The sequence below is a fragment of the Rhinolophus hipposideros genome (assembly GCF_964194185.1).
Source record: "Rhinolophus hipposideros genome assembly, chromosome: 14".
In the NCBI taxonomy this organism is placed as follows: domain Eukaryota; kingdom Metazoa; phylum Chordata; class Mammalia; order Chiroptera; family Rhinolophidae; genus Rhinolophus; species Rhinolophus hipposideros.
Window position 1 is genome coordinate 50,751,250 of NC_138060.1, and position 108,140 is coordinate 50,859,389.

General features: G+C 38.9%; 2 protein-coding genes across 7 annotated transcripts; one reads left to right on the plus strand and one right to left on the minus strand.

Moving 5' to 3' along the window:
- Positions 1-626: 626 nt before the first annotated feature.
- On the plus strand, positions 627-46,601 carry FBXL2 (F-box and leucine rich repeat protein 2). The gene is given in 18 exon segments (XM_081073112.1): positions 627-708; positions 5,751-5,812; positions 5,956-6,049; positions 10,180-10,191; positions 10,193-10,260; positions 25,933-25,987; positions 26,260-26,334; positions 31,629-31,723; positions 35,126-35,194; positions 35,295-35,390; positions 35,619-35,745; positions 35,864-35,938; positions 37,341-37,471; positions 39,236-39,296; positions 39,913-39,957; positions 40,532-40,588; positions 43,924-44,136; positions 44,918-46,601. Coding segments are annotated over 18 exon segments (1,446 nt in total). The 5' UTR covers positions 627-705; the 3' UTR covers positions 45,026-46,601.
- Positions 43,316-97,624, minus strand: UBP1 (upstream binding protein 1). 6 transcript variants are annotated; one of them, XR_013994918.1, is made up of 17 exons: positions 96,941-97,098; positions 89,033-89,184; positions 73,949-74,025; positions 68,874-68,979; positions 67,992-68,098; positions 66,105-66,257; positions 65,897-66,007; positions 65,348-65,455; positions 60,759-60,862; positions 59,460-59,514; positions 59,099-59,192; positions 56,362-56,452; positions 55,483-55,601; positions 53,002-53,144; positions 52,186-52,237; positions 48,478-49,023; positions 43,316-45,349 (listed from the first exon to the last, which is right to left on the minus strand). XR_013994918.1 is itself a non-coding variant. In XM_081073109.1 (17 exons), exons 2-17 carry the CDS (start codon positions 97,051-97,053, stop codon positions 48,986-48,988), a joined length of 1,623 nt encoding a protein of 540 aa, XP_080929235.1. In that variant the 5' UTR covers positions 97,054-97,132; positions 97,419-97,624; the 3' UTR covers positions 46,045-48,985. The 6 variants fall into 6 exon arrangements, 5 of the variants coding, with proteins under 5 accessions (XP_080929235.1, XP_080929234.1, XP_080929237.1 ...); XM_081073109.1 differs by lacking the exon at positions 43,316-45,349 and adding an exon at positions 97,419-97,624 and having other exon boundaries at positions 46,045-49,023; positions 96,941-97,132; XM_081073108.1 differs by lacking the exon at positions 43,316-45,349 and adding an exon at positions 97,531-97,603 and having other exon boundaries at positions 46,045-49,023; positions 96,941-97,132.
- Positions 97,625-108,140: the final 10,516 nt, after the last annotated feature.

The following is a 108,140-nucleotide window of genomic DNA, read 5'->3' on the forward strand; positions in this document are numbered from 1 at the left end:
TCTTCACAGACTTAATGGGCTGGGTTTGAGAATACCTAAAGTTCCCTTCCACCGTATTAAAAACATCCAACAAATTGCTGTTTGATTTAATAAACTAGAGTGTGTGCACACAATGCTGTTCCATGAATTGACGTGCGAAGATAAATTTTTAATTGAAAAAAAGTAGATTATGAAAGTGCATATGGTTTGCTTCCATTTTCAAGCATGCAGTATGTTATCATATATATTTCGTTGGACGCTTGTCAGCAGATAGAGTATAAGCAGTGGTTACCTCAGATGCTGGAAGTTAGTGTGGTTTTATTTTTTAAAATTCTTGTTACAGTTAGCTTAAAATGTCTTCAACAATCATGTGTTACCTGTGTAATCTGTTTCTTAGAGAAAGAATCCATACAGGGCTCTTCCATCTGGGCGGTCTGTTGCTGGGTTACCAGTCAGGTGAGGGAAGGCAAGGTGACCAGGATGATGACGGACCAGACGCGGAGCAAGAAAGGCCAAGAGGCCCCTCTCAAAAGCCGAGACGTGGGGGACACATGGGGCGGTCCAAAGGGCACCGCCCCTGCCGTCACGTGCCCGCCGCCAGCCAATGGCCGTCTCCCGAGCCCACCTTAGGGACGGGGCGGGGCGCCCAGCTGGCGTCACCAGGACAACGGGCGTTGCCGGCGCCTTGTGACTCCCGGCTGTGGGCGCGTTCGCGGCTCTTCGGCCATGGTGAGTCTGGGGCCCACGCGAGTCCAGCCGCCGCGCCCGAGCTGTGTCGCTGCGCGGCTGCCTGCTAGGTTCGGGCGGGTGGCGCCGGGGTCGCGCGGAGAGTCCGGGCCGAGGCCTGCGGGGCGGACGGGCTGGGCGGGCCCCGGGGAGGGGGAGCCCTGGAGGACGCGGAACGCCCTCCTGCCCCGGGGCGACCGCGACGCCGTGTGCTCCAGCGTGGGACGTCTGGGCCACTGCTGGGATCTCTCGCCCTGCCCCCACACCCAGGGGACCACCGGACAGCCTGACGCTGTTTGGCTCCGGCGAGCCTGCGAAGCCACCCGGAGAGGGTGTGGTTTGAAAAAAAAGAATATGTATGAATATCACGTATTTTCATGTTAACGCTGTGTTTAGTGCGAGCTCGGTGCAGTATTTACGGAACGTTGTGAATTTCACACATAATTCTATGCAATTATATGTATATAATATCATACGTGTGTATTTCTTTCAGATTCATCATTCTGACAGGTCTTTTAGCCTGTGGAAATTTAAATTGGTAATTTTCGAGATTTCCCCCGCCCTTTTAAAAAAAATGGGGACATTAAAGCTGGAGGTTTTTTTTCCTTAGGGCAGCACCCTCCCTCGGGGACTTAATGCATGGTTAGAACATTGTAAACGTCTTAAATCATTGCCTTTATTCAGTAAACTTGAGAGTGGGCATGTTACCTGGCCCCCACGACGACCTGACTTGGAAGATTCAAATGAGGTGTTGACTTGAATAGACAGAATTCAGCGAATTGCCAGCCAAAGGTGTGATTTGTACAGAGGCTGCCTTCCAAAGGGTGTAAAAGAAGAGAGGAGATGGGAACACACCTTTGGTATAGAATATTTGAGAGGGTGCGGGTAATAAGGGAACACCTATGTTTAAGAAACTGTTTGTTTATTGCTTTATTTAACCATCAGTAATTTAGTGTAGATTGGTGAAGTGCTAGTAAACTGAGAATGCAGGTTGCTCCCCAAGTGCCTTCTGGAGAGAAAAGGGTACCACTTGGAACCCTGGCTGGCTCTGTCTTCAATAATGAACGAGGGAGAGGCATGGTAGTAAGACAAGGTGGATGGTCTGTATCTTTCACTGACTCAGGAAAAAAAACACACAAAAAACTGCCAGGTGTGTGGCTTATCAGTAACCGGGAAAGAACATCACCCATAAATAACAGCAATTGTCTATTTTGTGTTTCTTTTTTATTCTGAATTGCTTTTAAGTAACAAATTAATGGAGCCAGCAAGAGGTTCTGAAAATGAATTTTGCAAAAATCCAAATGTTTAAAATATTGCAGTGACATACTTTTATGTGTTCTATGTATGAAAAGCCCTTACAATTATAGCAAGGAGAAAGGAAGAATATTCAAGAATTAATTTTCACAGCTCTCTGAAGTCTCATATTCCTTTTGTTACCCATTTTCCTTTTCTTCTTCGTCCACCCACTCCCTTCCGACCCACAGTCTGCCTTGATTCACTGTTGTGAACTTAGGAGTATTATTTACTCTAAAATTAAAGCATTTTACCGTAATTATGTACTAGTGGTTGCTTTGCTAAACTTAGAAATGGTTTGCTTTGTGTGTATCGTTAAGCATGAAGAATTTATTTCATGGAAGGGATTTAATTGAGTGGATAAGATGATGCCTGGGCTCTACGAGGGTGGGAGGGTTGGGGGGAGGGGGAAGGAATGGTTTGTATAGGAGGGGGCATAAGGAGGTTGCCTTTTAGCCATCCTTGCAGCGGTGAAGTATCTCCTGTTATTGATTTACACTTCCCTAATGACTAGTGATATTGAACTTTCTAAAATGTATTTATTGGTGATTTGCGTATCTGCTTTACAGAAATGTCTATTCCAATTCCATGTTCATTTTTAAACTGGTTTATTTATCTTTTTATTGTTGAATTTTTATAGTTCTTTACATGTTCTGGATATATGCCGTGTCAGATATGTGATTTGCAAGTATTTTCTCCTATTTTGTGGATTTTCTTTTCACTTTCTTGATGATGCCCTTTGAAGCACAAAGGTTTTTAGGTTTTTTTTAGGTTTTTTTTTTTTTTTAAAGATTTTATTGGGGGAAGGGGAACAGGACTTTATTGGGGAACAGTGTGTACTTCCAGGCCTTTTTTCCAAGTCAAGTTGTTGTCCTTTCAGTCTTAGTTATGGAGGGCGCAGCTCAGCTCCAGGTCCAGTTGCAGTTTCTAGTTGCAGGGGCCTCAGCCCACCATCCCTTGCGGGAGTCGAACTGGCAACCTTGTAGTTGAGAGGACACGCTCCAACCAACTGAGCCATCCGGAAGCTCAGCGGCAGCTCAGCTCAAGGTGCCGAGTTCAATCTTAGTTGCAGGGGGCGGAGCCCACCATCCCTTGTGGGACTGGAGCTGAAACAGCAACCTTGTGGTTGAGAGTCCACTGGCCCATGTGGGAATCGAACCAGCAGCCTTTGGAGTTAGGAGCATGGAGCTCCAACCATCGGAGCCACTGGGCCGGCCCGAGGTTTTTAGTTTTGATGAAGTCCATTTTATCTATTTTTTCTTTGGTTGCTTGTACTTTGGGTGTCATAGCTAAGAAACCGTTACAAAATCCAAAGTCACCAAGATTTATGCTTATTTTTTGGGTAGGGGGTTATAGTTTTAACTTTTATATTACTTAGGTCTTTTATCCATTTTGAGTTTTTTTTTTTTTTAATATGATGTGAGGTAGAGATCCAACTTTATTGTTTTACATGTAGTTATCCAATTGTCCTGGCACCATTTGTTGAAAAGACTATTCTTTCCAGCATTGAATTATCTTAGCACTCTTGTCAAAAATCAGTTGCCCATAAATATGAGGGTATATTTCTGGACCCTTAATTCTGTTTCATTGATCTCTATCCTTATGCCAGTACCACAGTGTTTCAATTACTGTATCTTTGTAGTAGGTTTGCAAATCAGGAAGTGTGAGCCCTCCAACTTTGTTTTCCTTTTCAAAGTTATAGTTATCTGTTGCTTAATGACGGAGACACATTCTAAGAACTGTGTCATTAGTGGCTTTTGTCTGTGTGAGCATCAGAGAGAGTGCATTTACACAAACCTGGATGGTCTACCTACCATACACCTAGGCTGTATGGTATAGCCTGTTGCTCCCAGGCTACAAACCTGTACAACATGTTACTGTACTGAATACTGTAGGTAACTGTAACACAGTTACAAATATTAAGTATTTACTTATAGTGATAAGTATTTATCTAACCATAGAAAAGGTACAGTAAAATACAGTATAAAAGATAAAAAATGGCACACGTGTATAGGACACTTACCATGAATGGAGCTTGCAGGATTGAAAGTTGCTCTGGGTGAGTCAGTGAGTGGAGTGGTGAGTGAAGGTCTAGGACATGACTGTACAGCACTACACACTTTATAACACTGTACACCAGCATCACCACAAACACATGAGTAACGCATTGTTCTGAAACATTACAGTGGCTGTGATGTCACTAGGGCAATAGGATATTTTCAACTCCATTGTAATCTTATGGGACCACCATCATTATGCAGCACATGACGGTGTTTTGGCTATTCTGGGTCCCTTGTATTTTTTTTAATGAACTTTACGATCAACTTTTCAATTTTTCAAAAAGCAAAAAAAGGCAGTTGGCATTATTGCTGGAGATTTCATTAAATCTATGAATCAGTTTGGAAAATGTTGCTAACTTAACACTATTAAATCTTCCAATTTATGAACATGGGATGTGAGTATTTTTGTCTTTATAAATTTCTTTCAACAATGTTTTTTTTTTAAAGATTTTATTGGGGAAGGGGAACAGGACTTTATTGGGGAACAGTGTGTACTTCCAGGACTTTTTTGTTCCAAGTCAAGTTGTTGTCCTTTCAATCTTAATTGTGGAGGGTGCCATTCAGCTTCAAGTTGTTCTCCTTTCAGTCTTAGTTGTGGAGGGCGCAGCTCAGCTCCAGGTCCAGTTGCCGTTGCTAGTTGCAGGGGGCTCAGCCCACCATCCCTTGCGGGAGTCGAACCGGCAACCTTGTGGTTGAGAGGATGCACTCCAACCAACTGAGCCATCCGGGAGCTCAGCGGCAGCTCAGCTCAAGGTGCCGTGTTCAGTTTTAGTTGCAGGGGGCAGAGCCCACCATCCTTGTGGGACTTGAGGAATTGAACTGGCAACCTTGTGGCTGAGAGCCCACTGGCCCATGTGGGAATCGAACCGGCAGCCTTTGGAGTTAGGAACATGGAGCTCAAACCGCCTGAGCCACTTGGCCGGCTCTCTCAACAATGTTTTGTATAAGTTTTCAATATATAAGTCTTGCACTTCATTAATTAAGTTTATTCCTGAGTATTTTTTTCTTTTTAATGCTGTTGTAAATGAGATTGTTTTTTTTAATGTCAGTTTCAGATTGTTCATTGCTCATGTGTAGAAATACAATTTATTTTTATATAAATATATCGTATATTTGTATATTGTATCCTGCAACCTTGCTGAACTCCTTGATTAGCTCTAATGGATTGTTTTAGAATTTTCTATATACAAGGTTATGTCATCTGTAAATAGAGGTTTTACTTCTTCCTTTCCAATCAAGATGCCTTTTATTTATTTTCTTGCCTAATAGTCTTGGCTAGAACCTCCAATACAATGTAGTATAGAAATAGCTTTTAGCTTTATGTTGCTACTTTTATGAAATGGTGATAGGGTATAAACTATTTTTGTATCTATCAATATTGAAGTGTGGTGATTACCAGACTTAGATGAAGGTCAAGGGGATCAAACATATGGTGATGGAAGGAGAACTGACTCTTGAGTGGTGAACACACAATGTGATATACAGATGATGTATTATAGAATTGTACACCTGAAACCAATGTAACTTTACTAACAATTGTCACCCCAATACATTTTAATAAAATAAAATATTGAAGTGTGGCTTCATAAAATTAGTGTCATAGATGTAGGACAGTGATTGGGGCCGTTCTGATCTAAAAAACATGTTACTTTTTAAAATTGAGGAATGCTTTCCCTTTTTATTTCCTTTTAGGTTTTCTCAAATAGTGATGAAGGCCTTATTAACAAAAAGTTACCCAAAGAACTTCTTTTAAGGTAAGTGTAGATAAACTTTAGGTAAAGAATTCAGATTTGATTCAGTCATCAAATTCCAAGACAGTCTTCTTTCGCACTGTGAGTCCGTAGCACAGAAAAACAGACAGAATTAGCCTAACTGACTTTTTGTTTTTGTTTTATAGAATGCTGTTCAGCTTGTTGTTAAATTTTACTTGGTCTAATCCAGAATGTACTAAGTATGTACATAACATTGGTCTGGATTCTTTTTGTAATGTGGTAAGTATTGTAATAATCTTCAGTAGGTGCCATTGTTTTGGTATCGTAGATAATCTCAATGTCAGTAACGTGAGGAGAGATTATTGTTACGGTTATGAGCTCCTGAAGTCATAGACATTTAGTTGTTTTCTGATAAACTGATTTTAAAGGAAGTGCAGTTGTATGTTCTTACTGAGCATTTAAAATGCTGTCAGCCCAAATATTGGTTTGTTTTTATCCATTTTATGAGCATTATGTGCTAAGTGATAGTGAGTACTATAAAGCAGGCTTTTTGTCCTTTATTTCTGGTACCACTGAATATACAGTAAATGGTGTTTTCTTTCTCATTTTACCAAGTAAAGCTATCAACCAACATTTATTGACCCTGAGGCACTGCAATTTTAGTACTCTGCAATCATCAGAAAAATCTTATTTTAGATTTGGATGTTAAATTTTAATTGTTTACAAATAATTAATACATGTTCACCTGGTAATCTTTGAGTAGCATTTCCCAAACTCTTCTCATATCACTGATGTTCCATCAAACAGAACCAACGTTTTGTGATCCAATTAGTATGGGAAACACAGGGTTAACAAAACCAGTTTCTTTGCTGCCTGACTTCTCAGAGTCTTAGTAGGCTAATGTGCATGGTAGTGCTCCCAGATGGACAGTTGTGGCATTTTAAACTTACTGACCATGGAACCCTTCTAATACTCCATGGAAAACATTTGGGGAAATGCTGGCATACATACAATAAGATTGCCCAGATAATTCCATTCCTTAGCTGTGCTAAATCTCATTTTAACATTTGGGGAATGAGTATGAGTTTTGTTTACATGTTGGACTTCACTGGAGTCCTCTGTAAATGCCACAGATTACTGACCTTTGCTGTCTTCAGTATGTTAGACTTTCTCTCTGGAATCAGAAACGGGGTGAGGACTTAGCTTTTTTGTAGTGGTGATCACATTTCAGGGGCTTCAGAGGGTGTTTCATTAGTCATCAGGTGTTGTTTGACACTGTTGTCATGAGCTCATTTTCTTGTTAATAAACAAGAAAATTAATTTAGAATAGGATCATGTGAAAAATACAGCAATTATATTTTATTTCAATACAGCCAAGCTTTGTTTGGATAAGGCAGAATATTTTTGGCATTTTTAGGCCATTTTAAAGTTAAGAACGTGGTAACAAGGAAGGAATGATACGTTTATCATATAAACCCACAAGAGGTCTTCATCAAGTACAATAAGCTGTTGTATGGCTGGGTTAGGTTGGGCGGGCTGTTGTTAGACAACTGCAGAGGATGCCGTCCATAGCAGACTACAAAATGGTGTCCTTTGGGATTGTGCAGTGTTTCATTCTTGGTCAGAATATTTCTAGCACAGACATCAAGCTGTAATATAAATATGCCATTCTTACTCTGGGGAATCGTAACCAGCCTCGGGCAGACCTATGTTAGTCATTCACCACTGGGGTGTGATTAAACTCCACCATGCTTGTGAATATTGCAGCAATCTGTGACTCAGGGCCGCTAACTTAATGTTGTTTTCCCTTCTGGTAGGTTTAGCTTTTACACGGTACTCAGCCATGGAACAGTTTCTGTCTACTCACACACACACACACACACACACACACACACACACACACACACACACACACAGGAATTACTTTACTTTCTGTGATAGTGTGATTTCTGAACTGCTGTTTTTAGGACTTTTAGTTCTTTTAAAGATCTATGATGGAGCCAGCTGTTAAGAATCCTGGTGTTACAGTTTTTGAATCGTGCCACAGGGCTCATACATAGATCATTTTTCACAAAGAATTTGCCATTTGACAGCAAATATGCATAATATGTCTATTTGTAGGTTTGCATTCCCACTTCTGTTCTTATTTTGGAGGCTGAAGGGGAATTTAAGTTTTAAAGTACTGCCACTACAGGTTTTCTCTGACTTGTGAATCTCCAAATTAACTCTGGCCAATCATGGTATTTTGATCTTTGTTGGCCTTTGAATCATTTCTGCCGTTTTACTCTCTTTCTAGTCTCTGTTATACTGGTAGTAGCTCTCCCCTTTTCTAGCTACCCTTCCTAAGCAAACTTTTGAAGAAGGGTTTGAACCACGGTACCAAAGCAGCCATCTTCATCATCAGTTAATTCCACAGCAAAGTGAGTGAGTGCAACAGTCTCCGCCTCATGGAGCTTAAGTGTTGATTGCTCCGTTAAATGATGTCTTCATACTTTCAGTCCGTCCTAGCCTTACATTTTTACTTCATATTGTAGACGTCTTTGTGGCAGTGCAGACTGTTGTTCCTATTCTTGTTGAATTCCTATTCACCTACAGTCTTCATCAATAGATGTGATTCTTTGACTTGATGATAGTTTACTTGCTCCCATGGGAGGTTGGTTGTTTTCTCTTGTGCCATTTTTGACTGGCATCTGTTACCATCCTCTTAAATTCTCTACTAGCTTCCACTGCTGATTGCATCAAGTGAAGCCTCAGCTTCCCCTTTGGCCATTAACAAGCATAACGTGGGACTATGTGCTGGTTTTCATCTCTTTATCACTTTGAATCACTCAGAAAAATCTGTGAGTTTTTTTCATCTGCTCATCTTATTGTTAATATTAAGACTGCCCAACATTATTAATTCACAAATTCTGTCTAGCATCCATTTTTAGTTTGTTACAATTTTTTTTTTTACAATTTTACTTTTTCTATCCAGCTTTCATTCATAAAGTAAAGGTACTCAGGTTCTCCTTCTCTACGCATTCACTCTCATACAGCTCAACAAATAGCTTGTAATTTTACTCTTCCTGGGGTGTCAGTTATATAATGCTTATAACAATGGGAATGTTTAATTTGTTGTAATCTACATATCTATTAGTGAGTTGGGTTGACCTTATACATATTTGTCCTCATCGTAATTGTGTATATTACTTTTGGAGCCAGTCTTGGTTGAGATTTCAGCTCTCCCCATTTACTGGTTGTGTGACTGCAAAGTGACTTAACTATCTGGGATATAAATTCTCATATCTGTAAAATGGGAATAGTAATATTTCTTGCCATATTGCTAGCTCTTAGAGTACCTGGCATTTAGTAAATGTTAAATAAATTTTAGTTTATTATTATTAATTATTATGAATTTTGGGTGCCTGAATACTCAATGCTGTTTGATAATGCAGTCAGTTTTAATGCAAACAACTGTTAAGAGCTAGGTGTCTTGATATGGATCTTAATATATGCTACTGCTAACAATATCTCAGTAAAGAATCTGATTATTAAGTAAATTAATGTAGCTCAGTGCTTCATTTCATCAACCTGGACTAATTCAACTTCAGTGGAAAATGCATATTGCCACCTTATATTAAACTGACGACTACTGGGGCTTGAACAGATTAGTGGTAGTGTGATGACAACTGATAATTATTTTGCTTTATGAAAAAGGCAGTCTCTTGGAAGGAGCCATTTCTCTTTTGAGAAAAGGAGTTTTATGTGAGTCGAATATTGGCCTAAAACTCAGATTATAAATTTTAATACTAATTTGTTTGACCTTAAATTTTTACTTTTATTATGGTTGCTTTCAGATATTAATGATGAAATGAAAACACATGCAAACTGTTTCACAGGAGATAGGGAGTGCTACATGTTGTAAATATTTTAAAACATCCTGAGGTAACAAAGGTCTTGTTAGTAATAAATAACAATGAAAGAAACCTCTTATTAGACACATTTTTTAAAAATCACCATTTATGTGATTTTCTTTCATTTTAACATTTATGTGGATACATAACATGATTAAGTACTAATAGTGTTGGTTGGCTTGATGAAGGAGGGTTTGATTGCCTCAAACAGGATTGCTGAGTCTAATAATTCTGGGCAAATGAAAATCAACTACACAAAACATATAATTTGACAGTTTTACGAGTTTTCTAGGGAAAATTATAAAATGACTAGTGCATACATTTTCAAATTTTCCTTTTCTAAAGTTTAGAAGCCAATTCCATGGGTGAAAATAACTGTGGGGTTTGTTTGATAATCATTAAGTTACAGCCTAGTGCTTATGTGTAATCATGGGCCCCTGGGGAACAGTGCAGCAAGTGGCTCATTCCTGTTTCGGGCATCATTGAGTGGGTGTCCTGCCTGCTGGTTGGTTTCAGCACTCCATGGACCTTTTTCAAGGACGGGTGCCTTCACCTCCTGCTGATGCCTTACATATATATTCCAGGGCAGCCTAACAGGTAAGATGCTCTTTTGGGAGTACGTACTGCAAATTCAAGTTTAAGCATCGATGCAGATTTTTCTTTTTTTTTGAAGAGTTTTTTTGGTTTGTTCATTTCCATAGTTGTTTTTGTTTGTTTGTTTGTTTTTACCTTGCATAAAGCAATGCAGGACTGAATCTGTGTGTCAAAGTCAATCGCAGAAGCTTAAAGGCTCTTCCTTTTCATTACTTCTGTATACGATTATATACTATTTTAGGGTTGGCATCTAAGTCCAAATCATGGCAGAAGAAGTTTTCCTCGGTCTGGGTTAGTGGTATGCTTGTACATTAAAACTCTGATGAAGATTTTGTATTTTTCTTTTTCTTTTTTATCTACACCAAGATGGCATGAAACACCAATAAAGCTCCACAGATAGGAAGGCTAGAACTAGGACTTTATCCCTGGAAAGTTGTGTTAAGAGAACCGTTAATTAAAAAACTGTGAGTTCAGTAGTTACAACAGAAAAGATTGGTTAATTTGACTCTATGAATAGTAAAATGTGGCAAAATATACCATACCAAAGATAAATAGCATAGGGGCAGGTGAAATAATTAGAAGACACAGAAAAGCAAGGGCTCTGTTCTTCAATGAACAAAGAAAAAAGCTCTTACAAGTTATTAAGAGTAAGGTAGATTAAGTCTTAGAAAAAGGATTTGAAGAGGGTGCGAATAAAGGAAGAAATAGAAATGGCCAATAAATGTATAAAACGCTCAGTCAAGCCCATATTTAAATACAAATCAAAATAATGAGATATTGCCTATTTGACTGGCAAAATCAAAAGTTTGATAATACCAGTTTTTGGCAATGAGGTAGGAGATAAACACTCTAAAGTACTTTAGAGGTGGGAATATAAACTGTTCTCACCATTTAGTGGGATCACTGGGGAAAAAATTCAAAATGTGAAACGTACATATTCACAATTTCCATTTCTAGGAATTTGCTAACAGATATATTTGCAAAGATGTGTATACCAGAGGTGCCAAAAAAGTGTACACACGTTTTAAGAGATATTATCTATGTATTACTTTTTGAAGTTGAATTATAGTAGCAATGTGCAGTGTCACATTTGCTCAGAAGATGGTGTTAATCAAATAAATGCTAGCATCACCGTGCCACAGGCAGGACAGTCAAAAGAAAATGGCGGAAGTACAGTTGTCATTTGAGGAGCGCAAGACCATTTTGAAGTGGTATTTGAAATTCAGGAACATTGTGGAGTACAATGACAATGGAGGTTTGAGCATGCAACAGAACCTCCAACACACCTAACAATTGCACGCATTCGTGATAAGTTTGAGACACATGGTACTGTGTGAAGAAATTGAAATGGCATGCGCAGCAATACAAGTGGACACTTTGGTCAACCTTGCTCAAGTAGTTTGCCGTCATCAGAAGTGTCTGGACACTGATGGTAATTACTTTGAGCACCTCTCTAATTGTAGAAGTCAAACGTGACTTGTATTCATCTGTTATTATTGGTATATATTGAGTATTACAATTTTAATACAGTTTTTTCCTTTCTTAAAATGTGTATACATTTTTTTGGCACTCTCTGTACAGAAGTGTATATACTGAGGTATGTCTACAAGGATGATTACTGCCGCTATTTTTTTAAACTGTAGTTAAATTGGATTACAGAATTGGATTACTCATAATTCTTGGTTAATGATACACTTCATCACTATTCTGTGCATTGCTCTCCCCGCCCCCACCATCATGTTAATATTATCAAGAACTTTGTATTTATGATTCCTTCCTTTAAAGAAATTTATCTTGAACATATATGACTAAACAATATACTTTTGCTTAACTTTGTAAAAAAAAAGTAGATCTTCTAAGACACAGTTTTCACTCAAAATTATGTTACTAAGAATGATACTGCTGCATAATATTCTATTGTGTGAATATACCAAAATTCACTTACTGGATTTTTTGATGAGTGCTTGTGTTTCCAGTGTTTCGTTAGTAAAAGCAGTGCCGCTGTCAGCATCCTTGTTGATGTCTCCTGGTACAAATATCTCTCTAGGTGTGGCATTGCTGGGCTCTACAAATATTTAAATTTATATTAATTTTATATTATTTTATATTGTTTATTATTTATATTATTTATACATTTTATATTATTTAATATTAATATATTAAAAGTAATATTAAATTGTATTTCCAAAGTGGTCTTATCAATTTACATTCATACAAACAATGGATGAGACTCAGCTGAGTCATCCTTCCCAACATTTAGTGTTGTTACACGTCTTAAGTGTAGAATAGCATCTGATTGTGCTCTTGATTTGAATTTTCCTGAGTTCTAGGAATGTGGAGCATCTTTTTATATGGTTGTTGGTCACATGTATTTTTCTCTTCTGTAAATGCATATTTATATTTTTTGCCTGTTGGGTTGTTTATTATTGATTTATAAAAGTTTCTCCCCCTTTTTTGTTTTTAATACTATTGTATCTTCTATATGTTTTTCTTCATCCAATTTTCCAAATAATATCTTAGTTTAATCTTTAAAGTGTGCAATTTGGGGGTTTAATAATTAAAACTAATATTTTATTCACTATGATTATTATTACAATTTTTGTAATTGTTGTGACTTAAATTATTCTCCCAGAACTGTTCATTTTTTATCTGTTATTCTATCTTATCTCTTACTCTTTTCCAAGTTCCTTGTAAATTCTGGGAACTCTGATTACTTCCAGTCCCTGAAAGCGTTCGATTCTAATTTGTTCTCTCCCGTGTTCATTCTACTTCTTGAAAGTATCTGTCTTTTGCTTATGCATTCTTTCACCTAGTTGAACCTAAGGCTTTTCCTCTTGGGTGTGCCTATATGTCCATTAAGCATTTTGTAATTTCTGATGCTTATTTTGGATGAAATATTCCATAACAAAGTATATCTAACTTAAAAAAAATTGAGACATACATAAAATTGACATAACATTATGTTAGTTTTAGATGTACCATATAATGATTCAATATTTGTATGTATTGTAAAATGATCACCACAATGAGTCTAGTTAACGTCTGTCACTGTACAGTTACAAATTTTTGTGTGTGATGAAAATGTTTAAGATCTCTCAGAACTTTCAAAAATGCAATACCGTATTATTAACTGTAGTCACCACATTATAAATTACATCCCTATGACTTACTTATTTTTTAACTGGAAGTTTGTATGTTTTGACCCCCTTCACCAATTTTGCCCAATTTCCTGACCTCCTGCCTTTGGCAACCAAAATGTGTTCTCTGTATCTATGAGCTCAGTGTCGTGTTTTGTTTTTTGGTTTCCACATGTACTAAGTGAGATGATAGAGTATTTGTCTGTGTGACTTATTTTACTTAACGTAATGCTCTCAAGGTTCACCTATGTTGTTTCATATGGCAAGATTTCCTTCTTTTTTATAGCTTAATAACATTCCAGAATGTATAGTGTGTGTGTGTCACATTTTCTTTATTTATCCATCGGTGAACACTTAGATTGTGTCCATATCTTGGTTATTGCGAATAATGCTGCAGTCAACCTGGGGATGTTGATATCTTTTCTAGTTATGTATTTGTTTTCTTCAGATAAATACCCAGAAGTAATTGCTGGATTGTATGGTGTTAGTGGACCAGTTTCATTGTTTTGCATGTGGCTGCCCAATTTTTCCAATGCCATCTATTGAAGAGATTGTCTTTTCTCCCTTGTATATTTTTGGTTCCTTTGTTGACAATTAATTGATTGTATATGTGTGGGTTTATTTCTGGGCTCTCTATTCTCCATTGATCTACATTTCTGTTTTTATGTCAACACCATACTGTTTTCATTACTATAGCTTTGTATTATGGTTTGAAATCAGGGAGCATGATCCCTCCATTTTTTTCTTTTCTCTCAAGATTGCTTTGGCTAATCAGGGTGTTTTGTGGTTCCGTATAAATTTTGAGATTGTTTCTTTTATTTCTGTGAAAAAGAAATTAATTGGAATTTTGATAGAATTGCATTGAATCTGTAGATTGCTTGGGCAGTATGGTCATTTTAACAAGATGTTTTCAATTCATGAGGATGGAATATCTTTCCATTTATTTGTGTCTTCAATTTCAGTAGTGTGTTATAGTTTTCAGAGGACAGATCTTTCACCTCTGGTTAAATTTGTTTCTCATTTTTTTTCTTTTAAGTTTCTAGGTATATTTTTATGCAATTGTAAATGGGATTATTTTCTTAATTTCTCTTTCTGATAGTTTGTTAATAGTGTATAGGAATACAACAGATTTCTGTGTATTGCTTATTAGATCCTACAGCTTTACTGAATTTATAGTTCTAACAGTTTTGGTGGAGTCTTTAGAGTTTTCTATATATGATACTATGTCATCTGTAAATAGTTCAATTTTATTTCTTTTGGTCCAATTTGGATGCCTTTTATTTCTTTTTCTTGCCTAATTGCCCTGGCAACGACTTTAAAACTGTGATGAATAAAAGTGGTGAGAGTGGGCATCCTTGTTTTCTACCTGATCTTAGAGGAAAAGGTTCCATCTTTTCTCTGTTGAGTAAGATGTTAGCCGTGGGCTTGTCAAATATGGTTTTTATTATGTTGAGGTATATTTTCTCTATGTCCACTTTGAGAATTTTTATCATAAGTGGATGTTGAATTTTGTCAAATGCATGGTGTATGATCCTTTTAATCTATTCTTTTTTTTTATTAATTAATTTATTTATTTATTAGTTTCAGGTGTACAAAACAAGGTAATACTTAGACGTTCATCATTTATATCCCTCATACTGTGAACCCCCCTCCCCCCATCCACTATCCCTCCGACCTCACACTGAACCATCACATTATATATATAAAATTATAGTTGGCATTCATTAATGTTTAGCTTCTGGTGTACAATGCCATGATCAGGTATCCACAGTATCCCTGAGGTGGTCTCCCAAATAGGACGCATGTCCATCGGATACCCAACAAAATCTTTACAACATTATAGAATACCTTCCCCAAATTAATTTTCAAAAAAACCCTGAGGCCATCTTGTGGTTACCAGCTGCTTCTAAATCCCTTCACCTTTCCCCTTATCCCCAACCCCCTCCCACACACCCATCTAACCACTCTCGGTTTTTTCTCTGCGTCCCCAAAACTGTCTCTGATTAGTTCTTTTTAATCTATTCTTGAATTGGGTTTGCTAATACACTGATTGATTTGTGGATGTTGAACCATCCTTGTATCCCTGGAATAAATCCCACTTGATCATGGTGTATGATCTTTTAAATGTATTGTTGAATTCGGTTTACTAATATTTTGTTGAGGATTTTGCATCTATGTTCATCAGGGATATTAGCCTGTAATATTTTTTCTTGTGGCAGCCTTGTCTGGGTTTGCTTCAAGGTAATGCTGCCTTGTAAAATGCATCTGGAAGTGTTTCTTTCTCTTCATTTTTTGGAAGAGCTTGAGAAATACTGGTATTAATTCTTCTTTAAATGTTTAGTAGAATTCACCTGTGAAATCATCTGGTTCTGGACTTTTGTTTGTTGGGAGGATTTTTTTTAGCGATTCAATCTCCTTACTAGTAATCAATCTTTTTAGATTTTCTATTTCCTCATAATTCAGTTTTGGTAGGTTTCATTCTAGGAGTTTATTTCTTCGAGATTGTCCAATTTGTTGGCAAAAAAGCGTTCATAGTAGTCTCTTACAATCCTATGTATTTCTGTGGTATCAGTTGTAACATCTCATTTTTCATTTTTTGTTTTGAGTCCTTTTTCTCTTGGTGAATCTAGCTAACGATTTGTCTATTTTGTTTATCTTTTTGAAGAACCAGCTCTTAGTTTTGTTGATCTTTTCTATTGTCTTTTTGGCCTCTATTTCATTTATTTCCACTCTGATCTTTATTTTCTTCCTTCTGCTAAGTTTGGGCTTCATTGTTCTTCATTTTCTAATTCCTTGAGGTGTAGAATTAGGTTGTTTATTTGAGATTTTTTTTTTCTTTATTTCTTGAGGTAGGCATTTATTGCTATGAACTCCCTCTTAGAACTGCTTTGCTTTATCACATAAGTTTTGGTATGTTATATTTCCATTTTCATTTGTGTCAAGTAATTTTTTATTTTTCTTTTGATTTCTTCTGTGACCCATTTGTTCTTCAGTTGCATGTTATTTAATCTTAACATATTTGTGAATTTTCCAGTTTTCTTGCAACTGATTTTTAACTTCATATCATTGTGGTTTAAAAAAAATGCTTGACGTTATTTCAATCTTCTTAAATATATTAAGACTTGTTTTGAGGCCTGACAGGATTTATCCTGGAGAATGTTTCACTTAAGAATGTGTATTCTCTTGCATTTGGATGGAATGTTGTGTATGTCTGTTAAGTCCGTGTGGTTTAACCAGTCACTTAAAATCAGTGTTTTCTTATTGATTTTTCTGTGGATGATCTATCCATTGGTGAAAGTGGAGTATTAAAATCCCCTACTATTGTATTTTTGTCTGTTTTCTCCCTTACATCTAATGTCTTAAACCCAATAGAAGTTTACTTATTGCTCAACTGATAGAATTGAGGGTGGTGTGTGAGGAAGTCAGCTACTCTCTGCAGTTATCGAGACCCAGTGGAGGAAGCTCTGCTGTCTTCAACCATGACTTACCTCCAGCTAGCTCACTTTCCATGGCCAGTTCTCCGTTATGTGGCTACATATACCTTCAAGGGAAGGTGGGAAATGAAGTATAGATGTGTAGCCAGGAAACAACTGGCATTCTCTTGTAAAACTGAACATTGGCATATCTGTGACCTCATTGCTACTTTCAAGTATATCCTAAGGAAGCTCATGCAAATGTACACCTGATGACCAGGTGACATATAAGAACATTAACGGCAGCACTATTCATAATAGCAAAAGTACTGAAAACAACCCAGTGTTCATTAACTGAAATATGATAAGTGTAATGAGATATATAATGTAGAGCGTAGATTATAAATGTAATCTAGTGAAATGTACTACAGTCTCACAAAATGCATGGATAAATCTTAGTGTTACAATGCCGTGTGAAGAAAAGCTAGTTGAGAAAGACTATATACAGCATGTACCATTTTTATAAGATTCAAAATCAAGCAAAACTACATGGTATGTTGTTTAGCTATATATACATCATGATAAAACTATTAAGCAAGGGAACAAAAAACAAATCAGGAACATGCTTATTGGTTGAGAGGTGGAGAAAGGAAATAAGGGAGGGACACACAGTAGATGCAGATACTGGTAATGTTCTAGTTTTTGAGCGGTGATTCATACCATTTTATTATTAGGGAATACAAAGTGTCATGTAATCTTCTGTATGTATCAAACTATTCCTAACAAAAATATTTGTGAAAAGTTTGAGAGGTATGAAGAAGATCTGCTTCCTTTTATTCTTTTCTTGATTTGTCTTTGGATTACTTTTTTTTTTTTATTCTTGTGCCTAACCATTTTGGTACTGCATCTCCCCTTGGCTGTCTTTTAGGGTTAGGTGTCACTAATCTTTATGAATATTTTGTTTCCCATTTTCTCATTCAGAACTGTTCCCATTTGCTGCGGTCTAGCCTCTTGAATTACCACTTTACTAAGTTCACTGTTAATTTCTCCAGTGACTTTTATTAAAATCCAGAGTTACTTTTTCATTTTTTTGTTGTAATTTGATTCAATCTTAATAATACATTCCACCTGGATTTCCTTTCCATTGTTTGTTTTGCAAATCTGTCCTCTCTAGCTTCATAACTGTGGAAAATTTCACTTTTCCCATCAATCAGTTGACTTGTATTTTAAAAATCAGATCTTTCTTCTCATAGGAACTTAATTACAGATTCTCTAAGATCACTAGCGTTATGGCAGAAGTAAATTCATCATTGTTTCAGCTCCTGCATTTGCATGAAGTCATTGCTCTTTCCTTTGACTGTACTCTTCTTGTTAAAAAGTCTTTTAAATAAATTTAGTCAGAAGCTGACTGATTTTCTTTTATGGCATGTTTTATTTTAGTTATTATTTAATGCTCAATATTTATAATGAAAACTTTATTCATGAATTAATAACAGAATCATTGGAACCCACCCATAAAATACCTATTTTTTATCAGAAAATGTAATGATGACAATTTTAATGATGAGCTAATTAACTTTAACCTCCCTTGAAAATATGAAGGGTTGAAAGCGAAGAGAGACTGTACATTCATCTGAGGTTAGTTTTGCTGTTGTGGAGTCATTTTCTTTAATCTTTTCGTTATTAGAGTTTATATTAAAAAGCTTAATAGTTTTAGCAAGTGACAATAAAAAGATGTGTAAAGAAAAGCTAAATCTCCCTTTAACATGCTTCAGCTCTCACACTCTCAGAGAACAAGTGTAAACAGTATCTATACTTTTGGAAACATTTCTGAAGTGGTACTCTTTTAGTGCCACCTCATAGTTGCTATTCAGTGAGATAGTATAAGGTTTCATCTGATTTCCTTTCAGAAAATCTGAGTCTTTGCCTCGTTAATTCTGATAGGGTTAGACTGCAGGGAGAAAAAGTGGTGTTCTTGTTTCAGAATTTCCTCATATCAGCAGTTCGAGTAAAGGTACATGTTTGTCTCATAGTTTGAAGATGCCCTTAAAGAAACCCCAAAAAAGTCGTGGAATTTAAAGGTTTTATTTTCTTATAGGTAACATCTTTAAACCAATACTCGGAAAACTCAAATTTAACATTTGCTTACAGAACCTAATTGTTTTCACTTGTGAACCTTGGTGTATGAGCACAGGCTTAGTGGTCTTGAGGAAAGATTTTGTCTTCTGTATCCACATGTCAAAGACGAGTCATTTGCCCAAAAGAACTGAGCCTGTATTTTCATCTTTGGCGGTATCACTCTAAGTGAGTAGTTCTTTGAAGAATGTGGGGAGGGCCTGGCATCGCTATTTGTTATCCTCGCTGATTTAAGGATATTGAGGAAGTGTACACATACAGAAATGCTATAAGTCGTCATATTCTGGGGCTTCCTGCCACTCTTCACCTACAGCAACTCCTAGCAGAACAACTGAGGTTCATGTGATAACTTAAATTTTCCCACACTTTCCTAAAGTCCTTAAGGTCTGCCTCTGGTTTGAGAGAAACTTAGTATTTCTGTTTATTCATTTTTAAAGAAATTGTTCTCAGTGTGCACCATCCCTTCAGTCTAACGTTTACTAATGATTATTATTTTCGGGAGAAAAGGAATGTTTCTTGAGTACACTGTAGCAATTTTGTAATCACGACTTGATACTCAAAACAATTTTTTGAAGTAGATAGAACAGTTTTAATCACCTTCATTTTACAGGTGAAAAACCTGAGGCTCAGAGGTTGTATGAGTTGATCAAGTTTCCACAGTTTAAAACATGAGATTTGGAGTTTGAAGGGTCTGTGTGGGTCTGAGTCTTCAACCAAGGCCCACTGACTTTAAATCTCATTTTTTTTCTTCTATACCTTACTGATCTTCAGTCAAAAAAGATGGTCTGCAGGATGTGCTAGTCTTATAATCTACTGAAAAACAAACCCTCACCAATCTTCATATAGCTACCTGTAAAAGATAAGGCATGTAATTTTTACTCTATTACGCAGAGTATGAACTTACAGTTTAACAGATTATTCATTGCTATAGGTCATGTTTCTAATCAAGAATCAACTAGCTCACGTACCTAGTTTTCTTTGCTACAGTAATGCGAGTGAAGGGTAGTGGATATTCTACCTTGTAGAGCATTCCATATACCATGCTGTTAAATTGTCGTCGTAGAAAAGGAACAGCTCACTTCTGGATCCTGTAACCTTATAATTGGGCTAGCATGAAAACACAAGGGGAAACAATAATTATAATAAAATGAAACAAAAATACATAGTTCAAAAAAGAAATAATCTTAGTGTCCTCATAACTGGTGTGGTTAGCAAGCTAGCTACTAGGATATGTATAGTAGATAGTTGCTGGGATTGTAATGACACCCAGAGAAAGGAGAGGAGGCTTTGCATGTAGAAGGGGAGGAATTAAATATGTGACTACTACATAATGCAGCGACCTTGGAAAGGTTCCATTCACCATGTAAAATGGAACTAAAACAAACAAACAAAAAACATGAAAAAAAAACCAAAACAGAAAATAAAATAAAAAAACATTGTTTCTACTCAGGGCTTTAGATGAAGGGAAAAAAGTCTGAGAAATCTAATCCCATGTGTAGATGATTTAGAAATTCCAAGCTTAGAAATTAATGTAAAATTTATGCTGGAAAGATGAAACCTTAGGGAGAACTTGGCAGAATTAAATGTAATACAGTTTTATAGGGGCATCACACAAACCAAGATGGATAAGATTTCTACACATCGTAATCAGTTAAAAATGAGGTCATGATAAAATACTACAAGTTACCTAAGGAAATGATCCACCATAAGGGAGAGTAAATGGATTAAACAGCTATCAGATAAAGCTGAAAAGGGAATTAGAGAACTGGAAAATAGAGATGGGAAATTTATGCATAATTCAGCATGAAGATGTGAAAATATAGAAAAGATTAAGAGACCCAGAAGATGAGATTAGATGATTCAACATGTGTAAAGGAAATTATAGATAAGGAATATAGAAGAAATGTAGGAGGGGTAATATTTGAAGCAAAGTGGCTGAAAAAATTTTTAGAATGTGTTAAAGGTATGAATCCTCAAATTGAAGTAGAATAATGAGTCCTGAACAGGCTCAATAAAGGTAAATCTATACCCAGACACATTGTAATAAAACAGAACTTCAAAGTCAAAGAAAAGTCTTGTAATAAAACAGAACCTCAAAGTCAAAGAAAGGGTTAATAAAATTACCCAACAGGATTAGCAATTAAACTAACTCAACAGCCACAATAGAAGGGAATTGAAAACTAAAGTAACAAATGAGATACCACTCTATTCCTATTAGAATAGCTAAAATTTTAAAATCTCATAATAACCAAATGTTGGCAGTATTCAGAGCAATAAAAACTCTCATTCATTGCTGATAGGGATTCAAAATGGTACAGCCACTTTGGAAGACAGTTTGGCAGTTTCTTACAAAGCGAAACACAAGCTTACATGATCTACTATCACAGTTCTAGGTATTTCTAACTGAGTAGAAAATATACCCACACAACAACTTTCATTCAAATGTTTGTAGCAGAATTATTCATAATCACCTCAAACTGGAAGCAACCAAGATGTCTTTAAATAGATGAAGGATAAACATGCATCCATGTTCTATTACATGCATCCATGTAATAGAATATTATTCAACAGTAAAAAGTAATGAGCTATCTTATCACTAAAAGACATGGAGGAACATTAAATGCCTATTACCGAGTGAAGGAAGCTAATCTGAACTACATATTGTATGATTCCAATTGTATGAAGGAAAAGGCAAAACTATGGACATATTAAAAAGAACAGTGGTTGCCAGTGGTTCCTGGGGAAGGAGGGAAGGTGAAGCGCAGGTGATTTTTAGGGTGGTAAACTATTTTGTATGGTACTGTAATGGTGGATATATGTCATTATGCATTTGTCAAAACCTAGAACTATATAATACAAAGAGTGACCTTAACATAAACTATGTACTTAAGTTAATGGTGTGTTAATAGTAATTTATTAATTGTAACAAATGAGACATTAATACAAGATGTCAATAATAGGAGAAACTATGTATCAAAATGGGGAGTGGTAGGATGTTATGTATTACCACGTTTCCCTGAAAATAAGACCTAGCTGGACCATCAGCTCTAATGCGTCTTTTGGAGCAAAAATTAATATGAAACCCAGTATTATTTTATATTATACTTGGTCTTATAGTAAAATAAGAGCGGGTCCTATATTAATTTTTGCTTCAAAAAAGGCATTAGAGCTGATTGTCTGACTAGGTCTTATTTTCAGGGAAATACGGTATCTGCTTTTATTTTTAGTAAATTTTAAAAAGGGGTGATAAGCAAATGTTGGAGGTGTTAAAATCGTGCATGTGCAAAACTGAGGTATTCTACAGAGTATAACAAAATAACTTTAAAAATTGAAAAGGCAAAAAAAAAAACCATGCTGTACTAAACATTGTAATCAATGATTAAAAAGTGACACCTTTTTCTCTGAGATGGGAATGAGAATAAGATGTCTTTTATTATCATTATTGGTACTAGAGAAGATCATAGCCACTTCAATAGGCAAGAGAAAGAAATAAAAGGTATAGTATTGGGAAGGAAGAAAGAAAATAATTATTTACAAATGAATTGATTTTGTGTTTAGAAAATCAGAGTATTTAAATAAATTTGGAAATGTTGCTGGATACAGAGTGAATATATGAAAAATATATATGCTAGCAACAATTAGAAAATGATGTTTAAAAATTCTGTTCTAATATAACAACATCAAATAACCGGGTGAGGGGGAATCTAAAAATGAACAGAGTGTCTATGTGGAAAACTACCAGATTTATTGTGAGAAATTTAAAAAGTCTTAAGTAAATAATGGAATATATCGTGTTTCTGAATTGGAATATTTAATATTGTGAAGATCCTTATTCTCCCCAAAGATTCTGTAAGTTCAGTGCAATCCCAGTAAAAATTTCATCGTTTTCTTGTAGAAATTAATATGCTGATTCTAAAACATAAGTGGAAATTCAGAGAACCAAGAATAGCCAAGAGTAGTGAAGGTAGTCATGATGAATAAGAAAAAAGTTGAAGGACTGTGTTACCAGACATCAAGACTCATAAAGCCTCATAATTGAAACAAGGTCCTACTGGCACAAAACACACCGATGGGACAGAATACAAAGTCCAGAAGTACATCTACTTTGATATGTTGCTAAAAAACAAACTGGTTCTTGGTGCTCATCGCAAGAAAGAATTGAAGGACGCACCATGTAAACCAAGCAAGCAGTAGATTTATTAGAGAAGGGTAGTGCACTCTCTAGATTGCAAGAGTGGGCAGGCTTGGAGCGGAGCAGCTGCCCTGAAGAGAATTGGGATTGGGAATTTATTACACTTAAAATGAAAGGGTGGGATAGTCAGGACTTGACGTAGCATCATAGGCATTCTTCGGTGGGTCCTTGCTGATACCTTACCGTCTGGAGGGGACGTTTTTGTCCTTATTTGGCTCTCTTGGAACTGTCATGGCAACACAGTGGGGTGGACATTTTTCTTGGCTGCCATGCTAATAGCATTATAATCTGTAATAATCAGCTAAAGTTCACCTTAAGGGGCAAGATGACGTCCTGATTCTCCCTCCTGCCCTCGAAATCCAGTCTGGCCGGATTGTAGTGGGCTTTTTCCTTAACTGCTACCCTTGCCTCTTCCTTCCTTTTCTCCTCCCTCCCTTGTGGCCCTGTTCTTCCTGCCTACGGTAACATATATACCCCTGTATATGTTTGTTTATAACCAAGTTGCCATTGCAGTGCTTTCCTAATGAAGGGTGAAGTTACCCCTTTTGAGATAGGGAGTAATTTCCAGAAAAAATGTTTTGGAAGGGCCAGACCTCAGTATCCTACTACTTTAACTATGGCTGTCTCTCTTTCTATTGCTAGTGCCCCAGCTCTGTCATTTAGAGCATTTATTTTATTCACTGAAACCTGCTTCAGCAGTTTGGTTTAGGTTGCAGTTTGGCAGTTTGGAGTCCTATCATGCCTGTTAACTTGTGCAAAGTCAACCAAGTATGTTCATGGGGAAGGGGAGCGGGGAGGGAAAGTAATGTCAATACTAAAGCCAATCTCCCTTTTCATTCAGTAACTGTAAAATTGGGTAGTAAGCATGAGATGAGACGTGTGAACTTGTGTTCCAGCCGTTGGTTCTCAGGTGTATCTGAATGTGTGAGCGTTTTGCTTCAGCTACTGTGATTCTGTTTTCCGTTAAGTGTGCTCACTGAACACAAGCTACTTCATCTGCTCTTCAGTTGAAGAAATAGCATCTAGTCTAATCCTGAGGGGAACACAGCTGTGTTAAACTTTCCAAGGCAATATGTGTAGTGGTCATGGGCTTGGGTGCTCCTACCAGGCCACCTGGGCTCAATCCTAGCTCCATTTTACTGAGCAGTTGCTTAACCTCTGTGGTCAGTGTCCTTATCTGTAAAATGGAGATAATAATAGCACTTCATAGCATTGTTGTGATAATTAAATAACTAACATAAACTGTGGCTAGCACTTGGTAACTACATAATCAGTGTTAACTATTTTTGTTACCAGTGTTATTACTACCAAGAGGTGATAGGCTATACGGTCTCCAAGGTGGTACATCCAGAAGGGATTTCCAAGGAAACCTTAGCGAAAACCTTCTTCACCTTCAGCTTATACTTTGGGACCCAACCCCAGTATGAGATATGATTCTGCTGTACCATCCTTGTTTCTCTGTCTGGTCCTTGGTCTTTCAGGGAGCTGACAATAAGTTGTGACTCATGGCATGGTCATATGCCACAGAGCACAGACATGTGTGGCAGGGGGGCTTTTGGATGGAGCAGGATGTATTCCCACAGAGGCGGTGTATGCGTTAGGTGTCGTGAAATACGTTTTTATATATATATTTACATGCACATTGCAGCCACCAGCATTTTCCTGTGTACAAAGTTCCATTGACTCTTTTAAGGTCAGTGCAGCCGTTATGCTTCTATCCTTAGCTTTTCACTAGAAAACGGCTGGAGCCTGTGCTGTATAATGGTACCTACGCTAACACCAGCCTTGTGGTGCTGCCTGTGGGTGCATTACCATAGGGTACCACTCTCTGGTGTCTTATTACTATTCTTCCCTGGGTCCATGGATTTTCAGCTCACCACTGATTGTTATCTTCGAAGAATTTGAAGAACTTTTAGGTGCCTGTTTGCCATCTCCCCATCCTCCCCCTTACAGACACACAGACACAGACTCTTCATACGTACCTTCCAGGACTGTGAGAATTGAAATCCTATTATACACACCCTTCTCGTAGCAAAGCTGTTCTTTGTTTTCGGCTGCACAGCACTGAGGTATACACAGCTATTTGTGACTCATCTCCCCCACGGCTGGCCAGAAATTCGGGACCTGACTCGGACCACTGCATGGCAGCTGCTGCTTCCTCTGGGGCATTACCGATGCGAACTAAGTTTTTGTTTGCTTCTCTCTGCTTTTCTTTTCCCCATCTTTCTATCTTCTGTGGCTTCTTGGCTTTTGTTTACATAGAACTGGTCGCTTACAGACCTTGCCGACTACTGAGTTCCATCTTTCTGCACTGTGACCAAATACATCGAACTCAAGTGGGTTGTATCATCGAGTTTCTCTTGGCCAGCAGGCATCTGAGCTTGTTGGGTACCTCTACCACCAAAGGAGAGGCTTGCACTGTGTTCGGGGCATGAAAATGAGAAGGATTTAACTCTCACCAGGCTCAGTGCCTGGGATATTAGAGAGTTGGTTTTTGAGTAGAACAAGTTACGATCTGCTGTCCCATGTCCATGCCTTAGAACAAGGAAAATAAACGTTTAATGAGTTCTGTTTTAAGGGCATCTGTATAGTGTGTCTAAAACAGCTTAGGAACATGCATTTAATATTTCAAAGTAGGGATGTGAAATTGTAGCACACATGTGTATTGCAAATTGAAGAATCTTGAATAAAACTTATGCTGTATCCAGATGGTTCACTAGATTTTATCTTTCAAGTTATAAATATCCTGAAATGTTAACACCGTTTCATTTTTGTGTTCTTTTCCCTTTCTTCCTAGAATATTTTCCTTCTTGGATATAGTAACTTTGTGCCGATGTGCACAGATTTCCAAGGTAGAGTATTAATCAGATTTTTAATCAGTAAATATCAAATTTTATTAGAATAAGGATGAGTTTTAGTTTCAGTAAGCAATTAAAAATTAAAATGTCATTTTTTATATTTAACATAACACACTGTTATCAAAATTCCATATTTGATTATCAACTTAATGTATATCAAGAATAAAAGTTTGAAAATACTGAGGTTGAATCAAGACTTTCTTTAACAGTCTCAATAAATGTATCTTTTTCACCCCAATTCCTTCTCCTTTACTCCCACCTCCTAGGCCTGGAACATCTTAGCCCTGGATGGAAGCAACTGGCAAAGAATAGACCTTTTTAACTTTCAAACAGATGTAGAGGTAAGTTAACCTTGTTTTGGGCAAAAGACTTTTTAAAAAGATATGTGAACTGCTCACTCTTTCCTGCCTTTTTATTTTGATGCATTCAGATTTCATGTTAAGGTGGAATAGAGGGAAAAAAAACCTGGAAGGTATTTGCATACATCAAGACCAAAATTCTGCTTGTACTTAACTTTTGCTCTGTGTCAGTAACAGGTTACTGTTCACCCTTGTTCGTGTTTACAATCTGCTTTACCATTCAGCTTTGTAAAGCCTCACACCTACATCATTAACACCTGGATCAATGCTTTAATCTTAGGAGGCTGTTGACAAATATTTGTTGATCTGAAAGATCCACTGAGAATTCTAATTCAGCATCAAGAATAGAGAAATGGCCGAAGCGTGGGTCCCGGAGTGAGGCTGGAGGTGTCACGGAGTGTCTCTCCAGCTCAGCCATTTAAGTGCCTGAGTTTTATTGTCTATTAAATAATCTTGAAAGCCTTTTATAATTCCAGGATTCTGATGTATTTATCTGGAAATACGTATATCTCCATTTAAGAGTGGTAAACCTGATCAAATGAGAAATTGATTTAAAAACAACTTTAATATTAAATACCAATTTCTAACCAAAAAGAAAAAAGGAAGTAATAAAGAGCATTGCACATAGTAATTTCTGGAGTGCTGTTTTAAGGATCTGGCAATTCTAAAGTTTATTATCTACCGAATGTTAATAAAATCTTACTCATTTCTAGTTTAGCCAACTCAGCAGCAGAATCGCATTGTAATTCAGTTACGTATGTAGTGAGTTCATCCAGTGTTTTTACCGAAGTGTATGTTTTGTGTCTGTTTAATGGAGAAGGAAATGAATGTGTTTAAAAGTGGGATGGGCCCAAACAATTTCCTGCGAGTTACTTAACCTGGTGTTCCTTAACCTAGAAGAACTCATGGCCAGTTGTAACGGCCCTTCACCTCCTTTAGGTTACTTGCTGCTAGACAGTCTCTGGTCCCACCTCAGACTGGTGAGCAGAACACCCATAGCAAGTGAGGCTGAGCACGGCGTTTCCCACAGTTGGTTTCTTCTCAAGTTGCGGTGTTCGGAGCTTGGAAGGGCACGGGGACTTCAGGGCTTCACCCCCATCCTGGAAAGATAAGCTCTAGTTCCTGGCTGGGACTGTGGTCCCTGAATTAGGAGTTCTTCAATGCTCTTTCCAGACTTAGCAGTGATTGCAGCAGTGCCCCACCCAAGCATGCTGACATGTCATTCCCTGATCTCGGTTCCTTGTGTTTACTTAGTGATATTGAGGAGAACATTAAATTCCAAAAATTGTAGTTATTTCTACTGGCCCAAGGAGAGTCATTGTTTTACAAAAAATTTGCAAGACATTTTTTCTTCTTCTGTGATTCTTCTTGTTTCCTTAAGTTTTCTCTGATGGTTTTCCAAACTATACAGCTTTTTGGAAGGCACATTAAAAACGTTTAAATTCAGGTATTAACAAATACTGTTTCAAGTAAATAGCACTATCTTGTGCATTATTTGATTTCAGAATTTCAGCTGAGTGCAGACTGCAGCTATATAAACACATTGCAGAAATACTTAGTGCCTCCACGAAAGGAGAGGGCAGTCTGTGGTTCTCCAGTTGTGTCAAGAATTACATGCGAAAAGCCGAAATGGTTGGCATCAGGGTTTCAGCCTTTCAATCTAGTCTAATGCTCTTCAGGTCCCCTTTGGGGCTGACACCTTGATTCCAGGCTGGATGATGAATCAAGTGTTGGGGCCTCCCATAATCTCTCAGCAGGCCCTCTGGATTCTCACCCTGGGAACCATTCCAGGGATAAACTTAGGGTCTCAAATTCATTTCTTTGGGATGAAAGTGGTGATTTATGGATATATTGAGAGAAGAGAAGTGCCAAGGATCAGGACTAATATACAAATAGTATTTACTGTGTGCCAGGCACTAGTCTAAGCACTTTACATATATTCATTTAATCCTCTCAAAAACACCGTATTGAAGAAACTGAGGCACAGAAAGTTTGAGTAATTTACCCAAGGTCACTCACCTAGGAAGAGGAGAAAGTGGATACTTTGAACAGAGGATTACATGACTGTGGCATTTCAAAGAAAAGGCAGAGTAAAGCATCCAGATGACAAGTGTGCATTGTGCCTTTGCTTTAGCATTACTCTTTCATGAAGAAGTGTTATTTCCCTGATGTTCAAGCATTTTCCATGCCTGTAGAAGTTGGACATTTTGTTGTCAGTGTCTTCATAGTTATGAAAGATGCTGTCAGGCCAAAAGGGACAAATAACCAAGTAGTATTAAAAAGTTAGTGTCCCTCTACTTAGGGACACTAACTTTTAGGCCTTATTTTTCTCTAAAGCCCTTCATTCCAAATGCACACATACAGCATACTATCTGCTATATAATATATAGAGACATAGACTTGAATTTTGCTGTTGGAAAGGATTTGCTCATTTTTTCCTTTTAGTTGGAAACCATGGAGCAGAAAATTCTGAATGTAATTAAAAAATATTTTTTTTTAATTGGGGAATGTTGGAGGACATGTGTTTCTCCAGGGCTCATCAGTTCCAAGTAGTTGCCCTTCAATCTAGTTGTGGAGGGCACAGCTCAGCTCCAGTCGCCATTTTCAATCTTTAGTTTCAGAAGGCACAGCCCACCATCGCATGTGGGAAGTGAACCGGCAACCTTGTTGTTGAGAGCTCGCGCTCTAACCAACTGAGCCATCCTGCTGCCTCTCCAGAAGCTCAGCGGCAGCTTGTTTGTCTTCAATCTAGTTGTGGAGGGCGCAGCTCACTGGCCCATGTGGGAGTCGAACCGGCAACCCTGTTGTTCAGAGCTCGTGCTTTAACCAACTGAGCTATCCAGCTGCCCCCTGAATGTAATTTTTTTATTCCAGCAAAAACTTGTACTCCAAATAAAGGAAGGATAGAAAGCATATGTAAATGGAACTAACTTGAAATGGAGAAAAATATATTGTGTGCTCCATTTGTAGACATTGGTGTGGAATTTTGTTTTGTTTTTGCTGTTTTTCAATACTTAAATATTTATCTTGGATTTCCAAGTCATAATCTTCCCCCTCCTCCAATGACAGCAGTTTATTTCACAATTGTCTAAAATTTTGTTTCAAAAACTAGGTAGTACTCAAGAAAGCATAAATAAAGCCATTAGCAACACCACAGTTGGGATTTTCAATTTAATTAAGATGTTAGCCAGGTAACAATAGCCATGAACCCAGATCCTGCGATCCTTTCTTTGGTTTGACGTGTCCTAGTGAATTCTCAGTGCTTACAGATTGGTCCAAGATTGCTATTTTGTAAAGTAGGATAATAGTATTAAGAACAAAACAAAGTGGCGCTTTTCAATGGTTTATCTCTTACGGATGTAGTAGTTTTTGAGAGCACACAGACTTTAGAATCAGAAAACTCTGTTAGAACCCTAACTCTGCTACTCACTAAAGTATAACCTTGGCTCTTCAATTACTCAGTATCTTTATTTGCAAATGAAGGTATTGGGTCCAATCTGTATTGGTCAGGAATCTCCAGAGCAACCGAAACAACAAGGTGTCTGTGTGTAGAGATACAGAAAGACTTATTATAAGAAAGTGGGTCACGTGATTATGGAGGCTGAGAAGTCTCAAGCTGGAGACCCCCGAGAGCCAATGTGTAGCTCCAGTCCAAGTCTGAAGGCCTTTGAACCCGCATAGCTGATGGTATGAATTCTAATCTGAAAGCCGGAAGATTCAAGGCCCAAGAAGAGCTGATGTTTCAGTTCACGTCCAAAGGCCAGGAAAGACCAATGTCCCAGCTCAAGCAGTCAGGCAGGAGGCATTCCCTCTTAGCCTTGTTTGTTCTGTTCAGGTCTTCAATTGGTTGCATGAGGGCCACGCTAAGGAGAGCAGTCTGCTTAGTTTGCTGATTCAAATGTGAATCTCATCTGGCAAAACCCTCACAGACACACCCCACATGACGTTTGGCCAAATGTCTGGGCTTCCTGTAGCCCAGTCAAGTTGACACATAAAATTAATCATGACAAGATCACTCCTTGTCAACTTGGCATGCATATAATTCTCTTTAAACCATACTTCACCTCTAAACAATAACAAGGTCTTAATTCCACCTAATGTGATACAGCTATCCAATGTACAACCTGAAACACGTTAACCGCTTCTTCAGAAGGGGAGGTTAAGTCCTTGAGTGATGTTCTCTCTTCCGCTTGATATCCTGTGCCTCAGATACAATGATGCAGAATTAACAGCATGTAAATACTATAATATAAAGTCAGTCCATCTTACCTTACATGATAAGGGAACCAGAGAGGAGAGAAAAATATATTTGCTTTGTATATACACAAACACGCATATTTATAACAAAATGGGGAGGAAATACCCAGGATAATTATAGTCCTCATTTCCATAACGGCCCTGATGTCATAGTTGGTATTTATAAGTACCTTCTTCTACTGTGCATTCTTTATTCCCTTTGTCTTCAGCAAGTACCTCAGCTGGTCCAGTTGTTTACCTGGTGGAGTGACCCAAACTCTCATTCCTGAAGTGTGGGCCGTTTGCAGTCCTGCCTGGATTGGCTTATAGTTTTCCATTGACTTTAGTCACAGGGAATGCTAATGCTATGGGATATCTAAGGGATCCCCTGTATTCCTTTCCTCCATTGTGGAATAGCAGTCCATGAGGTTGTCATGAGCAGTAAATGAGCCATAATAGCTACAAGAAAGTGTTAAAATTGTGCCCGAAAAAGTGGAAGGGCTTAATCAATGTTCATTTTCTTTTTTTCTCCTCTGTCTGCCCGTACCCAGCCAAAGTTCCTCTTTCAGAAGAAATGTGTTTAAATAGGTGATTGCTAAGGAGGATGAGGGGATGGCTTTATGATGCGTTTTCGAACTTTTAGAATGGTAATGTGTAGCCAAAGTAGAATTTCTTGTTTTAAGGCAACTTTGTTTAGATCTCTGCCCAGCAGCCAGTGTTCCCATAGCTAACCTCAAAAATCCTTGTAATTGGAGGAGTAGCTATGAGCCCTGGGTAGGGGAGGCCTGACTCCAGGGTTAAGGCTTTCAAAAAGTAGTGCCCTTTTTTATTTCTTTTTAAATATGTAAGGCTTGCTTAAAAACATTTTTCAATGGTTGTAGCCCCTTTATGCATCAGGGACAGAAGTGGGGTGTTGGAGGAATGTTCCCAGATATCTTCTATTACACCTGGAGAAATATATTCACTTCCTAAATTTCAGGTTATTATGCTGTTAGATATACAGCATGAAAAACAAGATTTCTTTCCAACTTTGATTCAAGGGTCGAGTGGTGGAAAACATCTCAAAGCGATGCGGTGGGTTCCTGCGGAAGCTCAGCTTGCGAGGCTGCATCGGTGTTGGGGACCCCTCCTTGAAGTAAGTCAGGTCACAGCGACTCACTCACGTGGAAGCGTGTGGCTGACATTTGCATCAGAAAAAATAAACCAAGCGTACGATTTGCTGTGCTTCTGTGAGGTTCTTCCTACGGTAATTCGTGTAGGAAGGTAATTCGTGAGAGAACCATGACTTTGGAGTCAGCAGGCCTGGATTAGAAACTGAGCTCCATCGTTGTGCGGGATGTGACGTTGGGGTGAATGATTTCACCTCGCTGAGTGTCAGTTCTCTCCTCTGCAAAGTGAAGGCGGTTACAGCATCTGCATGGGAATGTCAAGAGTATCACATGAAATAACGTGTGAAGTGCCTGGCACATAATATTGTATTAGTTCACCTCTCCTATTCCCGTCTGCACTTTCCTATCTTCCTAGTTTCCTTCTCATAATAGCGGCTACCTTTCTATATAATTTTACTAATTTTAACAAAGTAATTCTTTCAAAAACTTCCTTAGCATAACCTGGAAGTGTGCTTCCTCATAATGGAATGTGATTATCCTTTCATTTTATTATAGTTAGCAGTATGTTCTATCCAACTAAATGCTTGCCCACCTCTTAATGGATAGCTGTTATTTATTGGAAGTATTATCCATCGTTAAGGACATGTGCTTTGAACTTTTCTGGAAACAAGACCTTATTAAAACCTTGTTCTTATCCTTGTGGCCTCTAGTATTGTTTGAGGTTGGCTAGAAACGCAGACGAAACATTACTACAGTATACATTCATTGCAGCTGCCAGTAAGAATGTGCAGTAAATAGTGATTACAAGGAGTAGAATTTGTAACTGAAACGTCTGCTGTACCATTGCTAAGAAAATCGATTTGTAACATCTTTTAAGGATGAAAACACTTCCTTTAAACATTACGGAACACGGTGATTTTTTTTTTTAAATCAAGAAATTCAGATCATCACACCAAATTTTCTGCTACTTCAAGAGCTTTGTAAACCAGTAGCGTAGATTGATTCTATTTTGACAGGAAGCTTAAATATACCAAATAGGTCCTAAAATAATTTACGATAGAGAACATAAGTCTAATAGTGGTTCCATTAAAGAAACTACAATAACCATGAAGATTGTCAATGAGGAGTGTCAACGAAATATATTCTTATCTTAGCAATTGGAATAATGCCACATATACTAGCAAAACTGTTCCATAAGGCTAAGAATGTTAATTGGTTTACCATAAGTTTTAGAGCAGAAATGTATATTAATACCTATGTACATTTTTAATATGTGAGACCATATAACTGTGAGAAATAACCGTAATCAAAATTATGACTCAAAAAGAATTTTGCTGTGCCTCCAGTTTTAATTATAATTACCGAGAATCAGCCTTGGCCTCCACTCTGCCCCTGCTTGTGTATTGTTGTTTTGGTGGGAGGGGGGTTATTCATTTATAAATGTTTACTGAGACCCTACTATACCAGGCACTGATTTAGACAATGGAGATATAGTAGTACTCAAAATAGATTAAAATCCTAGTGGTAATTGATCTTGCATGTATTTATTTTCAGTTACTTCTGTGCCATCATTATATATTAAGTCCTATGGATTTTTAACAGCTTTGTTTGTTGAAATATAACTGAGATGCAATAAACTGTACATATGAGTATTAGGTTGCTTGAAGCTGTACCACAATTCATTTATACTCTGTTCTTTTGTTCTTGTTTTGTCTCCATGTTTCGTTTTGGATAGTTTCTGTTTCTGTGACTTCAAGTCTACCAGTCATTACTTCCACAGTGTCTGATCTGCTGTTAATCCCATCTAGGAAATTTTCATCAGCCGTATGGTTTTCATATCTAGTAGTTTAAGTTGGGGCTTTAAAAAATACTTTTCATGTCTCTACATAACATGTTTTATAAACATAACATGTTTAATCTTATACCTTTTAATGCGTACGCTATTTCTAATATCTGTGTCAATTCTGAGTCAGTTTTGATAGATTGAATGTTCTCCTCATAGTGGATATACTTTCCTTCTTTAAATGTGTGTTAATTTTTTTTGTTCAATGCCAGGCATTGTAAATTTTACTTTGGGTGCAGATATTTTTGTATTCCTGTAAATATTCTTGAGTTTTGGTCTGAAATGCAGTTGAGATACTTGGATATAGTTCCTTTCAGATTTTGTTTTTAAAATTTGTTAGGTTGGACCAAAGTAGTATTTAGTCTAGGGTTAATTATACTCCACTCCTGAAGCAAGATCCTTCTCAGTGCTTTGTCCAGTGCCCCCCACATTATGACATTTTTCACTGTTGACTGGTGGGAGCGGGCACTGTTCCTGGCCCTGGCCGAGGTCTGGCTGTTGTTCCTTCTAGAATGCTTTTTGTTGATTCTTTCCCTGGCTTGGGTAGTTTCCTCATACGCATGCTCTGATCAGCACTCTACTGAATTCTTGAGGGGAGCCCTGTGCAGATCTCTGAAGTTCTCTCTTTGTGAAGGTCACTCTTTTCTGATAATTCTAACTGCTTTGGTCAGATCTTTGGCTCCATGTCCTCAACTCAAGGAGTCCATCAGGCTCCAGCTCGGTGCCCTTCCCTTCACCGTAGCAGGGTGGAAGGAGCAGAGAAGAGTGACATCTGGGTTGAGGCCAGCTTTTGGAGATGTTGAGTACTGCATGGAAGAGTCAGGACTCAATCCTATAAGATACATTGAAGCTGCGTTATAGGAAAATGCAGATGACCTTCCTGAATATGTTAAGTAAGTGGCAAGTAAGGGCTTTTAATTTTCTGTTCTGGCCTTGCCAGCAACTCACAAATCATTGAGGAAGTTGCCCTTCATGACTCAGTGTCTTTACCCATATGTGGATCATGCTTGATACTGTACAATCCTACCCGTGGCCAGAGAAAGAGTCTCCAGAAAGACCCTAGGGCAATCAAGTGACAGCATGGCACAGTACAAGAAAGATTTGGCCCCCTCGCTTCCAACTGACTTTTCTGTGAAGGGGAAGTTAAGAGGCAGGCGGGCCCCCATTCTTAGATGACCACCAAGGTGTGGGTGAGGGTTACTCCTGAGCCATAGTCGGTCTAGAGCTTTGCTTGTCACAGTGTGGTCCCCAGAGTGGCAGTACTGGCACCACCTGGGAGCTTCTTACAAGTGGGACTATCAAGCAATTTGTGTAGACCTGTCAGCAGAATCTGTGTTGTGACCAGAACCCCACCTGTTTCACGTGCACATTAAAGTATGAGGAGCACTAGTACCTATAGTCAACAATAATATATTGTACACTGAAAAATGTGTTAAGAGAATACGTAGATCTCATGTTAAGTGTTCTTTGCACAATAAATTTTTAGAAGTTTGAGGAGCACTGTTCTAAATGTGAATGGTTACACATGCCCTCTAGTGACTACCCAGAAACATGCAAGGAGTTTTTAAATGTTTTCTCATTTTAGGACCTTTGCACAGAACTGCCGAAACATTGAACATTTAAACCTCAATGGGTGCACAAAAATCACTGACAGGTAAGTAATGAAAACTACTCTGGTGACTTATTGGCCATGGGGAGAGTGAGGGGAGAGAATCATGGTTGAAAATATCTTTAGTGCCTCTGCTTTTTTTCAGCACGTGTTATAGCCTTAGCAGATTTTGTTCCAAGCTGAAACATCTGGATCTGACTTCCTGTGTGTCCATTACAAACAGCTCCTTAAAGGGGATCAGGTAAGAGTACCTGTTACTTGTAGTCAAGAGAAATCCCCACAGCTGTGAACGTTTTGGTGCGTCTAAAACCTTTCTGATCGTCCCATTGGAGCAGGACATAGGTGACTCAGACATACCACAGAGATTCTCTCTTCCCAGGATTGCTTGTGATTTGCTAAACTCAAAGTTGGTGATAAATTCTCTGTGGGGTGGACTGCGCATGCGTGGTTTTGTTTCTTGTTCTCTCAGTGAGGGCTGCCGAAACCTGGAGTACCTGAACCTCTCGTGGTGTGATCAGATCACGAAGGACGGTGTTGAGGCCCTGGTGCGAGGTTGCCGAGGCCTCAAAGCCCTGCTCCTGAGGGGCTGCACACAGGTACCGCGGGGGCCACACACCGTGTGTAGCGAGTGTTAGGTGTGGGTACCTCAGCAGGGGACTTTTCCTTGGTGCTCTGACCTGGTTCCATCCCGCTGTGTTTTCTCTGTCCGCTCAGTTAGAAGACGAAGCTCTAAAACACATTCAGAATTACTGCCAGGAGCTTGTGAGCCTCAACTTACAGTCCTGCTCAGTAAGTAACGGGCCCTCCTGCTCCATGCCCTTTCCCTTGGGAATCTGCTGCAGGCAGGCGGCAGGCTTGCCGCCCCGAATCTCTTATCCCGTGTCCTTCTGTGACCTACCCATTTGCCACGAGATGAGAAAACAATGACGTAACCAAAAAGGCCAATATGAAGCCGCTGACGTTGCCCCTCAAACACTATAGATCAGAGTCTGTCTTTGTTTATTTCAGGGGACCAGGAATGCTGTCACTGACCTGAACAATTCAGGCTAAGGGCTCATTGTCTTTTTTTTTTTTTTTTTTTTTTTTTACTTATAAACTGGGGATGATGACATCTATTTCGTACATTATCTCAGTAAATAAAAAGAAATAACAGATGGGAAAATGCTTTGAAAAATAAAGGGCACATACAAGAGCAGCGTGTACTTTTCATCAGAGCTTTAGCGTGTGAAAAACTATGGTTCCTTCTCCACTGCCATTGTAAAAATGGATAACCAAGAAGGATGCTAGTTATATCCTACTGGGTTCCAAGGGAAACATCGATGAGGAAAGTAAGAGAACTCCCTTGCATTTGGTATGTAGTGAATGAATCGTAAATCTTTAGAGTCCCTGATGGTGGGAGAGAAAAGGGAAACCAGCTTCTGGGCATATATCGATCTTATGGGCCTGCACTGTTCAAAAATAGGACCTTGAATAGCATGTAGGATAGAGAGCACTGGCAGATGACTGCCAGTATAATATAAATGTGCGTGTTTATTTCTACATAAATTAGTAGACGTAAATACAAATTTTATGTTGAATGTTTCTTTATCAATTTAGGGATTTATTTAATTTTGCTATTCTCTAAACATTTGAGGAAATAAGTAGACACATATATGATGTATATGGTAGATTTGTACGGTAGATGTCTACAGTATTAATCTATAGAGATTCAACCACAAGTTAATATGGCACTTAATCAGGCATGTCTCATGAACTCTCTATTTAATCTGACTTTTAATACAAGTTTATTACATTTTCCTTTAAAAAAAATCTGGGAAGGGAAATAGAATTTTAATGGCCATTATTTTTTATTTATTTATATTTTTTAATGAGGGCGCAGCTCACAGTGGCCCTTGCGGGGATTGAACTGGCAACCTTGGTGTTATTGGCACCACACTCTAACCGACCGAGCCGGCCACCCCGAGAATTTTAAAATACCACTCTCTATTAGTAATGCTAGAATATTTTTAAAGCTGTGCAGAGATAGCATAATACATGTCTGCCCTGTACGTCACCTTATTTTGTTGAATTAGGATACAATGCTAGTAACTGGCAACCCCAACTGATTGACCAATAGTAGAACCCACTTTTCGGCGGCTCCGTTTCAGTAAGTGGGCGCCTTCTGATTTCCCTGCCTGTTGTGTTTCCCCAGCGCATTACGGATGGAGGCGTGGTACAGATTTGCAGGGGCTGCCACCGGCTGCAGGCCCTCTGTCTTTCTGGCTGTGGCAACCTCACGGACGCCTCTCTCACAGCCCTGGCTTTGAACTGCCCGAGACTTCAGTGAGTGGGCTGATCGGAAGGCTTCCTGTAGGAAAGAAGGGCTTTGCCAGCTGGTGGGATAAGTGCTGATGGGGGAGGCATGGTTGTATTGTTGGCTTTTGTCTGATGGATTGGAGTGGGTGTAATCCTGTTCATTTAGGGATGCCTAGGAGAGTATTAAACTGTCTACCACCAGGGAATCTGAACGTTAATTGCTTTTTTAAAAATTTTCAATTATAGTTGACAGTCAATATTATTTTATATTAGCTTCACGTGTACAGCATAGTGGTTAGACATTTATACCATTTACGAAGTGATTCCCCCGATTAGTCGAGTACCCACCTGGCACCATACATAGTTACTGCAGTGTTCTCGACTGCGTGCTGTACTTCACATCCGCTGACTGTTTTGTAACTGCCAATTTGTACTTCTTAATCCCTTCCTCTTTTTCACCCTTCCCTGCAGTGCCTCCCGCCCACCCCCAATCTGGCACCCATCAGTTTTGAACCTCAGTGTCTTGCTGGACTGCACACATTTGCCCACCTGACTTGACTCACCTGTTGTTACTTTGATGTCAGTGATCTGATAATGAGCAGGACGGCAGCCTCGCATCCAAATGTCACCCGTTTCTCCTCTAAACCAGCTGCTAAATAGACAGAATGGGGGCAGGGAATCCCAGTCGCTTTATTTATCGTCTTCCCCAAGCAGGAAGAAAGGTTTTGTTTTGTTCTAACAAATAATGATTTATTTTGGTATTCTCCACATAATACTGTGAATATTAAAACTTTAATAATAGCAACCAAATACTAATCAGAGTTAACCTCGATTGAACTCCAGGCTCTGTGATAGGCACTTTTATCAGCATTATCGCATTTAATCCTCACCAAATCTCTAGGAGGTAGGTACTATTATTCTCGTTTTGTAGAGGAGAAACAGACTCAAAGAATATCACATAATTTGTCTTGGGTCACATGATGAGTAAGAAGTAAAACTAGAATATGAACTTGTTGATTTTGACTTCAGAACCAGCAATCTTAACCCCTGTAGGCAGAAAAAAGATACTTCCTATTTTTCTTTATTTACTGGTGAAACTGATCCATTTCTCGTGCTTACGCCAGTTACATATCTTGTAGGGGTTGTCTGGTTTTGTCTTTGGTCCATTTTTTTACTGTTGTATTAGGTACGCTTGTAGATAATTTTGATATTTCTGTGCAGTAAAAGGAATCTGTGTGATCAAAACTGGTTAGAAAAGAGGTCAAAATTTTTGCTACAAGGGAGTATTTAACTAAAATTGTTCTTATTTATGCATCCATTCCTGTTAAGCATGAGTGTTGAGAACTCTGTCTTTCATTGGCTGTAAATTTTTAAAATTTCCTTAGGGTAACAGAATTTCAGTAAATGTAGTATATATATATATGTATGTATATGTCAAGATGATTTTGTTGAGTAAAAGTTCATTTTAATTGTGTTTAAAAGTCAACAAATACTGGAAAAATATTTAGAAACAGCTGTAATAATGTGCTGGTATTGTGGGAAGATTCCTGGATTTTATGTCCGAGTTGGGATGGGACTTGGGGACTTAGGCCAGGTCACATTGCTCCCAAAGCAATGTCATTCTCCTCATCTGTCCAGTGGGAACAGTGTTTGCATTTACAATCCTCAGGGCTGTTACCAGAAGCAAGAGTGTGTCAGGAGCAGAGTGAACTCATGCGTGTGCACCATAAAGTACGTGCTTCTCTTGTTAACCACTTGTTACTTTTCTCTCCCCTGCACGCCTTATCCCAGGATTTTGGAGGCTGCCCGATGTTCCCATTTGACTGATGCAGGCTTTACACTTTTAGCTCGGGTAAGGTGGAGGTTTTAAAAAACCAAACCAAACTCTAGTTCACCTCCCTCATTCAAAATGACTTGCAGTGGTTTTGGAGTGTGCGAAAAACTACCTCCGAAATGACAGGCACCAAGTCGCATAGAGGCCTCAGGTGTTCTGCATATTTTGTAGTTGGCCGGAAAGCTAGGGAGGTCCCGTACAGGATGCGTGGCTCGTCTAGATGTCACGGTCAGGTGTAAGCACATGAGAGGAGCCTCTTCCCTGGACGGACATGCCCCTCCTCAGATACAGACGCCAGCGCGGCCTCCCCTCCGTGGGCTGCGCTCTGCCTCTGCTCCTCCTGCCACATTGCGCGGAACCGTCTCCTCTGGCCGCCGGCCTGAAACGCACGTCCTCTTGGGGACGCTCATACACATTTTCTCACCTGCCCACACTGGGGCTCAGGGCCCCACTCCGGGCCCTGTGGTTAAAATTTACTTGCTGGTATCTGTGAGCACAGGGCAGGTGCAGGCAACTACCTTTCTTAATGGACGAGAACAAAGACATGGGCCAGTACCCAGAGGGGCAGAGCAAGCGTCCGGTGTTGCCCTCGCCACTGAGCGTGTGGTGAGGCATGTCGTATGGACTCTTTCAGAATTGCCATGACCTGGAGAAGATGGATCTTGAAGAATGCGTTCTGGTGAGTGGCCCCTGACAGCCCTGCCCCTCAGGCACCGCAGACAGCCAGGCAGAGCCAGATGCCAGCTGGCTATTGTCAGGACCCTCTTTGCCCCAGGCAGGTGTCAGGGCTGGGGCACCTGTGAGGCCATGGCAGTGGAGTGCGTCAACTTTGGGCTCTTCTCAGTCGTCACCCGGAGCTACAGTCGAGAAGTTCAGCTCCGTCTTCTGCCAAACATTAAAAACAACAACAAAAACCCCTCTGATTTTGACAGAACTTAAGAGAGGAATAAGCTTGCATGTCCACTGATGAGGTGACTCCATAGAATCTTGGGGGACCCTCCTGGCGCACTCTCTCTGTGTCCTCTGTCTCTAGGCCCCCTTGGGGCACAGAGGACAGACCTAGGAACAGCTTTGCATCCTCAAGAGTGGGCAGAGTTGAGCTTGCTGGTGCAGAGAGGAGCTCCCAGCCCAAGTGTGCTTGACATGAGTTTTTAATTCTTTTGCATCTTTTGATTCTCGTGTTCAGGAGAAGCCAGAATTAGGTATTAAGTTCTGGTGTAGAAGCCACACTGACACAGCGTGTTTCTCTCCAGATAACCGACAGCACACTCATCCAGCTCTCCATTCACTGTCCTAAGCTGCAAGCCCTGGTGAGTCACCTCTTAGGGGACCCTCCCACCACAGCAAGTATCTGGGTTTCCTTTCTGTAAAGGAATCATTTTTGGTTTCAAAAATCTAGTAGTTGGGCGAACTTGGGAGGCAGGGTTTCTGTTTTCATTTTAGGATGTGAACCTAATATAGGGACCCATGTCCTTATCACTTCACACAAGCTCACATCCATCATCAGGTAGAGTGAACTTAGCAGGTTAAGTGATAGAATCTAAGATGAAAAATTGAGGCCATCCTTGTGTTGTATTTACATTTCATATCTGTGTGTATATATACACACGTATACAAAGGAAAGGAATTAGCACGTACTGAAAGACCCACAGTGAGCAGTGAAAAGTAACCCTGACACTCACACACTTTTCACACCCAGCTATTTGACCATGAGCCTGGGGCAGGGATGGAATCCCCATTGCTGAGCAAGCCCCCGGGCACAGTGATACCTATGCCCGTGAGATACGTTGTCTCACTTAACCCCATCCACTGTGGACACTCCATTTTATTAGTGAAAAAACTGAGGATCAGAGCCTTTATGGATCTTGCCCAAAGTTTCACGACTGCTCAGAGGCCCCAGATGCCTTGGCCTCTGTGGGTCTGGTCTTTCCAGTCCTGAGATGCAGGGGTTTCCAAAGGCAGTTTTCTCGGTGAAACGTGCTGTCCTCGGAGGCTAGAACTTTATGACATCACTAACGCTCCGTTGCGCCCTGCATTCCTCTCACCAGTTTTCTGTATTTCCAGATACTGTTTCCCTCAGGCACAAGTGCAGCTGGGTTTTGGACACCTCTGGGACTTCTTTTTAAAAGAGTTTGAGGTCAGATTTCAGGCATTAGTCAGGAACCTCCCTGGATCCAGATTCCCTGACTAAACTCTTTTCCATCTGTGTATTGCAGATAATTTTGTAGTTCCAGTATCTTTATTCCTGAATTGGTTCAGATCCGGTTTTATAATTGGCAGAGCTATTATTCAGATGTACTTTCTCCTTTGATCCCCTCCACCCTATATCCCTGAGACCTGCCTCTCGGAGATGTGGAGAAACTTAGGAACCCCATGCTGTATTTCCTGCTTTGACCTCCTTCCGCTCTGCTAACCAAGGGCTCTCTATCCTACCCTGAGATATCCTAGATTCGGACTCCCATCTCTTATCAGTGCCCACAAGAAGTCTCCTCACATGAGGATGGAGGGGCCCAAGGGGGGGGTTACCCTGAGTACAGCCAGGCCTTCCACCTGCTCCCTAACTCCTGCACTGCTCAGGAGTGCAGGGTCCATGCCAGTGACTTGTCAGGGAATGCAGGGATTCTGGTGACCGAAAATATCTGCCAGCTGGTCCCCTATATTTATACAAGCTACTGCTAGAAAGGAGGCTTAAGCTACAATAAAACCAGAAGTCTAAGATGAGAGCCCCCCCTCAAAAAACACCCCCCCAAAACCATTAAGGACTATAAGCAGAAAAGCAGGGAAACAACTGCAATTGAATCTAAACTTAGCTTTGAAGATCCCTAATAGCCTCTGTGTTACAGTCGCCTGCAGCATTCAGTACAGTACCATGCTCTACAGGTCTGTAGCCTGGGAGCGACAGGCTGTACTATACAGCCCAGGTGTGCAGGTTTGTGTCAATGCACTGATGATCACAGTGACAAAATCGACCAACAACGCATTTCTCAGAATGTGTCCCCATTGTTAAGTGATGCATGACTGTAACTGAGAGATTAGTTTCAGATGTACAACACAGTGATTCGGTATTTGTATATACTGCGAAACGATCAGCACATACAGGCAACATCTGTTCCCCCCATTGTTACAAAATTTTTATTTGTTGTGATGAGAACAAAGAAGATATTTACTCGAGTAACTTTCAAATATGCAATACCGTATTATTAACTATAGTCACCATGCTGTCCTTATGACATTTTGTAACTGGAAAATTACACCTTTTGACCCCCTTTACCCATTTCTCTCGCCCTCCACCGCTGGCAACCACCAATCTAATCTCTATGAGCTTGTTATGTTAAATTCCGTATTTAAGTGAGATCATATGGTATTAATCTTTCTGTCTGACTTATTTCACTTAGCATAATACCCTCAAGGTCCATCCATGTCACAAATGGCAAGAGTCCTTTTTTGTGTCTGCTGTGTGTGAATCACATTTTCTTAACCCATTTATCTCATGGTGGACACTTAGGTTGTTTCCATGTCTTGCCTATTGTAAATAATGCTGCGTATATTTTTTCGAATTGTTTTCATTTTCTTCAGGTAGAAACCCAGAAGTAGAACCACTGTATCATATACGTTCTATTTTTAATTTTTAGAGGAACCTCTTATTTTCAATATTAATTGCACCAATTTACATTCCCACCATTAATGTACAGAAGTTCCCTTTTCTCCACTTTCTCAACACTTCTTGACTTTTTGATAATAGGGATTCTGACAGGTGTGTTTGTTTTTATGCCAATACAGTACTGTTTTCATTATAGCCTTGTAATATAGTTTGAAGTCAGGGAACCTGATGCTTTGTTCTTTCTCAAGATTGCTTTGACTTACCATTATCTTTTGTGGTTCTATATGAATTTTAGGATTTTTTTCTATTTCTGTGAAAAATGCCATTGGAATTTTAATAGGTTTTTCATTGATTCTGTAGATTGTTTTGGGTAGTACAGCTATTTTAACAGTATTTTTCCACTTTATAAGCATTTGTGTCTTATTCAGTTTCTTTTGTGTGTTAATGTTTTCAGAGTACAGGTCTTGCAGCTCCTGGTTAAATTTATTTTTAGGTATTTTATTTTTCATGCAAACATAAATGGGATTTTAATTTCACTTTCTGGTAATTTATTAGTGTACAGACTCACAACAGATATTTGTATATTGATTTTGTATCCTACAACTTTACAGAATTCGTTTGTTCTAACGGTTTTTTTATGGAGTCTTTAGGATTTTTTATATGTCTTCCTCTGCAAAGTGAGTTTTACTAATTCCATTCCCATTTGGATGCCTTTTCTCGCCTAATTGCTCTGGTGAAGGCTTCCAGTACCACCTTGTGTGAGCTATGCATTACCGTAAGGGGAATCCTCTTGTCGCCTCTTGAACCAGACCATCCCCCACAATTTTGATTTCCGTTTTTAAAAGTCAGAAAGGTGAGAGACAGCACTCACTTCCCAGCTGCAGCAAACCCAGGGCCATAGGGCCCCAAGGCTTTGTGTCTGATCCTCCCGTTAATAAACGGTTGCTCCAGGATGCTACACAGGCCAGCTTCCCTGTTCTTCCTGGGCCATGAGCCTTCGAATGAGAGGGTTTTGCAAACATGTTTTTTTCCTGCCTGTTCTAGAGTCTGTCCCACTGTGAGCTCATCACAGACGATGGAATTCTGCACCTGAGCAACAGCACCTGTGGCCACGAGAGGCTGCGGGTACTGGAACTGGACAACTGCCTGCTCATCACCGACGTGGCCCTGGAACACCTGGAGAACTGCCGTGGCCTGGAGCGCCTGGAGCTGTATGACTGTCAGCAGGTTACGCGCGCAGGCATCAAGCGGATGCGGGTAAGTGTGGGGCAGGAGTCAGTACACCTGGCAGTTTCGAAGCAAGCAATGAACACATCCTGTCCTAAACCAATGGTTACGCAAAACGTATGTTACACAAGTGTCTCCTTAGACTTCTTCAGAATGAGACCCCACCCTTGAAGATTCAACTTCCAGAATAGGTTTCACGTACCGTGTTTCCCTGAAAATAAGACCTAACCGGAAAACTAGCCCTAGCATGATTTTTCAGGACCCTCCTTGAACATAAGCCCTAATGCATCTTTTGGAGCAAACCTTAATACAAGACCCGGTCTTATTTTCGGGGAAACACAGTAGTCTGGTGATCAGCAACCTTATAAAAGGGCTTGAGGTCATTATCAGGAGGAGGTAGAACATGGTCTCGGCTACTTTCCAGGTGAGAGGGCTTAATAGAACGTGGCTTTCTTTCCCCACTTAGTTCACCTACATTATTTTCTTTAATATGCTCTAAGTTTATGAAACTTAGCATTTATACCCCAAAGCAGCATCAGGATGATTCAGGTGTCAAGAATTCCACTCACTCTGCACAGGGCCAGTGATTATCTGTGAGCAGAAATATTATTAGTTTTCCTTTGTCTTTAGAAGGTGCTGTTTTAGGGAATGTATTATGTAAACAGGAGTAGCCCTAGCCTATATTAGAAATTTTTCTTGCTTAAAAGTGAAGCAGATTCCACACAGAGAACTACGTACGGGCTAGGATTATGCCTATAATCCTGAAAACAGCTGTGTAAAAGATTGTTCCTTTTTTCCCTTCCATTTCCAGGCTCAGCTCCCTCACGTCAAAGTCCATGCCTACTTCGCGCCTGTCACGCCACCGACAGCAGTGGGAGGAAGTGGACATCGGCTGTGTAGGTGCTGTGTCATTCTCTGACAGCAGCTGCCCAGGCCCGAGGCACGAGGAGGTGTCCCTTCCTCCCGAGAAGACCGTCTTTCTGACCTTCTCCACTGTCACCGAACTCTGTTGATTCTCCATTGGGAAAGGCATTTACAGGTAAAAGACTTCCGTAGGGATTGCAGTAACTCTGGTGATAGTTTTCACCTTTATTCTGCTGCGATGCAATCAAATCAAAGCCTTGTGTCAGTACACATGGTAAGAGCGGTCTCGTGCACCCAGGACCGTGCCAAGAAACTCGACTTCTTAAGAGGTGGGTGCCTTCCTAGGTACAAAAGTTCTGCCTCGGCTTTGTCAGCATTCCTGCAACAGACCATCAGTGTTAGCACAAATTGAGCTGAAAAAATAAGCTGTTGATTTTCTATCTGATACTTAAGACAATGGCCTACTTTAATTCACAATTCCATTTTAATTAGCAGGACTTTTCCACTTTGAAAATTAAACAGCAACTTTATCAAAGTGACTATACTGCAAATTCGTAATACCTGATAAGTTTTATATGTAGAGACTTATGTGGAAGGCAAGTTAACAGGTTTCCATGAGACACCAAAGAAATGAGGACTCTAAACTGGGTGGAGCAGGGTCTTCACCTTTGTTACTGTCAGCTTGTCACATACATTTTTGGGGACCAAAACCAAAAACTAAATGCAGTCAACTCAGAGTTTGTTTGCCTGATTGGAAATTAGTAAGCTCTGGCATATGCTACAGCACACTGCAGTTTTATTATAGGAGAAAAGTTAATCATGTTATAGCTCACAAAATTTGGGGGACCTTAAAGAAATAGCATTGATTAAGGCTTAAGTTATCTATAATATAATCAATTAAAAATAACAAATGGATGCATGTAGAATGGGTGTGATTTTTTTTCCAAGTTTATTTTAAAATCTTAGAAATCAAGTTACACCAGAACTATTCAAAAGTATACACTTAAACTCAGATCAGTAATGTATTGGCACCTTTTTAGACGCAATATAAAAATGAATACACCATCGCAATGCTCAAATCAAGAGGGTTTTATTGCTATAATCTACAGCAGATAATCTGAGCAAAACCGTTTTCCAAATTCAGACCTTCCTAATGTTACCTAAAATCTGGTAAGGTGATGTTGCTGCTTGTGCTGTCCACGTTTGTGATCTTTATTAAGATCAGGAACCTGTAGTCACCTTCGTTGTGAAGTTGTGTGTTAATGGTAGCCGACCCTTCCTAGCAACCAGTCCCTGAACTGAAGAGTCCAGAGCTCACAAGAAGCTGAAGTGAAACAACAAAAACAAGGTATTTTCCCATGCCTAGCAATACTTCTATTACATGGACCGTTTTAAAGCATTTAGGATACAGTGCTTCGGCTGCATTCTAGGAAGAGAAGACAGATACATATACAATCCCATAAATCAATTTAACAGGATTGTCAGAATAAGCATTAAAGTTGATGATTTTATTGCCTTATGATATACTCCAGTATTTGCTAGTCTAAAAATTGTGTATATCATAGCAGTTAGTGAAACACACATTTGCACCCCGGGGGCCGGGGGGGAATAACTGATGCACGATGCTATTTAAATAAAAGAACATATAACACAGATGTGCTTCAGTGATTATGAATTACAGTTTCTATTTCATGTAAATGACCGAGGTCTTCTATACATGATCTCCTTTGAGCCAGGACACAACCTATCACAGCTACTATACTCATTGCTCAATGACCCATGACCTCATTTATAAAACAGGAGAACCTCTGATAAGAAAATCAGGCTTGCTTTCACTTGAGGTGTGGAAAAGTTACTGGAATAACCTGTCCTCAGTGGCATCAGTTTTGAGAAAACCTGAAAAGAAAACAACACATGGGCCTCACTGCGTCTAGAAAATTCAAACTGCTGTGTGCTCAGAATATACACACGCAACCTCTTGATTATCTATGACTTGTGACACTGACAGGACCTGGATTTTAAATGAGACACACGTTTGCAAAACAATCGGAAAACATTTATTATACTGAAATGTATACATCCTACTATTAAAAAAACAAAGTAGCAAATGTGCTGGTGCGTATGTAATTTAACCTGTTTCATTGGGACAGACCAGAGCTCAACACCACTTGGTGCAGTTTCAAGTTTGATGAGCTTTTAATTATTTTCACCCCACTTCTAAAACCCAGTGAGGAATTCAAAGTAGCACACAGCATTAAATGACATTTATTGTTCCATATATCTTGAGACTCAAAAAGGAATGCTAAATAGACAAGCAAAACTCGAAAACAATTGAGAAGCTAGCTCACTTCTTTCCCAAGTGATTGGTACAGAAAACGTGGTCATACTAAAGCAAAGGGAAAATGACAGAAAGGAAAGCTTTCCTGCTTTTGGGTCTATACGAGTTAGAGATACTTTTTCAAACTGAAGATGGAAATATTTAGAGACAGTGCTTCTTCGTATTAGACAACCACCTTTATGAATAAAACATAAAATGCCAAAGCTTTTACCCACCGAAGTAGTTATCTTCTGGGAGAGATTTTAAACTCAAAATTACTCATTCCTATTTCTGCCTGAACAAAGATAAGGATCAAATAATACATTCAAAACCAAGACACCTGGGTAAATGGACAGAGATACTATAATTAAAATGGAATTGAAGTTTAAAGAAAAAATTGGGTGTGCTACACCACAGGCCTCAAAAATGCTTGCTAATGAATTTTGCGAAAGGCTTTGGGTGAAGAGAAGCGATATAGTAAGAAAAATTGCAAAAACATTGGATTCCCTTTGAAAAGTGTACCGGCAGACAAGCATTTGGTTTTGTGAAAGAGGCACTCTTTTTATAGAAAAAGAAACTATTATGTGGTGTATAAAAAAGCCTCTAAATAATCACCAGAATGTTTATCCATGATTTGTACTAAAGCTCACTACTTGAGAAGTGTAAGGAATTTTCATGGTACAATTTAGTGTTTGATTTATGATGTCTAGTGTTTTAAGAATAATTTCAACTTGATAATGAAGACCCCTTAACATCAAGTCAGAAAATATCCGTTTTTCCCTTGCTTAGGGTCACCTATTTCCAATGTCTGGGGTAGGGCTTTAAAAATGTTCAAGAAAGGGATAGTGTGGGGTGGGTTGGGAAGGGCAGATGAAGACAGACGGATGAAGGAAAAAGAAAACCACGTAATTTTAAAGGCAGTGGAGTGGGGCTTCAAAAATGAAAATCAGAAACAAAATGCTAAAAATGGAAGCAGAAGCAAAAAGTTTTTCAATAAATCTGTGACAAAGCAAACACAAAAGTCTTTGTACCTATTAGGATTTACACTGATCCTCTCACCAAGGTACTGTTGATAATGCAGCTTGCGTCCAGCCCGTCTTTCTGGCTTGGCTCTTCCCTGATCTGTCACGATCACCTCAGATACACGCACTTAGACATGATTTCTTCTGAGAAGGTGCCAAGCCTCTTACCTGACCACCAGTCACCGTATCAGCACTTCGCAGCTCTCCGCAGACAGATTCCATGCTGGCTCCAAACAGCACTGTCCCCAGCCCCGCCCCAGGTCAGCAGAAGGTCCAGGCAATAAAGGCCAGACTGGCACAGAAAGGTAAATGCCCATAGTACGTTTTTACATTCATTTTCAAACCGCATACAGTGTAAAAAGACAGCAAAGGCTGCTTCTAGGAACTGTGTCTGCTGGCTTCTGCCAGAGAAGCAGGCAGCCCTGCCTGCACCGTGGCCCCCAGAGGTGCACACATGCTGTCCCGACGTGCTGCCTCTCACGAGGATGCTTGGCCATGGCAGTGACAGTGAGGAGATTCACCTCTCATACAGCTCATTAGAAAGGTCATCTTGTGTTTTCAATATGAAACATTTCATACATTAAAATCCAATCCCAAGACTTCTTGGATTCAGTCTTCACACACTTTTAAGCGTGGCTTTATTTGGTACTGAATATAGTTCAGACTACATAAGACATCACTTCAAAATTATGTGGATACCACCACTATTTTCAACTGCAGAAAAAGGAAAGAGAAGTTACAGGGTTTTTAAAGCCAGGCTTAAGAAAATCAAGACCATTAAATTGAAAACTCCCAGAAATCTTTAATCTCCTTCACCAGTTCAAAAGTTATCTTTAAATAATTCTACAGAAAAAAAGCTGATTAACTTGCTCTAGCTCCTCTTCCCTCAGGCAACTGCATGTGCACATTCCCTTTGTGGACATTCTGCTGTTTGGTGTCTGCTCCATACTCGCACCAGTACTGTGCCAGTCTGGGGTGGGGGCGGGGGATAGCGAGACAAGTAACAAAACTGTTGTCAGCAAGGGAGCACGAGTAGAGGCAGAGCAGATGGAAACACTGTTCCAGGGCGGGACCGTCATACAACGCATACAAACAGAGTGCTTATATCCTTCTGTTCTAGAAATAAGTTGTGAACTGCACAGATGTAGATCTGAAACACTTAAAAAAAATGTATCACAACTTTTGCCTGATGGCCTAGTGCTTCTCAGGAAACGGGGGAAGCAGTACAGGCATTCGTCAAAGAACAAATGAATTTTTCATGAGGACAAAAGTCTGACAAACTGAGATGGGAAGAGATATCCTGTGATATCTGACATTAGAAATGTCCTCTTTCACAGAACACAACTATACAAGTAATTATACTTATGAATTTCCTTTTTCAGACAATGAGTTTTGCAGACTAGAAACTACTGCTTTGAGAACAAAAACCTGAGCAGAAGGGTACCCAGCTAAAGATGTTTGTGAAAGTAAAAGATAGTGAGCCAGTTCGCTGTTAAAATTCAGCCTTGCAGGTCACTTAATACCATATGCAACGTATCAGGCACAAAGTGAAGTCATAATTTCAACACTGTTTTCTGCTACTCCCTGCAAGAGTGACTTCCAAGAAAGAGTGACACATGACATCTTTCTCTTCGAGATACAGCTTTTGTGCTAAGACTAGGTTTAGATCTTAACCCACCAGTCTTTTAAAAGTCTCTTCTCATAGTAATTTAGCTTTAAAAATCCCTTCTTACTGAAGACGACTATAAAAACCACCTAGAAACAATTATCAAAATGGCAGTAAGTACATACTTTAAATGTAAATGCGTTAAATGCTCCAATATAAAGACAGGGTGGCCAGAACGGATTAAAAAACACCCATCTACATGCTGCTTGGAACAGACTCACTTCAAATTGAAAGACTCGCACAGACTGAAAGTCAAGGGATGAAAAAAGACATTCCATGCAAATAGAAACAGAAAGAAAGCTGGAGTAGTAACATTGTGTCAGTCAGAATAAACTTTAAAACAAAAAGTAAAAAACAAAACAAAACAAAAAACAAAGAACATTACATAATTTTAATCCAATCCAAGAAAAGGATATAACACCTAAATACATAAGCAATTATTAATGGACATGCAGGGACAAATCCACAGTAATATAGTAATATCAGGGGACTTTAATACCCCACTCACATCAATGGATAATAATCCACACAGAAAATTAGTAAGGAAATAATGACCTTAAATATCACATTAGATGAGAAGGACTTCAGAGACATTTATAGAACATTTCATCCAAAAACTGCGAAATATATACATTTTTTTTATTTTCAAGTGCACATGGGAAATTCTCCAGGATCACGTTAGGCCACAAAACAAGCATCAATAAATTCAAGAACACTGAAATCATATCAAGCATCTTTTCTAACCACAATGGCGTGAAACTAGAAATCAACTATAGGAAGAAAACTCAAAAAAACAAACACGAGGAGGCTAAACAACATTCTAATAAACCGATGGGTCAAAGAGGAAATAAACAAGAAATCAAAAACTACCTTGAAACAAAGGAAAATGAGAACATCACTTTTCAAAATTTATGGGATGCAGCTTTTAAAAGCAGTTTTAAGGGGTTGGTTCATAGCTATACCGGCCTACATCAAGAAAAATCCCAAATAAACAATCTACTTCTACACCTAAAGGAACTAGAAGAACAAACAAAACCCAAAGCAAAAATTCCTTCTTGATCTAAGCCTGTAATTGGAACTCAACTTGAGCCCTGTCCAAGCCTCTCTTTTCACTTCTCTCACTAAATGACTCACCAATTTCTATGGCACTGATATGGGAAAGGCTTCCAAATTTACATCTCAAGCCCAGGCCTTTCCTCCTGCCCGAGACAGGTCTCATTAACTGCCAATTTTACACTTCTACGCATCGAAAATGGAACTGTTAACTGCTTTCCCCCCGCCCAAACCTACGTCTCTACCAGGACCACAGTCTGCTCAGTTGCTCTTCTAAGAGTCACAACCATTCCTCCCTCAAATATGGCACCCAGCAGGCATTACCTCTCACCTAGACGATGCCTCCTGCCTCCAGTTTTGCCACTTTCTCACCTGTCTCCACAGAGTTGCAAGAGTGAAAGAAAAATCTAATCACATTACTGCTTTGTTTAAACAGCTTCACTGACTTCCCAATACATTTCAAATAAAACCTAAACTACTTTCATCACCAGGTCCCTCACACCAGACCTGCCTCTTGCTCTGACTCCATCTTGCTCTGCTTACCCCTCACACACTGCATGGCAGCTGCCTGGCCCTTGCCAGCCTCCAAAGCAGCCAAGACCTTTCCTTCACACACAGCCCCACACCGCCCTGGGATGCTCCTGTGTAGGCAGCTCCTCCTTCCTCAAGTCTCAGCATTAATGACACCTCCTCAGAGAAGCCTCGCCCACCAGCTTCACGTCCCCCTAGCCAGGTCCCTCTTATCCATAAACACTGCATCCATACTTTCCCATTCCTTCATGGCACTTAAAATATTTGTAATTATGGGCATCTGTTGGCCAATTCTGGTTTGCTTTCCTCACTAGGAGCTCCATGGAATCTGTTTTGTTCAAGACCTTTCTAGCACCCAAATCATGGTGTCTAACACAAGGTACGTAGTAAAACATTGGCTGAATGAATTGAAATTTTTTCCCTAGGACTGACTCCTCTTCCTTACTGGCTAGTTAACTTCTACTACAGCCATGAGAAATAATCTCTTGATTCATTTTCCAAACTCCTCTTAAAATTAGTAAAGCCAGCATTTTCAAAAGCAAGCACACAAGATGACAGCTGGTTATAGGCGCACACTATTTTTCATGACTCCAGCATTTCAAAGCACATGCACATATTCAAAGTACCTTTTACTGTGGAGAATAAAAAACAACTCTCATCTTGAAAGTTCTGAACCATCTAGGAGAAAGCAGATTATAATTAAGGTCCAGTGGTCCCTTCTTAACTGATTATAAAAGATTAAAATTAGTAGTTAAAGGAAAATGTCATCTATATACTGCAGCACAAATACTGTACCCAAAGGCCAAAATGGTAACTCATGAACGCAGTGTGAAGTATTAGGTTGGTGCAAAAGTACTGCGGTTTTTGCAATTATTTTTAACCTTTTAAACCACAATTACTTTTGCACCAACCTAATAGTAAAAATTTACACCTGCTGCATTGGCAGCAGTGCCTGTTCAGGATGCTCCCTGAGAGATCTGGTCAACCACTCTTCTGACCCACTGCGTCCTGTGTGTAACGACTAATGAAACATCACTGCCTAAGTGCTCTTCTATTATTACTTGCTTGTCATGGAACACTGGGGTAAATTTGTACTTCTAACTTTACTGTTTTTTAAAATTTGTCATCAAATAGTGGGCAAAAGGAAAACACTTTCAAATGCCTCTGTAGATAAAAAGGGGCCAATGCTCCACTACCTGGAAGTCCCTCTAGTGAGTGTCTGAATTCAAAGGGGTGGGGTGGGGCGATGAACCACAGTGCTCCTTGATTTGTATTTCTTATGTCACCAGGACACCTGAAACTCTTGGTTATAAATTCTGATCCCCAACTCTTTGAAAATGATTCCCATGAGTACTTGCAAACAAGGTCACAGAATTGTTCTCTAGTTCTTCAATGACATATGAAAATATATACCAATGTGAATGGAAAATGCAGTTAGTTACCTGATCACTAACCAGAATGTGAATACCAGTGGGACCCTGTCTGTAAACCTGGTTAATTTGGTGAAAAGGAATATTAAACACCAACGCAAGTTTTCGAGCAACTTCTGAGGCAACCATTTCTTCCAAGTAGATTGCATGATAAACTGAAATAAAAAAATAAGAACAGCATTTTAGCAGTAATCTTTAATCTGTTTTTTCCACCTGGATCTATAGGAAGATCACACCTTTCAAAGTACTAAAAAATGTATATACACAGGGTGCCAAAAAAAATGTATACACATTTTAAGAAAGGAAAAAACTATTAAAATTATAATACTCAACACATACCAATAACAAAAGATGACTACAAGTCATGTATATACCTTTTTTCTGGCACCCCTGGTATATATAAAAAATAACTAGCATTTTGTCTCACTATTATCCATCTGAAATACATTATGCTCACACATATAATTTAATCAACATTAACAATAGTCTCTGTACAAAGGGATTTGAGGTATTAATTTTTCTTAAAAACAAAGGAATTGACTGCAAATGGGCACAGGGGATCTTTCTGGAGTAATGGAACTAAAACTGGATTTAGTTTGTGGTAATGGCTATAAAACTGTAAATTTACTAAAATATTACTGAATTGTACAGTTACAATGGGAGGATTTTATGGTATATAAATTATACCCCAAGGAAGCTGTTTTCAAAAATATGTATTTCTTGCAATATATTAAGAAAACTATAAAAAGGTCATAGTTATTGCTTCAGTAATCCCATGACTGGGGATTTATCCTAAGGAATGAAAGCTGCCTCTCTCCCCTTCCTCCCCGCAAAGAATCGAAACCAGTATAAAAGATAGCTCATGAAAAATTCCAATGAATCCTGCTGCTGCTTTACAGAAAAGTCGCAGGTGCAGCCCCCAGTGTCCTGAGTCTCTGGACCGTGTCACTGAGCAGCAGCCACGTTTGCACAGCTCCAGGCACATCCTAGTGAGTCCGACTGTGGCAGGTCCAAGCCAGACCCTGATCAGCAATCTCAGTGCTAGAACTCTGCTTTCCCAAACAAGGGTTTGTTCCTGTGTGCGTATGAATCTCGAAACCATTGCTAATTATACATTACGAGAAGCTCATTACATTACAGAATTGGGAACTGTAATTAGGGTAAGACTTAGAGATGATCCAGAGCAGCGTCACCAAACTACAGCCTGTGTGAGCCAAACCCTGCCCTCCACTTGTTCTTTCAAAATCAAATGATACCAGAACAGGGCCACCCCCATCACCTCCATATTGTCTGTGGTGGTCTGGGCACCACAGTGGTAGCACTTGGAGGGAACGAGATGACAGTCTACGAAGTCGAGAGATTTACTACCCGGCCTTTAACAGAAACAGTTTGCTGACCCTGACCTAGGGATCAGTTCACCAATACTTCCACACACACCTCCACAAAAACTCATGATTGAGGATACACCTTTCAGCATGTGACAGTTGTGACCACATGTAAATAATATAGGAAATCTTGATACCATACATGGAGAGCTCCTTTAGAAGTTTTAGCCTCTAAGACTTGGTATATTTAGTCTTAAAATTCACAGCTTTTGAAGTAAAAATGACACCAAATGAAAAAGCTCACAACAGTGTTGCTTCCCCTGGGATTTTATAGTAAAATTCAAACAACAAAGCACTTTTCAGAGCTCTACCCAGTATTACAGCAAATACTGCTTTTGAATTCCAGAACACATTTTTCTCTGAAATGTTCTGAGTGTGTTACACTTATTTTTTCTGAATTTGAGAAGGGAGAGAGATTACCACACACCCAGTTGACAAATGAGAAAACATATGCGTTAAAAAAAATGCTTGCTTTTCCCCTGCAAGGACTGTATTTTCGAGGAGGGGAGGGGGCCGGGAGTTTTCTCTCTGCCCTAGTCCAGCTCTCTAGTATACAATTAAAGAGACCAGCAGGAGGACGGAGCCCTCAGTACTCAGATGGATAACAACACAGTATATTCATAGGGACGCAGCCCAGACTCACCAAAGCTCAGTGCTGGCTAGATGCCTAAGACAAGTCCACACACTTAGCACCGATACACAGATGCGTCTTTGCACACGTGACATTTCACGTTTTCTCCCCCAGTCAGTAAAATGGATAAAAAGAAAAGAAAAACCCACTTGCTGCCTTGCCAAGCTGCCCACGTTACATTTGTCATTGAATCTGAGATTTTTAAAAAAGCCAGCAAAACCCCAAAGCATTCAAGCTCGTCTTTTGCTTGTTAGGCATATCTGGCCATACGGGGCCATATGAAAAAGGAGATCCAAGTGTGGCTGAAAGAACTGAGGAAGGCTGCTCGTGTGCTTCGCGAGGACTCGGTCCTGGAGCTCACTGCTCTTAGGACTCTGCCTCAGCACTCGGCAGTGCTAACACAAGTCCTTCAAAGCCCACTGAGGTCTGTACCTTGTGTGCCTCAGTATCAGAAAGGGAGACGCCCTCAGTACCCACCGTAGGGTGTCCCACTGCCATTCTCGCCTCCGCTGCCTGCAGCCTGCTGCCGCCCTGGCAGCAGTGTGCTGCTCGGCTGCTCCTGGCAGACGTAGATGGTTAGGCGGGGCCTAACCGACCTGCAATCAGAAGATGCCACTCGTGAGCCGAGGAGAGAAGGCTGCCTTGCCACATGTATACATGACAACTACAGGAATCTAAGTTCTATTTCCTCATGAGAACTTTACAACATTATTTCATTATACAAAATAATTTACTAATAAAAATATAAAAACACACACCTCACACCAACTATCACAGGTGGTCTAATCTGCTGATCCAGACTCTAAACCATTGAGATGGTCTGTCAGGTGCTGGTAAATTTAAGTTTCAAGATTAAGTCAGCAATTTAAAATCAGTAAGATTTAATTTTAATGGAATTCTCACACAAGTCTAAGAATAGCAATGATAGTAAATGGATCTTAAAAGCCAGCACAGTTTACGGTTCTTGCATTTTAATTTACAATGAGAAGTTGACATTTTCAGTAGTAGTCATATGACCTTGAAAACCACAGATTCTGTAGAGCTCACCTAAATGAGAAGGTTGTTTTCTTGGCAACAACCCCAGTCGTCTTCCAGAACTCAGTACTGCCCATGTGCATGTCTACCAGCCTTACAGTCTACCTCTGCCCTCATCAGTGCCTGCATCATATCTGGGCCTGCCCTGAGGGTGTACACAAAACAGTCTTCTCGTGAGCACGACGCTGCCAGTGCTGCCCAGCGCACGCAGGCACACGCCAACCTAGCGTGGAAATACATTCTGCCCAAATTCCCCACACAAACAAAGGGACAGTCTGATTTCAAGCAAAACAACAGTTCCTTTTACACACAGTATTTTACCTTGACTTAAGTGAATTATAGAGCCGAATTCCATCGGCTGCACCACAAATTTGTACTAAATCTTCCTTTGTCAGTTTTAGTAAGTCGGCACCTGGAGAACAGCAGAAAGAGATTCTTCTAAGAAGTGGGAAAAGAACTAGCAGGACTGGCTGCTTTACGACATCTGTCTCCAAACAGTTCAATGTTCTTCAAAAACATCACAGGTCTCCTGTGTATACACATACATGAACAATACACACACACACAGCCCCTTCTCTCAGAGCCAACGAAAATGCCTGGTCTTCCATGTCCTGTATCAAAATGAAACTAAGAAGCCCAAAGGCTGGTGAATGAGATCACCGAGCAGGGCCTACAGCGTTGTCTGTTCTAATGGAGGATTTCACCATCTGCGATATTTTTGCTGTGCTGTGGCTATGTGAATAAATAGGATCCTGACCCCCGATAATTTACCTTGAGATCACCCAGACTAATCTTTTACTTTGTAGAAAGAGGAAACGGAAGTCCCGAGTTTTGGGAACTTGTCCAAAGTCATATGAGTTGGTAGAAGAGCTAAACAGACCTCTTTTCCACAACATGCAATGTAAAGTCAAACATTCTGTGTAACATATCTGTCAGAGCAGCTAGCTTTAACACAAAAACACAGCAGAGAATTGCATATTATACCTTAAGATTTCCCCCATAAATACTTGGTAAGTGTAAATGACATGGTATCTAGGATTTACTGTAAAATACAACAGAAAAGCAGGGGAGGGAGTGGTAGAGAGGAAGACTGACCAAAGGCTGGTCATTTCTGAAGCTGGGGATAGTTACACGGGCGTTTATCATACTCCTCTCGGCTTTTTATGTTTGAAGGAGTCCATAATCTTTTGTTTTAGCCTCTTGTCAACACTCAAGATGTAGTTTACTGTGAAAATTGAGATGCCCTCTGAGATTCAGGCATGACTTCCATATGATAACTAACAATCTAAAAAAGTAACAAGATAATGGGGTTACCGTTCTATTTTTGAGGGCTTGAATGTGAGAGCTTAATAGCTTTTGTCGTTTGTAAAAGCAAGACCAGAGACGCACACTGCCCGCCTCTGAGGCACGAGCAGTTAGACGACGACAGGCTGTCATCACTCTACAGGGCTGCGCTCCGTGCATCTGGAAACAGGGCTCACGGGCGACCAGAGACTTGCGTGTGCACATCATTGAGCCCGCCACAGACCTGGGCAGATACTCTGTGCATAGCCCTTTGTGAAACGCGGATGTCCAAGAGCTCAGGGCACAAAGCCACACTCTCATCCTCTCCATTCTACTGTTGGGAAGCCATAGGGTAAAGGCAAGAAGCCAAGTCCTGTGATCACTGGGCACAGTGAAAAGCGCTTAAAAGTCTCTAGATGGAAACATGTATCCGTCTAATGTAAAAGGCATAACCTCAGTTCCAACAGTCAGAGCTTTTTGTATGCATTTAGATTCTTCATCTGCCTTCCTTATGAGGGTGCAAAATGTGTTCCCCCCACCAACACACTGAAATTTTTAAATTTCCAGGTATTCACAGATAAGAGGTTTTATTTAGTCATGTAGAAAAGTGGCTGGGAGCACATGACTTTCATCCAGTACTTTAAAGAGACAAAGAGCCACATAGGGAACGACTAATCATCGCACAAGCACTGCAATAAATGGCTGACATAATAGGCAACTATGTTGTTTCTGAAATCAAGCTTTCCTTTAGGCCGGGTATGTGCACACATACGTCTGTCTTCTGAAAAGGCTGAAGCTGCATTTTTATGCCCTCACAGCCCTGTGGCAAAGGACAGCTGACTACCACTTTGCTGTGGGCCAGCAATTCTCAGGACGTGTTTGGACAGGACATGTTAATTAAGTGTTCCGTAGGAAAAGGGTCTCAGGGCCAAATACGTTTGGGAAATGCTGCCCCTAGCCCACCTGGTATATCTATTACTGTTCCTCTAAACAGGTTTCCTATTGCACCACCTGGAGAAGCACTGCTTAGTCCCTTTTAAAATTCCATCTAAATACTCTCTTGGCTTACTATGTAAGAAAAAACTTACACTTAAGTATTATAAAAACCATACCCAAGTACATTCATAGGTCACATACTGTATGATTCCATTTATATAACGTTCTTGAAGTGACAAAATCAGAGAGAGAGAGAACAGATTAATGGTTGCCAGGGATTAGGGATGGTGGTTGGGGGGTAGGGAAATGGTGGTTGCAGGAGGGAAATCCTTGTGGTGATGGTGTAATTCTGTATCTTAACTTTGATGGTGGTTATACGAATCTATATATGTGATAAAATGACACAGACTATATTCACGCATTGCACCAATGTCAATTTCCTGATTCTGATACTGTACTATAATTATGTCAGCAAAGGGGACTCTGGAACTTCTCTGTACTGTCTTTGCAACTAACTGTAAAGCAAAAATCATTTCAAAATAAAGTTAATAAAATGAAAAAATTGCATAACACTATTTACATCTATACAAAGATGAGGGCACACAGAACGGTAGATTGTACCGTGTTTCCTGATTTTGATAGTGTACAATAGGTATGCAAGACGTTAGCCCTGGGGGAAACTGGGTGACCGGTACATACATACATTCCCTGTACATGTCTCGACAACTTTTTATGAATCTATAACTACTTCAAAATTTGAAAAATTAAGGTTAATGAAAGTAGAGACAAACAAGCAAACAAAACATGTGCGTGTACACACACACACACACAAACATACCTGAAAAATTGGAAAACAGTCTTGTGTAGGAAGAGAATCTGTTTTTGAGCAGCCACTGTTGTGTTTCCTGGGTTGTGGCTGAAGGCTGAAGTTGCTGTTTACAAAGAAAATGAACATAAATAGAAGAAGCCATTCATCCTTACAAAAAAAAAAAAAAAAAAGCACCCCAAGTCACTAGCATGTTATAAAGAACAACACTGAAACAAAACACAGAAATCCTCCAAGTCTGAAGTAAAACAACACCCACAAAGAGCACAGGTCTAACTACTCAGTGACCTAAACAATGACTCACGTCCCTGGCAGAGCCTGAAAAATGCAGGATCCTGAAAACATCTGGCAGTTTTAGGAACAAGATACTTACTTCACTAGAGGTCTGTGGAACTCCATCTCCCTGATGATTTGGGGAAGAAGAATTGCTAGGGAGAAGGGAGAAAAGAAAGATTTTATATATATTTATTTAAAAATCATGATATTAAAGGCTATTTCGGTAAATTTAAAATAATACTGTGCCAGCAATGTAAAGCTGCAGTAAGAAAGCTGGCATGAATGGTCAGGGAGCGAATATGATGATGAGATTAAGACTCAGAAGACGGTTTCTTAATTTGTGCCTCTTTTTTTCTCCATCTGTTCTAGTAACAAATTCCAGTTTTATGAAACAAAAGGGCTCCAATTATCTCTAGGGTGACAGGAAAATGAAGGACCTCATTCATTTTCGTTAGGGAAAAAACATGAGAAATCAAGAAAGATAAAACAATCGAAAATAACTGCAAAAAACCCCTAAGAAAAAAATGAGCAATAAGAAATGGTACAGTAATTCGAAGACAAAATCGAAAATGACCTCTTTAATACATTTATCCATGATTAAACAAGGTGAAATTCAAGAGAACTAAAGAAACTAGTAGCACTGTGCTTCTGTTTCTAAGGTAAAAGGAAGATGAAAAACAACAGGAGGGATGTGGCCATCTCCCTGGTCCTAGGCTTCCAGTCTGGCCTACTTGGCACTAGTTCTTCAGCAAAGCTCCCGCCCCCAAAATGGCAAGCCCCCTGGAGACCCCTGCTGCATCTTTAAGGTTACCGACATGCAGTTCCTGCTCCCACATGGAGCTCACTAGACTCTCAGTGGCACATCAAGGCCAGATAACAGAATAAATAAAGTTGATCATTCCTATTTCTAAAACCACAGTAAGTCCTTAGAAACTGAAAGCTCTTCCTTTAAGATGAAAGACTTACTTAAAAAAAAAAAAAGAAATAGTGTATCTATTGGGAGGAAGAAGAAACAGAGCAGAAAATAACCCTTGTTTGATATGGTGAGCATTAAGGACAAATGTACTTTTTAATAAATGCAATCTTAATATACTTAAGTCACAGTGTCACCTCAGTAACTCACTGTCCATGAACCCCATTAATGTTCTTTTTATCTCACAAAGAACAGATCTTGAAAATGCCCCCTTTTCTAAAATTTAATAGTTCCGAATATGTCTGGCACAAGAGACTAGGAGCAAATAGGTGAAGCAAAGATGATTTTCTTCTGAAACTGAGGAGGCTACTTCCCATTGCTACATACTTCAGATATAGAGGATGCTGTGGACGGACAGAAAGGGAGAGACAGGAGTCATGGGCTTCCGTCAGCTGCAGGCACACACTTCCACAGATCACATACCTGTCTGGAACGCTGCAGGTGCTCTGCTGTGGGGAGGTGAAAGTGGGCGCTGTGGAAGGACTGTTATTCACATAGGCTGTGGGGCTATCGGGCCATGGAGAACACTAAGGACAGAAACAAAAATAAATTAATGATATGCTTTGAAAGGATGTGGAAGAAAAAATTTTGGATTTCACTCTCTAGTCTGGCCAAAGGCAGGATTATAAAACACAAGACACCTGACACTCATCAAGCAACCTCATAGAAACATCAAATTTACTTGTGTGGCAAGGAAAAATTTTACCTGCTGTGTGTATCTAGACACTGATTAATCTTACAGAAGACCTGAAGTGATGATAGCAGCAAAATTTATGAAGGCATTTTAAATCTATACTTATGTACAATATGCTTTCAAGAACTTTCACCTCCTTCTTTATCATTTCTCCAATAAGTGTCTATCAAGATTTAAGAATAGCAGAGGCAAGAAAGCATTCAAAGCAACATCCGTATCACCTGACACTGGGACAGCGGCTCTGTCCTACCTAGCGCTCCTTTTGCCCTCACCAGAATCCATCTGCTTCCTTGAATTCTCTAAGATTAAAGACGAGACAGGCCCAACACTGAACTACATCACCTATGTACAAGGATGGTACTGCCTATATCTACCTACCTATCTACATACGTTTATTATTTACATATTCTGGAAGGGGCATGGTGAAAAATATTTTTCTGCCCTAGGCGGAATTCTGACCAAAGAATAGATCAAGGATAAAAGATACGAAGGCACACTGATTATTAAATTAGGAGAAGTGAAAAAAGCCAAAGTGAAAAGCATGCTGAGCAGGCCAGCGTGGTGTCAAGCGGACGACTTCAAACCTGAACTGTGGAGGGATCCATTGCACCCACCGGTATTATTCATAAGACTAACGTGCCTGACAATGCCCTTGGTTTCAAGGGTCCCCTTTCATAATCACTTTTTTCCCATTTTACACAAAAATCAAAAGGACTTTTAAGACCTGGCTGAAAGAAAAATAACCGTATCTAAATCAAGTTTCTCTTATCTATAAAATATATCTAAAATTTAAATTCAACCCTGTCTCATTATTCAAGGTGCATTTCCAATAACATTTCTACTTTTATGTTTATAATAATTTATCGAATTTGTATAATTGGCTGTTTTAATAAATTGGTACAAATAATAAATTTTAAATTTCTAAACTAAGAGCCTTATGGTCAAAGGAAATTTTAAAAATTAAATTTCTATTTATATAAGTTTGTTTTAAGAATTAAGGTGATCATTAAAAAATTTTTAGGCATAAAAGTATATAATATTAGGGTAAAATTATTTAAGGAGAATGGAAGAGAAAACAAGATCAAGAAGGAAGAGCAGAGTAAAAATCTGAACTTAACTAAAAAGCTCAATCATGAACTTTATAAAAATGGTGGGTGCCAAATTGCTATGGTAGAGTCCACAGAATACACTTCAAAAAGTAACATAAGAGTTTTATTTTAAATCGTAAATGGAAATATTCACTCTGCCAGAAATTGTCTCCTGTATGACTATTTAAATTTATGATGAAAACTTTCAGATGTCAACCTAAAAATGTGCAAGGGAGTATATTCTTTTTTAAAAATCCTTTTGAGTGTAGAAATGTCAAGAGTACTAGTAGGAAAGAGCTAAGAAGACTGTCAAACACTCTGAGGGCAGAAACCAAGTCTCTCCAATGATTCCAGGAGTTTAAAGCCCATCAGAAGCATGGATACAAGGAAAATAAAGTAAAACAGAAATCCTGAACCTTAATATTCTTTACAAGTACCCATTACGTATCCCCTCAAAAACAGGAAAAATGACTACGGACTTACTGTTTCAACTACTACCAACTTTCAAAAAAGAAATCTAATCTGGCTAGACAGCACTGCTAAACTTATTGCTAAACTTATTACATGGCGTACCAATTTGCTAAACTTACTGCATGGCGTACCAATTTCACTATAATTTTACACAATGATGCCAATTCTTTTACAACTAGGGCTGTTGTTTTACTTCATCTTACAAAATAGTACCTCCTCAGCTCATACACTTCGAGGAACCCAAGACCCTGTGAGCCAACTGGCAGATTGAATAACATATGGGTGTCACACGCTCATGGTCATCTCCGCTACCTGGAAGATTTTCCTGCTACACCATCCTCCCCAAATAAAAAATACTACCAAGCGGCATAACATGCACATCTAAATAACATAAACCTTTTAATATCAAGCCCCAGGTTTGCTTTGGTAATTACTATCCACTGTCTACTGAGGAAATGAAGTTTCAAATTAGTATGGCAGAACAGTACAACAGAGAAACATACCTATTTTCTTTTTACACATCTAGACGCTTTTAGCAGTAGAGATGTAGGGCTGTTATTAGTTGACATCTACAACTTGCCCAGTAAATATGAGACTTGATTCACTGGACACTAGAAAACTAGTGCTCAGTGAAAACTGGTCCTATTGGGGGGCCTCTACTTTTAGAAAAGAATGGATTCCAAGTTCTTAAATGGTCAGGCTGAACGAAACACCAAGACCTGCCTGCCTGTGTTTTATAGGTTTCTCTGGCAATCTTAACCCAGGAGGGTAAAGGCTTATCAAGAAATAGTTTCATAATGCTGCTTCTACCTTGTCATTCTTCCCTGTCTTTCAAAGAAAGCACTGGTGCAGCAGTGCCTGTGTTCCTAAAGACGCTTTGTCATCCATCATGGCCCCCATGCTACCTGGTCTGGACTCCTAATCATGGTTTTTGTACACTGTGAACAAAGTCCCTCCTCAGGAAGATGAGAAAATGATGACCAATCTTAGACTTGTAGGAGTTGGCGACCGTGCTTTGAGCCAATAAAGTACAGTTCAGAGGCAAAGAAAGACCAATAGACACACTAAGGGTCTTGGTGTGTAGCAGCTCTCAGGAGCCAGTAACAGTGCCTCTATTCAACGTGGGATCATTTCACATGGCATCTTCTAACTGACACGTAAGTCTGGGCATCCTGCTCTACTGAAAGCCAACTGTAACTACCCAACAATGGCAAGAAATGTACGCCTTCCCCTGCAGGCACTTGAAGTATATGAAATGCTGCAGACTCTTTTTTTGAGGGGATTAATCTGTACCTTGCTTTTTTTCAACAGGTTTCCAAGAGGAGCTCTAACCACCCTTAGAAGTATCTCAAACAAACCAAATGCAGCCCGGGGGAGCAAGCCACGCGCATCAGGAAGATGTGAAATCCCAGGCCAATGAACTGCTGACGTTTTGCATACTTTAGACTTGAGTTAAGAATCATTAATAATTTACCAATAATTCTTCCAGCTTCAGATTAGCTCTGAGCTCCAACAGAGTTCTTTAATTTATGAATTATCAGAACCCCTTCCTTTTAATCAGTTAAATAGTTTTTACTAAGAGGGGGAAAGTGATTTGAGTTACCAGTGTTTCAACAAAGAAGTTTACTAAGAGCCACTTGTGCGTTTTCAGCTGGGAAACCAGAAGAGGATACACACAAAATCGGAGGGGAGGGCGTTTGGGGAAGGAGTATACAGTTGTTGCATACAACTTCTGATTTGCATCTAAAAAGCCCAGTTAAAGAAAATGCAACATGTGGGCTCCCCATCCATTCAGATGAGTACATTTTCAGTTTTATTACATAGAGAAGCATTTAAAATATTTTCACTCATAGGCTACAGATAATTACAGACACATGTTTAAGAGCGAAAATTCCATTTCTGGCACCTTCATAGTACAAAGAGTGCAATGATGAATAGAGCAGCCATTATAGACATGATGACATATATAAAAAATTATTTAATGCTCTATGTTTGCATTTACTGTGGGTATATAGCTGATCTGGCCTGGTAGATGAAGAGTTGTGTCATAAAGATCTGCTATACTTAAGCTGACAAAGCTCATAATCAACCCAAAATCCCGGACCTGAGTGTAGCAAGGTGCACTATTTTGGCCTGAAGCATAAAGTCACAATGCAGGTGCCAGGAGGAAACACTAATGCAGTCAAAGTTTTTTTTTCCTACCAGTGCTGCCAAACAGGCTTTTAAAAAGCACAGACAGACACACATTTTTATACTACATGCAGGGAAATGTGACACAAAGTATTGCATATATTAATGTCAAGCTTACTGCCATCATTTCTCTAAATATCCATGAAATTTTCTTATCAGTTATACACATGAGGAAGCAAAACCTTTTTTAATTACACAAAAATTATAACTATTTTACTAAAGAAAGTTTTTTCAATTAATTTCCATGAGTTTGGAAGAGGTGTGTGTGCAAAGGAGAGAAGGGAGGGAGGGAGGGAGGGAAAGAAGGAGGGAGGGAGAGAACACATTTCTGAGTGTTGTTTTCCCTCCAAAACCACCCAATATGGTCAACTTTGTTTTAAAGTGTTAGATTTAGGAAATTTTCCTCAGTGAGGAACAAACAGAAAGCAGGAAGTCTAAACAAAAGCAGATTAAATCAAGACAAGGACATTGAAAACAAATTTGGCTTTACTTTTCGGTGGAAGTAGGTCCTATATCTAACACTGCACAAGGTTTCCTGCACAATGAAAAGAGAAGCAGAAGCCCCTTACACTGCCTCGCTTTGCCAGAGAATCACCGTAGTCTGCTGGCAAAGTCCGCTTGCTGGACTTTTTCTGCTCATGTTCAACTGCATCTTCAATTATAGGCTCAAGCCTCATCTGGACAAACACCAAAGATTGGGATCAATGTCTTTTCATTATACAAAGAAAGATCTAATACCCTGTTTTATGTTTCTGCAGTCCAATTAAACAACTGCATGACTAGCAGGATTCAAAGTTAAAGAAAATGCAAAACCCCAGCAGTGACAAAAACCAAACATTCTAGGCCCCGACTTAATCTCTTGCCGACTTGAAGGTTTTTAAGGTCTGTTTCTGAGACCTGACTGGGATTTCAGCATCTTCATTCAAGATCCCACCCAGGAAACTAATCCATTAAAATCCCAAAATTGAAATATTTCCCCCACAAATTTCACAAAGAACTTATGTCAACCTACCACCCAATCTTCCCCAACCCCTTTGTAAACGAAACTCATCCTTAAAATAGTGCCAATATGCAAACCTCTGTTTCTCTTCAGACACCAAAATGCTGCTCTGCATTACCTCCGTGAGGATTGTGGTATCATAGGAGGGCTGATACTTTTCTTTTTCATGAGCAGTTCTCTTCTCCATCTTCTCTCGGTCAGTTTTTTGTTTCCTGTCTGCACCTTTAGGCTAAAAAAACAAAGTAGATTATTTCATCCATCAGGCTACAAACAACTTTACAAGCAAAACTGGGCCTTATTTACTGACAGCCTGGTTTCCATCTTACCTTAAAAACCTTGATTTGGCAGCTAGCTGAGTGTAGATGATCTGTGTATTCTCCATTTTCATTCTGCTTAAAGGTGTCAACCTGGATCCTAAAAGGCACTCCCTTTTCACCCCCGTGCTTCCGTGGAGTAAATTCTGTGCTGATGCAGTGTACCTAAAAAAACAATCAGAAATGGATTCAAAGTACCGTCCATTGATCTTGTTGCCTTTGCGATGTCCTGCCACCTCTATAAATTCAAGATCCCTTAAAAGGAACTACCACGTATTAGCCAGATACCTGTCATGAACTGTTTTTAATATGGATTTCCTTTCACAAATCCAACCAAGACTTTCTGAACTTTGGGGGAATGAGCTCTTTTTTCCCAGTCCAGTGCTTCTCCTCTAAGGCAGGACTCGCTCTCATCTTGGGAACAGCAGCACAGTAGCTTCCTATGTACTTCCCCCTCCCTCCACTTGGACCGTATCCTGCTCTCAGACCCAGGGGCCTAAGCTTTGCATGTGGCCCACTCCTCAGCAACCCTCACCTCACTATTCAGAGCTTCCATTGTTTGCCCTCTAGTGCCATTACCCCACTCTACTCAGGCAGCCATCTCACAGCTTTCCCCACCTACAATGACTTGGGGTACTTTGCCTGGGGAACTTACACAGTCCAGAAAGCCCACTACTTGTCTGACCTGTATCCTTCTGAATTTCTGAACTCTTCGTCAACCCTTCAGAGTTCACTGAGGGCCATGTTCACTTCCACCATGCTGCCCCCAAGCTTGGCAGCTCTAGGGTGCCTGACAGGGTGACTAACAAAGACTCTGGTAATTTCTGACTGCTACACACCCCGTCTTCTAGTAACTCAAAGTTAAAACTGATGTCTGCAGTATGACTGCACAGCCTGAGACTTCAGGCTGGCTCTTACATCACTTTCATTTACTACATAACTAGTTACCCTGTTAGACAAACAGTATGAGAAAATATTCAACTAATATGAACCAAGTCCCTAGTGACTATTAAATTGATGGGAGATTTTATATATATATATATATATATATATATATATTTGGTCTGCCATATATATATAAATTTTTATGGTCTGCCATATACATATATATATACATAAAAATTCTGTGCTGATGCAGCGTACATATATACGGCAGACCATAAAAATTTAAAACACCAAAGATCCTTTACTGTTTATACAAACCATAGCTTACTTAGGCTGGTCAGTAATTAAGCAGTTTGCCTTTTCTCCATAAGAGTACCTACTCGGTAGTTCCAATTCTACCACTTACAAATTTGAACATCCTGGGTATTAGAATGACTGTTGATTTTATTTGATGTATTTATGCTTTTAAAAAACTCATCTTGTAGAGGTATAAACTGAGCATTTATGGGTGAAACGAAATGCGCGGGGGTTATTTTAAAGTATTCTATCAATAAAAAGGGAACGCTACTAATAACTGTTGAAGCCAGATAATGAGTACACATAAAATTTATTATTATTATTCTCTTATTTTAGTGGATGTTTGAAAATGACAGTATTAGAATGTTTTAAAATAATGGTAGAGAATCTTGAAACTATACTTTTTTTCAATCATAGCCTTTTAAATGACAGCTTTTGTTCAAAAGAAATGCATCTTATGAAAAATGGAAGTTTTGATTACTGTTACCACCAGTGGTAAAAGTAACATTCGATTGTTTTTCACATCAGTTGTCTTTCTATATATTAAGAACTTAGTATAGTAACTGCAATTTAACTGTATATTTTTAAAAAGACATTACAAGATAGTTTACAAATAAAATATAAAAGAAAATGATTTCATGTGTCAAGAATTCAATCTCATCCATGGCCTTCTAAATGGCTAGTATACTTCTAATAATGTAAAATAAAAATCCAAACCTGAATGAAAGCAGATGTGCGTTTTGCAGGGTCCCATAGAAATTCAACTGCATTTAACTGGCTTGGATTTGTCCTTGTGTCAATTATTCCCACAGACATTGGAATATCTGCATTTTAAAAAGAAGTTACACAGAAACTCATCCACTGTGAATAACTTAAAAGCTTACAACTTATTATAATTATGTTCTAATGAACATATTGTACCTCCACACTGAACTTTTTTTCTTCAATGTTCTCCATGGTTAACCACTTCAACATCAAAACCCACCCAATGGGTATCATGCTTTCTCCCACCATGGTTTCTATTTCATTTTATTCAGAATATGAAGGATGATGCCAATTGAGAATTAAATAAATAAATGGCTTCAAACTCGTAAAATTCCTTGCTCAGGGTCTTTTAGCACCAAAATACTACAATTGGCACTCGAACAACATGGGTGTGAACTGTAAGGATCCCCTCATATGCAGATACTTTTCAATAAACACTGTAAATGTATTTTTTCTTCCTTTTGATTTTATTAATAACATTTCCTTTTCTCTAGCTTACTTTATTGTAAGAATACAGTATATAACACACATAACATACAAAATGTGTTAATCAACTATTTATGTTATCGGTAAAGCTTCCGGTCAACAGCAGACTATTAAGTAGTTAAGTTTTGGAAGAGTCAAACTATATGCAAACTCTTCATTGCGCGAGGGGTCGGCACCCCTAATTCCAGTATTGTTCAAGAGTCAACATGTTTAACTATAAAACAACTTAAGGCACACAGGATCCGCTCACACCAAAGCTCTCTCTACATAATTACACGTGGTGCCAATATGGGTGTATTTGAACTGCCTTCCTATCTCTCTCCATGGTCTTCTGATGGTCACTTGTACCTAAATCTAGAAGTCTGTCTCCTGGGCGATTCCACTTCCAACCTTCAAGTTGCTGATGCTCTGTATACTGTAGCCGTCTGTCATGGAATACAACTCTTATGATACTCTATGGAATAAGTGGAGAAAATGAATCCTTTTAAACTATTCCAGCTAAAATGCAGAAGCTTTTTGACTTCTTATGCATTCCTATAACAGAAGAGCATACAAAAACAAATTCTGCTTTAAACATTTAATAAGTTAACTGTGTTGCTCTTGTGTACCTGGATTATGAGTAAAGAATTGTAACTCAAAGAATTATTTGGTACACAGAGCTCAAAAAACAAAAAGCCCAAATAAAATGGTTAATTAGGTATACTTTTTATTTAAAAATTTTATATTGCAATTCAAAATTAAGGTACATGCCCATAAAATTCATGAGCAAGACTTACATTTCTATGAAGAAAACATCAGATGCACACAGGAATTGCTAAAATGAAAAGGTGGTATAAACGGAGACAGAGAAACCCAGGCATAATGGTAAAATAGTTAATGTAAAATAACAGTTAATAATTGAATTTCTTTAAAAAGACCGTCAAGGGTGTGTGTGTGGAGATCTGCATCCCCACCAAAAAAGAACCTCTATGCAAAATTCACTCTCGACTGTTTAACCTTAACGTGAAGTGATCTGAGGTAGTTAAGTACGAAAAACCCCCCACCAAGATAAACTTTATTTATCCAAACACTCAAGTACCTAAGGGAAAGCTTTAACTCAATTCCACAAACTCCATGCCAAGTCTCTGTTCTCTACTGATCACCCCTGCTTCAACTGCTACAGGTCCGGGGTGCCAGCTACATTTCCAGGAACAGGATTAATGGGTCATCAAAATGCATGCAGATACCAGATTTGTACTAATTTGTGTTTCTGACATATTTACAAATAATTGTTTCTTAGACTATGGTGCAATAAGATAATCACATTTCTGGTAGACTCTCTGGTTTGAATAGGAAATAATTTGTTAGTAATACAGATAAATATTACTTTGTTGCCCCTCTCCCTTCCCCTCACCCCCAATGTCCAAAATGTAGCTGCTAAACATTTTGAAGGGAACCATTTAAAAGTTGCAATATTTTAATTCGAGATAGTTACAAAAGTCAGTGGCTAGGATGGATGTGGGAGAAGTCTAGAAAGGCTTGGTTGCCACTCTGATCCATGTCCATCTTCTCCACCTGTACCTATGTCTGCCAGGTCTGCCCGGGAAGTCTACCTGTACCGGCTTCACATCACCTGCTGGCAGCAAAGCCCTCACAGTGACAGTGCATGGGCTGGTGGTGGCCCTAGGTTCACAAATGCCAGCAGGCTGATCTCTCAGAAGTAAGTGCAGCACAGCAAATGGCATGATTTTGATTATTCCATATTGAGTAAGAACCAGAGATGAGAATTGAGAATATCAGTATTAGTTTGAGACTATAGGTGTTAGATTTAACAGCTTTACTAAACCCTGTTCTAGAAGATCAGACTAAGATATACAGTAAAAAAATATGAAAGGAGGACCATCGTTAAGAAATTGCAAGATATGAAAGAAAACTTCTTCAATGAAAATGGAAGGGAAAAAGTCGTGATCTGGAAGTTCTGACTAAAAGAAGACTGAATACTCTTAGAGAATCAGCAACAGACAAAAGGGCCCTAAAGAGTAAGGTGGAGAGAGCAAAGAAAGCATCTCATGGACTACGTTTAGCACATTCAGGTAGTTCCAAAGCACCTTTGATAACCCAGCTGCTGATCCCCACGACTTCCCCCACAACCATCGAGTCAAAGATCATGGGGCCAGGAAATTACACTCTAGATGGCTGCAGATTATTTTAGGGATCCTCTAGCTGAAGAAGTGTGTGATTTTTAAAAATTCTTTAAAAATTTGGCAGTAGCAGACTGTCGCTATGAATCCCAGGAAAGCTCTCAAGATATAACTGGATGTATTCTGGCATATCTAGCAAAAATCAGACATGTGGCTTATCAAGTGGAAGAGGAAACTGATTTAAGACCTTTAAAAAAGTAACCCTTTCCAATCTGTAAATTAAGTGTTTAGAGATACTGATACTTTCAAAACAGTGCTTCTGTCTAGGTAGAACATGCTGGTGTAACGTCAGCACAACATCCAGTCTGCACTTGGGAGGATCTCTGCTGGATGGTTTGTCTACTGTTAACAGTCCATTACCTCATGAGGAAGACTTAGTTCTGTCTTAGTTTCTTAACTTGCATTAATTTTGTGTATTAAATGTTTCTATATGTCTTAGTATGGAATGAAATCCAAGGAAGTTGAGTTTAAAGCAGTCATGCTACAACTGCATTGACCCTGCCACTCCAAGTTAATCTGACAGGTATGTTTGCCAAAAGTATTTTAAACACTAAGTCTCACCTATCAAACTGGTTATTTTTAAATCTATTCCGGTAACTGCCCTACAAAGCCAGCTTGCCTTCACTGATTGGTGACAAACCGCTTCAGAATTGACTTTCTTCAATGCTTTGATGACAGCTTGATTTTGGCATTTGATCTAGATGCCAAAGTTTGTTATACTTTCCTCAGAACACTGAACAGTCATGAAGGATGACTCAGTTAAAATATTATTTACAGTGCGAGTTAAAATCATGAATTAGTAAATTCTATAGTCCAGCAAATGAAAGAAAGAAAGAAAGCGTGGGGGGAATAGATGAAACAAGACTGAACTACTGTAGCTGGCAGGGAACTTATTATGAGAACTCATGATATTAGTGTGCTTATCATACGCCCCCCACATGATATATATATAGAGATATATATCTCTCTATTTCTGGGTATATTTGAATTTTACCATAATAAAATTAAAAAAAAACACAACATTTTTGGATCCAGTTTTAAGGGTCTCAAAACAGGGCTCATCGAGCCCTATTCCATTTTATAGAGTAATCCTGAATTAAAACAATTTTTCAACACTTTGACACTTTTTTTTATTTTAAACCCAGCATCTCGGAGTCATCAAATATAACTTTCATGGTGACATACGAGTTCACTCACATCTTCCCTTAAAAAATATATTACTAGGTTGAATTTTAACCAGGAGTAGTAAAACTGGCAGATCTGTCCAAAGGAGGGTCAGGTGCTGCCCAAGGCTTGTCTGACAACAAGCTAGCTGGAACCAGGGCATGCTGAGAAAACCTTCGCATTTCTAAGTTTCCTAGACACTGGAAAATGAGAGCTGTTAGTCTGGCTCCTTGACCAAGCCATAGTTATTTGTCATTAGAGCTCAGCCAATCCAAATAGGGCGTGCTCACTGAGAACAATGCTGATGAGTTTTTTTTTCTTTAAAAGATTTTTATTAAAATACAGCTACAGACATATTATATTAATTCTCAGGTGTACGCCATAGTTATTCAACATTTATATACCTAAAGAAGTGATCACCACAAATCCAGCAACCGTCTGACATGGTACCATGCTATCACAATGTATGGTGTCATATGGGTGCTGATGAGTTTCTTAAAAGGTGAACCCAATCAGTGTTTGCTACAGGTCAGAATGACAACAGAAGGAAATAAAAAATGAAGACCATCTGATTCACCCTCTAGGGAAATGACCAAACCCACTGAACACAAACATGACACACTCAAAGTGCAGATGGTAAATGTAAGAATAGGCAAATAACCATTCTCCTTATGTTCCAAGTTTGCTGGGAGTCCCGGGAGTCGTAAGAAGAAATTGGGAGGTCACTCAAGGTTGGCAAGACAATGATCCAGTGGGGACCAGACACCCCCTAGCTCTTCCCTTAACCTCTCATAGGACTGAGGGCTTCCTGCCCCCTGGAGTGGGAAGAATACTAAAATATCGCAAAGACTCTCAGGCCTCCAGGTGCTGGGCAGCTGGCTTTCCCAGACATGCCAAATTCGCTAGCATTAGTATTAGTATCCATCCCCTCTACACCAAGACTGCCTTTCACATGCTCGCCCACCAAAAACATAGATCCACAGAGGGGAGAGTCCACTAGAATGCCTCTCCAACTGAGGGCCCAGCATCACCCAGGCCATAATACGCCTCTCTGTAGATGATGGAAAGATAGGGAGAACCCATGCCCGTTCCTCTTTCATTTACACTTAGCCACACTGAAGATCTGCCTTTTCCTAATTAAACTTCTTCCATAAACCTTGCCCTGCAATGCTATCCAATTTATAATAAACTGTGGTGCACGATAAGTAGAGAGGCTAGAAGGACCCACCTTGCATGACACTAGAGTGGGTAGGGATGGTTCTGAAGATATATACTCGTATATCCTAAAAGCAACGGTTGACTGCCAATGGCTACACCTCCTATCCCTGTAATGATTGGCTTCTCTATTCAGATACATCAGGAGGGTGAATAGAGTTTTCCAGTTTTACTTACAGATATTTTAAGAGGTGAAATTAAAGGACTTTTTAAAGCTTCGTTTTAACATTTACATTTCCCTATTATCTTTTAAAGAGAAACAAAGTTTTTGTAGTGGTGGTAGTTCTCAACCCCCCACCACAGCCAAATTAATTTTTCTATGGTACCTTTCCAAAGGGCTTTCACATTTGCTTCACCCAGTAACTGCTACCATGTTTCCCCGAAAGTAAGACCCAGCCAGACCATCAGCTCTAATGTGTCTTTTGGAGCAAAAATTAATATAAGACCCGGTATTATTTTAATATAAGACCAAGTATAATATAATATAATATAATATAATATAATATAATATAATACTGGGTATAATACAATGTAACGTAATGTAACACTGGTATAATATAATATAGTATAATACCGGGTATAATATAATGTAATATAATGTAATATAATACCAGGTCTTATATTAATGTTTGCTCCAAAAGATGCATTAGAGTTGATGGTCCGGCTAGGTCTTATTTTCAGGGAAACATGGTATAATTCCTATTTTACAGATGAGTTAACAAAATATGGCTCAAAAAGTTAGGAGTTTTATTATAGCCATTACGTCTTAAAGAGAAATAACGTTTTTGTATAAATTCTTGCAGCAAATCTGCTTTTTAAAAATCAACGCAATATCTCTTAGGAATTTTAAGGGAATGACCTTACCTTTACCAATTTTCCAGTGATCTCAGGCATGTCTCCCATTTTCCGATTATCCAGCATCCGAATTTCATAAGACTGACCTATTTAAAGAGTATTACTCTGTTTACCATAAGAATTTAACTGTCTCTCAAAACATACAATTATCCAATGTTAATTTGCTAGAAAAGCAAATTCAGGTTCACCTTTCTCTTTCCTGCAAATCACAATCTTTTTCTTCTTATAGTATTACATAAGACTGAAGAGTTTCTCTGTCAATTTATTTTCATTCTCATCTATTACTCTCTCATATTAAATTTATATTATGCATACATGCATTATCTGAGACCAATTTTCTATAACAGCTTTATTGCGATAATTTACATATCATAAGTCACGCTTTTAAGTATACAATTGGTTTTTAGTATATTCAAAGTTGTGCAACCATCACTGCTACCAATTTTAGAACATTTTCATCACCCAAAAAGAACTCATACACATTAGCAGTCACTGCTCACCACTCCCCCACTCCAAGTCCCTTGCAACCATTAATCAACCTACTTCCTGTCTCTAAGGATTTGCCTACTTTGGACACTTGATATAAATGGAATCACACAATATGTGACCTTTTGTGACTGGCATCATTTACTAAGCTTGTTTCCAAGGTTCATGCACATTGCAGCATGTATTAGTACTTCATTTCTTTTTATTGCCAAATATATTCTGTTGCATATCAAATTTTGTTCATCTATTCATCAGCTGATGGGCATTTTGGTTGTTTCCACCTTTTGCCTATTATGAATAAGGACATTATGAACATTTGTGTACAGGTTTTTATGCATGAGCCAAGGTCGAATTTTAGTCCTGGAGCCTTCTCCCTTGTGTCCAATGAACCCAACTCATATTTTCTCACCATCAGTATCCATAAGAAAACAAAAATAGATATTCATGCACTAATGTATATAATTAGGAAAACAAGCTGCTGCCAAAAGTTACTAACGTACTTCCAAACCCACAAACATGACTTCTGGATTATGTTATTAAATATGACAGTACAATTTGATATGTAGAAAATCGGTGGGAATTAAAGAGTGCTTCTAGTACCATATGAAGTTGAAGTGCTTTATGATATAACTACCAATATCTCGTCCACATCCCAAAGGGACTTATAAAAAATAGATCATAGGGTCAAAAATACAACAAAGGGTCATCCAAATATAACCAAGCCATTCCAAGGCTGACAAAAGAAAACTATATACATAGTATGTTACTAAGGATAGTCCTTAAATTCATTCAACAAATTGAGATTAACACTAAAAAACACCTTCATGGCAAGAGGCATTTTAAAAAAGCTAAATTTGCAGCATATTTAATAATGAACTGAGAAAGAACAGTAAGGGGTAATTTTTAAAATAAAGCATATGGTTATTGTTGAAAAATGTGCCATTACACATTGAAAATTTTTCAACGATATCCATATGCTTTATTTTAAAAATTCAAGAAATAAAACCCAACAAAATGTTTGTGCTGATTATCAGATCAAAAAATGTTTAATTAAAAATCAAGTGGGCAAGAATGAAAGAGAAATAAGCACATAAAATGTGGGGGATATAAACTGATAGTCTTTTTAAAAGGCAGTCTGGCTGCACCTGTTAACAAGTTAAATGCTGTATCCTTCAACCCGGGGATTCTGCAACTCACATTACAAATGACTCATCTCCCTAATTCATGGAGAACTACAAAATTGCTAACAAATGTCCAACATCCCTTGAAAAAAAAAAAAAAGCAAATGACATGAACATATGGTTAACAAAAGAAGGAAACGGCAACAGTTCTTAAACATATTAAGACAGTCAATCTCCATTAGAGAAATGAAAATGAAAACTGCACTGAAATCATTTTTCACCTGTCAGGTTAGAATTAGTGTAAATCTCTAGTTTGAGTTGTTGAGATGAAAGGGCAACAGTCACACTCATATACTGATTATATATGAGAGGACATTGAAGAAGCAGGTACTCTCTGGACACATTCTGAAGATGGAGCTTAAGCACTGTCTCATGTATTAGATGGAAAGTGTGAAAGAAGAGTTGAGGATTACTCCAGAGTTTTGGCTGAGGAATTTCTTGACTTGGGGCCGATCACAAGGAGACGTGGGGGGAAAAAAAAATCAAGAGTGCAATTGAATACATGATGTCTGAGATACTCTTTGGACATCCAAGTCAGTAATAAAATTAACATACAAATATGAAGCTAGGAGGAAGAGATACCAGTTGCAGATAATAGGGCAGTTTTCAGGGTACAGTTGTAAGTAAAGTTAAAGACAGGATCATCTAAGGAGTGAGCGGTGAAAAAGAGAAGAGGGCCAAGGAACTTCTCTGGGATAAAGAGAGTAACCCCAAAAAGCAGTCAGTGAGGGGGGAGCTAGACAAGGTGCAATGTCCTGGAAGCCCTATCATGTGGCTGCCAGCGAGGGAGAGACAACTTGTCTCACCAGGATTATCTTGTGATCATCAAAAACTCAAAATTCTCAGGACTGAAAAAATCAAACTAAGGAAGAAATCTCAATGGTCCTATCTTCTTTTGTATGTTTTTTCCTAGTCAATCTAACAACGATACTTCTGTGCTCAATATAAAGTTCAATCTGTTTCCACAAATAGACCTCAAGATTTGTTGCTTCTGTTATTAAAGCACTACAGATTTCTATTCTAAAACCAAGTGTTTTTTTTTTCTTTTAAAGAGAGGTTCTGAAACATTTATGCTTCAAATGGTTTCCCTATTGGAAACTATATGTCCCTCAACTAATTTTGAAATCCCTCTCCATCAATAATTTTCTTCAAAGGTAATATATCCACTGAGTGAACTACCAGACTTTTACTGGTTTAATTTCTACTTCTATTTGATACCTTTCCGTAATTCTTTTAGCTGCACAGCTTCCAGAAATATCAGTCTATGTTCTAACTGAAATATAAAGAAGGTTCCACTACTAATGAAGTACAAAATTAATATAAACAGCAGTATTCTGAGTTGCTAGTCCTACTTTTAGCTTATCTTCTGAATTTACTTTTCCTGTTTAGATTTTTTTACTCTTTTTTAGCTTAGAAATGCAAAAGCACTGACAAGAGTTGAAAAATACAACTGGGAGTCTGGTTGGCGCAGTGGGTTAGAGCGCAGTGCTCATAACACCGACGTCGTTGGTTCAATTCCCACATGGGCCAGTGAGCCGCGCCCTCTACAACTAGACTGAAAGAAAACCATTTGACTGGGAGATGATGGATCCTGGAAAAACACACAGTTCCCCAATAAAAATAAGGGGGAAAAATACACCTGTTGTGAATTCATGTTCCCATTTACCTTTGACTGTAGACTCTAAGGCTAGTTCCCTCAGATGGAGTCCAGAGCAACATGGAGCCCAAGATGTGACACCCTACCTCAGCTAAGTTTAAAACATTTATTTCTAAGGTCCTAATATAGAACTTTAAAACAAGAACTAAAGCTAACCTGCATAATGACGTTTTGGTCAACAACAAACCACATAGTATGTAGGTGGTCCCATAAGATTATAATGGAGCTAAAAAATTCTTATCACCCAGTGATGTAGCCACCATAAGGTCGTAGCACGACATTACTGTAATGTCCTAGGCCTTCACATTCACTCACCACTCACTGATTCACCTAGAGCAACTTTTCTAGTCCTGCAAGCTCCATTCATGGTTAAGTGCCCTAATACAAGTACCATTTTTTATCTTTTATACCATATTTTTACTGTACTTTTTCTATATTTAGATACACATATACCTACCATTGTGTTACAGTTGCCTACAGTATTCAGTAATGCAACATGCTGTACAGGTTTGTAGCCTCAGAGCAAATGGCTAGACCATCCAGGTTTGTGTAAATGCGCTCTGTGGTGTTCGTATGATGACAGAATCACCTAATGACACATTTCTCAGAATGTCGTTAATTGACACACGAATATTTTTAATTGAACAGGCATGCTATTCCCTAGGGCCTTAAAGCCATTTGCAAAGTAGCTAAAAATGGTTAATTATTATAAAATTCTCCAAGTAGAATCTGGCCTTAAATGAACAGGTATTTCTGATCTAACAGCAGCAATGAGCCAACCTGGAATAACTCCAGGGGCTTAGAAGTCTCACTCATATCATGAGGTGTGACGTTATCAAAGACTCAGCTGGAACTGTAAAACACCAGCAGCCTATTCCAACTAAACCCCTGCAGAAGGGTAGAGTCCGTTGGTTTACTCCACCCTCCATGGTTCCATGTCGGGACTACAGTTTTTTTACACCACAAAGTTACCTAAGAGCAGAGGACTGCTACTCAGGCATAGGAAAACACAAATACAGTTTATAACTCTACTTCTACTGTTCAGTAACACAGAAACTGCCACTTTAAGGCATCAACACAACTTGGAAAACTTGTTCCAATTTCTATCTGAGGAAGTTAAGATTACACAGAATTTACTCTTTTTCTTGATGGTATCACACAATGGCAAGTATTCTTCAGCAACAGCTACCCAAGAGGCAGAAGGTGAGTAACGAGCTTTAACGGGAGACTACTGGCAGTGACCAATCCATGGCCAAAGAACGGTCCATACAGCCCCTAGGTGCCAACCCTTCTGTGAGGAAATCCATCTATAAAAAGTGGTGGTGAGGAGAGGCTCACATATTTGCCTGAATATTCAAAGTAGTAAAAAGTTAAGCATGGTCCCCAGACTAGCAGCATCAGTGTCACCTGGAAATTTATCAGAAATGTTAAGTTCGGGGCGGCTGGATAGCTCAGGTGGTTAGAGCGCGGTGCTCTTAGCAAGGTTGAAGGTTCGATCCCCACATGGGCCACTGTGAGCTGCGCCCTCCACAACTAGACTGAAACAATTACTTGAGTTGGAGCTGATGGGTCCTGGAAAAAGACACGTAAAAGAAATTTTTAAAAGTTAAAAAAAAAAAAAAAGGTAAGTTCTCCAGCCCCACTATGGGGTCCAGAACTCATGTTCTGATAAGCCCTCTAGGTGATCCCATTGCATGCTGAAGCTAGAGTAGCGCTGCTTTACGTAAAGCTATAAATGTCCGGTCAGTCAATGCTATTTCCAACACAACCCGTTCAGGACCTACTCCTGGGAATAATTTTATACTCAAAAAGCTCTGAGTAAAAGGATTAAGAACTAACCATCTTTTCTCAGTAGCTGAACAAATACTGTACAATATGTTATGATGAACACTGTCCCAAAGAGAAAAATGGCCTGGTTTGGAATGTCTGATTACGCATTTATATCATTTTACATAAGGCTCATTAAATACAATGCTGTATGAGCCACTGTACAATTATAGGTAACAAGATTTTAAAAGTTGCTTTTACTCCCAATTTTGTTGTTGATGTTAAAATTCAGAACTAAGTCACTCTAAAGCTGTTTAAAGTAAACTGCACTATGATTCCTTTACAAGTAACCAAAATTCATTAGTCACTCACTTGTCTGACAGTGACAGGACTGTAAATCTTGCAGTGTAGGAGAGCTCTTGCTCCATTACACATATAAGCTCCACAAACGCTCTTCTGTTCACATATATTCATTACACGTGTACAGTCCACATTATTTGAATATACGTACATGTTTTTACACACACAAACAGAAGCGAGCTTGAGTTCATCAGACACCCATTTCCAGACCCCTCAGAGGTACTGCAGGATGCAGCGTGTCCACGATCTGAGAGCAAATGATGGCCACCCGATGGAAACAGCTCTAACGCACAGAACACTGGCTCATCCTGTACCACTTTGGAAATCATCCACCTAGTACACATTTGCCTTGAATGATGTGTTAGTTTCCAACTGCTGCTACAACACGTCTCCACAAACTTAGTGGCTTGAAACTATACAAATGTATGATGATACAGTTCTGGAGTTTGGGAAATCCCAAATGGGTCTTACTGGGGTTAACAAAAAAAAAATCAAGTTGTCAGCAGGGTTGTGCTCCTCTGGAGACTCAAGGGGAATCAATTTCTTGCTTTTTTCTACTTCTCCATGTAGTCTACATCCCTTGGGTCAAGGTCCCTTCCTCCACTTTCAAAGCCAGTTACAGACAGCATCATCAAATCTGACTCCTACCTGCTTCTTTCACTTTTAAGGACCCTTGTGATTTCATTGTATTCACCTGAATAATGCAGGATACTCTCCCCATCCAACATCCTTAATTTAATCATACACGCAAAGTCCCTTTTGTTATATAAGGTAAAAGCATTTACAGGTTCTGGGGATTAGGAGGACATGGACATCTTTGGGAAACCATTATTCTGACTACCAGTTGCTAAGCAGTGTAAACATGATATTCCTACAATTCAAAACTCTGACAGTGACAGGTTTATTTAAAAGATTATAATCATACAGACCTGGCAAACTTCCTGAGTCATTACACAGGTTATCTAGCCCTCAGGGTTGCATTCCAACCATTTGTAAAAATTGCTCATCCAGATGAAACAGTACACTAATACATAAACTGATGTCTAAATACTTGGTCTTCCAGTACAATGAGAAACGATTAAAGTTACTTAGTTATGAATAATAGCAACAGCAGCAAAAGCTCATGTTGTGCCGGCCAGCTTATAAATGCATTACATGTATTACTCAATTTAATTCTCAACTACCTCATGGAGGTATGAAATTAAGGAACGTGTCAGGGCTAGCAAGTGGTGAGATGGGATCTAAACACAGGCAGTCCAGCTCCAGAGATTGCTGATAACTACTACTCACTGCTGCCCTCTCTCCCTCACCACTACAACGCAGAAAAGACCCATTTTAATCACTGGCCAATATAACCAGTGGAAACAATTAAAAGAAACAAAAACGTTCTTTGAATAATGTGCACAAGGATATCCAATAGGGAGCAGAGGTATATATATCCTGGCCAGTTTTATTTCATTGGCAATTATGTGTAACAGCTTCTACCAGGAATTACCTTTGAGACAGAAGTTCTTTTTTAAGTTTCGTCCTTTAGTGGTAAGACCATTACATTACATTCCCAGCCACATTTAAGCATATGATGCACTCATTACATAAAAAATCTTATTGGAATAAATTCAATAAAATAGTAACTATACAGTATTTCTGTTATACAAAGACTCATAAAACATGATTAGAATCTCCATAGGCTTCAAAGATCGTTCTAATTCAGTGGCTACCTGAGATGAGCAGACTAAATAACTGGGAGACAGGGAAAGAAGATATTGTATTGTATACTCTTGCACACCTTTTGAATGTTGAATCACGTATATAAAATCATCTATTTAAACTACTAAATTTAAAATGTGACAACTAAAACAACACTAAAAATATTTTATTATGAAGATTTACTGGTTAAGAAAATGAAATTTGGAATCAGAAAACTTGGGATTTAAATCTTTATAAAAAGTATGGTCAATAATCTAAATAGATAACTATAGGAAAAATTACTCCCTCTAAAGCTTTAATATCATAGGAAAATGGAGATAATTATACTTTCATTAATTGTCACCATTATTTCCAAGTCCAGTTGTGTCGCTTACCAAGAGGTATACGTTCTGAGAAATCTATCATTAGGCAATTTTGTCAGGCAAACATCAGAGAGTGCATGGATACAAACCGAGATGGTCTAGCCGACTACACCCCTAGACTAAATGGTACAGCCTACTGCTCCTAGGCTACAAGCCTGTAGAGCATGTTACTGCACTGAATACTGTAGGCAACTGTAACACAATGGGAAGTATTTGTGTATCTAAACATAGGAAAGACACAGTAATGTTATGATATAAAAGATAAAAAATGAGGGTCCCTGAAAAGGGCACTTACCATGAATGAAGCTTGCAGGACTAGAAGCTGCCCTGGGTGGATGAGTGAATGTGAAGGCCTAGGATATTACTACACACCACTGTAGGCTTTAAAAATTGTCTTTGCGTAGGCTACATAAATCTATTAAAAAATTTTTCTTTCTTCAATAACAAATGAACCTTAGCTTAGTGAAATTATTTTTACTTTATAATTTTTTTATAAATATTTTTTAGCTTAAAACAAAAAAACACTGCAAAGTTGTATGAAAGTTTTCTTTATGTCCTTATTCTATAAGCTTTCTTCTATTTTTATTTTAAAAAGTTTATATTTTAAACTTTTTTGTTAAAATCAAAGACATAAAGGGAGCATTTGAGATCTTGCTCTCTGGCATATGTTATCAGTTTGGCTCAAATACTCTTATAAATATTCTCTACAGGTTTGTATGTTTTTATATTGACATTTACTTGGTGTAGTCAGCATGATTCTGAAAAGCCCACCCAGGACGACCCTGCAGACCTGGATGTGGTGCTAGGTATTAGCAAGGGCCCAATGTGTCCCCCAAGCTACCTGCTTCACATTGGGGTGAGTTTGGGTGAGTTTCTCTTGGAATTTTATGATTCCTTGCTGTTAGTAGTAGTAGGTCATGATTTTATTTGAACTTCTTAGAAAATCCTCGAGGTGGGTAAGAGTTGAGACAACCCAGGGAAAGGAAAAAGGGTTGCTGCTTTTAATTTTGGTGTTTTAATTGGACTGCTTACTGACAGTGGACAAAACCTTTGCGAGTTAAATGACAACTGAACTCTCTTTAGCTCTGAAATTGTTGGGGTGAATAGCCAATGGGGTGATGACAGTTGTTCAGATCCCTGAATCCAGAGTGGTGGAAATGGACGCTGGGAATCATCCAGTGAAGTAGCACAGCCGATTCCAGAGAAGCCAGTGGGAGCCCTGAGGAGAATGGCAGGGCACCCTGGAATGAATTCGCCGAGAGGGGACTGTGCTCTTCTGGAGGCATCTAGTCAGTTCTTACCGGCCCTTGCTCGAGTATTCTTATTTAGGTGACTACGAATCTTTGTGAGATTGCCTGTCACTGCATTGGCTTGTCTGCAGACGTGCACATAAAGGCTGGTTTTCCCTAGAAGTTTGTTCAGACTCTAAAGATCTAAAAATTAACACGGGAAATCATGCCTCCCAGGCCAACAAAGCCCATGACAGTTAGCCTCCCATTAATACTCATGCAGGAAGGTGGCCGAGATAAGAGTCCTTTGATACTTCTAAATTAATTTTTGCACTCACAATTAGAAAAAGCCGCCCATAAAATTAGGCAGAATGAATGGGAAACATTTAATTGGTCTCTTGAAACTTCAAAAAGATTCAGCTAGATCAACCTATGATGTCACTTAGATGTCAACCCAATTCTTTGAGGTATTAAAACTGGTTGTCCTTATTTTAAAAGAGGGAAGATCATTTGGAACTTGACTTGTTAAGGACAGATAGAAATTTTAAATGCCTCCAGGGCAAAATTGGAATCCAATTCTTTTATAAATTAGTGAGTTTTTCTCAGCTAAAGGGTCTCTGTGTCTGTCTGTCGGTGTGTCTAAATATATGTGTGCTGTAAGTGCAAGCAAGATAATTTTCCACCTCCGGATGGTATTGTTACAATTTAAAGGCAAGTGCCTGTTAAGAATTGGGCATTTAAAAATTCTCAGAAATATAGAAACTAGCCCAAATATTTTTCAAGTTCACGTGATCTAAGATTAATCTTTAGTATATAAAACCTAGCTTAAGTTTGTTGATTTAAAATAACAAAGACAGAAACACATATTAGATACAAGGTCAAGGGTCATTAGTCTCACTGTCTCCCACCCGAAGTCCTTCAGGGAAAGTAACACACATGGAGCTGTCACCTCCTCTGATGACAATACCTTCTTCTGAAACACCTCCTGAAGGACCTGCCTGGGGCTCTTCTGGAGGAGGTGTCACTCTTTTTAGAAATATGTCCATGGTGCTTTGCTTGGCTTCTTTCTTTCATCATAGATTTGCTCATAAGCAGATAATGCACCATAAACAGTCCTCTATTTAATGAAAACCTTTCAGTGTTGAAGTCCATGTTTTCAAATTTTTTAAGAAGTTTGTTGAGGTCTGCAAGAGCTTCTGCCAAACCCTTCATTGTGAATTTTCTTGGGGGTTCTTCATCTCCTGCAGTTTCCTTTCTCTTGACTCTTTGGCTATGAGTTCCTGCTCCAGTTCCAACATTAGCCAGTTTCTCAGGACCCCCTCTGGCAACTCCTCAATGCATTCTCATCCACACCCAGGTTCAAGTTGTTTGCCATCTCAACCACAGCTTTGATTTTTGCAACCTCCTTACTCTTAGCAAACCCTTTGAAATCGTGGACAAATTTCTTCTTTCAAGTCGTGGACAAACTTCTTAAGTGTCTTCTTCCAGATGTTACTCATACATTCCTTGGTGACAACAACCCAAGCAAGGTTCCTGAGGCAGTCATAGATGTTGTAATCCTTCCAGAATTGCATCAGTGTCGTCCTCAGTTGCAGCAATAGCCTGGACAAAGGTCCTCCTCAGGTAGTAAGTCTTAAAAGTGGCTATAACTCCTTGATTCATTGGTTGGATCAAAGAGCTGGTGTTTAGAGTGAGAAATACCACTTTCATATTGGGATGAAGATAACGAAAAGGTGAATGTCTGGGAGTATTATCAACAATCAAAATCTTGAAAGGTATGTTATTCTCCAAATGGTACTTCTCCATTTCGCTGGCACAGCAATTCAGGAGGGCATCTTGGAAGAGGAGCTGAGTCATCCGTGACTTATCATTGCTTCTGTAGTACACTGACAGGATGCGCTTATTGATATGCTTGAAGGCCCTGGGTTCTGTGCCAGATCACAGAGGGTTTCAGTTTGTAGCCTGCAACATTGCCCCCAAGTAAGACTGTTATGCTATCCTTAAAAGCCTTGAAACTTGGCATTGACTTGCCCTCCTTATAGATTAAAGTCCTTATAGGCATCTGTTCCCAGGATACGAAGGTTTCATCCATACTGAATATTTGCTCTGGCAAGTAATTTTCTTCCACAATCAGCTTATAGAGTTTTCAAAAATTCTTCAGCTGCCTTTACATCAGCACTCGTAGACTCAATCTCACTTTCATAGTATGTAATGAATGATGATTCTTAAATCATTTAAAACACTCAGAGCTAGCAATAAATTCAACATCAGAGTCAGGTCCAGCCTTTTTTTCCAACACTACAAACTTTTTGCTTTGGCTGGGAGTGATATACTTCTGTGCATCATTAGAAGTTTCTCCATGTCTGATATAGACCCTTCTCCAACTTTTGTTAGTCTTGTCAATGAAGCAGATCCTTTAACAGCTTCTGTCACTTTATTTTTCTTCTTCAAGATGGTAGCATTGGTGAATGAGACATGTCCGACCGGTGGGCAATAACTATCAATGATTTTTCCACCTCCATAGTCCTTAATCATTTTTTATTTTGTTTCCAAGCCATGGTCATTTACTGGTAACATTAGCAGTAGGTTTTGTACACTTAGGGGCCACGATGAAAAAAACACAAGATTAAATCAGCACCAGAGAAAACGGTGCAATCTAGAGACATAATAAGCACAAGATGTTATGAGGCTGCTGCCTGGGTAACACAGCATACTGTTTTACAGCAAACCTTTTATTTCCAGTTAAGTAGAAACACTGCAATCTAAAATAATGATAAAAAGTATAGTGTAATAAATACATAAACCATGAACACAGTAAGTTATCATCAAGTATTATGTTTTGTACCTAATTGTACTATACTTTTATACGACTGGCAGCACAACAGATTTGTTTACACCAGCATCTCCACAACCACATGAGTGATGTGCTGCACTACAACGCTATGACAACTATGACGTCACTAGGTGACAGGAATTCAGCTCCATTATAAGCTTATGGGACCACCACCATATATGCAGCCCATGGTTGACCAAAACATCGTTATACAGTGCATTGCTGTAGTAGGAAAAAAATAAAAAAGTGACTGCTTTATTTCTCTCTCATTTATTAGAATAGATGCAGATAAATTCACATGTGGAAGCTTAGAAGGAATGAAACTTGAGCTGATGGAGGACAACTTTGTGTCCCATCTAATCGCTTCTTACAAAGTTATGGTATCCTCTTTTGACAAATAAAGCAATGTTGCCATTTTAAATCATTTTCCTTTGTGGAGCTGAAGAGTTCTTTTGAATACAGGAAAACTGATTCATGGATTATTATTGAATAATAATCTGATTCCTAAAAACCAAAAGAGTAAACAGGAAATCGCGTCAATACTTAACATCTCACCATCAAAGATGATGCATAGATATTACCAAAATGGTGTCACTGAGGTATACTTTGCAAGAACTTTCCATGACAATGTCACTCAAGCTAAAAAAATATCCATGGGATTTTACTGGAATTCCTGGATAAAATTAATCAAGTTTAATGATTATTTTGCATATGTATAATTGATTCTCTTTACACTGTATCGCAGAAAAGGCTTCTGTAAAATAATCAAAACCGCATATGTACAACTGACGATATTCTGCTAAGTCTGGACCGGTGCTTCGGTTTAAATGAGGTGGGGTGAAAGATACTCAGCAACATCTCAATGAGGTCCAAACCTTGATGGAATCTAGAAAGAGCTATGGAGCCTCTCTTTAGAAAATTAGATTTATAAAAAAATCTGAAGTTTTCATGAATTTTAGGGAATTCATGAAAAATAATTGGATTCAGAACCTTTTGTCAAAGTGATAAATGCTAGGAGACAAGTATGTGAAAGAACTGTATATACATATTTGTAATATATGTATTTGATACTCATGTAAGCATTATATTAAAGGTATTATAATTTTTTAAAAGGTATATAAAAGTAGAATTCCTTTATGATTATTTGAATGTATTTTTACTGATTATTGAAATATATTTTTAAAAAATACAGTGGTACCTTGGTTTTAGAACATAATCTGTTCCGGAAGTCCATTCAAGTTCTGAAACATTCGAAAACCGAGGCATGGTTTCCCCATAGAAAGTAATGCAAAAGGGATTAATCCGTTCCAGACCTTTAAAATCAACCCCTAAAACAGCAAATTTACCATGAATTTTACTATCTAATGATACCACAGATCCATAAAATTTACGGCGTTTAATGAAATACTAAACTGAAATATTCGTCAATGGAGACGTTCGAAAACCGAGGTACTACTGTATGTCTACATATGCAGTCCACCTACCCAATTTTTTTCTTAAAAGACTATTAGAAATTAACGCAATTCTACAACCAAGAAAATACCCATCCGTAATACTACAGTAAGCAGAGTCAAGTGCAAGAAAATCACCATTTATTATATTGATAACAGTCAAGCTAGAGTATAACCTGGAAGGGGGACACAAGACAGTCTCCTCCGGTGCTGGAAATATTAGACATGGGTAGTGGTTTCAAGGGAGAAACATATGCAAAAATTCATTGAGCTGTAACTTAACATTTTGCACACTAATGTATATACTTCATTTATATTTTTAAAACATTTAACCTTAACTAAATTGACACCAAGCGAGGTAATCAACTGCTCTAAGCTTCAGTTTTTAAATCTGTAAAATAGATTAATAAAACTTTTCTTGGGGTTATTGTGAGAATGAATTTAACATGTAAAGTAGTTAGTACAATACTTCATACACGTAAACATTCAGAGAATGTCAGTGCAATAAATCATCACTATAGATGGTAGATTGCAACTTTTATCAATATGAACTATGTTTATTATTATTCTACTATTATATTTTACTATACTATGTTATTATACTATAGTGTACTATTATTATTAAGCCAATAATAGTAATAGTGATAAATTATGGATACTTTCCCCAGGCCAAAGGACAGATACACCAACATGTTCCTTTAAACAGGTGTATGTGTGTGTGTGTATGTGCGAGTATACTCACTCATCTCACGGTATGCATATAATTGAACTTATTGAACCATTCAGAGTAAGAAAAATTCAGGTTATTTCCTTTCTTGTCATTAGAAATAAAGCTATAGTGAATATCCTTGCCCCTACAATGTTTCTTCTGGTATTTTTATATCTAAAACAGATTATATAAACTCTTAAGGTCCAAGTATGAAACTTACATCTCAAATAACTGCATGCCTACCCAAACAAATACTAAATCTATGTTAATAGGTAGGGTATTGCAATAGGTGCTGCAGATGGAATTACTTGAAGTAAAACCTCACAGATCCTAAACTTATATATGAAAAGTTAGAAATAAGTTATTCTTTCACATTTCTGAACATTAATCACAAGTAAATAGTCTAAAATCTGTGCTTCTTTCCAAAAGTTCAAATAATTAAAGATTCTAGTTAATGACAGAAAAATAAACACAATGTATTTTTAAGTAATAGATGTTAATTCTATTTTTTTTGAAATACAATAAACACAAGGAAATATACCTACACGTTAATTAGTTAACTTGGTGGTATGCAACGGCAGTCAATTTTAGCTTTATCCCTTGATACATTTCCCAATTTTTCTACCAAGAATATGTACTATTTTTATAACAACTAAATGTTCAAATTTAAAAATAAATCAGAATTCAATATGTTTTTAGTATATGTATCCAACAAATTAATTCCTGCATAACAAAGTACTTTTGTTTGCACTAGTAAGGTACACTGGCCTGTGCCCAAACCGCTAATAGCACCTGAAAACAAATCTCTTGTATTACTGAAGGTAAATTCTACCCCAACATCTTTATTTTTCATTCTGCCCTCTCACTTTCCTATCATCAACATATAATATTCTCATAAAGTATAAACAAGAGAATGGGCAGACAAAATATGACATGATTTACTTTAGGCACAGCCTGCGTCTTGCTACAGCTTGTGTCTATTTTCGGCACAAATCTGCTTCATGTCTGAGATCCAGGTTCCTTGCTAGCTGGACTTCTGATTCATTCTCAAGTTCCATATTGAAACCACTGTTCCTAAAAATAACTGACATCTTTTCCTACTTGAACCTCCTTTGAATTCTGTCTGAAAAGCCCTGTAATAAATCTTGTTCCACAGACCCTTTTTATGCAAATCAGTTTCCACGAACTATTTTTTGGCACACAGTAAAATTCCTACAACTTTTGTTAACTAAAGTCATAAAACTTAAAACAAGAATCTAATTTGAAACCATAGCCAGTAATCTAGGCTGAAATGCCAAAACATCCATTCAGGATTTTTGTAAATTCTTCCATAAAAATATAACATACTCACCCTGGTTCAAGTAAGTGAGCGTTTCATCATGCAGTTTTACTGCTGGAGACGTTGCAGCACACATTACATACTGAAAGGGCGGGTGCTTAGTTTCATCATCCAATGGAAGGCTGGAATCTTCCTGCTTGAAAATGGGCAATGCTAAGACATCACTGAAAAGCAAAAAAAAAAAAAAAGTTAGGGGTAGTTTCTTTTAAAATTTAAGACCAGAAATTATATGCAGACTAAAAGAACTTTTAATGCTAATCTGGCTCCCCGAAAAGACAATATTAATAACCCATAACTCTGTGGGTGTGAGGGGAATAGGAGCAGCTAATAAAGTCCATGGTACAAATAAAGAGATCAGGCTAATATATGATACTTAAAAAAAAAATACTTTAAAAAATTCTTTGAAAACTTTACACTCCGTATTGTTCCTGTAAAAAAAAGCAAGTCAAGAGTGCACAGCTACTTGTTTTGAATAGTAGGAACTATTACTGCTGCCAAAGGTAGGTCACACTGGCACCATGAAATCACAAAGAAGCATTTGATTAAAACGGTACTTTACAAAGTTTCCTGCTAGGCCTGGCAAGTGTTGAGAGCGTAAAGCTTCAGGTTTTGTCAAAAACAATGGCTTCTTCTGAGAAGCAAACAGTAGCAGTAGAAACAGCTACTATTTTTTTCTCCCAAGAATAACTTAGGGCACTGATTGGGAGGGGGGTGAGGGGGTCTTCTGGGGGTACTGTATATTCTGTTAACCTGGGAAGTTAAACACACATGGATATGCTGGTTTGCTTAAAAACGACAAAAAAAAAAAAACAGCTGAGATATAATTTACATACCATAAAATTCACCCTCAAAAAAAAAAAAATCTTGTACCCATTAGCAGTCACTCCCTATTTCTATCCCCCTACCCTATCCCCAGTTCCTGGCAACCACCGATCTACTTTGTCTCTATAGATTTGCCCATTTAATGCTAATGAAATCATGTGGCCTTTTGTGACTGGCTTCTTTCCTTAGTGTGCTTTCAAGGTCCACCCATTTTGTAGCATGTATCAGTACGTCATTCCTTTTTACAGCTGAATGATATTCCACTGTATGGATATGCCACATTCTGTTTATTCATTCATCAGATGATGGATTAATAATCAATTATTACTAAAATGGAAAATGAAGTATCCAGATAATTCAAGATTGTAATTTCTTCTAGGTTGAACTGTAAGTAAATTCCAGCACTGATGAAATACACCAATTCACTAATTCAAGAACCCCAAATAACCAAATCAGGATAAATATAAAGACATCCACCAAATACATCAAAAAAAACATAAGCTAGTACAGTGTGTGAGCGCTCAATTTTCTAAGGACCAAGTAAGGGAATCAGTTGAAAACAGGCATGGGGAGGAGCAGTTGTGGGTATGAGGGGGAGTCATCAAGTCCTCTAGTAGGAGAGGTGGAGAGGAAACAGTTGACATTGGTGAAACTACTGAACAGCCAAAAGGATACACTTGAGAGCTGAGGTTTGAACTTAAAGTGAGATCAAATCAATGCTTTTCTAGAGCCACATTCAGATCCTGGAGGGAAAAAATAAAAAGCAAGACACAAGACAAAAAAAAAAAAAAAGCATTCTCAACTGATTTTCTTCCCATCCAGAAGGATCATACTCTATGTACTACCTTGAGAAGACTTCTCAATTATTAATTAAGTAGGTAACCAAAGGGTACAGTGGAAAGAAATAGAGGTCAAACCAGCTCTGGAGCTTCAAATTCCAGCTCTGCCATTTGTTGAGTGACACTATGACAGGCTCCTTAACTTCTCAGAGCTCTAATAATGGGTTTGTTTTTAACTTAGAAGAAAACATTTTAAGTATTAATATCTAAACTCCAGGCACACATTAGATTAGAGAGTATTAAAGTGTGGTCCCTAGAATCCTGGGGAACCTGTGACTCTTTCAAGGGGGTTCAGAAAGTCAAACATATTTTCAGAATACTAAAATATCTATCTGCCTTTTTCACTTTATTGACATTTGCACTCATGGCACAAAACCAATGGTGGTTAAAACTGCTGGTGTTGAGTCAAGGCAGTGGCCCCAAACTGTAGTAACAGTCACTGCATAAAAATTAATTTTATTATGTATTGTCCTTGAGTAGGTATATATTCTTGTTACATACACACCTAAGGATATGACTGTCTGAAAGAAGAGTTTTTATGCAGCTGTGATCTGTGAGCTGACCTAGCAGTCTCTCTTGCAGAATACAATTTTTACTTAAAAGAAAAACTGACAAACTATGATTATTCAGATCTGGGTATTTGAAAGAAATTTCCTAAAAAATGAGTAAATTCAGCCCATTGTGATAGAATTTGTTGCCAATGATCCGAATCCTCCATGCGCTTTCTCTAATGAGATGGTGGTAATATTAAGGAATGCAATTGTTTGATAGTGGTAATATTAAGGAATGTGATTTTTTGATGCTGCATAGTGAAAAGTGTCAACATTTAGATCTGCATAAATCTGGAAATTACTGTTTTCCCAATGAACAATGCATGTATATTTCAAAATTATGCAGAGTAAGAGATTCATTTCAAGTTCAAGACGGACCAATTGCTTCTAATGTAACATACAAAAAGCAAAATGATAATTTCATATTCCACATTGCAACTTTAAGAAACTACCACTTGTCAAGTGCTGGTATAGTATCAAAAAAGAATATCCAAAATTTAAAAGAGCTGATAAAATAATCTTCCTTTTACCAACCACATATCTATGTGAAACTGGATTTTCTTCATATATGCCAACACCAACAATATATTTCCATAGTAGGTTAAGAGGATCCATTTGTTTTTCTAAGCCAGAAATTAAAAAGATATGCAAAAAGCATAAGACAACGCTTTTCTTCTCACTGTTTTGTTCTGGAAAATAGTTTTAATGGAAAGTATTTCTTTTTTTTGTTTTTACAGGACTTCATTGGGGAACAGTGTGTACTTCCAGGCCTTTTTTTTTCTTTCCCCAAGTCAAATTGTTGTCCTTTCAGTCTTAGTTGTGGAGGGCGCAGCTCAACTCCAGGTCCAGTTGCCGTTGCTAGTTGCAGGGGGCGCAGCCCACCATCCCTTGCCGGACTCGAGGAATTGAACTGGCAACCTTGTGGTTGAGAGTGGAAAATATTTCTGATAATATACGATGGCTTGTAATTGTTATTTTAAATTAATATTTAAATTTCTTGATTATGAAGGGACTACAAAACACACAGCATACTATTCTACTCAGATAGACTGACACAAAGTAATCCATAAATGAATGACACCAACAGAGGTCCTACTCTACTCAAAGTCATTCTGCTAAAATGACAGAGATCTTTTAAAAGCTAAATAGGTCAGATATTTCTATCTTTGCTTCCAAAAATTTTTACATGTTTAGAAACAACAGCTCTGACCACTCCATATCAAGATTGTCAGTCATAAAAGAGAAGGAAAGACTAAGGAACTGCCACCGAAGAAGACAAAAACTAAATACAATAAGGCATCCTAGACTGAAACCTGGATTAGAATGACAATGGATGAAAAACTGTGAAATCCAAATAAATTTTGTACTTCACATAACAGTACTGCACCAAGCCAGCTTTAAAATTGTACTCTGGTTATGGAAGTAGGAGAAGCTGGATGAAGGGTTTGTCAACTTGCTACACTATCTTTGTAACTTGTAAACCTAAAATTATTTGAAGTTTTTTTTTAAGTTAGAAAATTCAACTATCGATACATGAATAAATTAATAAAAAACTAGTTTTGTTATAGTTGATATCAACAATTTCACAATCTTCAAAAAAACTTGGAAAATTAAAAATGACTACCAAGGTTCAACGCAGAACTATTTCGTATCTATTAGATATGTCCCAAAGCAAGCAAAATAATTACAGAGCTTCTTTTTAAGTTTACCCACAGAACCTAAAGCAAAGATGAGGCATCAGATGGTATTTCTACCAATAGCAAATATTTAAGTATGTCTTGGCAAACTGACAGGTGTCAGTCACCGTGATGAAACATATCAAGTTTATGAGTCCATAATCAATAAACTGCCAAGTTTCAAACAGCCATGGAAAGTATTTCTTTCCACTGAAGGATACAAACTGTATTGAATGTTACTTTTAGTGAGGGGAGGGGACACTCTAATTTTAAAAATTGAACACAATAAAATATATGGACAAACAAGAGAATGTATGTAAATTAGTTGAGAGTTCTGAGTCTATGTAAGTTACTCCTTGGATATAAATTTCAATAGTCAGCAAATCTTTTTCCAAGGCAATCAAAGCCTATTATTAGAGTCTGTCCTTTCGAGCAAGGGTAGGCAAATCCAAGGGCCAAATTCAGCCAGCTTGTTTTTATACAACCATGTGAATGGTTTTTACATTTTTAAAAGAGTTGTAAACAAACAAAAAGTGACAAAGACTCTCTGGCCTCCAAAGTCTTAAATATTTGCTGTCTGGCTTTTTACAGAAAAGGTTTGCCAAACAGTGCTTTAAAGTAATAAATTTAAAAACCAATATGAACACTATAATCTGAAATCAATTATGATTTTTGATCCGCAATTTAGTAAATTCTTCCCTATACTTCAGCCAAGATTAAATCCAGAAAGCTTCTAACTTTGAAATCAAATTTCACTGACCCTAAATTTTTCTATACTTCTAAGACATGTTATCTACTCAAGGACATTCTGTTTTAGCATGAGACCAAAAGAAAATCATCTGCTATTAATAGCCATACAATAAACCATATCCTTAGTAATCTTTTACTAACTTAACACTGATCAAAGTTGAAATTTTGCCATTACCTCAGAAGGCCTATAAACTGTCATTTTAACCTATCACTTGTATAGGAAATTTGTCTTCACCTCAAAGTAGTTTTGATTTAGCAAATTATTTATAAATTATGGATGAATCTCCCCACCTCAGAATATGTAAAGTATAACTTTCATTTTAAAACAGACTTATACCATAGTGAAGCTTAACAGGGCTCAGACCAATGTCGTTTGTAAGGTAATAATTTAGTATCATAGCTTTTATGTGTAATCTAAAGAAGTTGCATTACTCTTTAAATCCTGAAAATTAACTTGCTACAGATTATAAATTTCATGTGAACAGTAAAATGGAAAAGAAAATTACCAGGTGGCCCAAAAGACCTTGCAGAAGTTTTAATGAGTTTTACTTTTTAAAGTTATTTAGTTATCTGCTCATTATTTCACAAAACACGCATGACCCAGATTTCAAGTTACAATGGGTTTCAGCCTTCATTCAGTGAGTACGAACTCAGCCTTCATTTGGAATGGTAGTGTCACTGACAGGCCACTTGGGCCAATCACTTTAACATCTATGAGCGTAGGCTTACTCGCTTATAAAGACTGGTCTATTATTTTTCTAAGGTCTCTTCATCCATCTCTAGAATCCTGCTTTGTAACTAAGATTTTAAAAAACATTTATGCCCTGCCTCATTTAGACTCTCCAGCAGCTTCTACCTCATGTACAAATGTGATACAGCAGTACACATGGAATACACACAAACACACAAAATGAGAACCAGAGAAAGAAAAAAAAAAAAAGGGAAGCAAAGGTCGTATCAAAAATCAGCCTCCACATACCCCAATACTATCAGCCTACATCATTTACTGCAAATATATTAAGTCAGACTATTCTTGAGAGGAACCTTCTCTTTCAGGATTGCCATCCCAAAAGCTAAGAAACCATTTCCTAAAAGAAATCTTTAAAATCCCTCGTTTTAATCCCTCCAAAACGCAAGAACAGTAGGCATACTTCACTTTGAAAGAAAAAAGCAAAGCTGCCTATAAATTTTTAGCAAGAAGTTGCTTTTCAAGTAACTTCAAATTTAGAGCTTCAAGTTTATTTCTCGAACTTGAGAGAACAAACGAAAACGATAAGCATCAACAGCCTTACTTCCCATTTGACACCAGCCCTCCCGGAGCTCCAGGTCCAGGCAGGGGAAGTACAAGTGCAATCAAAAGCCAGCAGCAGTCTAAAGCTGTTTTCAGGCTTTCTCCTTATTAGATCAATTTTGGAATTTCCTAAGTTTGAATTTGAAGTAAAGGGTCTTGAATTTGCACGAGGCAGGTACTCTCATGGGCTCCTTAGTTTTTGAGGAACAAATGTTGAGGAGTAAACTGATACCAAAAGTATATGAATAACCAAAAATAGTATTTGCCTTCAAAGATACTTGAAAAATTTAGATTAAGTGACACATACTATATAACCAGTAACCAAAAACATTCAGTGGAAAAACGTTCCCAGTGAAAAGTGTTACAAAAGACACAGAATTACAAGAATGTCATGCATTACTTTAAGAACACGGTCAGGGGAAAGGTTTAGTATCAAGATTTTATTTCCTTTTCACAGAACATACCATAATCAAAAGTGCATTAGTTGGCCAAATCACTAAAACAAATAAAACTAGGAAAAAAACTAAAAGCTCAGAACAACCCTCGATAAACAAAGTTCACAGTAACAAATTTTCATTTTGCCATAACTGAGGACTGAGAAGCAACTGCAGAGACACACTGACTTGGTCCCACGTGCCCTTATTCCTTAACTGGAAGTTCAGGGTCTCAAGGAACAGCCCGGCCCTGTGGCCTGTCTTTTCACAAGGAAATCATCGCGTCGCGTCCAGTATTCCCATTTGGGTCGACCCTATTGACTTTTCAGTAGTTCAATTTCCTCAACAACTGAGACAGTTGTTCCAGAAAATAAGCCACCTCATCCAGAACCCTCAAGTTTCAAGTTACACAACTGCAGAGAGGAGTGCCAAGTTCAGGGAGATTGGTACAGACCAAATCGGGGTCAGAGACTGGTGAGTGAAAGCTCTCCCTCAAGCGCTTCCTCGCCCTAAGAAACATCTCCACCTTTCTGAGATTCTTTATAGCCCAGAGTTTCCCCTTAAGGTCTCAACGCTGAATACTTCAGAGAGCAGCGCCCGCCATCCCAGGCCTGCTCTGGCCCAGAAGTCTTTCTTCTTTAGGACACTGATGCTCCCCGTCCTCTCCTAAAGATACAGTGAGATGTATGGGAAGCTCCTGGGAAACTGGACAGCACTTCAGAGACGTCACGTATTAAAGAACGTATTTGGAAAATTTCACTTAATTCCCATCAATGAAAAGCTGCCAAGCCATCAAATGTTATACTTTGATCGGGTGAACTTACAGAATACAAACTACATTTCAATAAATATGTAAGTATAAATAAGGCTAAGAAAATAAAGAGCTGCCAAACTGATAGGAGTTAAAAAAACAGTATTCTTTGGGTAAAGGCCAGAGGCTAAACTCAGATCTGTTTCAACTTCTCGAAATGAAAAAAATGAATGGCTGCTGGTACAGACAGTAGAGACTAAACACTATTGTTTGTGATGAAACCACTGCAGCTTAAAGCCTTCTTCAAAAGACGGTAGTCCCCAAAATGAAAATTTTCACTTTGAGGGGAAAAAAAAGTTAAACGTGCTTCTCTACCGTGATTATTTTCACATACAACTACTATTGCAGCATCAACCGATTAAACATTGCAACTAGGAAAGACTAGCACGTAGAACGGAGTTGGAACAGACACCAAAACCTTGGAGAGTTATTCTCCCAACGCAAGTCTCGCCCTGTCGTACACTGTACTCCATCTCTAAGTGGCTTGTAAACCACTTGCAAGAAAAGGAAGCCCCTTCTCCCACCAACCCAAGCCATCCTTACAACCGAAGCTTGCGGGGCCACCCTCCCAGACCCGTCACCGGCGCGGGCAGAGGCGGCGAGGCTCCATGGCCCGACGGCCACGCGGCAGGGAGGCCGGGGCACAGCTGATCACAGCTGCGCCTGGCGAGGGCCCCGGGGCGTGCAGGCCTTTCCCAAGAGGTCAGGGGCTTCCGCCTGCCCGTCTGACCCAAAGCGCCCAGTACCTCATGCTGTAGGCGCCGGCGCCCAGCTCCTGCCCGATGCCCGAAAGGCTGGCGTCGAAGTCGTGCACCAGCCCGGACTCGATCACCTCGTCCATCTTGAGCACCCAGGCCATCTTCCGGCCTCGCCGTCGCCCGGCGCGCAGCGCGGCCTCCGCGAGCGGGGCGAAGAGGCCGGAGCTCCGCGGGAGCGTCCTGGGGGAGGGCGCGGGTGAAGCCTCCGGCGAAGCGGCGAGTGGTCACCAGCGGCGGCCCGGCCGGCGGCCGGGACGAAAGCGGCCGGGGCCCCGCGGGCAGGGCACGGCGAGCAGCGGGAGCGGCAGGGCCGCCGGCAGCGCCTCCCTCCCGCGGGCGTCGGCCCCGCGCCTCATGCCGCCGCCGCCCACCCCCTGAGCCGCTAGCGCAACAGCAGCCGCTGCCCGCCCCACCCCGGGGCCCCCGGCCGCATCCTCCCCAGGACTGCGCGGGGGCGGGAGCTCACCGCGCCCCGACGACCGTGCCGGGGTGAGCCCGCCCGTCTCCCGATATTTGGTTTGGACCCCCGGCCTTCGGCCCGCCCGCCCAGGCTCTAGCGCCCCGCCGCCCCGGCCAACCCCGACGACGCCGCTTGGTCGACCCGGACGCTGGCTTCAAGGCTCCGGCTCGAGCTCACTCGCCGCTTCCGCCTCCTGCAGCCCCGCCCCGGCCCCGCCCCCGAGTTCGCCCCTAGCTGAGGCCCGCCCCGCAGGGCCCCGCGCTGGGGGCACTCCCGGAGCTTCACCGCGGAGGAACTGTCCAGGCCGCGCAGCGCGACCCCGCCCACGCGGCAGGTTCCCAGCCCCTGCGGCCTTGCTGTCTCCCACCACACCGGCACAGGAAGAGGTGGTGCCAAAAGGGCTGCCAGTTTCCGCCCATCCAGAGAGGTAGCTGATTGACAGGCGACCTGGACAATAGTGGCAAGTACTTGGTCGAGGCTCCCGTGAGTCTCTGTGTCCCTGTATTAAACCACCAATGAAAATGTTCTTCCTTTTGGGGACTGAATTTGCTGCCAAAAAAAAACTTCATTGGACCGCACTAGAGGAAGCGTCCCTAAACGCCACTTCCCGTGGTGCTTTACTTCTCTATGGTCTTTGTGGGTAGTCTAGGGATTTTGCTCACACTACACATGAGAAAGTGGTTGGGAGTCTTAGCGAATAGGTTGGCACCCTATCTGGTGACTTAACGGCTCATTGGGCAGAAAATCTTGATTGACATGAGTGTAAGCCAATCAACGCTCGGAGAAAGGGTTCTGGAAGGTCTTCCCACAACTGCTGATTGCTGGGAACGTTATGGCGAGCTCGAGTTCAACTATGGGTTCAGTCGCAGTAACAGCTGACAGTCATGTTGTCTAGTATGGTTCTGGGATTCATTAGCTAGGTGATTTTTTCACTCAGGGCCTCTCCTCTGAGTGCAGTCCTATGGCTGGGGCTAAAGTCACCTGGAGGGCTTCTGTACTGAGGAATACAGAAGAAATAAAATGGAGTCACCATAGTCATTCTGCTAAATTATTAAAATTAAGTAGATTGAGACATGAGGAAATGACTCTGTTCTTGTATTAACTAGCCTGGGAACTTAAACTTTTGAACTGTACAGTAATGCCTTAATACCTGGATATACATCAAACCTCCAGATAAACCCATGATTACCTCCTGGAGAGCTAGGAAAAAGAATGTTGACATATCCAGACCACCTGACATCCAGAGGATTATAATCTTGGGCCCATGCAGAGGCTAAGAATGCAGGATTGATTGGTCTCAACGTTCTTTTTACTGTAAGATTTTCTTTCTTCTTTGGAACATTCTGGATATTGCCTAGTTGTGTTTCCAATGTGCAAAGCCTAAGACCCTTGAATAAATTTTTATTTATTTATTTATTTATTTATTTATTTATTTATTTATTTATAGCCAAAACCACCTGATTGATTTAGTACTCACGTGTTTATTGCTTGATGCTGGCTGTGGACTGTGACCTCACTTGGGGCTGCTGGATGCCTACACATGGTCTCTCCCTGTGGTCTTGACTTCCTCACAGGGCGGCAGCTGGTGAGGCAAGTGTCCCAAAAGTCAAGAAATGGATGCTGCTAGTTTCTTATGACAAAGATTCCTTGCTTGACCAGACTTTAGCCGGGCTCCTGAACCTTCTTCTAGGCCCATCTGTGCACTTCCCTATAAAACTTAGGTATCTTGATAGCTGATCAGGTTCTTTAGACTCCACAGATACAATTCATTGTGAGTTTCTTGTGCATTAATTCGTAATCTACTCCTATGAATAAAATGACATCAACACATATCTGGTGGAACAGTTTGGCTATATTGCTCTTGCTCAGGGTTTCTCACAAGGTTACAGTCAAGATATCAGCTGGGGATGCAGTTATTTGGAGGCTTAACTGGGGCAGGAAGATCTACTTCCAAGCTCACTAGCATGTTAACCAGAAGCTTCAGTGTATCAACATTTGATACCACAGGGCTGCTTGAGTTTCTTCAAAATATGGCAACTGGCACCTCCCAGAGTAGAGAGAGAGAGACAGAGAGGGAGAGAGAGAAAGCTGCAGTGCCTTTTACAACTTGATCTCCTAAGTCACACACTATTTCTTCCACTTTATTTCTGTTCCATAGAAGACTTCAGCCACTCAGTCTAGCCTCCATTCAAGGAGAGGAGAATTAGTCTCCATCTTTTGAAGGGATAAATGTCAAAGAACTTATGGACATACTTTTTAACCAGAATAGCCACATTCCTCTTTATCACTTATAGGTTTTTGAAGGCACTAGACAGCACAATTGGATCAGAAAAAGAGATTAGAGATGGTGGGGACAGAGTCCTAGAGAGCAGTTTCCAGGCTCTCGCCCTCACGTGGAAATGTGCTGGTTCAGGTAGTAAATGGCCGTCAACTGTGATTGGATGGCCATCAGCTGTGGCTAGTTGGCCGTCAGCTGTAACCAGTGAGCCATTGGCCACTAATATAACTGCCGTGGCTACGCTAGCAGAAAATGGGGGCCTAGCAAGATGATGGTGACTGAGCTGGCAAGTGTGGATTGCAGTTAGTAAGGTGGATTGCAGCTAGCAAGTGAGGTTGGTTGGTTGGCAGAAATGTGGATGGCAGGTTGCGGATTGTGTGGCTCCTACTTCCTGTGTCTCCAACCCAGCCCCAGTGAGACTATAGTGGTATGACTCCCGTATCTATGGCTCTGTGGGTGTTCCTTTTTGGCCTCACCATGTCCTGCGTTCTTATGTGGGGAGCGGGACCAGACACCTCGCATGACTCCCCGTGTGACAGAGATATAAACATGGAAAGGAGGAGGTTAAAATTATCACTGTTTATAGACTGTATGCTAATATATCTGGAAATGTCATGGGAAAGAAGTAAAAACTTAATACCATGGTAGCGTACACCATGAATATTCATAAATCAATAACTTTCTACAAAAAACAGGATTAAAAATATAATGGAAGAAAAGGATCAATTTATAATAGGATTTAAAAAGGTAAAATATCTAGGCAATACGTAACAAGAAGTGTAAAGAACTATGTAAGCATAAATGAACACAAAAGTACTTTGAACATAAGATACTACATCCAATATTATAATGGTTGTTCACCTTAAACCAATAAATTTAAAATAATTCCAATAAAAATACTAACAGGATTTTTTAATTGGACAAACTGATTCTAAGATTAATATGGAATGGTAAATGAGCAATAGTAAAGTTTCAAAAAGTTAAAAGATATTAAAACATAAAACCTAAATATTTAAAAGAGTGTGCATTGTTGAATGAATAGATAGATGAGCAAGGGAAGAAAATGGGGTACATAGGAACAGATAAATATGTTTATTGAAATTTATTAATTATGCAATAAAAACTGGCATCTCAAATCAGTGAAGGAAAATGGACTGTTCAATTAATGGTTTGGGAATTGGCTTTAACCTGAAAAACCTTATCCCAAAATCAATTCCAAGTATCTGGAAATTTTGTTTGTTTTTCCAAAAAGGTTGAAAAGGATAAAACACAAAATCATAGCACACTAGAAGAAAATATGGGAGAAACTCTAAAAAATTTTTAGAAACTCAGAAAGGAAAAGCCTTTTTTAACTATGACACGAAATCTAGATTGATACATTTGACAACATAAAAATTTTACTTTCTTCATAGCAAATACCACCATAAGCAAAATCAAAAGAACAGGAAAAAAAATCCTATTGAGAACTTAGATCATGGACAAAAGTTTTATTTCCCTAATATGTAGAGCTCCTACAAATAGATTATACAAAATACAGTGAAACTCTAGTTGTGTGGATGATGGCATTTGTACAATGCAATGCCACAGAATATATAAGTTGGAGTACACCTGTTTGAGATATACCCACACAAACTGTCACTGAGAAGAGCAACCAAGGCTGCCTCTTGCAGCACAATCTAAAACCTCACCACTGCAATTTTATGTTGCCTATCATGATGATTAGCCACATCTAAAGAATACTCTGTTCTTGCCCTTTTGCAAAATTGTGAAAGAAACTGATACTGCTCTCAACAGAAAGGCAGCTATAGCCATGGTCAATTCCATACCTACCCTTTTCTTCCAATTATATGTGACCCTGGGGATCAGCCAAAGGAATAACTGCTCTCTTTACAGGCCTTTATCCAGTCAGTTCTTAGTTACAGCTAATGAACAGGAAGTTACAGCTGGTAAACAGGAAGGATGAGCTCTTGATGGAGAAAATCTGGTCTTTAAGAAATGTTCACATTTCATTGCTGAGATTAAAAAGCTCTACCTGCTTGGACTTTTGCACAGCAACAACTTTTTCCTCAAGAAAAATTTAGGACAAATACTATGATTTTCAAATGCTGACAAGTAGCAAAGACGTTTTCTGTCTGATGTCTCTTGGGCTGTTTAACCATTTCAAAATATACATACTTTCAGATTCTTTAAGAGGTTTATGGGTGCTATCATTTGAATGTCTGCGTCTTCTCAAAATTCAGGTTGAAACCTAACCCTCATTGTGATAGTCTTAGGAGGTGTGGCCTTTGGTAGTGATTATTTCATTTGACTTAACATTTTGTTTTATTTGTTTCTATCTACTTATTTGCTTAACCCCATATGAAGTTAAGTTGCATATTTCATATTTCATGCCTAAATACTTCAAAACGTATTCTAAGAGCAAAGAATTTCTCCATTACAATTGTAGAAATTTAATAATTAAAGAAATTAAATAATATTACCTAATATTCAATTCACTGCCAAATCTCTCCATTTGTCCCTGAATTGTTTATTTTAGTTTTGTTTTTTAAATCCTGGATTCCATCAAAGATCAAAATTGCAATTTTTTTTGAGTCTTTTCAATATCCTTTAATTTGGAGCATCTTTCCTCCCTCCTAGCTATTTTTTTAATAGACTCAATTTTTTAGAACAGTTTTAGATTTACAAAAAAGTTGAAATGTACAGAGTACATTCATGTAATCATGTAGAGTACAGAGTTCTCATGTAATCTACACCCAGTTTCTCTTAATATTAAAATTTACATTAGTATTACCATTTGCAACAATTAATGAACCAGTATTGATTTATTATTATTTAAAATTCATAATGTGATCAGATTTCCTTAAGTTTTACCTGATGTCTTTTTCTGTTTCAAGATCTTATCCATGATGCCATATTACATTTAGTTTTCATCTCTCCTTAGGCTCCTCTTGGATGTTACAGGTTCTCAGATTTCCTTTGTTTTTGATGACCTTGACAGTTTTGAAAAATATTGGTCAAATATTTTGTACGATGCCCCTTTATTGGAATTTTTCCAATGTTTTCCTCATGATTAGACCCTTGTTATTGGTTTTGATAAGGAAAAGCACATGGGTAAAGTGCCACTTCATCACATATCTCAAGGGTTCACAGTATCAACGTGATTTATCAATGTTGATACTAGCCTTGATCACCTGGCTGAGTTACTGTCTGTCAGATTTCTCCACTTTTATTTCTGATGTTTGTAATTTTTGCCTCTCTATTTCTTGCTGAGCTTGGCTTGAGGTTTGACCTTTTCAAAGAGCCAGCTTTTGATATTTGTTGATTTTTTCTGTTATTTTCCTATTTTCATTTTTATTTCTTTTTTGCTCAGACGTCTTGTTTTATATATTGTTCTCAAGAAGACTAATGCTGTCCTGCTTTTCTTTTGTTTATAAATCATTGATCTGTTTCCAGGGCCAGAAGATTTTTCCCTATTATGTTTTTTTTTAATTAAAGTTTATTGGGGTGACAACTGTTAGTAAAGTTACATTGGTTTCAGGTGTACAATTCTGTAATACATTATCTGTATATCACATTATGTGTTCACCACCCAGAGTCAGTTCTCCTTTCATCACCATATATATATATATATACATGTATATATTTCTTTAATAGGTTTTTTGTTGTTGTTGTTGTTTTTATTGGAGACGGGGAACAGTTCTTTATTGGAGAACAGTGTGTACTTCCAGGACATTTTTCCAAGTCAAGTTGTTGTCCTTTCACTCATAGTTGTGGAGGGTGCCATTCAGCTTCAAGTTGTTGTCCTTTCAGTCTTAGGTGTGGAGGGCGCAGCTCAGCTCCAGGTCAGGTTGCCGTTGCTAGTTGCAGGGGGCACAGCCCACCATCCCTTGCGGGAGTCAAACTGGCAACCTTATCATTGAAAGGACGCACTCCAATCAACTGAGCCATCCGGGAGCTCAGCGGCAGCTCAGCTCAAGGTGCTATGTTCAATCTTAGTTGCAGGGGGCAAAGCCCACCATTGCTTGAGGGACTCCAGGAATTGAACTGGCAACCTTGTGGTTGAGAGCCCACTGGCCCATGTGGGAATCGAACCGGCAGCCTTTGGAGTCAGGAGCACGGAGCTCCAACCATCTGAGCTACCGGGCTGGCCCTCATCACCATATATTTGACCTATTACCTTTAAAGTTTTAACAGTTTTACTAGGATATATCTAAGAATTAGTACAGAATAATTTTTCCAGAAACATGGTGGGCCCCAGAATTTTGACTCAGATTTTCTTTTCTTTCTGGAAGACATTTTTGGATTTTAGTTTTAAATATTCTATTCCCTTGTTTTGTTTTCCTTTTTAGAAACTCCAGTTATGTGGATGATGGATCATTTTTTGCCTATCTTCTGTCACTTTTTCTTTGTTTATTTTTACCTCTGTCCATATTTCAATTCATTTTCTTTGTTGTTTTCATTTCTGTCTTCAATATCTCTCATTATATTTTTCAGTCAAATCTTTTACCTTGGATATTTTAATTTAGTCTTTTCTGAATTTCATTGAAAATTTTCTTTAAATTCCCCTTGTATGTTCTGTCAGCTCTCATTTCATACCTTCTTGTTTTATATCCATTTATATTGAGTTTTTGATTTGAGGTGTTACTTATATGTGTAAATTCTTTTTTTGTGTGAAATTAGATTCATTTGGGATTGAGTGTTGTCTAATGGGATTTGAAAAGCACTTATAAAAGGATATATAAACTATTTATAAACTCAGGATGATATTCCTTTGCCTCAGGCTTTGTAACATAACTAAACACAGAAGCATTTTTCAGACATGGGCATCACTAGATGCAACTCAGGGTTCTAGATGGCTAAATAAGTAACGGTCCTTAAGAAAGAGCTGACAGTGTAGATCCTCCTTCTTTGTCTATTTACATTTATGCTCCAGATTACAAAAAATTAAAACCTTGAGGCTCTCAAGATAGTATGGTGATATCAGATCTTAATGAAAGTGGTCCTTAAGAAGTTCAAGTTTCCCATTTGTAAGCAGGTAGGATGACCTTGGAAAACTGTTCATTATACTGAAGGGCAACTCGATTCTATTTCTTTCAACATGACTATCAGTTTCATATAGCTGCTGTAACAAATTAGTACAAACTTGGTGACTTAAAATAACATAAATGTCTTATTCTCTTAAGTTCTGGGGGCCAGAAGTCTGAAAATCAGTGTCACTGTATTAAATTCAACTACTGTTTCAGATGGTTCTTTATTAGAGCAAATCAATACAGCCCATAATTGTACATGCAGTTAATGATCTGGCAAATGTTGTTTTCTATTTCCTAGAATAGCAGAAACAGTTTGTTTTCATTTGACAGAGACAACAGTACTTGTTCACTTTTCTTAGAGGTACATCAACTCTCTAGTTCACTGTCCCTGTTTAGTCTGCAGGGACTCTGATCACCATCAGTTTGTAGGTTTACATAACTTTACAAAAGTGATGAAGTCATGCTGGTTAAAACTGGTGAACAGCAAGTGGATGCCATTTAAACAAATGTTTGGCAGAACATGGTTCATAAATATTGATCAATAGGTTACATTTGCAGTGTTATTAAATAGTGCTCAACTCTTTTCTTGGTAAACTTCATTTTAAAAAAAGGGGTCTACCAGACAAATGAGAAACAAAAACTCATAGACACAGACAATAGTTTAGTGGTTACCAGAGGGTAAGGGGGTGGGGGGTGGGTGATGTGGGTAAAGGGGATCAAATATATGGTGATGGAAGGAGAACTGACTCTGGGTGGTGAACACACAATGGGATTTATAGATGATGTAATACAGAATTATACACCTGAAATCTATGTAAATTTACTAACAATTGTCACCCCAATAAATTTAATTAAAAAAAAGATAATGAAAACAAAACAACAAAAAAAATGGGTCTATGAGGTCAGACAGTTAAGTTTGTGAATACATCCTAGAAAAAGTGCTACATGCCTCATTGCTGAATATCACTATGTTCACCTATGAAGTACTCCCCTTGGGAAGCTATGCACTAATGCCAGCACCTAATCCACACTTCAAAGCAATTTTGAAACTCTTTCTGGAATGGCCATCCAAGCTGTCATCATATTACCCTTGATGTCCTGAATGTTATCAAAATGTCTTCCTTTCGGGTAAAGAAAGAAGTCACTGGGGGCCAGATCAAGTGAATAGGGAGGGTGTTCCAATACAGTTATTTGTTTACTGGCTAAAAACTCCCTCACACACAGTGCCCTGTGAGCTGGTGCATTGTTGTGATATAAGAGCCATGAATTGCTGGAGAAAAGTTCAGGTTGTTTTCGTCTTTTTCTCACAGCCTTTTCAGCACTTCCAAATAGTAAACTTGGTTAACTGTTTGTCCAGTTGGTACAAATTCATAATGAATAATCCCTCTGATATCAAAAAAGGCTAGCAACATCGTTGCAATAACTTCGCAAACTTAATTGTCAGACTTTGTATACAAGAAGTGTGATTTTGGAAAGTAATGTGTAAGCTGCACCTTCTCAGGTAAACCCATGGTAGACTCAGCTCATGGACAATTAGATCTTTACACAAGGATAGGATTATTTTAAACTCAGGGTTTCACAAGAAGTCACATTGTGGGGTTGTTTGTCACACATCTCGTTGAACTGGGAGTCCATTTTTAGAAAGAGACTTTTATGTTAGAAGGATCGCAGAACAGAATCTCAGTACTTAAGTGTGTTCCAGAATTGTGCGGCTGGGCACTGGTATGACAGAAAAGTTTCAGACAAATTAGATTATGAGCACTTGTCAAAATCTTCTCATGTTTGATAGCAAGAGAATCAGAAAAAAACAAAACAAAACAAAACCCTGACTTCTCAAACATTCTTAAAGGGGGATTCTCTTGGAATAAAGTATTTTAGACAAGGTTGGCAAGCTGTTGCATTATTTTTAGTCACATTGAAGCCTTTTAATAACTTGGTCATTTAAACCTGGGTCATCATGTCTTAGGGCCATTTCCGTGAAGTGAGAATGGGCCATGTTCCAGAAATACTGAATAATGTCATATTGCCTACCTTGAATGTAGGATATTTTCCTCAGTTCTTCCTTTTGGCCAAGATACTTTTATGGGGCTCTCTTGGCCATGTGAAGGTCGCTGTCATGGATTTTTTTTGTGTGTGTGCTAGGATAATTGATTGAAATTGTTGATTGGTCAATTTTGTTTGTTTTGCTTTTGATGTTTACATTTTCATAGACTGTGCATATCAGACAAAGGCTTATTATTAATCATTGTGAACACAATTATTAGGATCTGTATATACATTGATACTATTTCCTGAAACTTGTTTCCAACATAAAGAAATGTCAGATAAATTCCACAGATAATTAGTTGCATGGTAGCTATTCCATGTTGTCCACAGACCTATTTTTATAGTGTCTCTTCTGTTTTGACATAGCATGTCATACAACCAGTTATTCTGGTCATAGGCCCTCTCTTACACCTATTTGCTATAAAGTCAGTTCTCTTATCTAATGCAATGTTATTTGGGATCCTGTGCTGATGGATTCCTCTGGAAACCCTCAGACAGTGTTGTTGGTTGAGGCCCTCCCAGCAGGGAGGGCAAAACCATCCCCAGAATATCTGCTCACTTCCCAGAGTACAAACTTCTGGCCCTCCCAGGAGAGAAGGGCTGATGTAGTCGATTTGCCATCAAGTGGCTGTTGGGTCTCCTGAAAGAATGATGCCATATTGGCTGAAAGAATAATGCTATATTGGATAATCAGTGTTTGTCTCTGAGGCTTGATACTGGATATTCAGTGCTAGCAGTAGCTAGGTCAGCTTTGATAACTTGGAGTCCATGCAGGTGGCCCACTGGCAGCCTCGATCTCTACTACCACGGCCTTTGGATATATGCCCTTTATGTCAGCACTTTGGTTAAGTCAACTTTCATTATTACCATTACATATGTTTAAATATTATTTACAGGCGAGGATAAAATATATTGATACACACTGCTTTTCCATTTGCTTGTCAAGTTACCTACATGAATTCACTTCCCAGAAGTGAGAAAATCCACTCTCAAAGCTCATCAAGTGAATCAACTTCTTTGCTTTCCTTGGAGACATCCACCTGGAGTTTCCTTTACCTGTATTACAGCCTGGGCTGGCTACCCTTCCTTAGGGCTGTTGTATGGTGGCTTCCTGAGACATCTCTTCATCATCCAGGCTTGAAGACAGGCCAGCAAAGGAAGAAAATTAGAAAAATCAGAGTATTAGCAGTCTCAGTGAGATGAAAGGGCTGGAGCTTGCTGCCCTGCCAAGCCACACTTTGGGTTATTAGGCATTTCCAAGACAAATGTTCTTTGGGTGGAATTATGAGGCCTTATTTTATCAATGCTTCCAGTACAACAGAGATTATGGAAATTGCATCTTCTTCTTTAATTACTATGAATATTATTTTTACT

Coding starts and splice junctions, on each gene's coding strand:
- UBP1 (XM_081073107.1), bottom strand. CDS start 97,053: ATGGCCTGGGTGCTCAAGATGGACGAGGTGATCGAGTCCGGGCTGGTG. Junction 66,258..67,991: donor GCACATCTGCTTTCATTCAG/GTTTGGATTTTT, acceptor TTGTTTTTTTAG/GTACACTGCATCAGCACAGA. Junction 56,453..59,098: donor ACTGTTTTCCAATTTTTCAG/GTATGTTTGTGT, acceptor GCTGTTCTCCAG/GTGCCGACTTACTAAAACTG.